General features: G+C 35.0%; 8 protein-coding genes across 10 annotated transcripts; 5 read left to right on the top strand and 3 right to left on the bottom strand.

Annotated features, from left to right (window-relative positions):
• Window positions 1-24,137: 24,137 nt before the first annotated feature.
• On the top strand, window positions 24,138-29,807 carry LOC121264904 (vacuolar protein sorting-associated protein 2 homolog 2). Its single transcript, XM_041168260.1, has 11 exons — window positions 24,138-24,408; window positions 24,787-24,831; window positions 26,927-26,961; window positions 27,046-27,096; window positions 27,497-27,601; window positions 27,693-27,764; window positions 28,139-28,210; window positions 28,610-28,690; window positions 28,792-28,827; window positions 28,935-28,993; window positions 29,653-29,807. The coding sequence occupies exons 1-11, from the start codon at window positions 24,375-24,377 to the stop codon at window positions 29,711-29,713; spliced, it is 651 nt and encodes a 216-aa protein (XP_041024194.1). The 5' UTR covers window positions 24,138-24,374; the 3' UTR covers window positions 29,714-29,807.
• On the top strand, window positions 28,236-47,286 carry LOC121264905 (CASP-like protein 1B1). Of its 2 annotated transcripts, XM_041168262.1 has the most exons (4): window positions 28,236-28,268; window positions 46,218-46,452; window positions 46,540-46,663; window positions 46,859-47,286. In XM_041168262.1, the coding sequence occupies exons 2-4, from the start codon at window positions 46,220-46,222 to the stop codon at window positions 47,096-47,098; spliced, it is 597 nt and encodes a 198-aa protein (XP_041024196.1). In that variant the 5' UTR covers window positions 28,236-28,268; window positions 46,218-46,219; the 3' UTR covers window positions 47,099-47,286. The 2 variants fall into 2 exon arrangements, with proteins under 2 accessions (XP_041024196.1, XP_041024195.1); XM_041168261.1 differs by lacking the exon at window positions 28,236-28,268 and having other exon boundaries at window positions 46,149-46,452.
• LOC121264906 (protein LSD1-like) lies at window positions 34,005-44,954 on the top strand. 2 transcript variants are annotated; one of them, XM_041168263.1, is made up of 8 exons: window positions 34,005-34,229; window positions 34,363-34,429; window positions 35,950-36,063; window positions 39,929-40,039; window positions 43,150-43,262; window positions 44,133-44,213; window positions 44,332-44,385; window positions 44,562-44,954. In XM_041168263.1, the coding sequence occupies exons 3-8, from the start codon at window positions 35,952-35,954 to the stop codon at window positions 44,601-44,603; spliced, it is 513 nt and encodes a 170-aa protein (XP_041024197.1). In that variant the 5' UTR covers window positions 34,005-34,229; window positions 34,363-34,429; window positions 35,950-35,951; the 3' UTR covers window positions 44,604-44,954. The 2 variants fall into 2 exon arrangements, with proteins under 2 accessions (XP_041024197.1, XP_041024198.1); XM_041168264.1 differs by having other exon boundaries at window positions 34,011-34,229; window positions 34,331-34,429.
• Window positions 47,287-65,522: 18,236 nt separating the features above from the next.
• LOC121264696 (lysine-specific demethylase JMJ18-like) lies at window positions 65,523-74,453 on the top strand. The gene is made up of 11 exons (XM_041167985.1): window positions 65,523-65,931; window positions 66,304-66,364; window positions 68,010-68,087; window positions 68,208-68,705; window positions 68,805-69,029; window positions 69,342-69,503; window positions 70,145-70,513; window positions 71,011-72,091; window positions 72,211-72,314; window positions 72,968-73,165; window positions 73,813-74,453. Exons 2-11 carry the CDS (start codon window positions 66,323-66,325, stop codon window positions 74,050-74,052), a joined length of 2,997 nt encoding a protein of 998 aa, XP_041023919.1. The 5' UTR covers window positions 65,523-65,931; window positions 66,304-66,322; the 3' UTR covers window positions 74,053-74,453.
• Window positions 74,454-77,658: 3,205 nt separating this feature from the next.
• On the bottom strand, window positions 77,659-79,025 carry LOC121265745 (mucin-2-like). The gene has a single exon (XM_041169419.1). It carries the CDS (start codon window positions 78,592-78,594, stop codon window positions 77,659-77,661), a length of 936 nt encoding a protein of 311 aa, XP_041025353.1. The 5' UTR covers window positions 78,595-79,025.
• A 2,006-nt stretch (window positions 79,026-81,031) lies between these two features.
• LOC121264697 (gamma-soluble NSF attachment protein) lies at window positions 81,032-95,042 on the bottom strand. Its single transcript, XM_041167987.1, has 9 exons — window positions 94,883-95,042; window positions 86,963-87,030; window positions 86,741-86,825; window positions 86,473-86,631; window positions 85,509-85,646; window positions 84,500-84,578; window positions 83,557-83,636; window positions 82,433-82,562; window positions 81,032-81,226 (listed from the first exon to the last, which is right to left on the bottom strand). Exons 1-9 carry the CDS (start codon window positions 94,927-94,929, stop codon window positions 81,125-81,127), a joined length of 888 nt encoding a protein of 295 aa, XP_041023921.1. The 5' UTR covers window positions 94,930-95,042; the 3' UTR covers window positions 81,032-81,124.
• An 18,264-nt stretch (window positions 95,043-113,306) lies between these two features.
• Window positions 113,307-114,255, top strand: LOC121264318 (histone-lysine N-methyltransferase SETD1B-like). Its single transcript, XM_041167444.1, has 2 exons — window positions 113,307-113,857; window positions 113,966-114,255. The coding sequence occupies exons 1-2, from the start codon at window positions 113,409-113,411 to the stop codon at window positions 113,988-113,990; spliced, it is 474 nt and encodes a 157-aa protein (XP_041023378.1). The 5' UTR covers window positions 113,307-113,408; the 3' UTR covers window positions 113,991-114,255.
• Window positions 114,256-120,053: 5,798 nt separating this feature from the next.
• On the bottom strand, window positions 120,054-132,524 carry LOC121265319 (subtilisin-like protease SBT2.2). The gene is made up of 10 exons (XM_041168900.1): window positions 131,896-132,524; window positions 131,100-131,259; window positions 130,450-130,847; window positions 129,278-129,373; window positions 127,606-127,678; window positions 126,898-127,180; window positions 125,002-125,327; window positions 124,569-124,839; window positions 124,141-124,422; window positions 120,054-120,695 (listed from the first exon to the last, which is right to left on the bottom strand). Exons 1-10 carry the CDS (start codon window positions 132,108-132,110, stop codon window positions 120,274-120,276), a joined length of 2,526 nt encoding a protein of 841 aa, XP_041024834.1. The 5' UTR covers window positions 132,111-132,524; the 3' UTR covers window positions 120,054-120,273.
• Between the last annotated feature and the right edge of the window lie 11,655 nt (window positions 132,525-144,179).

Here is a 144,179-nt window from a genome sequence, read left to right as displayed (position 1 = left end):
TACTTGCTTTATAAAAAGAAAAAAAAAAAAAAAAAAAAAGAGTAAAGGAATCATTGATACAAATTTTACAAAGATAACCCATAACTAGAGAGAAAAATGTATATTGGGAAGCTTGTGTTGGTAAGCCAAGAAAAACCGATGGTCAGCCCATTTAAGCCAGAGGGCTCTCAGGGTGGTCCCGGTGGTGTTCCCTCAAGTTCTTAATCTACTTATTTCTCTTTGGAAATAGGAAATTTTTGTTGAAAATCTGAATCAATGAATTCTTTATTCAAACCTAATGAATCTACCACTAGCATCCCGATAGAATCTGATAATATTAATCAAGAAGACTATAGTATATTAGATATAGAAAGAAATCTACAAGATTGGACAATTCCCGATGTTCCAAACAATCAAATATATAAAATCTCAACTTTTTCTTCTAAATTTTCATTCCTTACAAATTACACAATTAAAACAGTAGAGAAAACTATTAGTTTAAATAATGACTATGAATCATTACATCTCTTAACAAAAAAGGCTATTGATCAACACAAAAAGAATTATTCTTTCATCCATATTGGATTAGTACAAGTAGCTATAAAGCCACTCACTCGAAACGGCTTAAATACCTCAGTATTGCTTTGTTTAAGAGACGGAAGACATTATAACTTTCATGATTCATTACTTGGAATGGTAGAATCCAGCCTGTTCCAAGGACCGGTCTATTTTAACTGTTATCCCAATTATTCTTTATCATTATTTGATGGTAACATTTTACACGCCTTAATACTAAATATTAAAACAAATGGCTATCAAATGATGAAAGGGTCACATGCTTTAACAGTAGTTTACAGGATTCATTATAAATTAATGAAAACAACATTAGAACCACAAGCTTTAATTACTAGCCCTAAAGGATATACATTATTATTACAATCTAGCATACAAAATTCTAGTATACAAATTCCTAAACAAATCAATTGGAATCAAGTCACACTTCCTAATGAATGGCAATTAGAAAATATCACTCCAACACCCAAAATAGAAAATAATTCTAAAGATAATCTCGAATATATAGATCAAAAAACGGATGGGACGGTTCAAATAGCTTTTCAGCCTTTCAGAAGATCTTTTTCACATTATTCCTCTCCAGCACCTTCCAGTTATCATACACCCAGATCTATTCTTACATCAATTCCTAGAAATAAATCTCAAAATTTTGACACCAGATCTTTTGATACTAGATCCCAAAATCATGACACCCAGATTCGAGGGATCATTCCTGGAAACATTATTGATACACTAGTATATGCTATTAGGAATCCTGATAGAGCATCTACCTCCTAAAATCCTGAAAAAGAACCCTCTTCTCCAACGTATTCTCAAGTAGTTGGAGATGATGCCCAAATATATACCCTGAATAAAGAAGAATTTAAAATTAACAAAGAATATCTCAAACAAGATTATATGAAAAAAGAAAATAGTCACAAAAGAATAACATTTTTCTCAACCTTTACAAAAATAGAAAGAGATTATATTCAAGAAAGATATTACGAAGATTTAGAGAAAATACAGATCAATATTCCTTTCTTTACATGGTTTGAGATATATAAATCAAACCAATTATCTACCATAAACAGGACTACTAATCAATGGATTAAAGGAGAAAATAACCAAATTATTTATGAAGAATATCCCCCTTTTGAAGCCATCAAGTACAATCAAAGGAATACTCAAATTTTGGCTACACCAATAAAAAAACATAATATTGCAAATACTGAAAAAAACCTTGATAATATAATACAACAAAACAATTATACTAATTTATATTTAAAAATCATGGGTAAGCAATTAGAAAGGATTGAAACCCAAATATCTCCTATAAAACCCACTATTAAAGAAATAGAAGAAACTCCCTTATTTGTTCCCCACGAAATTCCATCCCATTTAAAATCAATATTTTCCAAAAACAAAAATGATTTATTGGAACAGATAACGAGTAAATTAGAAAAATTAACTATTAGCAACACTGCCACCACCTCAAAACAACCACATATTAATGTATTAAGCAAAATAGACTCACCCGTAATATCTGACTCTGAAATTAGTAATATTGAAAACCAATTTAAAAATCTAGATTTACAGATAAACAAGATTAGAGGAGATCATGTTAATAACTTTTTGGCTAGAGATTCAAAACATCATGTCTCTATTACTCGTTATTGGTATCCCAGACCTACTCCACCGGATATGCAATTCGAGGAAAGAGAACATATAGTAAGATCAGCCTTCGCACCAGATGTATTATACGAATGGAATATAGACGGATTATCTGAATACGAAATACTAAATCATTTTCAAGAAATGATTATGGTAGCCAACGTCTATAAAAGTAACAGAAAAACTGATCATCAGGTAGCACACATTATTGTTACAGGATTTACTGGCCAACTAAAGGGTTGGTGGGATCATTATCTTTCATATGATGAAAGGTCACGTATATTAACAGCCTATAAATATGATGAAAATATGCAAATAATTAAAACGGAAAATGATTTACCCCTAGAAGATGCTGTCAATACATTAATATATGCATTAACCAAACACTTTGTAGGTGATCCCGTTCAATTTAAAGAAAGAACTAGTGATTTATTGATTAATCTTAAATGCCCTCAATTATCTGATTTCCGTTGGTATAAAGATGTATTTCTAACTAAAGTTATGATCAGAAATGATTGTCAACAGCCATACTGGAAGGAAAAGTTCATAGCCGGACTTCCATATTACTTCGCCCAAAAGGTACGAGAATCATTATTAAGATCAGACGGTACTATTGATTTTCATAATCTTACATATGGTGGTATAATAAGTAAGATTAATAGAACTGGATTAACTATATGCAATGATTTAAGATTAAAAAAGCAAATGGAGAAAGAAAAGAAGTTTGCTAGAAAAGAATTAGGTACTTTTTGTGAACAATTTGGTTACACTCTTTTATTAGCCCCTCAAGAAGACACAAAAAGGGAAAAAGAGTTTATAACAATTATTCCAATAAAAAATAAAAATACAGAAAACCTTATAAAAAGACAAAAGATAAACAAATATATAATAAGCCACTAAAAAATCCTAAAAAGACTAATAAAAAGAAAAAGCAGATTGTTTGTTATAAATGCGGAAAAATAGGACATTACAAATCAAACTGTAAAGTTAAACAACAAATTAATGAATTAGATATACCCGAAACATTAAAAGATAAATTAATAGACATTTTTATAATAAAATCAAGTGAAGATGAGGTTAGTTCTTCAGAAGAAGAAGAAATTTATCAATTAAAAGAATCAAGCTTTTCAGAACAATCTTCCGATAGTGAATTAGAAGAAGATGAAGTACATATCTGTAATTGTCTAAGTAAGGATAATTGTATCTGTAACAAAACCATTAATGTACTTTCAAAACAAGAAGACATTATATTAGAATTAATAGACAAAATCAACAACCCTCAAGAAAGAAAAGATTATTTAGAAAAATTAAAAGATACATTTAATAATCAAAATACTACAATAACTTCATCCTCAACACCTTACAATTTTTCAGAAATAATAAGTAGATTTAAAACTGACAAACAGAAAATTACGATTCAAGATATACAGCAAGAAATCAATGAGATAAAACAGGAAATCAGAAATTTAAAAACATCTAATCTTAAATTAGAAGTTTCAAACGAACAACTATTACAAGAAATTATATTATTAAAAATAGAGAAAAATGGGAAAAACTTCCATAAAGAAAAACATAATATTGAACAGGGAGAATGTTCAACATTAGATGAAACGGACAATTTCATTAATATTCTCAATAAGATAAATTTTCAAAAATGGTATGTTGAAGTAACAGTTTCAATTAATCAAGAATTCTCTTTTACTACAATTGCCCTATTAGATACAGGAGCAGACTTAAATTGTATACAAGAGGGATTAATACCTTCTAAATATTTTGAAAAAACAAGAGAAACATTATCCCAAGCCAATGGAACAAAATTAAATATAAATTATAAATTATCCAATGCACATATACGTAATAATGGACTTTGCTTTAAAACAACATTCATCTTAGTAAAAAATATTAATACCAAATTAATCTTAGGAAATCCCTTTCTTGCACTACTTTACCCTTTCTCTGTAACAGAAGAAGGAATCTCTACTAAAATTCTTGGACAAGAAATACAATTTAAGTTCATATTTCCCCCAGTACCAAAAGAAATTAACTCTTTAAAGAAAATTTCATTAACCAGAGAAATTAATTTCTTAACAAAAAATAAAATTAGAAGAAAGGAAAACCAAATAAACTTCTTAAAACAAGAATTAAAATATAAAAGAATTCGAGAACAGTTAAAAGACCCATTATTAACCCAAAAAATTGATAATTTCAAAATTACAATTGAAAATGAAATATGTGCTAACCTACCCAATGCCTTCTGGAATAGAAAACAACACATAGTTGAATTACCTTATGAAAAAGAATTTTCTGATAAAAACATTCCAACTAAGGCTAGACCTATCCAAATGAATAACGAATTACTAGAATATTGTAAAAAAGAAATTAATGATTTAAAAACAAAAGGATTAATAAGGAAAAGTAAATCACCATGGAGTTGTGCTGCCTTTTATGTCCAAAAACAGGCAGAATTAGAAAGAGGAGTTCCTCGTTTAGTAATAAATTATAAACCTTTAAATAAGGTATTACAATGGATTAGATACCCAATTCCTAATAAAAAAGATTTATTATCCCGATTATATAATGCTACAATATTTTCAAAATTCAACATGAAAAGCGGGTTTTGGCAAATCCAAATCGCTGAAAAAGATCGGTATAAAACAGCTTTCACAGTCCCCTTTGGACATTTTGAATGGAATGTTATGCCCTTTGGATTAAAAAACGCCCCTAGTGAATTTCAAAATATTATGAACGAAATCTTTACTCCATTCACTTATTTTTCAATAGTATATATAGATGATGTATTAATATTTTCTTCATCTATTGAACAACATTGGAAACATTTAAATATCTTTGTTCAAGTTATCAAACAAAATGGATTAGTTGTCTCCTCATCAAAAATAAAACTATTCCAAGAGAAAATTAGATTCCTTGGACATGAAATTTATGACGGAACTATTACACCAATTAGTAGAGCAATAGAATTTACTGATAAATTTCCAGATGAAATAAAAGATAAAAATCAATTACAGAGATTTCTAGGAAGTCTCAACTATGTTGCAGATTTTTACCAATCTCTCAGACCATTATGCAAACCATTATTTAAAAGATTAAAAAAGAATCCACCTCCTTGGACAGAAAAACATACTAGTATTATAAAACAGATTAAAGCTCATATTAAGAAATTACCATGTTTAGGGCTTCCATCTCCTCATACTTTTAAAATTGTTGAAACAGATGCCTCTGATATAGGTTACGGAGGAATTATGAAACAAAAATTATCATCCAACTCGGAACAAATAGTTCGATTTCATTCAGGATGTTGGAATCCTACTCAAAAGAATTATAGTACTATTAAAAAAGAAATTTTAGCTATTGTATTATGTATTTCTAAATTTCAAGATGATTTGTTGAATCAAAAGTTTTTGCTTAGAATAGATTGCAAATCAGCCAAGGAAGTTTTAATTAAAGATGTGAAAAACCTGGCTGCAAAACAAATATTTACCAGATGGCAAGCTATATTAAGTATTTTTGATTTTGATATTGAGCATATTAAAGGAGAATCTAATTCTCTTCCTGATTTTCTATCCCGAGAATTCTTACAGGGAAAATCATGTCATCTTCAAAGTCCAAAATAAAGTCTAAATCTTCATACGCACGGCCGCCATCTCCTCCCTATCCTTCACCTTGTCCTTCTGCAACTCCAAGACCTTATACGGTATTGGGATCATTACCACAAAATATTAGACCCTCTTACAATCCATTTTCACCATTAGCCTCTCCAAAATTACCAACCTATTCCAAAGCTGTTTCTCCTCCTTCTTCTTCCCAAATTATTAATCCTCCATTATTATCTCAACCTTCTTCGTCTCCTATTATTATCAAATCTCATTGGCATCCGGTCTTTCTTATTGAATCTGAAATACAACATCTGTCTGACCCTCAGAAATTACTTGATGCCTTTCTCCTACCGGACTGGCATTATGTTCCACAAAACATTAAGAAAACCCAGCATTTTTATGAATTTATATTAGTAGATACTGACTCAATTATTCTCTCAGAAATTCCTTGTTCCCTTCAAACTCAACCTTCTCCACCAGCGTCTCCAATTATTGCCTTTCATAAAGTTACTATTAAGCAAGTTCTCACCCTGGAACAATGGGGAAAAAATCCCTACTTGACAAGAAAATTCTCTCATCCCTATGATCCTCCTTATTATGATTATTACGATTACCAGCAAGTATGGACAAAAATGTTTTTAAAACAAAACAAAAATTTGCGTCATTCATGGTTCCTTCATTTTGATAAACTACAGGAAATTAAAACACTCCCGAAATGGTTCTCACTATGGTGGGAATATTATGGACCTGAACCTCTTCTCCTTCCTCTTCCCCTTCAGGAAAGTCTCCAAAATTTCATCTCACAAAATGACAGCCCACCAGCATTAAACCATTGCTCACCCCTCTTGCTCTTCTTTCTCAAAACAAAATTAAATTGGATTATGAAATGGGAATACGTTATCAAATCTCATCCCTCTCTCAAAACCATTATGTTCCTAGCCCGTCAAATTTCTATCAAATGGTGGGAAAAATACAATTATGATCATGTACTGAAGATGTTTTCAAAAGTTACCAAAGCTCCGGAAGTCCTAGTCCAGCGAAGCAGATTCCAAGCACAATTGGCATCCATTACAAACAAAAAGGATTTGAAAAAATTAGCTGAAGTAATGTCACAAATATCAGACAGTGACGATGAAGAAGAAGCACAACCCAGATTAACTCCACCACAGCAACCCGCATTATCACCAGCCCATCAGGCCTCTCCTTCTCAACAGGCCTCTCAATTTCAAGGCAACCAAGCTGCATCTCCTTCTCAAAATTATTCACCTTACCATCCGGTACAACTGATGGATTCTCAAGACCCGTTTGAACTAGAATTAGCAAATTATGATCCTCAGAATTTGTGACTACAAAAAAATTATTATCTGACTAACCAGCATGACATGCAGAAATTATCCCTCTAGAAAGTTATTCGCGACAGATTATTGCCCAGCAAAGCGACAAATAATTCTGTACTAGATTACGTGTTATGTACTATGTTTGTTTTTAGCGTCGGCTGACACTGTTCTTGTCTTTAATGTCGGCCGGTACTGTGTTTGTCTTTAGCGTCGGCTAATACTGTTATTATAACGGCCGGTACTATTCATGTATTATTAAAGTTACTGTTTTAGTGTCTATAAAAGGGGGGTTCACGAGGCAAGAAGGGCATTCAGAATTCTAATCTGATATCCCTTCCTCTCTCGCCCAAACCTCTCCAGTCCAAGTCCTGTCCTCCTCTCTTTGTAAATCCTCAATCATCCTTCCCTCATGTCTTCAGCTCCCAACTCCTTTGAGAATTAATCTCCTTGTAAGTATTATATTTTTAATGAAGAAGTTTATTTCATATCTCTTTTCTTTAATTTTCCTCATGCATATGGTCGGTTATACCGCCTGCCTACTTTGCTATCATGCATATGGCCGGTCTTACCGCCTTTAATTCTTAATAATACATTATATTCTACTAATACCTTATTATCTTATACCTGGGACACGCCTTTGGTATCAGAGCCATTGGTGATAGTATTGTTATTACTATTTTATTTTATTGCTTATTTTATTGCTATAGTATTATGAATAGCTTATTGTTATTAATAAAATAAGCAATAAAATAAAATAGTAATAACAATACTATCACCAATGGCTCTGATACCAAAGGCGTGTCCCAGGTATAAGATAATAAGGTATTAGTAGAATATAATGTATTATTAAGAATTAAAGGCGGTAAGACCGGCCATATGCATGATAGCAAAGTAGGCAGGCGGTATAACCGACCATATGCATGAGGAAAATTAAAGAAAAGAGATATGAAATAAACTTCTTCATTAAAAATATAATACTTACAAGGAGATTAATTCTCAAAAGAGTTGGGAGCTGAAGACATGAGGGAAGGATGATTGAAGATTTACAAAGAGAGGAGGACAGGACTTGGACTGGAGAGGTTTGGGCGAGAGAGGAAGGGATATCAGGTTAGAATTCTGAATGCCCTTCTTGCCTCGTGAACCCCCCTTTTATAGACACTAAAACAGTAACTTTAATAATACATGAATAGTACCGGCCGTTATAATAACAGTATTAGCCGACGCTAAAGACAAACACAGTACCGGCCGACATTAAAGACAAGAACAGTGTCAGCCGACGCTAAAAACAAACATAGTACATAACACGTAATCTAGTACAGAATTATTTGTCGCTTTGCTGGGCAATAATCTGTCGCGAATAACTTTTTAGAGGGATAATTTCTGCATGTCATGCTGGTTAGTCAGATAATAATTTTTTTGTAGTCACAAATTCTGAGGATCATAATTTGCTAATTCTAGTTCAAACGGGTCTTGAGAATCCATCAATTGTACCGGATGGTAAGGTGAATAATTTTGAGAAGGAGATGCAGCTTGGTTGCCTTGAAATTGAGAGGCCTGTTGAGAAGGAGAGGCCTGATGGGCTGGTGATAATGCGGGTTGCTGTGGTGGAGTTAATCTGGGTTGTGCTTCTTCTTCATCGTCACTGTCTGATATTTGTGACATTATTTCAGCTAATTTTTTCAAATCCTTTTTGTTTGTAATGGATGCCAATTGTGCTTGGAATCTGCTTCGCTGGACTAGGACTTCCGGAGCTTTGGTAACTTTTGAAAACATCTTCAGTACATGATCATAATTGTATTTTTCCCACCATTTGATGGAAACTTGACGGGCTAGGAACATAATGGTTTTAAGAGAGGGATGAGGTTTGATAACGTATTCCCATTTCATAATCCAATTTAATTTTGTTTTGAGAAAGAAGAGCAAGAGGGGTGAGCAATGGTTTAATGCTGGTGGGCTGTCATTTTGTGAGATGAAATTTTGGAGACTTTCCTGAAGGGGAAGAGGTTCAGGTCCATAATATTCCCACCATAGTGAGAACCATTTCGGGAGTGTTTTAATTTCCTGTAGTTTATCAAAATGAAGGAACCATGAATGACGCAAATTTTTGTTTTGTTTTAAAAACATTTTTGTCCATGCTTGCTGGTAATCGTAATAATCATAATAAGGAGGATCATAGGGATGAGAGAATTTTCTTGTCAAGTAGGGATTTTTTCCCCATTGTTCCAGGGTGAGAACTTGCTTAATAGTAACTTTATGAAAGGCAATAATTGGAGACGCTGGTGGAGAAGGTTGAGTTTGAAGGGAACAAGGAATTTCTGAGAGAATAATTGAGTCAGTATCTACTAATATAAATTCATAAAAATGCTGGGTTTTCTTAATGTTTTGTGGAACATAATGCCAGTCCGGTAGGAGAAAGGCATCAAGTAATTTCTGAGGGTCAGACAGATGTTGTATTTCAGATTCAATAGGAAAGACCGGATGCCAATGAGATTTGATAATAATAGGAGACGAAGAAGGTTGAGATAATAATGGAGGATTAATAATTTGGGAAGGAGAAGGAGGAGAAACAGCTTTGGAATAGGTTGGTAATTTTGGAGAGGCTAATGGTGAAAATGGATTGTAAGAGGGTCTAATATTTTGTGGTAATGATCCCAATATCGTATAAGGTCTTGGAGTTGCAGAAGGACAGGGTGAAGGATAGGGAGGAGATGGCGGCCGTGCATATGAAGATTTGGACTTTATTTTGGACTTTGAAGATGACATGATTTTTCCTGTAAGAATTCTCGGGATAGAAAATCAGGAAGAGAATTAGATTCTCCTTTAATATGCTCAATATCAAAATCAAAAATACTTAATATAGCTTGCCATCTGGCAAATATTTGTTTTGCAGCCAGGTTTTTCACATCTTTAATTAAAACTTCCTTGGCTGATTTGCAATCTATTCTAAGCAAAAACTTTTGATTCAACAAATCATCTTGAAATTTAGAAATACATAATACAATAGCTAAAATTTCTTTTTTAATAGTCCTATAATTCTTTTGAGTAGGATTCCAACATCCTGAATGAAATCGAACTATTTGTTCCGAGTTGGATGATAATTTTTGTTTCATAATTCCTCCGTAACCTATAACAGAGGCATCTGTTTCAACAATTTTAAAAGTATGAGGAGATGGAAGCCCTAAACATGGTAATTTCTTAATATGAGCTTTAATCTGTTTTATAATACTAGTATGTTTTTCTGTCCAAGGAGGTGGATTCTTTTTTAATCTTTTAAATAATGGTTTGCATAATGGTCTGAGAGATTGGTAAAAATCTGCAACATAGTTGAGACTTCCTAGAAATCTCTGTAATTGATTTTTATCTTTTATTTCATCTGGAAATTTATCAGCAAATTCTATTGCTCTACTAATTGGTGTAATAGTTCCTTCATAAATTTCATGTCCAAGGAATCTAATTTTCTCTTGGAATAGTTTTATTTTTGATGAGGAGACAACTAATCCATTTTGTTTGATAACTTGAACAAAGATATTTAAATGTTTCCAATGTTGTTCAATAGATGAAGAAAATATTAATACATCATCTATATATACTATTGAAAAATAAGTGAATGGAGTAAAGATTTCGTTCATAATATTTTGAAATTCACTAGGGGCGTTTTTTAATCCAAAGGGCATAACATTCCATTCAAAATGTCCAAAGGGGACTGTGAAAGCTGTTTTATACCGATCTTTTTCAGCGATTTGGATTTGCCAAAACCCGCTTTTCATGTCGAATTTTGAAAATATTGTAGCATTATATAATCGGGATAATAAATCTTTTTTATTAGGAATTGGGTATCTAATCCATTGTAATACCTTATTTAAAGGTTTATAATTTATTACTAAACGAGGAACTCCTCTTTCTAATTCTGCCTGTTTTTGGACATAAAAGGCAGCACAACTCCATGGTGATTTACTTTTCCTTATTAATCCTTTTGTTTTTAAATCATTAATTTCTTTTTTACAATATTCTAGTAATTCATTATTCATTTGGATAGGTCTAGCCTTAGTTGGAATGTTTTTCTCAGAAAATTTTTTTTCATAGGGTAATTCAACTATATGTTGTTTTCTATTCCAGAAGGCATTGGGTAGGTTAGCACATATTTCATTTTCAATTGTAATTTTGAAATTATCAATTTTTTGGGTTAATAATGGGTCTTTTAACTGTTCTCGAATTCTTTTATATTTTAATTCTTGTTTTAAGAAGTTTATTTGGTTTTCCTTTCTTCTAATTTTATTTTTTGTTAAGAAATTAATTTATCTGGTTAATGAAATTTTCTTTAAAGAGTTAATTTCTTTTGGTACTGGGGGAAATATGAACTTAAATTGTATTTCTTGTCCAAGAATTTTAGTAGAGATTCCTTCTTCTGTTACAGAGAAAGGGTAAAGTAGTGCAAGAAAGGGATTTTCTAAGATTACTTTGGTATTAATATTTTTTACTAAGATGAATGTTGTTTTAAAGCAAAGTCCATTATTACATATATGTGCATTGGATAATTTATAATTTATATTTAATTTTGTTCCATTGGCTTGGGATAATGTTTCTCTTGTTTTTTCAAAATATTTAGAAGGTATTAATCCCTCTTGTATACAATTTAAGTCTGCTCCTGTATCTAATAGGGCAATTGTAGTAAAAGAGAATTCTTGATTAATTGAAACTGTTACTTCAACATACCATTTTTGAAAATTTATCTTATTGAGAATATTAATGAAATTGTCCGTTTCATCTAATGTTGAACATTCTCCCTGTTCAATATTATGTTTTTCTTTATGGAAGTTTTTCCCATTTTTCTCTATTTTTAATAATATAATTTCTTGTAATAGTTGTTCGTTTGAAACTTCTAATTTAAGATTAGATGTTTTTAAATTTCTGATTTCCTGTTTTATCTCATTGATTTCTTGCTGTATATCTTGAATCGTAATTTTCTGTTTGTCAGTTTTAAATCTACTTATTATTTCTGAAAAATTGTAAGGTGTTGAGGATGAAGTTATTGTAGTATTTTGATTATTAAATGTATCTTTTAATTTTTCTAAATAATCTTTTCTTTCTTGAGGGTTGTTGATTTTGTCTATTAATTCTAATATAATGTCTTCTTGTTTTGAAAGTACATTAATGGTTTTGTTACAGATACAATTATCCTTACTTAGACAATTACAGATATGTACTTCATCTTCTTCTAATTCACTATCGGAAGATTGTTCTGAAAAGCTTGATTCTTTTAATTGATAAATTTCTTCTTCTTCTGAAGAACTAACCTCATCTTCACTTGATTTTATTATAAAAATGTCTATTAATTTATCTTTTAATGTTTCGGGTATATCTAATTCATTAATTTGTTGTTTAACTTTACAGTTTGATTTGTAATGTCCTATTTTTCCGCATTTATAACAAACAATCTGCTTTTTCTTTTTATTAGTCTTTTTAGGATTTTTTAGTGGATTATTATATATTTGTTTATCTTTTGTCTTTTTATAAGGTTTTCTGTATTTTCGTTTTTTATTGGAATAATTGTTATAAACTCTTTTTCCCTTTTTGTGTCTTCTTGAGGGGGCTAATAAAGGAGTGTAGCCAAATTGTTCACAAAAAGTACCTAATTCTTTTCTAGCAAACTTCTTTTCTTTCTCCATTTGCTTTTTTAATCTTAAATCATTGCACATAGTTAATCCAGTTCTATTAATCTTACTTATTATATCACCATATGTAAGATTATGAAAATCAATAGTACCGTCTGATCTTAATAATGATTCTCGTACCTTTTGGGCGAAGTAATATGGAAGTCCGGCTATGAACTTTTCCTTCCAGTATGGCTGTTGACAATCATTTCTGATCATAACTTTAGTTAGAAATACATCTTTATACAAACGGAAATCAGATAATTGAGGGCATTTAAGATTAATCAATAAATCACTAGTTCTTTCTTTAAATTGAACGGGATCACCTACAAAGTGTTTGGTTAATGCATATATTAATGTATTGACAGCATCTTCTAGGGGTAAATCATTTTCCGTTTTAATTATTTGCATATTTTCATCATATTTATAGGCTGTTAATATACGTGACCTTTCATCATATGAAAGATAATGATCCCACCAACCCTTTAGTTGGCCAGTAAATCCTGTAACAATAATGTGTGCTACCTGATGATCAGTTTTTCTGTTACTTTTATAGACGTTGGCTACCATAATCATTTCTTGAAAATGATTTAGTATTTCGTATTCAGATAATCCGTCTATATTCCATTCGTATAATACATCTGGTGCGAAGGCTGATCTTACTATATGTTCTCTTTCCTCGAATTGCATATCCGGTGGAGTAGGTCTGGGATACCAATTACGAGTAATAGAGACATGATGTTTTGAATCTCTAGCCGAAAAGTTATTAACATGATCTCCTCTAATCTTGTTTATCTATAAATTTAGATTTTTAAATTGGTTTTCAATATTACTAATTTCAGAGTCAGATATTACGGGTGAGTCTATTTTGCTTAATACATTAATATGTGGTTGTTTTGAGGTGGTGGCAGTGTTGCTAATAGTTAATTTTTCTAATTTACTCGATATCTGTTCCAATAAATCATTTTTGTTTTTGGACAATATTGATTTTAAATGGGATGAAATTTCGTGGGGAACAAATAAGGGAGTTTCTTCTATTTCTTTAATAGTGGGTTTTATAGGAGATATTTGGGTTTCAATCCTTTCGAATTGCTTACCCATGATTTTTAAATATAAATTAGTATAATTATTTTGTTGTATTATATTATCAAGGTTTTTTTCAGTATTTGCAATATTATGTTTTTTTATTGGTGTAGCCAAAATTTGAGTATCCCTTTGATTGTACTTGATGGCTTCAAAAGGGGGATATTCTACTAATACCTTATTATCTTATACCTGGGACACGCCTTTGGTATCAGAGCCATTGGTGATAGTATTGTTATTACTATTTTATTTTATTGCTTATTTTATTGCTATTGATATTTCTATCTTATTTTCCTGATATTTACGATGGATTTTTATTATGCTCATAGTACTGGATTTCGTGATTTGTATGAGTTAAAATGTACAGAATATAATTTAAGAATGGATCTTCAAATCTTGATGGATAATATAAAAGATCTTAAAAGACAACAACAATTAATGAGGCAAAATTATACATTAATGATGACTAAATACCATGTATATTAAAGTAGGCAGTCTGCAATAGAATACTATGAAGCTGACTGCACTTTCCTTAGAAAAGAAATTAATGCCATAAGAAACCATCTAAAAATACTTGCTTTATAAAAAAAAAAAAAAAAAAAAAAAAAAAAAAAAAAAAGTAAAGGAATCATTGATACAAATTTTACAAAGATAACCCATAACTAGAGAGAAAAATGTATATTGGGAAGCTTGTGTTGGTAAGCCAAGAAAAACCGATGGTCAGCCCATTTAAGCCAGAGGGCTCTCAGGGTGGTCCCGGTGGTGTTCCCTCAAGTTCTTAATCTACTTATTTCTCTTTGGAAATAGGAAATTTTTGTTGAAAATCTGAATCAATGAATTCTTTATTCAAACCTAATGAATCTACCACTAGCATCCCGATAGAATCTGATAATATTAATCAAGAAGACTATAGTATATTAGATATAGAAAGAAATCTACAAGATTGGACAATTCCCGATGTTCCAAACAATCAAATATATAAAATCTCAACTTTTTCTTCTAAATTTTCATTCCTTACAAATTACACAATTAAAACAGTAGAGAAAACTATTAGTTTAAATAATGATTATGAATCATTACATCTCTTAACAAAAAAGGCTATTGATCAACCCAAAAAGAATTATTCTTTCATCCATATTGGATTAGTACAAGTAGCTATAAAGCCACTCACTCGAAACGGCTTAAATACCTCAGTATTGCTTTGTTTGAGAGACGGAAGACATTATAACTTTCATGATTCATTACTTGGAATGGTAGAATCCAGCCTGTTCCAAGGACCGGTCTATTTTAACTGTTATCCCAATTATTCTTTATCATTATTTGATAGTAACATTTTACACGCCTTAATACTAAATATTAAAACAAATGGCTATCAAATGATGAAAGGGTCACATGCTTTAACAGTAGTTTACAGGATTCATTATAAATTAATGAAAACAACATTAAAACCATAAGCTTTAATTACTAGCCCTAAAGGATATACATTATTATTACAATCTAGCACACAAAATTCTAGTATACAAATTCCTAAACAAATCAATTGGAATCAAGTCACACTTCCTAATGAATGGCAATTAGAAAATATCACTCCAACACCCAAAATAGAAAATAATTCTAAAGATAATCTCGAATATATAGATCAAAAAACGGATGGGACGGTTCAAATAGCTTTTCAGCCTTTCAGAAGATCTTTTTCACATTATTCCTCTCCAGCACCTTCCAGTTATCATACACCCAGATCTATTCTTACATCAATTTCTAGAAATAAATCTCAAAATTTTGACACCAGATCTTTTGATACTAGATCCCAAAATCTTGACACCCAGATTCGAGGGATCATTCCTGGAAACATTATTGATACACCAGTATATGCTATTAGGAATCCTGATAGAGCATCTACCTCCCAAAATCCTGAAAAAGAACCCTCTTCTCCAACGTATTCTCAAGTAGTTGGAGATGATGCCCAAATATATACCCTGAATAAAGAAGAATTTAAAATTAACAAAGAATATCTCAAACAAGATTATATGAAAAAAGAAAATAGTCACAAAAGAATAACATTTTTCTCAACCTTTACAAAAATAGAAAGAGATTATATTCAAGAAAGATATTACGAAGATTTAGAGAAAATACAGATCAATATTCCTTTCTTTACATGGTTTGAGATATATAAATCAAACCAATTATCTACCATAAATAGGACTACTAATCAATGGATTAAAGGAGAAAATAACCAAATTATTTATGAAGAATATCTCCCTTTTGAAGCCATCAAGTACAATCAAAGGAATACTCAAATTTTGGCTACACCAATAAAAAAACATAATATTGCAAATACTGAAAAAAACCTTGATAATATAATACAACAAAACAATTATACTAATTTATATTTAAAAATCATGGGTAAGCAATTAGAAAGGATTGAAACCCAAATATCTCCTATAAAACCCACTATTAAAGAAATAGAAGAAACTCCCTTATTTGTTCCCCACGAAATTCCATCCCATTTAAAATCAATATTTTCCAAAAACAAAAATGATTTATTGGAACAGATATCGAGTAAATTAGAAAAATTAACTATTAGCAATACTGCCACCACCTCAAAACAACCACATATTAATGTATTAAGCAAAATAGACTCACCCGTAATATCTGACTCTGAAATTAGTAATATTGAAAACCAATTTAAAAATCTAGATTTACAGATAAACAAGATTAGAGGAGATCATGTTAATAACTTTTCGGCTAGAGATTCAAAACATCATGTCTCTATTACTCGTAATTGGTATCCCAGACCTACTCCACCGGATATGCAATTCGAGGAAAGAGAACATATAGTAAGATCAGCACTCGCACCAGATGTATTATACGAATGGAATATAGACGGATTATCTGAATACGAAATACTAAATCATTTTCAAGAAATGATTATGGTAGCCAAAGTCTATAATAGTAACAGAAAAACTGATCATCAGGTAGCACACATTATTGTTACAGGATTTACTGGCCAACTAAAGGGTTGGTGGGATCATTATCTTTCATATGATGAAAGGTCACGTATATTAACAGCCTATAAATATGATGAAAATATGCAAATAATTAAAACGGAAAATGATTTACCCCTAGCATAATAACTAATATAGTAACATTAATATATACACATAAATATCTATATACATTAAAGAATATTAACATATATTAATAAATTATATGTGTATTTATTTATATATGTAGAATATTATATGAACAAGCTTTAATTAAGTTGAGCTAATGAGTTGAGTCGAGCTTAAATGAGCAAGTATTAACGAGCTTAAATTGAGTTAAGCCGAGCTTAATCAAGTATGTATTATTTATTTATTTACTTTTACAGTTCTCATAAGTCAATCTTGAATTGAATTTAACCGAACGAGTATCAAGTAGTTGTTGGACAAACTAGTTCATTTACAAGTCTAGATGGCTCTCATTTTGATTTTTTTAAAATATTCTTAATCTAAATATATAGGAACCATATATATTTTAATATAGAAATATTTCATATACATTTTAATTTCATATTTTTCTTATTATTTACTTAATGTATATGCGTTTCAAACTAAACTCGTTCCTAAGAAAATTGGGATTAAATACAAAATCGAACTTTGTCAACCTAGATTATCTCAAAGTCAAATTGCTCATGTATTGTTTTAGAGAAAATCATTGTTCGGTCCTCGAGATATGGACTTTTTACTTATTTGTGTCTTCAATTTTAAAAACTCTCAATTGGTCTCGGGATTAGGGCAATATTTCAAATTGGTCCCTCCACTATAACTTAATTTAATGACGCAAATGTTGATGTGGCACACAACTACCGCATCATAATCAATCAGAAGAGAATACATGTCATATTTATACATACTCGACATGCCCAATCAGCATAAATACTAAAAAATATATAATTTAAATGTCCAATCATAAAAAATATTAAGAAATAGATAACTTTAAAAGAGGAATGTGGTGGCCATTGTCAACCACTAGCACCACAATGGACTATCTAGATTGGGCTATCCAAGGGGTCGCCAGTCGAGCCCATATAGGCAACTTGATTTGGGCCATTCAAAGAGGTGACTCTCACGGGTGATCTGGCCTGATGGTCATTCAGGTTGGTGGGTGGGTCACACAGAGTTGCCTCACCTACCCAATCCATCAAATCCACAAGAGGGTTGCCTGCCTATCCCCTAGCAGGACATGCAGATAGGGCAAGCGAGACTAGTATGGGTGACCCACTACCCATTCTTAACTATAGTAGACTCTTGCCCTTTAGTAAAAAAAATGTTGCTAGAGTAGTGGGAGCCTCCAATTACTTCCTATCTTCCTTAACAACAAAATTACTTTTTGACCAATGGCCCATGACAATGGCTCGAGCGTTAATACAGTGCTCAGATGTCATCCATGAAATAAATAGTAAACAAAGTATATAAACTATGAATAAAGAGAGAGACGTAGATTTATGTGATTCGTTATAAAATTTAACATCAATGGATCGTTTGGGGGGAGGGAATCTATTATATTAGGTGATTTTACAATCTCTCGTGATCTCTCATAACTCTCAATATAGTATAGGAAATCAAGTTTGAAAGAGGTTGAAGAATATGTCGTCCCTATAAAAATAAGGAGAGTTGAGCCAATAACCCCTTGATTTGTAAAGATTCTCTCTGTTTATAGAGATTTCTTTCCCTCTTTGGAGTAATTGGGTCCTACCTGCCTTATATCCAAAGTTTTGAATACCGTTCTAGTGATCGTTTCGGTCGAGATATTAGAATGAAATATTTCGATACCAATACAGTTTCGGTGTACCATTTCAAAATAGTCTATATATAAATAAATTATATATATATATAAACTATATTCCAAAATACAACAATATAGGTCATAAACTCAATAATATTTCTCAATACAAGTCTTAGCAACAAACATACATGTAGCTCATACTAGCATAACATGATAATTTACACCTATGACATATGCTAACCTGAAATCACATATTTTCCAAGCTTGAATTCGAGCAATACTTTTCCAAACTTATGCCTTAGCATTATTCAATCAAATATGAGTAGCTAACATATATATTTCGAGATTTTTATGCCGTATGCAAGTGTTTTGATATATTATAAAAATACATGAACAATTGCATGTAATATGGCAGCAAATACATGAACAATTGATAACTAAACTTAACAAAAGATGCATATTTGGGTTGCTCAATTTATATATAAGCTTGGCATATAATCTTTTCACATAAACATGATTATGTGGACCATGATCGAAATTAGTGGTCACTTATGTACATTAGTCTGTACTAATAGAAAATGGTCCATGGTTTTTGTATTGATAGAAAATGACCTTGATATAAACTTTACCCAACTTTTATCTTAATGGGTAGAGTTGTAATGATGAAGATCGATGATCAGCTTCGAGGAACAGAGCAGGAGCTGCAACAGCGAGTTTGCCATCGGGTGGAGAAGCATAAGGCTCGAACTAATTGCTAGCTAGTCTGCGACAATGTGGAGGGCCGGAGGTGGTGTCGGCATGTCACACTATTGGTGGTGGTGCTACGGGTTTGGTTTTGCAGAAAAAGGGCAAGGCGTTAGGACTAGGAGAAACTCAAGAGAAACAAAAATACGAAATGGGTCTTTATTTTCAATTCTTCAAGAGAGTGATGGAGCAAATTGACGAAAATGCCATGATCTTCACTGTAATTACAAAAATGCCATGGCCCATGTCTTGCTTTTAACATTTCAGACCAAAATCTTAATTTCAGCCGATATACCAAAAATCGACCGAAATTAACCGAAACACACCAAAACGGCTAGAGTTTGACCCGGTACGAAACACCTATCTTCATCGTGCCGATTACTGTTCTGGCAAGAAAAACTCCGGCTATTCTGGTTGATATGGAATGGTAATCAAAACTTTGCTTATATCATTTTCGTTAGTCAAATTTCCTTATCTTTATCTGTTTTTTTTATTCCTTGCAATGGGCTAGACTTTAATTCATTTCATATCCAATAGATGTCTGCGATTCTTAAAGTTGATTTATCCAACAATAAGGCTTCTAGAATTTTCAAGTCAATCATGATAGAGGTAGTTTATGAAAGTTGTAGGAAAATATATTTTGGGAAATTGTCCTTAGTTTTCGGTTATCCTGTAACGCAATAAAGGTCTCTGAGGGCAGACCTTGAGGAGACATTTAATCCTTGTAAGGGTCTTTGTGGATGGACCTTCAGGATGTTTGTTTGTTTGGGCGTATACATGAAACTGAGCATACTGAATCACTAATACTCGTGCGTGACTGTTTATCGTCAACGAAGAGTGCATATTTATTTCTTGGTGCTCATTTTTATTTTGGTTGGTGCTAGGGGGTGTCTTGCCCCTTGAGGCAATTTCACGTTGGTGTTGCTGTTTTGGCATTAAAGTTTTGAGTATGTTTGCTATAACCTACTTTAGGTGGCCAAGGAGCTTGATCCCCTAGGTCCATCTCAAGCAGTTGCTGATCCCGTCGACTCATTCTTGAAGGTAACCAGCACGATGTGACTAAGGAGCACAGAGGCTCATTCTTGGAGGTGACCTGTTGGCAGCGATTTTGTCTAGACAGGTAGCCTTACTGGAGTGTGCTTGCGTTGACACTTTTGTTTGAGGCAGCGGAAGGTTTGCTTGACAGTTATTGTGGCAGGAGGCTTGCTTGATTGTGCTATTGTGGCAGAGGCGTATATGTGCCTTGTTTTCTGGAGCCTGGCCAGCCTGCTTCTAGTTTTGATTGTTGTGGCGAAGGCATATGTCAGCCTCGTTTGCCTTGGAAAGAGGTGTGCTCGACTGCTATGGTCGCCAAAGTCATGTTAGCCTTGGTTGCCGGAACATGGTCGCCAAGGTTATGCTAGCCTTGGTCACCAGAACATGGTTGCCAAGGTTATGCCAGTCTTGGTCACCGGAACTCAATTTGCATGTTGCTAGGTTAGGCTGTCATGGTGGGAGGCTTCCTCTACCGTGCTATTGTGGCAAAAGCATATGCATGCCTTGTTTGATTGCTTTGCAAGGGGTCTGCATGCTTGACTCTAGGATGACCCAACTATTTTGAGAATTTTTCACTAAAAACCATACTAATTAGTATAAATAATCCAAACTACAAGTTTGAGACTTGCAAACCGAGCCAAGTGTCTTGATGTTTGGTGAGAATTCGATTTTTGGGGTGTTCAAGTGTGGTTTAGAGCATTAGCATTGAAATAGCCAAATGCATATCCAAATTTTGGATAATATTACAAGTTTTGTGTTTTGCCTATTCTATTTAAAATCTATTCCCACATTAGATTATTTATCAATTAGCTAAAATAATAATAAAATATTATTAATTTAATATTTTTATTATTTTTATCTAATTTATTATTTTCATATTTCTCAATTCTACCGAGCATATATTAATTAATAATTAAATTATTTCATCTAATTATACCAATTCAGGCAAAACATGCTACCTTCATAAATCAAGCACCAATTCAAGCAAAACATACTAGCTTCATTTAATTCCAGGCCACTAAATTACATCAACACTAGCATTAATTACATAATTTAACCATAATTCAAATTCCAAAACCTTCCAGCTTAATACCATCCAGTACAATACTAGCCCATCAACACCTTCTACAAAACATACTAGCTTAATTTTAAGTACAATATAACATCTTCTACAAAACATACTAGCTTCACAAAACTAGCCCATCAACAAAACATATACAAAATCAAATCTCGTCACATAGTTGTTGCCCAGCTACATGTATTTCCATCACATATGGTTTGGCAGCCACTATAATCAGAAAAACGTGTATCATACACAAAATATTAATTTTAAATTACAACCCAAAAAGTGGAGTTGAAACGATTACACACCTCTAAAAAGATAGAATGGGAGTTTGCAAACAAGTACTTTAGAAATGGTGCAAATCACACATTATCAGAGATCCACAGGAGAAAAACCCTCAGCTCCATCACCAACACTACTACCCCATCAAGCACCCCAATTTTTCCAACCTTCAAGCGATCAAATTGGTAATTGGTTTGAATCTGATCCATTGCCATTTTGGAAACTGAATATTGATATCCTCACAACTCTTATCAAAGATAATCAAAGACTAGGTTAGGTTTAGATAGTGACTTGAGATGAAAGTTAAAAGTTGAATAAAATTTTGTTAGAATATTATTTTTTAATATTATTATTATTTTGAGATTTGAAAAAGTTGAATTATTTATTATATTTTGTGTGAAAAATTTATGAAAATTATAATGATGAGACGAGATGAGACGAGATAGATTGAGAGCACCTCTCAATCCAAACCTAGCCTAAGGAAAAATAAATAAATAAATAAATAAATAAAACTTCTTGCACTTATCTGAACTTGCCCACACGAAGAATCTCTACAATGACATCATCTACTTCATTCAAAACTGTTGTGAACTTGTAAAGATCTACTCAAGAGTTCTTGTATGCAAAACTAAAAAAAAAGAAGAATATGATAGCAAATATTCACGGACAGAACCACACAGATACAACAAATCCAAAACTCCTTTGGCAGAATCAAAAATATCAAGAAAACGAGCAATAATGAAAAAAGGTAATCAAAGAAACAAAGAATAACAGAAATAAAGAATCAACACAAGTTGTTTACGTGGTTCGACCCTAATGGTCTATGTCCACGGCAGGAATGGCCGCAGAGCTTTATTGATGATCAGTGTCCTTCATATAGAAGCCTCATAATCACATGTATATACAAAGCCTTCACTCTCTCACAAAAAATCACAGTGATTTTCTTCTCCAAGTGAAACCTTTACAAACCCTAGATTCCCCTCTCTGTTCTCTCTTTCTCTCTGTGTATCGAAGCCGCCCCAAACAGAATGCCCAAAATGAGAATAAACTAGGGTTTACAACACAGAAGCTACATATATATAGGATAAAACAGATGTTGACACGTGGAATGATCCAGTGGCATCAAATCCATAATACGGCAGCTTCAAGCACGGACACTTCACATGAGAACAGCTTCAGTCTTATTAACTTCAATGGTTTTGAGTTTGCCACTTGTCTCTCATCCAATCACTCGAAAGAGAAACATATTAGACATAAATTAAAACAACAGATAAATGTATTGACACATTATTACAAAAACCATGTAAAACCAGTACCCGATGATGGAAAAAAAAAACAATGATTCTTCTGTTCCAATGCTCATAGATTTGGATTCTTTATGTCAGGTTAAGAGTTTTGTTGGTGTTCAAGAGTTCTAAAAGGTTGCGGCATGGATATGGTGCATTACTAAGATAAATGTGAGATGAAGGTATGGTACATTATGTAAAAAAAATAAGGATTTAAACGAAGTAGTTCTATTAGATACAAGTGATTAGGGGCACCAATAGCATACCAAATGCTGAGGTGGATTGAGTCATGTAAGATGCCATTTGAAAAAAAAAATGAAAAAAAAAAAAGAGAGAAAGAACTAGAAGAAGAAAGATAAAGAAGAAGGATGAAGTTGATGAGCATTCCAAGAATGTATCCCGTCTAAAAATGAGATAATGAAATTATAGAGGAAAATGAAGCTCCAAATCGACAAGGAAGTATACAGGCCCGACGATCCCATTATCGTCTCCGTCTAGATCTCCAACCCCCATGCCACCGAAGATCTCTCCATCTCCCTCTTGCTCGAACACCTTAATTTTGAGTTCAAATAATTAAAAATTTCTAGCCATTCTTCCCTCATTCCACGACCATTCTTCATCTTTTTTGGTATCCTCCTCAAATTTCTATCAAATTTCAGGCCTTAGTGCAAGGATCATTTCAAAGAGAATTTATATACCCAGAGAATTTATAGGAATCAAAGTTGTTTACTTGATGAGGAAAAAAAAAAAAAAAACTAATCTGATAACTATCAACTTCAAAATAGCATTTCACAAAAAAAAAAAACTTCAAAACAGCAACTTTTCAGACTTTTCAAAGCAGCAACTTTCATCTCCCGCCCCATCCATGCGCACCGTTTCATTAGCCTTTTACATGTCATATTCGGTGGGTGCACAAAATCGCCAGAAATAACACTTTTTCTAAAGAGAAAGGGTCGAAGTCAACGAAAACATGTGAATAAAAAAAAAAAAAAAGAACCATCAGGGGGCTGTTTTAGTAAAAGCGTATGGATAACGGCTAGTTGGCTGATTACCGTTGAATGGACACGCGGAGAAGCGGAACGCTCCCCGAGGCCTATACTCCCCCTCGAGTCTCCACTCAAAAACAGCACTTTTAGAAGATTCGGAAAATGAAAGAGCTGCTCTGAAGATCTGAGAATCTCAAGGAGCCGATCCACTCTTTCACTTCGCTGGAGATTGCGTAAGGAGAAGCTTCCACTTCTTCACACAACTTCAATTATACAACTAGGGTTTTCATCAAATTGTTCGAGCGCGGAACCGGGGGGCAAATCATGAACATTTTCAGGAAGAAAACCTCACCCAAAGGTAGGTACACGCTTTTAATCGAAGTGCTTTTACTTTTACACGACCAAAGACATAAGCATTTTTCTGAATCTCCATTGTTTCTCTCTTTTTTAAAAAAAATAGAAAATAAAAATAAAAATCTGGTATCTGCCCTGGAAACAAAAGCAATATCCTCTTCTTTTAGAAGTGGTTGTTTATTTTTAAATTTTATTTTTACCTAGTTTGGTTCCTAAGGAATTGTAGGAGAATTAAATCTCATATTTTCGAACCCGAAATAGCAATTATCTCTTCTTCTAATTTTCTATCCGACCCAATAGAGGTTTGGTTTTCTTATCTAACATATTTTCAGCTTATTTTCCTTATATTGAATTTTCATAAAATGAATTTCTGTTTCGGCAGATGCTCTGCGAACAAGCAAGAGAGAAATGGCTGTTGCCACAAGAGGTATATATGTTATATTGCCCTAACACTAGATTCTTTTCTAAACGATTGCAAATGCCTTGATCTTTTTTATGCATTGTATTCCCCACGATAGTAAAAAAATGATGGAAATCATCATCTCAGAGTTGGGTAGTTAGTTTGAGCGTTGTGCTTGAATAATCGCTGATAAATTGGCAGCCAAGTGATGTTGAAATTTAAAATGGTAGTCAGTTTGTGTTTACCATGCTCAAGCACGGTTGAGATCCTTTTTAATTTTCTGCCTAAATTAGACAGTCCCCAATTCAAAGGTAGATAGACACAACATATGGGTCATGTGACATTTAGCGATGCCATGTATGAATTTCTTACAGTGTGGAACCCAGATTTGCATTTATTGTTGTGTTTTTTCTCTTTTAGAATTGGAGCTTCCAATGCAGGTATAACACTGGAGATGATCTTATTCTCATATAACTTGAATCAAATTTGCACTAGTGGTTGAGTCCAAAACTCCACTTGGAAATGCCTCTAGGCCTCGTTTGTTTTCGCAGATGAGTTGAGATTAAAATTAAAAAGTTGAATAAAATATTGTTAGAATATATTTTTTTAATATTATTTTTGTTTTAGGATTTGAAAAAGTTGAATTGTTTATTTTATTTTGTGTGGGAATTTGAGAAAGTTGTAATGATTAGATGAGATGAGTTGAGATGAACTGTGAAAACAAACAAGGCCTAGTCATTAATTAAGTTAGAACTAGTTTTGGTGAAGAAAATTAAACAATTTTTAAGAACCTATTGCGGTTATAATTCTGGAAAACCTAATTTCATGTTATTGTCTCATATAATCAATCTTCCTATCTTTAGTCTGGTCTAACCTTGTCAAGTCTCGCTTTTACCATGCTTGAGCCCAGTTTATTGCAAGAATTGTCTGAATGCCTTTGTAACTCCAATATACAACTTAAGTTATTCATTATATGCTGAATCTAACTTTTCACTGGTGAATGAGCTCAACACTCCATTAGAGAAATACCTTTACTCATTAACTTATAAAACTTTTTCTTGACAAGTTATTTTCTTGACAAATATCTGAATAAACCTTTTTTCATGGAATATTGTAACACATTAACATTCTCCCATCATTCTAGTATTAAAATTATATATATAATTTATATATAGGGATAGATCTCTATCATGAAGGTGTTATGCATTCAAATGTTTTCAGTTGAAATAAGAATCTTTATTCCAGACCTATTATTGATCTTAGACTTGAACTATAACTGCTTAGGGAAAAAAACACTATCTGAATAATATTAATGATTTAAATGAGTTTTATAGTCGCTTGAAACAAAATCAAGATTTAAGAAGAGCAGGGAGTTAAAGCATCTTACTTGGGCAATCAACTATGACGCAAAGGGAGGTAGTACAAGTCGAGGGAGGACTAGAGGGAGGGCAGGACTTGCTTTGGGGTAGTTACAGTGACTTGCAGGTGGAGTACCATTCGGGTGGAGTATTAGTCTAAACAAGGTTCCCAAGGGGTTGGGGTAGTTACAGTGACTTGCTTTGCTTTGGAGAGGCGTGTGTTGTCCCAATCGGGCTTGGTGTATATTGGATAGGTTTCTAATTTCTCCCTCTTGGGCGATGTTCCCTATTACGGCCTTTCTGTTCATTAGGGGCTCTCTATTATTTGCTAGGTGTTTTCTCTTGTATACTTGGACGCCTATAGATATTAATAAATATTACTTATAAAAAAAATGAGTTTTATAAGCTAGTTTGTTACAGCCTTAGATAGTTATTTTGATCTTAGTGTGCATCTTTACTGCTACATTTAGAAAGGTGAAAGGGTTTTTCCCAAAGTAGGAAAAGTAATAATATAATTAGTGATAGGAAGAGAATCATTTGACAAACTACTTTAGTTGGTATGATAGAATCTTTCAAGTATAATAGGAAAATTTTGAAAAATAAGTCATATTTTTGTGCCATACTAATATTTCGCAAGTCACTCAATGGTACTTAAGTGCTAGATGTTCATTAATAAAGGAAGACTGCAAAGTACAAAGTTTATCACTTAAGTTTTATCTTACTGCTTATGACATGTAACTTGCTGATGCACCTTCTTTTTTTAGGTATTGAACGGGAGATTGCATCTCTTCAATTGGAGGTATAAAACTATAGTCAGGCTCTTTTCCTTCTATAGTTACATTTCTTTTCTCCAATTTCAACTCCATGGCATGCAATTTTTCAGGAGAAGAAATTGGTGGCAGAGATTAAGAAAACCGCTAAAACTGGAAATGAGGCAAGTTTATTTTCCTCGTTAAATACCAGTTTCATACAACAAATGGGCATACGCTCTGAACCGATCGTAAATTGACTGCTGAAACATCTGTAATTTGTCAAACTATATGTGAATTGTACCGAATTTAACCTTGGGCACATGGCATCAACTTAGGAAGTAAGGTGTGCCTATCAACAAACAGATTTCTTACGGGTTTGAAAATTGATATATGGTTCAACTTTACCTTATTAATAATTTTACATGTGGATTAACTTGATTTTAACATATATCATGAGTGACCTTCCAAGTGAGTTTTCGAGGATGTGCGGGGTCCTGTCAAACTTTAACCTGGCTGACATGTAACAAATATAGCATTTTCATCTGCCAATGTTGGTTTTAGTTATCTGTTTGTAACATCCAGGCTGCAACCAGAATCTTAGCTCGTCAACTTGTCCGGCTGCGTCAACAAATAACTAATTTGCAAGGGAGTCGTGCACAAATCAGAGGTGTAGCAACTCATACGCAGGTCACCATTTTACTTGCAAAACCTAGTGTTTACAAGTATATGAATTTTTGCCATTTGTTTCATTTTGCTTAGCATTGCCTCTCATCTGCAGGCATTGTATGCTAGCACGTCAATTTCTACTGGAATGAAGGGTGCAACTAAAGCAATGGTGGCAATGAACAAGGTATGTGTTTCAAGGGTTATTCTAGAAGATAAGACCCCTTCTTATTCTGGAATTTCTCAATCCTGCTTAGGAGACATGCCATTACCCAAATCAATATTCCCATGGCTCACTGTTCAGTGAGGATTCTAGTATGGATAGAGAAGTATGCCAAATAATGCAGAGAGAGATTTTCTTGATGAGTTTGAGTAGTGTTTTCATTACTACTTTAGTGTACACATCAATGAACTGAACCTAATGGTAATGAAGTCCTCTACATATTAATTTGTTTGCCACGATTTTGCTTTATTTGGCTTCTGTGCTCATGCTGGAAGAGTAAACCTGAAGTACCCACTGTTTATAGTTGAGTGATATTATCAGTCTGCTTCTCTTTTCAGCAAATGGCACCAGCAAAACAAGCTAAGGTGATTAAAGAGTTTCAGAAGCAGTCAGCACAGATGGACATGACTGTAATATTCTCTCTCTCTCTCTCTCTCTCACACACACACACACACACACACACGCACACAAAATGATGGTATCCTTGCAATTTCTCCAATATCTTGCCACAATTTTTCTCCGGCCATACGAGTGTCTGCAGATAATTTAAGCTCAAAGAATTTTTTCATTGCTACAGCTTGAAAACAACCGGTTTGGTTGAATTGTTATACAGTTCATCTGTAGCAAATGATTCCTACCCACTTTCTGTACAGAAATATGGTTACATAGGGTCCTTGGTTTGAGATGTCCGAACATTATCTATCACACACTTTTTTTCCCGTGCTGCCATTTGCTTCATTATAATGTTCTCTTGTAATATATATTCTCTTGTAATATATGTTTTCTGTATTCTATTGTCACTTGTGCAGATAGAGATGATGTCAGAGTCTATTGATGAAACTTTAGACAAAGATGAGGCTGAAGAGGAAACAGAGGAGCTCACTAACCAGGTCGAATATTGACAGCCAGAGTTTTTAGTTTTAATTATTTTCTTGAAGGGTCCATGGCATTTCCCTTCCCCTTGTAGCTGATTTCTATAGTCTATTTGTAGGTGCTTGATGAGATTGGTGTGGATATTGCATCCCAGGTTAATTTCTTTCTGATTTTTCTGTATTGCTTGAATTTCCTTGCCTGTTCTTGTTCCTCATTCTAAACAGTGTAAACTGAACAATTGTTTGATGTTTCTGTTAACAGTTATCCTCAGCCCCAAAAGGCCGAATTGCATCAAGGAACACTGAAAATGTTGTTACTCGGTATGCCTATTTACCTTTTTTCTTTCTCTGCTGTTAAATTATAAGTTGTGCATTCGATATACTCCTAAAAGTATGCAACTGTGATCTATCAAAAAAAAAAAAAAAAGTATGCAACTGTGATTGCTTACATTTTCAGCTACCAATGCTTGAGTCAAAGATTTTCAACATTAAATAGCTACTGTGGACACGGCACTGGTTATTTAAATTTAGTGAAAAAATAGTTTTTTTAGCATATGTGAAGAAGAACCACTGCATGTTAATCTAGAATCTGCCAAATATAGCGCACAGGATTGTGATAAGTAGATGTTTAACTGTATGGTTAGTGTAATTTATTTTTTTCTTCTTACATTTATCGGTTTGCAAAAATTCATGAAGAGTGTCATCCATATACAATTAGTTAATTAATTGTTGAATTGGAAAATAGTATTTAGAGCCAGAATATAGTTGGCAACCTCCTGGCTATGTATATATATGGAGGTCAAATCCTTTTTCAAAGACCTTCAAGGTTCATTTTATATGCTTCTTGTGTACTAGGGTTGCGTCCCTTTCCCCTTTGGACTTTTAATAAAATTGTATATGTATATACCCAATTCTTTTCACGAATCAAACTCATATTAACTAGTGCTTATATCCTAACAATATATGTTCTCTATATGCAGTTCTGAACCTCCTGATGTTGAGGATCTCGAGAAAAGATTGGCCTCACTTCGACGCATCTGATCTGGAAAGTGAAGTGGTGGGTCTTACTTATATAGTACCTTAGTGTAAATTTAATATATGCACAAATTGAATCAAGCATGTGACAAGTAATATTCTAGTAAGTTTGTCGTTGGGATACTAGAGTTGGTAGTACTGAACAACAACTATCAATATTTTCATTACAAAACTGTTAAGATCAATATCCTCTTTTATCTCTAGTGTGAAAGCAATGACATGACGGAAAACTAATACCACGCACGCGGAGGTCTTGGAACCGATGCGAAACCGAGTGATGTGATAACTTGCCACGTTTGCATCTGAAAGAAAATATAATACTAATAAAAAAAAGAAATGAAAACTGAGAATTCTTCTTCCAGCACAGAGCTATCTAAAACAACTAAAAAGATCAAAGAATTAATTGGCAAAAGCAAAGCAATCGATAGCTAATTTTAAAGGACTAACCCCAGGCTTCGTCTGGTTTCTATTCCTTGGAAATGTCATCAAATTTAATAAATTGATGATTCCAATTCTAGACTTTCAAAAAGTTTATTCAAATGAGCCCGATACTGCCATTTTGACTTGAGTGAGATGGATTTTTTATTTTCTCAGCATGCAAACATATGATAAGGGAGACAAGAATCAAGACCCAGAAAATCAAATTAACTTGACTTGAGTTTCAGCAGGATTGTTAACAAAAAGAAAATTTTCATCTGATCAAGAAAAGTGGTAGATATCGGTGTATTTTTAGGGAGAAGGAAACACGGAAGAAAAAAACTTGGGGAAGGAAGAAAGGAAAAAAACTTAGAAGGAGAGGGGAGAAAACGAGGGAATGAGAAGAGAGTAAAAACAGTGTATTCAACTTTAAAGGAGAAGACTATCATGTGATTAATTGCTCTCATTGCCTGCTGCAAGCTTTAATTAAAACACACCGTTTTATTTAAATAATGTGAAGATTATCCGGCTGTTGCACCAGCCGGTTGAACAAAGCTTTTTTCTTCATACAAGCCTACAGGCTTCTCACATAATATCTAACCAAAGGTTTGTTTGTTGTTCATCATATCAACAACATGCTCGGAAATATTAAGAATAGGAGAGGATGGAAAACGATTTACAGTTCTGAACCTAGTAGCTAGCTCGCTAGCTGTTCAAAACCTCCTTGAAAAATCTAACCTTTTTTTTCTCCTAATTCAACTCTACATATCCATGGTGTTGGTTTGTGTATGAGTTGTTTGCACGAGGTTGTCTTATGTATAGTAGAACCTCACAATAAGGGCGTGGCCTAGAAATTAGGGGTGGGCAACGGGGCTCCACACCCCGCTACCCTGGCTCCATCCGCCCCGCCCCTGCATGGTGGGGCAGGCAACCCCACTTTGCCCATGCTAGGACAAGGCCTCCCGCCCCGTATTTCCCCTCCCCCCCCCCCCGCGCACGCATTTACATTTATATATTATATATAAACATAAATATATATTTATATTTTACAAATTGTGTATATATAAATATAGATTATAATTTGTTAGACTTGTTCACAAAATATGCGTTGGCAAATTTAAAAATTAATACACTACAATTCACATAAAATATGCACTAGTAAATTTAAAAATTATATAGTTTTTAAATTATAGTCATATTTACAAAATTTAAATTTATAATTTAGGTCTAAAAATGTATTTTTTTTAATTACTTTTAGACTTAGAAATTATTTTCAAATCAAGTAAAATGTAATATTTTTTTTAAATGGACAGAAGAAGGGGGCGGATTCCCAAATCTGCCCCGCACCTGGCGGGGGATGGTGAAAACCCCACCCCCCACCCCATGCAGAGAAGGGGTGGGTCTGCCCCAAGGCAGGTAGCACCCCTACTGAAAAAAAACTCGAACTTGAAGATAATCTTTACAATCGTTGTCAAGGCATCAAAATATAGGACGACAATTGGGGCAGTTTTGCATGGACTAGACTTGGGTCCACTTGTTGAAATTGGATTTGTTGGATGTAGGACATGCATCCCACAACATACTCATGTATCCCATAACAGTGCGTTATGTGGGATTACATGTCCCACGTCTAATGGGTCTAGTTTTCGTTAAACTTGAGTTCAGTTTTTGTGAGTATAGACTCGACAAAATATGTCTTCCGACGATAACAAAGAACTATATTTGTCACAAGGAATGAGAAATAGCCTTAAAAGTATTTAAATAATCTTAAAAATTCTTTAATAGAAAAATTAGGTTATTTGGGTGTTACATATTAAAGTACTTTTTAATATCAAATAAGCTAAAAAGTAAGTTACTTTTATTTTAAAGAGAAATGATAGTTGCAGTAGTGAGTGTGCAAGTGCTGTACAATTACTTTGAAAAAAGTAAATAAATACGGGACCGACATCAAAAAATAATAATTTTTTAAGAGTGGATCCCATTCTTTTTCAAAGCGACTACATAATGCTTGCGCACTCCATGATTACATGTAGGATTACTCTATTTTAAATAGATATAACGTATGATATGAAACTACGTTAGTTTGTAAGTTTATTTTTGTGAAACCTCTATAACACTTCTCAACTTCCAATAATTATCATAAATAATAATTCATGGATAAATGGCACGACTGTGGAGTTCAGTTCATTCTTATCAAGCTAATATTTTGATTCTTACATGGCAAGTGAGATCGATGGGTTTAAACCCTAAATAGGAATAATTAACTAAGCCATAAAGAGTTTTGTTGAAATGTAATGAACATTTTTTGTTTAAATTAATTTGTTCTATCTTTTTTGGTATTTGCTGCATGGATAACTACTTTGTAGTATTCGACAATGATGGGATTGGGGAATCTTTTGCTTATCCAAAGTTAAAAACATTGTTTTCGTCGTTCATACTTTTTCTTTGGAATAAGAGATCATATTTTGTTGGACCATTATTTATCTCTTTTTAATTCACAGATATATTATTTATAATGGATTATGAACATTTGCTCTTGTGCTCAGAGCAACTTTCTATGCAAAAGTGGACCATTTTAAGGAAGGTTTTGTGAATAAACCTCTCACATTTTAGGTAAAAGAAGAACCATATTGCCTGGTCCTAGCCAATTGTTAGAGGTCTATGCATAAAGAGGAATACTACTCCATCTTACATTTAATCATCCTTACTCACATATGTTGACGTGATACATTTCAAGTGGCTGTCCTTATGAATTACTTAAATAAAAATCACTAAAAATGTGCTACATGGTAGGCATGATAAAGGATGACAAAATCTAGAATGAAGAAAAGTATTACTCATGCAAAAACAAATAGAATTTTTTGGTCCAGGACTATTCAAAGTGCATAGAGGGGGTGTTGGTCTTCCAAGTGTTGTTTTGCTATCAAACAGTAGACCTTGAGGTACCAATACCACCTTATTTGAGAGAGAATAAAGAATAAACTAGAGAATTTTGATGATCTTTGTTAGCTGGTGCTTCTTAGAGTAAAAATAAAACTCCTTTTGGTCCTACCAATTAGTATTGGAGCAAAACATTTCAAATTTTTTGTATAGAATGGTAAAATTTTTCTAGTATATATATAGATTATTTCCTAAAAAAAAAAAAGGGTGGGTTGGGCCGGAATACTCATCTCTTTCAAAACTATTTTCAGGTCGAGTAATCGGCCAAGCGGCCAAACGGGATACTCCACTTTCTGGCCAGGCCGGAGAATAGTTTTATAGTTCATCTTGACACAGAATTTTGATAGTCTTAAAAAGGAAAAACACTTGTTCGGATATTTTGAACCGAAGAAGTTTTAGGAGATTAGATTCTTATATTGAAGGGTAAAAATTATATATTAGCTCCAAAAATTATGAATATATACCAAATTTAATTTTGAAGACAAAATCTTAAAAGTCAGGGAAGATGCAATATTCTAAGCATAATTAACAAACTATGAAAATCTCAATTAAAATAAAAATAATATCACATTTTCTTTCGTATTTTCCTATTGTATCCAACATGATTAAAGTCTCCAAATATATATACATAATATTTTCATATTATTTTAAAATTGTATTTATTTATATAATTATAAACTCATAAAATGACATCTCAACCATATATCCAGTTGATTGGCACCAAAAAAGGAAAAAAATTAAATATCCAGATCGGTGTGGTTCAGCAAAAATAAATCTTACCATAAAATTGAAAACATATTATAAATTGACGTACCACAATAAATAATATTAATTTTTAGGAAATATTTTTTATTTGATAATTTCACTAACGGTATGGTCAAGAGGATAAAATCAAACTTTCGGTAGATAAGGGGTAAGAATCTTCCAGGTAATAAAAAACACAAAAGTCAGGCCGAAAACCAGCAGGTGCAGGGGGATCTTTCTTCTCCGTTTCTATCATTTCCCTCTCTCTCTCTCTCTCTCATCCTGCCTTCAAAACATTTACTAAAAAGAAAAAGAAAAGGAGACTTCGATCCAACCCTCTTTTTGTTTGGATCTCTTTCCTTTGTCTCAGCCTTTGAACCCTCACACCCTTCAAATCTGTCCATTCTCGCCGCGGTTTCAGGTACTATCAATCTCGACTATGTTCTCAGAGCTTTCTACGTTTTATTTCAGATCGAATTCCTTGGTTTTGTGATTGATATCTTTTTCTTTTGGTTTCTTGAGAAAACTCTGGAATTTTGATTCTTCTTGCGCAGAACAATTATTCTGGTCTGTTCAAAGTACTTGTAAGGATTTGGGCGTTGGTAATCTGAAGCAAAGCAGGTAAATTGTAATTAATCTGAGTTTGGATTATGCGATTTTGTGGTTCTGTGTTCAATTCTCCGATTTCAAACTTTCCCGGGCTATGACGTAATTGTTATTAGGGAATTAATATTTATTAGTGACTAGTGTGTATGCCATTGATAATTCCGTTCAGTTTTCTATTTTAGTTTTTTTTTTCTCCTTTGAATGGTATACCTGCCCCCCAAACAAAACTACATAATTATCTGTCCAGAACTTTCAGACATTCGGAAAACAGCTTAAATATGAAATGTTGAGATATACCTAGTTGTCTTTATCACAAGGATTATCACCCTTGGTTCCCTCTCCAGCTCCGGATCAGATCAGTGTGGAAAAATTCTTTCCAAGGATGTACTGGGCTTGCCTTTTTCGCTTTGATGGCTTTACTCTTACAGCAAGGTGGGGAAACACAAAATGATGCCAGCATTAGAACATTACGGCTTATGGACATTTTAGTGGATCAATTTTTTTTTTTTTTTTGATAAGCGACATTTTAGTGGATCAATTGATGTTGAGACCCTTCTAATGGCATACATCTAATTAGTGTGAGGTGGAACGAATTACACATTTTAGGCCCCATCTATCTTGGTGATATTTCTTGTTTTTCACTTGCATCAACTATTAGGATAGACTTTCCATGATTTCCTTCTTGTGTTTGTACCAAATCTTGTTTCCAAAAAGTAAGCTCATGACCTACGGTCTCTTTGGTCTTTGCTTTGTTTGTTTGGTATGGCTTGTGTCATGCTTAAATATCATTGAGCTTTTGTGGAGTAGGAGAGTCAGGGATGATGGGAAGGTAAAGGAACTACTTTTTTTAGGGCGGTTCCATAATGTTTTATATAGTTCATTTGGAGGATAGATTGAGGGTTTTCAGATTTCACAACATGTACCGAAGATTGTGCTTTTGAGATTGCTTATCTCTTGGTTATCAATGGATTTATGGTTTCATTTTACTCTTGTTTTTCTTTTTTTCTTTTAGGCATATATTGAAGCTTAATTAGAGATATTGTAGTACTTGTTCCCCCTCCTTTATGGGGTGTGGCTTGCCTTGTACACCATCCTCTTAATCAAGTTTGATCCTCCATTTTTTCTATATTTATGGGATTTTGTGGAAAAGATGGGCCTTGTCTCTTACCTCTGTAGAATGTCAATGTGTATATTTAAAACTCAAGCTGTAAGGTGCCTTAATAAAATGTTAATGGTTTGGGCACTCATCTGTTCTTTAAGAATACTTTTTATTACTTAATTATAGTAATTGTTTTTTGACAATTCTATCTGAATTTCCGTTTTTTTTTTTGGTTGTTTAAATTTATTTGCTCTTGATATTGGATACTCTTCAAAAAATCCTTTTAAGTTGCAGAAATTTGATTGAATTAGATTGATGGTATCGGTTTCAAAATCATTTTCAACAGCATTGCTTAGGAAGAGCTCTGAACTTCACTCATGATAGTCATTCAGCCTCTCCATATGATGTCTTTATGTGACTTTATTTAACATTGCAGCTATGCAGAGCCAGCTTGTCTGTAGTGGATGCAGGAGCATTCTTCTTTATAATGGAGGAGCTTCTAATGTCTGTTGTGCATTATGCAATGCAATAACCTCAGTCTCTCCTTCCGGTATTTTCTTTGTTATTCTTTTGTATCATTGCAAATTTGCAGCCATTTATATGTTTTTGAATACTTTTTGGACTAAGTTATTAACTTTGAATGTGGATATGCTTGATTTGAAAGTTCTATCATCAATGACCTTGGGAAGCACTAGCCATATATTTTGCTTGTACTCCAAAAAGACTAGTAAAGATTACACTGGACTGCTTTTGCGTTATTATAAAGTCCAAAAACTTTTCCCTTCCAGGCAATATAGAATCTCTCTCTCTCTCTCTCTCTCTTTTTTATAGGTTAATATAGAATCTCTTAACCAAGCTCTTATTCTCTATCATCCTATACATTTGAGCTGTTACCATTTTCTCCACTTAAATCCTCGATATCCTCATTAGGTCATTCTATTGTGGCAAGGGTCAAGTTTCACTTCTGGTGGGAATTTCTTTGATGGCATTTCTGACGACCCAATTAAACGCTAGCCACATATGAGCTTATACTCCAGAAGGACTAGTCAAGGTTACAATGTAATCCCAATAGAATTATTATAAATCCAAAGCCCAAGAACTTTTCTTTCCCATGCAATGTTGGATATCATTTACTTAAGCTCTCATTCATCATCCTTGTATAGATCTAGGGTGTTACATTCATTTTTTAATTGAGAGAAATATTTTTTTTTTATAAGTTAATTGAGAGAAATGTGTCGGTGGCTTATATCCATAGTAAGATATGACACAATCGGTTTGGCTGAGTATTAATGGATGTGTATGTGAAATGTAGCATTTCCAAGTTAAAACTTGGAGGTTTAAGGCACTTATAGATTGCTTAAACAGATGTGGACTTGGACCCAAAGATGGCTATGAGGACTTAAATGCTATAGGGTAGGTGTGCATGATGGAAATCCAGCAAGGTATATGGAGAGAGAGAAATGACCAGAGCATTGGGGATAAGGAAAACAGTGGTGGATCTTAAGGAATTCCTCTTCAAAAGATGGTGCAGGAGCATTCTCATTTTGTTGTTTCTAATTCTAGTTTTCAGGATTTCTATACTCTTTGACTGTTTCCCTATTAGGTTTTTTTCATGTATATTTTCTATGTACTCCAGCAACAATTTATTTGATGATTAATAACACTTAAATTCATAGAAAAAAAAAGAATGGAAAAAGAGAAAATGCAGCAAGGTATTAACAAAGATTACTTGGTCGTAATTTGTATATGCGTTTTTCCAGGGTTTGAACATTGAACCTTCGGCTATGCCTATTTTTTATATTAATAAGAATCTGTTTTACTCAAAATGATTTCAGGGTTTACACCATAGGAAAGATAACTCAATAAGGGCATTAGTCTATTATTAGCATTTGGCTTCAAAATTACTCCAAGTCTCTAAGCAAAACCTTAACAACTGCCTTTCTTGGTAATTGAAATACTGTATAAAATTCATCAGCACATTATAATTTAGCCTCCAATTACTTACCAAAAACAAAAAGGAGAAAACTTAGCCTTCAAAGATGCATGAAACAAAATAAGATGGTTTTACATGGTTTATGCTATTGCCCTAACGTTCATTCATCGTGAAATCATACAACCCAGTTTCTGAAACATGTTGATAATGCAAGACTTTATTCCAGTAATATCAATAATATGTGTATACTTTGCTAGACGTTTGTTTTTCTACAAATTCCAGCTTTGTTGAAAAAACACTAACATGCATGCGACACTTCAAAATATTACAAATATTCATACATCATAAAATCAAGTAATTTTGTGAAATTTATATTGTTGAGAGGTGAAATCAATCTTCTCATATTGCTGACGGATTGCTTAGAAAGCTAAACAACACTCTTAAAGCATGCCTATTCATCTTTTTGCTACTCTAAAACCTTAGCTCAGCATCAATACAATTAAATAACAGAATAGGAGGGAAACAAGGCCCTTACGTAGAGAGGATTTCGTCAAAAACCTAGGAAAGAACCATGAGGGGTTGAATATGAATAGATGGAATCACACTGATTTGCGTGAGAGTTGAGTTTTGCACTGGTGTTGATGTTGAAACCATGCAAGAAGGTATAATAATTTATTAGAAAGGTTGTTTAAAAGCTATACTTAAATCTTAGGAAACTTAAGAGAACTGGAAGAAAACTAACTTAAATCATTGGAAAGGACTCAACAGCTAGGGCTTGTGTTAAGAAGAAGGTCTACGATTCTTTTTCCGGAAATTTTACTGCTCAAACAAAAATCTTTGAATTTTAGGAGTTGGAGGGGGGCGACAGTAAGGGAAAATAGTGGCCCAAGTTGAAATAATAAAAGATGGTGTCCTATTTATAAGAGCAATTAGAGTTTTCTTTGGCTAAAATGGTGCTGCGGCCAACGTAGGGGTTAGACTCCCGTATTGGATTAGGTTTTCATGAGATAAGCTTGAAAAATCAACTCCTAGAATTTTAGGATGTGCTGGCAGATAATTAGGAGAGAGAAAAGTTCAAAATTTTAGGGTGTCCTAGCTATAAAATAAGGCCCTATACTATGGTCATGGGTGTGACAAAGAGAGACAGAATATGTGCGAGTCTTCCTAGCAATCTTAGGGCTCAAAATAATGCCCCAATATGATGTCATATTCTATTAACATCACTAGCAACTACTATGGACTTCAAGTATTTGTAAGCTCTAAAGCATTACTTAGCTCATCAAGAAAGGCCTTCTGTCCAGCCATAGTAGCTGTTAGTGTAGACCAAAAACTAACCTACCCAATTGTGTTCTCTGAACCCCATCATCACATCCTCTGCCTCTATTCCTATAATTGCCTAATTAAGTGTTGCCAGAATTCAGTTTGAATAATTCATGGGTCACCATCATTCCACTCTGTTGATGTGACAATGTTTAAAACCCTAGATCAATGCTTGTTTAAAATGATAAATATCCAAGAGTTATTGAACACTGCCACATCAGCGGAATGAGATAATGATGGGATGATTGTATAGTTTCTAGCATTACTCCTAGATTATGCTTCATTTTCAATTTGGCTTGATAAACTCCTCACTCCTTGCTAACCTTTTGAGAGTCATTGATCATGTACAATTGTCATGAATTAAACTTGTGTACTTTTTGTAGTTGGGCTATGCCTATTTCTATATCAATAAAATATCTTCTTGTCAAAAATAAAATAAAATAAATAAACTTGTGTACTTAAAGCTACGATTATCCCAAAATACTTTGCTCCTGTCCTCACTCCTGTGTATTTAGCATATGTACGTTCAATTGCTCACTTTTAAGGTGGTAATCTCCGAGAAGTTTTTGTGTCCCTTTTTTCTCTCAATCAATTTGCGATACAAAAGTGTAATTCCATTAGAGACAAGGGATGAGAACTCGTCATCCAATATTAATGTCTCTTCTTGCTTAGTTCTTGATATCGGTATCTAACATTCATAAGTCTTCAAAAGTGAAGGTCAAATTCCACCATAGTTTTCTAATTATACCTTTTAGGCATGCTGTCAAAACACCTTGCTAAGCACTGCATGGACTCAGTGACCACCTACCTAATGGCATAAAGGTGCCGTATCCTAATTATAATTTACTCATCATTTTTGCTTGTGGCATTCATTATCTTTAGTAATCTTGACCTCAAAAAAGCATTGCTCTCTTTGTATATCTTTAGGCAGTTTGCATTCACTGATCATTGGCCATGAGCTCACATTCACGAATAACAAGAGGATCATGAAGTTTCTAAACCCTTTATATGAACATGTGTATGTCCTCAAGATTCTATGTAAAATGAGGGAGACTGATATGGTGGTTGGCAGAAACTAATTGGTTGTATTTAACATATACACATGCCTATGGTAGGAGAGTTTTGGGGTTCGATTACCTATGCTTGTATATTAACCTTGCAGGGACAGAAATGGCTCAACTTATATGTGGAGGTTGCAGGACATTGCTAATGTATACACGCGGGGCAACAAGCGTGAGATGCTCCTGCTGCAACACATTGAACCTTGCACCAGGTACAATCTATATGCTCCTTGTGCATTAGGTGTGAATTGTACAAGATTTTATTATAATCTGCCAGCCCATTTCATACTCAAATAGTGTGTAGCTGCAAGTTGAGATTCATGACTGGAAAAGTTTGTGATCTGCCATACTATTGTAATCCTCGAATATTGTGCTTTTCAATATAGCAAGATTCCTTGTCTTGTTGCCCTTTTCTCACAAATAAACTAGTTATCCCCCTTGCAATTACTATGTGGAACTCTAATAATTGTTGAGAAATGCTTGGTTTATAAAGAGATCTTACAAAAGTAAGCTTACAAACTAACGTGCTTTGATATGATACATTAAATTTTAAATGTCCTTTTTTTTGGTAAAGTAGATGTGACGTATCACATTAAAACAAGTCAGTATGTAAACTTCATTTTGAAAGATCTCTTTGTAGATCTAATAGCACTTCTCATAATTGTTGGCAACAAGTTGGGGTACACATTTTTACAATCATAGTTGATGCAATTGTTTGCTTCAGTGTGAAACAATGTAACAAGTTACAGGAATGAATTCATTTAAATATACATCATGTTTAATAAATTTATGTAAATTTTAGAATAGAAAGACCTTTTCTTTATTATTAATTGGAGATTTAATTAAAAAAGGGAAAAGTCATAGCCTGAGTAGAATGGTGGTATACAAGGGGACACCTACTTAGAAATAGGAAAAGGGATGAGAAAACCATGAAAAATCATCCTATACTATCTATAGAAGCTACTTATTAAAAAAAATAAAAACTATCTATAGAAGCTACCCAAAGGAACAAAGTATTAAGAAGGAAAGTTTAAGCTCCTCCAGCATCTGCTTGCGATAAGCTTTTATTGTGACTTAATATCCAGTTTGAAACTAGAAGCTGAACCCTCCCATCCTCAAGTAGTGACCTGCTTCAATGGATGTAAAGGAACAAAGTGTTGAGCCACTGGGATAGAGGTGTTATTAATCTAAGCTAGTTTCAATTGTTGAGGGTGCGACTTGAGGGAGTGCCTGCTGCTTCCTGCCGTCTAGGCCCCACCTGTTTGATTTCCAGCGGGTAGGGTGCTCCTATAGTCGCGCCTAGGTAGGGAAGCCACCTCCGATTGTCCCCTCCTACCCTTTTTATCCAGCAAGAGAAAAAAAAAAAATTGCTGAGGGTGTGATTGAGTGAAATTCTTAAGGCAATCAAATGTGGATGGTTATCATTGACTTAAACCTTTTAACTTGATTTCCACAAAAAACCAGGCATTTGAAAAATAGAATTGCACCGCCAATCTTCTTGCTGCACTTAGAGGTATAGCTAGATTGCATCTAGCAATGGATAGGAAAAAAGTATCCTCTCCATCTGATTCTAAATCATCAGGTAGTATATACTCATTTTTATGAATAGTAAAGGTACTGCATTTTTTTAAAAGGTCCTTTTTTTTATAAGTTAACAATTATATTAATAGAATTGGCATAACCCAAGTACACAAGATGATATACAAGAGGAAGCATTTTATTAAAAAGTCCTAGGGGCACAACCTAGTATATGCTCCATAATTGAATGAAGTTCCTTCATTAGCAGATCTTATAGTTGTTCTTCTTTCTCCCCTTCAACCTTTTCTTCTTTGATAAATAACCGAAATTCATTAAAAACCAAATGGTGTACCCAAGTACACAAGAAGTATACAGGAAAACCACCTAATTAAAAGGGAAATAAAAACAACCAAACTAAGTCCTAACCCACAATGTCCTATCCCTTAGAAACAAACTACTGTTTTAGATGGAGAGAAAGGAATGATTGATATCTCAAGGATTGCGAGTGGACTTAAAACCTTCTTCATGACTACTTTACTTTGTTGGGCCTTCCATGATTTTTCCCATCTCTTTTTCTATTTTTGTTAGGTGTTCCTCTTGTATATTACCTGTGTAACTGGGTATGCCTTTTGCATTTCAATAGAATATATGAATACCTGTAAAAGTAAAAATAAAAAATATGACCACTAGCAATGTAACTTGATGGAGACAAGTGGCAATATTCGTATAAAGTTTTAAAAGTTTTAAAAGGCATGGAAAAGATATTTCTTATACCCAAACTTTAACTCCACATGTTAGATGATGCAGGGCCTACTTTGTAGCTTGCTTAAATTTAGTCGCACTCTAATTGAGCCATAATTTTTATGTACTTTTAAGTTAGTTAACTGGTAGTTTCATTTTATATATGTTAATTCCTAATGTTTTTAGGGTCGAAGTCTTTTAAAGGTATCACCCTTATAAAGTTATAAAATGCATGGAAAAGATAAGAGTCTAACCTGCATAATTTAGTTGGAGTCTAGTGGAGTTTGAATCGCTTTGGTAGTTTTATTTTATATTTTTGGGTTAAATTTTGGTATTGAGTCCTAAGGGCCTAAATTTACAGTCCAAGTTTGAGTCTATGTAGGTTTCTTAATTGAAGTCATATCTTCCCATTTTTGAAATCCAAACACTGTGAGAGTTAGGAATTATTGATAACTGTTCAGTGTGAGGTGGCCATGACACAGTGAACAAATTCTTTGCTAGAGTGATGCCGAAAAGGGTGGTTAACTTCTTAGCAAGTTGGAATGACCTACGTGGTAATGCTCATATCCTTGCAATATGAAAGATGGTCCCAATTTGTCTATGGTGTCTTTGGAGGGAGAGGAATGAGATAAGCTTGAACGGTTAATGGACAAGCTTAGAACTCTTTTTTTTTAGTACTTTATTCCATTGGTCGATTAGAATAGATTTCAATGGCTTGAATAGCCATGATTTTCTTGAATCACTGGACACTCACGCTTAGGTCTTGCTCTTGTACATGTCCCGTGTACTTGGGTTATGCCTATTTATATCACCAATAAAATTCTTGTTTATTAATAAAAAAAATTGTTTTTAGAACCAAACTCTGAAATCTACCACCAAACAGTAAACTACCTTTGGCAATGTTCCATAAAATTTCTCTGGTTTCATTAGTTTCTTATATATACATCTTGTCTTATTACATATATAGCAGGGATGAATTGTAATAATTTCTTTTTATTATTTTAACTTTTGTTTCAAGCTTGTTTACTGACTTTTTTCTGTTTTGGTGGCTATGTGAAAAAAGTATCCAGCCAGGTTGCCCATGTTAGTTGCGGGAACTGCCGGACAACGCTCATGTATCCATATGGAGCTCCATCTGTTAAATGTGCAGTCTGTCATTATGTTACTAACGTTGGTGTAAGTATAATTTAATGTATCTTATCTCTATCAAAGAAATAATTATATAACATTTGAATTTCCTTCTTATTTTAGCTTCCAGGATTTACTTCTTAATACGTTCTCAAAATTTAGAAATACGCTTCAGTTTGGTTCTATTGAGCTTTCAAACTTGCTACTTCATACTGAGCTTCTTATCCTCAGATTACTCGGTTTTTAAAAAGTAAAATAATTTGAGAAAACCTGTACAGTATGCTGTGCATAATGAGCTTAGCAATTTCAACTTTTGACTTGTACAATTGTTGCCACAAGTGTACACACACGCATGGATGTACATCATATTCTGCTTTGTTTAAAGGAACTAATACATATACCTCTTTAGTTTTTATCATTATGGAAAATGCTGTATATCACACCCATATCCTATTTGTATCCTACTGTGTGACATGGCATTATACATCAACCCTTGAATTTGTTATTTTAAAAAGCAAAAATTTATAATTATAAATATATATATATATATATATATATATATATATATATATATATTTGATGGTTGCTGGGCAATGCCATATCAACAAAAAGAAATTATTTGTACAAGCCCGACATAGACAAGCCCCGTGCAGTGTCTTTGTAAAAAAGTGGACCCATCTAGAAAAGTGTAAAAAACCTATTCTTTTTTCGTGGGACTCAGTTTTTTACAAAGGGTGTGTGCAGGGTTTGTCTATTTGGGGGTTGTTCCTAGTATTACTCATCAACATAATTTGATAGGAGTATGATGAGAGTATGGTATATAATATAACTCTTATCATTATTGCTCTGTAGTTTATCATGGTGAATGCTGGCTCTCTCTCTCTCTCTCTCTCTCATGCTTTCGTATACATCCTGCAGATTGCTAGTGCCAGGGTTCCAATTCCCATGCACAGACCTAATGGGACAGCCAACTCTGGAACAATGCCCTCCACTTCAACTGTAAGCTCTTCCTTCTTATTCTTTCTCTGTCTCTGTCTCTCTCTCTTAAACAAGGCTGACCGCCATTAAGCTTTTGATTGCTCAATAATCTGAACGGTACATTCTCTCTCATTCTCAGAGCCAAACGGTGGTGGTCGAGAATCCGATGACTGTTGACAAAAGTGGCAAATTGGTATGTATTATACCCTGTTTTTATTCTCTCTCTCTCTCTCTCTCTCTCTCTCTCTCTCTCTTTCCATCTCTCTCTCCCACTCCCCCATCCTTCCCTTCCCCCTCCTTCAAACTCATTATACAATTTTCCTTTTGTGGGCAAAACAAGATGCGTTGATAAGATTCTGAATGTCACAGGTGAGCAATGTTGTTGTGGGGGTCACAACGGACAAAAAGTAATTCAATGGCATTCAGAGAACTATTGCTGCTGGTTTTATTTGCAAGAAACAATCCAAGTCCATATTACGCATCAATTGGAAGATGGACATGTGAGATTATTTGTGTATATGTTGGGGATTGCCACGATTGACATTAATTCGAGAAAATATTTCCAATATATAGTTCCTGAGAACTTATACGTGTGATGTACTGTATTTTAAGAGTATAAGAAGAGAGAAAAGGTCCTTGTGCTAGTACTCCCACACTGAACATTCTTTGCCACATTTAGCCAAGTGAACGTGCTTTTGAGGTGTATGTATCTTATTCAGATTCAAAATAATGTAGAAAACTGCTATTTTTTGTGACTGATAATTTCTTTCTTGGGTAAGTGATTAATTTGCTTTCACATGATATTTGTTTGTGTTGGTCGTATGAAGTAGGTTTAATGGATATATGTCATCATAGTAATTTTTTTTACTGGTGCGTAACCGATGGTACCTGAAATTGGTTAGTTACAAACAATGGGAGCTTGAAGGTTTTTTAAGTCAACGTCGTCGTTTGGTGTAAACCTGTTTGCAGTCTTCTGCCAGACACTCCAGGGGTGATGGTATGTCGGGCTCATTTGGATAGTGAAATGAGATGAGATAATTTTAGATGAGTTGAATAAAATATTGTTAGAATATTATTTTTTAATTTCATTATTGTTTTGAGATTTGAAAAAGTTGAATTATTTCTTATATTTTATGTAAAAATTTGAGAAAGTTGTAATGATGAGGTGAGGTAAGATGATTTCTCTATCGCAACAAGCCCAAGAAATTAGAGTGGTGGGAGTTTTGCTATGAGTGGTTCAACATAGGGTACTTTGTCTGTCGTTTGGAGGTAAAACAAAAAAGCTGGGATTGGATTTGCCATTGATTTTTCACTCTATTTTAAGGTGTGTTCTACAAGACTTGTAATGTAATTCGATGGTGGTTCAAAACTTGAATGTTGTTGACCCATGTCACATGTTTCATATTGTTGGATTGGCTCTTTGAAGAATGGCTAGGATTGGCTTTTTGATGCTACGAAATTGAGTTGAAGCATGTTTTGGACGTCTTGTTACGAAACTATGGGGCACAGCAACTTCTTCACCTTCCATTCCTCTAACCATGCAGTGTATCACAAGTAAAAAAAAAAAAAAAAAAAAAAAAAAAAAAAAACATTCAGGAGATAGGGATCCTGGAATAATTTTCTATGCACGCGTTTTTTCTTTTGAGAGGAGAAAACAAAAGAGAGAAGAAAATAAACGTTGTGCTTTTGACATTCACCAAAATAACAGTTGGACCAACTGAAAATTCTGTGAGGGTTTTTACGCTGTCAGCATTTTTCCAAACAACCAAATATCTTGCAACCTGCGTGGGGTTTACATTTTCCAAACCACTCAGCACCAACAACTGAATATCACAGGATGGTTAGACCACCCAAGAAATTTCACAAATGCTTACTTTTGCTTATTATGACTAAAAACAAATTAGTAGTGTTTTTTTTAATCCCTTTATATATCTCTCCAGCGATCTATATATATTTAACCATCTCTCCCTGCTATTAGACTCATCAGTTCTCTCCATATATCCCCCTCACACACACACACACACGCAATGGCTGCACAGGACGGAGGAAAATCAGAAGTTGGTGTCAACTCTTCGCCTGCTCTGAAACCCAAGGATTGGGTCCTTTTGTCTCTGAGGTTGGTTGCATTATTTGCCACGGCGGCGGCAACTATTGTGATGGCACTCAATAAGCAGACCAACACTGTGGTGGTTGCCACCGTTGGTAACACCCCTGTAAAAGTTGCTGTCACTGCAAAGTTTCAGCAAACCCCAGCATTTGTGTTAGTCTTTGTTCCCACGTTTCTTTATCTTTTCTATAGTTTTTGTGCACATAAACGAACAATTTTCTTTTTGTGCGGATACTGCAGGTTCTTTGTGGTAGCCAACGGTATGGCCAGTTTCCATAATTGGCTGATGATAGTGGTGGAACTTTTTGGGCACAAGATTGATTACAAGGGACTCCGCCTCGCAATCATTGCCATTTTAGACATGGTATGTATATTAGGCTGCTCTTTCATTATGAGATAACTTCATGAATGAATAATGAAGCATTTATAAGTGGAGATTATTAATTGGATTTACCTTTTTAACTGTACCTTAAAAAGTAACTATACATGTGTTATATTTAATGATAATCATGATGAATGCAGCATACATGTTGTAAATATTGTTGATTTGCATGGACAGATGACAGTAGCGCTGGCATCAGCTGGGGATGGGGCGGCGACATTCATGGCAGAGGTAGGGAAGAATGGCAACTCACATGCAAGGTGGAACAAGATCTGCGACAAGTTCCATGCCTACTGTGACCGTGGAAGTGGGGCGCTCATTGCTTCCTTCATTGGCCTCCTTATCCTTTTAATCATAAATGTCATGTCTATTAGCAAACTGCTCAAGCCCAAACACACTTATATCGGAGTCCCTTAAGCTAGCATACGTTCTGATCCTCTCTCTCTCTCTCTCTACCCTTTTTTTTTTGTGTCAATTTGCTGGCCCGTTGATTCCTTCTGTTTATTGTTTTGAGCATACGCTTACTGTGATCAGCCTGTAGTGCAATGTAATGTAACCTTGTTTGGTTGTAATCCAAAACCTAAATATGACAATGGCTTTTAGTCCATGGGGGCAAGTGTGAGAGTTACTTCTAAAATTATATCGTTTCTGAAGGACTCTGGCTGATTTCGTTATCTTGGTGGAAATCAGAAGTCTTTTGGCTCACCAATTGAAGAAAATCTTGTTTCTAACTACGAGGGAGTGAGGTGCATTCATGATTCAACTCTTGAGCAAACAAATGTCACACTTAAACAAATTGAGAGGATAATATATATATATATATATATATATATATATATATATATATATATATATATATATACGCGCGCGTAGACACTAGCTAGCCGTGGAGTAATGTGCGAGGCACGTTTGCTTAGTCGGGAGAAATTTATTTTTGGAGATTACTACTGTACAAAAAGGTAAAAAATAATATGAATTTTTACATAAACTTCATTAATCAACAGTTTAATGCATAGAAGCAAAAAAGCTAATTGTAGCAAGCATCTAGGGATAATGATAGGTAAGAGAAGTTTGATACTAGTTTTCAAAATAAAGTAACATACGCGTAATATATCAACCATAGTTTGCTACATAATTGATCATGTTGTGTCTTCTTCTATGGGATTAATTGACAGCATATTGAATCCTTTGTGGCGTTGTTGCTTGAGTTGATCTACGTCTGCACCAAGTTGAATCATCAAATCTTTTTGTGAAGTTTGTATTGCATTGTTCTCTAAATATGACAAATGCTCCTTGATGATATGAATTTGATGCTTATGTATGATTAGGAAAGAAAAAAATAATGTAAAGGCAGAAAATTCAAAGTATGGTAAATGAATACAAATGCTATAATAGAATATTTGTAGTTAAGAGTGTTTTGGATGTTGAAGATGAAAATAATATTTAAATAGAATGTTTTTATGTTTGGCTTGAAAATTAGAGTGATTGAAATGTAGAAAATGAAAGAGTGATCAAGATGAGAAATACTTATAATTCAAGAAGAGGAGCTTGTAATTCTCTAGTATTTTTATTCCGATTTTTTGGTAAGTTCTTTCTTGTAAAAAGAAAAGATTATATGACTTGAAATAGTTATTATATACTCCACCAAAATATAAGGATATAATCTAGGAGTAAAACATGGATAGCGTAGAAGATAACTCTTGTTCCCAAATAGAAGAAGATGAATAAGGAAGATTTTGATATAATAACATAGGAACGTTATAATGATAGTTTTGTTTTATTTAAATTCATTGGGTATGATTATAAGAACAAAAAGTCAATTAAAGGAATACTTTTCATGGTATCTATTAATAAAATTACAATATAAAAAGTTAAATGCTCTAAACGGGATGAAAGGGTCTAGCAATTAAGAAAAAAGAGATTGCAAGTATCTCGTTAGAGCATTTAATTTTTTACATTGTTGGATTCTTAGTTGAAGATATGAGGAAATTTTTTAATAGATTTTTTGTTCTTATCATCATCCACAGGGAATCTAAATAAATTAGAACGTACCATTTATATAATGTTCTATTATTTTATCAGAATATCCATTAATTCAAGGCTTTTTTGTTTTATCATCACAATATATCTCACATTTTTTGTGGATAATGTAGCAAGTATTTTAAATTGTAGAATCTCCTTTTTTTAGAAAGGATTTACTTGAACATTGAAACGAAATTCTAGATAGTGATATGCAGTTGTATTAAAGAAAATCATTGTAAGTTAGCTTTCCATAATGAGCTCCTAGACATTACTTATTGATAAAATTCAATGAATTAAAAAAAAAAACTAATATTATGCATTATGGGGAATAAAATTTGGCATGTAAATACATGGTGTATGACTTGCCAGTTGATGATATATAGCATGGTATTAGTTTTTTTTTTTAAATTCAATTTTAAAGATTTCAAAAATACTAAAAATTAATTTACACATAAGAATGGCCAAATAAAATTGATTTTCTACTCTATTTGTGTTGTGTACTTGTTAGTTTTGTGAAATATTGAACTAAATATAAAAAAGGATTTTAGATGAGTTATACCATTGTTTGATGAATGTTTTTAGGTGTTTCTTTAGTGAATATCGGCAGATTATAACAGATTAATGTGTACATGTTGGGTCACCTATCAACCTAGTTAGTTTTAAATGTGCACATATTAATTATCTCGCTAATATGATTCATGAAGTCGGTTGCTATGCAACCTAATGCTTCTTCTGTAATTGCGCCAAACAAAACTGCAGCTAGTTATCTTGTACCATCATCGACTTCAACATATGTTCAACAACTATTAGTGATGAAAATATAGTTGTGTTAGAATGGATAGAAACCATATGTTAAATTTTTTATGTGGGAGATCAAAATTGAAAATTTGAAGAAAAGATACATACCATAGTTGTGAAATACTTGTATGTTTGCAATGGTAACAGGGAACGTTTCATTGTGCTCATAGCCCGTTCCCTTATTACACCCGATGCATGACATGTAAAAGAATATTTGGTGCAAGTCAACCACATTTATCTTTATTTTTATCCAGAATTTCAGTTTCTACATCATATTGGTAATACATATTCAAACAAAGTGGTTGTAAATATTTCATGGTCTTGGAAAGTATTGTAATTTAGTTATAATCAAGTGGATTTAGTATCTTTCAATAGTTACATGCTAGAAATGAGAATTTATTACTAAGAATAGAATTTTACCGTCATAGGTTATAAAGTTTTGAGCAATTCTATAACATCACAAATCTAAGTTAACGGTTGGAGACCAACAATTGAGGTAGATGTGGATGTGTGATCAAGTTTTTTGCAATTATATCAAGTAATGCATCATTAAGTGTTGGCCTTAAAATTTATTAAAAAAATACAAAGCAAAGAGAAAAATTATGGAGATGTAAATGCTAAAGTTTGTTTAAAAAATTAGGATCAATGAAGATTAATATATAAGTTCTAGATCTTGAGATATATCAATAGATCATAGAATTTAGAAATTGGTTATATAATATGGATAAATTGAAAAACAATGATGTAAATATGAATTACCACTTTTGCAATGATACTGCGCCAAGAATGAGAAGATTGATCGTAGATATACTTGTTGGTCATGATGATAGCGAAAATCCTATGTTGGAAAGATGTATTAGGAACAATACAAGCATATAATAAATATATATATATATATATATATATAATTGTTATTTTTTAAAAATATCATTGTAAGAACCAACTCTTAGGCGTGTTCCAAGAATGACCAGTTTAACTCCAATAATTTTTGAAATTTTTTTTACATTCAACATGCACAAATCGATCTTATATAGTTAAAAATATAAGATTCAGGCTACAAAATTCAAATAAGAGCATCCAATATTTTAATGTTGGTAAATAGAATGAGTAATAAACTAAGATTGAAAGTTAATTATAATAAATAAATCATTTAAAACATATTTTTAATTTTGATCAATAACATATATTTCTTGAAGGATTGTTGGTCCATGTATTGAGTTTACTTTTTTAGTAGTTTGACATGTATTGCAACCACTAAGAGATCTAATAAATTAGATTTAAGTTGTTTAATTTGTTAATTGAGTCTTTGTGGACATTGAGTCTGCTAAAAGGGATAATGTTGTATTTTGATGGCTGCAATAGTTCATCATATGGAATTTTCTCAATGAGTGTCTTTAAATTTAAGATCTATTGATATTGATGTATTTCGATTTTATGTTTAGGATCCAATGGCCTCATATATGCATTGTTGATGTAATATGATTGAAAGACATGTAAAGTGGCATCATGTAAATCCATATCCTTGTCAAATATGGTAGCTTGCAGTCGATTACCCTGTAGAACATAAGAATAATTTAATTAGTATAATAAGTTAATTTGATTCTAAAGTTACATTTTGATTATAAAAAATAATAATATTTTGAAAAAGATGTTGGAAGGAATTAGAAGTTGGTTTTAAAGACTAATATATGATTATTGTTAAGATACTGTTTTATAGTATGGAACATAGAGTTGAAGTTTGTTTTTTCAAATATGAAAAATAGTAAGTGTTATACCTCTGGATTGATTAGTGTCAGACTTTAGTATTTTACTAGCAAGTGTTGTCTTGTTCACTTGGGTGATTTGTTTGCTACAATTATCTTTATTTTCCAATTCTTTGTACTTAGAATAATATCTTTTATTGATTGATTGATGTATAAACGGTCTGCATTAAAGGCTAGTCATGTATAAAGATAAGAAATGTAATAGTATATACGCTTTTAATTTTTATGGAATAAGTGCAATAAATCAAATAATAGAATAATAAACATACAGAAAAGAAAAGAAGTTACACATCCAATTTTATTTATAAGTAAAGAAATTGTGTGGAATAAAAATTCATATAATTGAATCAAGTTACATATATAATATCATCATGAAGACGCCAATCTTAATAATTCTTTATAGATAATATTTTTTGTGTAATTTTCCTCAGATCCATTACTTGATATTGGCCTTATTAGAATCTTTATCGAAGCAACATTCTTGACAATACCAAATCTAATTGCCCATGATAAAATACAGGCTGAGACATATATATACTAACAAAATTTAATGTTTGCTCTTATGACTTATTTATTGTCATTGCGAAGTTTAGTCTGATAGGAAATTGATTTCGTTTGAATGAGAAGCCACTCTTCATTAGCATTTGGTAAAAATGAAATTATTGATATAAAAACTATTTTCTCACTATAATGACTAACTGCAATTTCTTCATCAATGGCATTATGATCAAAGTTGTGACAAATCAAACGTGTTTCGTTGCATAAGCTTTTTAAAGGATTAATGTTTCTAAGTAACATGATAGGACAAACTTTCTTAAGTAATAATTCCTGAGGCAGAAGCTCATTTAGTGTCAAACTATTTAAAAAATCATTCATAATACATTGTTCAGATGTTTTTTTTTTTTGGAATAGAACCTTTATTAAAGAACTCTCACTGAGGCGGAGGAATAACCATATACATCCAATCAAGACTCAAGAACTTATCTACGTAAATAAGGCAATTCCAAATAATCAGTCCATAAAAGACCGCGCAAACGCTCAGGGCCAATATCGTTGTCGTCAAAGCCATAATCTTGTTTTTAGCACAATCCTTTGCTAAAAAGTCCGCTACCATTTTGGCTTCCCTATAGATATGACAAATACTGCAGTTCAACAACTGAAACAAAGTTTGAATTTCTTCCAAAATATCTCACATGTACGAGAAATTGCAAGTACTAGACCTTAGCCAACTCACCACTACTTTAGAGTCCAACTCAGCCAACAAAATTCTAATGTAAAGCTATTGTGCCATTTTCAAACCATCTAATAAAGCGCACCCCTCAGCAAGCGTGTTAGTCGAGACACCATACGAGTGCGCAAAACCGGTCAAGGCATGACCGCGATCATCCCAAATAATGCCCCCACCACCAGTAAGGTCTGGATTTCCATCCGAACCATCATCTACATTAAGCTTGAACCACCCACTCAGCCTTAACAACGCTGCTACTCTGGGAGATTTGATAGTAATAGGTACAATAGGACAATTAAGCTACTTCAGTATACTTACATATCCACTAGTCAATCTTGTAAAGCGCCGAAGTGGAGAAGAAATATCCAGCAAAAATTCTTTCACAACACGGACCACTGCCCCCCAATTCGACGCTACATCTTTTATATGTGCCGCACACCTTGAGCGCCAAAGAGCCAAAGTAATTAAAATGGAAGTAATGTCTCTACACAAACCAGCTTGTGAAGATAGGAACGCACGAAACCACCAAACATTCATAACTCCCTACTAAGATCGCATCTAAGGAAGCCTTATACCAAAGACAACAGCAAGATAATCCCACTTTTCGCGCCACCTCACCTTCGCACAATACATGGTTAATAGTTTCAATCTGAGTAGAACAACAACAATTATATTTGGAAACTATTGGAATGTCAAGCTTCATAATCAAATCGTTTCTTTCGGGCTTTCCAACAAACAAGAGATATCTTTTTGGGAACATGCTTATGCCAAAAACACTTATACCTTGTTTAGATGTATTTATTATTTCATCAAAACTATAATACTGTCTAAATTCACAAGAAAAATTTATCAAATTGTTCAAAGAGACAACATCATTTTTATAAGGAATAACCATGTCAACAATAATTCTTATCCTTTCTTCAATTGTGATTGGTGCTACTTCATTGCCTAATTGAAGTAGATAATTTGAAAAATTTGGATTCAATCTTACTTGCATATTTTCAATTAGAGTAATCCTAGACTGCTACCCAGCAGTGACCATTGGGCGTGCCACCTAGGCAAAACTCATTCTTTTTATTTTTTTTTATTTTTTCTTTTCATACTTTTTAACATCTTTAAACATTTTTAAAAAATAAAAAATATTAATAAATTAATAGTCATTTTCTTAATTAGTAAGTAAAAAAAATAAAAAAATTAAATACATGAGCGATCAAAATTAGGGACAAAATGAGAGGGCAAAATAGCATTATTCTTTCAGTTAAGCCAATCTTGGTTAAAGTATAACATAAGAAAGAGGAGACTAAATTGGCATCAATCTATTTTTTTCTTATGCCTACGAACCACAAGCAAAATTTGACGAAAATTTCTACCAAATATAACAATTTTGCCACCAATTGATAATTCTGAATCATTAATATCTCGAAACATTTTGTCCAATGCTCTATATATTTTTTTCTTAACATAGGAGTTTCATCCCATATGATTAACCTTGCAATATGTAACAATTTTGTGAAGACACTTTGTTTGCTGATACTTCATGTGTTGTTTTTATCAAGATCTAACAAAATTTTAAATCATGAATATGTTGTCCGACTTTCGGGCAAAATACATGCATTAACACCAGATGATATAGTTGCAATTGCTATTAATTGTATTGATCTCACTGCAGCAAAAAATGTTTTATATAGAAATGTCTTCTCTATTCTGCCAAAACTATCAATAAAGAATGCAGCTGCTTCATTTGAGAAAACCTTCTGTAAAATTGAATCATAAGCATGTTGTTGTTTATCATTAAGAGTCATTGATGCTAGAACATATTATTTTAGAATTTTGACAGTTAATTCATCATTGATCTCCCTACATTTAAATTGGTCCTCATTAAAATAAATATCACCATTTAGAAAATGAAACATGTTGATGTATTTTCTCATTGATTCAAGTGTAGAAAAAATACTTTGCAAAACTTGTCTTACAATATTCGTTGAGACATTTTCAATTGTTTTAAAATCAGTTGACATATCTTATTCAAAACGTTTCCACAATTCTCTAGAATTTGAAGGAGTACAATAAACCAAGTTCATTGCAATTAGTCACCTCAAATTGTATTGCATTTGGTACAAAAATGCCTTATATAAATAATCTTCTAAGCTATTATCTCTCTCCAACAAACCATGCCTAGTAGCTGTATCACGAAATGCTTGGACTATGACAATACCAACTATTTTAAGGTGATTAAATAATAAACAATCTCTTATATAATTTAATAATATCGGTAGACAATACCTTTTACATTCAAATGGGCTTGTTGTAACGATTTAGCTTATAATATTTTTTTTCAAGGGTTTCACATTTAATATTGTTGGTTCCAAACAAAAAATTTAGGAAATTCTTTATATACTAGGTTTCGAACACTTTCATTTACTCTATTTGTTGAGAAGAATTTTATTAATATTGATTTTGCATAAAAATAAGAGTTCGCAACATCGTTTAAGTTTTCATGTACACGAAAACCTACCAAATGTTGATATTCAAGATGCAAGTGTAAGATATAGACTGTTGAATACATTTCATTAAAAGTATAGCCATATATACTCTACATGACTTCAGTGGAGCAATTCATCAAGCTAATTCGAATAATAATAATAACAATTAAAAATTTACCAAAATTAAGTAAAATCTTTCAAATGGAAGAGTACATTATTATTTCATAACAATATGCATGAAAATTTAGAGAAGACTCATGAAAGTTAAGTTAGGAACGTAGAATTGATGTTCCTCTTTTTGCATTAACCAAATTCAAGAAAACTTTTGATTTTTTTAGCATAAATATTCATTAGAAAGAACTCTTCTCCAAATAAAAATTTCACATCACTTTGGCTTGAAGCAATTAGTAAACAATTATATTTTGAAGTTGAGAGATTTCATTATCACTATTAGCAGATATCTTCTTACTACATACCTTTAGCTTCATAAAGAAATAGGTCATATACGCATATTTACGAAAATGATATCTACTACTTTGCTCAAGCAACATCACTACCAACTTAGGCCACAAATAGGCCAAAGCTCACAAGTCGTATACAAGAGGAAAAAATAACTAATAATATGAGAAAAGACAAAAAAATTGGAAACTCAACCCATTAGAGTTCATTGACTAATCAAAGTAATAAAGAAGTTTTAAACTCCTACGAGATCTACTCGTAATTTTCAAAATGTCTATTATTCATTTTCCTCCAACACAGCACTATAAACAAATAGGAATCATATTCTCCATTTTTGCAAAATTCTATAGGTTCTCTATGCATGAGTAAGATCTTGCCCTAATTTGATTTCTGTTGAATGTGATTTGGCATTATACACTTATCAACATCCCTTCAAATCTTGTAGACACCAGATTAGCCACCATTAATTAAGCCCATACACTATTACTCCCTACATGCAACACATAATCGCGTCTAATTGAACTACCTCTTAATTCACAATTAATATAAAAGTTTAAAATTAAGTAAAATTCAGCAGTATATTACTTAACATGCAGCAACACAAAACCCAACACAAGTAGACAACTATCCAAAGTCCTTAACTTAAAAGACTAATACATGAATGGATAAAAAATACAGTTTAAAGACAACTGTTAGATCATATTAGTATAGTACAAAGTCAAACATAAATAAGTAAAAATAGACCATAGTTTCACACAAGTTGAGCCAAGAAAGCATGAGAGTTAAAATTATAGTATTTTTTCAACAGGAGTATATATCTAGCCAACGTCTTATCAAGTTATGCAAATAATGAAGTGGGCCCCTACTCCAATGAAATAATGCAATGGCCCAAGGTCTTTTGGTGCAAAGACGGACTGAAGAGTAGTGATAAGTTGGGTAATAAACATATGATCTGGCCTAGTTATAATAATGTCATCAACGTATATGAGGATACAAATTGGACTCGACCCATGTCTATAAATAAATAGTGTAGTATCAATTTTGGAGCCCATGAAGCCCAATTCAAGAAGCTTATAGCTAAGTCGAGAGTACCATGCTCGTGGGGCCTGCTTCTTTAGGCCATGGAGGGATTTCTTCAAGTGTCAAACATGGTCAGGGAAAGATGGATGTTTGAACCCCGAAAGTTGAGTCATGAAGATGTCTTCTTCAATATTGCCATGTAGAAAGACATTCTTAACATCCAATTGACTAATAATTCAATTTGAAGAAATAACAATGAAGAGAATAAGACGAATTGTAATGGGCTTGCCAATGAGGCTATAAGTTTCATCATAGTCGAGGCCCTCTTGTTGGTGTATCATTTGGCCATAAGAAAGGCCTTATATCTCTCGAGTGATCCATCAACGCGATATTTGATTTTAAATACCCATTTGCAGCTGGCTAGATTCATCTTAGTAGTTGAAGGGACTAAAGTCCATGTGCCATTTTGCATGAGAGTTGTGACTTATTCATTCATGGCTTAACGTCATTCCGAAAATTTGACTACATTGCTGAAAGATATGGGCTCCATGAGTGCTAAATCTGTGAGGGCTAGACCAGTAATTGATGGACCTGAAGCTAGTGTAGTGTTGAGAAATGCAGTATGTTGACGAGTTAGAGTGCCATCCGCAAGCTTTTGTGCTTGAAAATATTGTTGCAAGCTTGAGTTTGCATGGAAGTCTGAGACACTTAAGAATGCACTGGATTAGGAGTAGAAACCATAGTTGGTGCTGGAGAAGGTGAGGCAGTGACCATTGGAGGGTCTTCAGAAATTATAGATGAAGGGTTTGACTATGAGAGATGAATTGTTGGTGGTAATATGGTACCAGCAATATTGTTAGCAGAAGATACAGACAAAGAAGGTGTAGTAAATGGGAAAATATGTTCATAAAAAATGACATTAGTACAAATGAAAATTTAGTCAGTGGAAGGGTCTAAGCACTTACAAGCTTTGTGGTTAGTGCTATAACTGAGAAAGACACAACAAAAGGATTAAGAGTCCATCTTGTGCTTATTGTAAGGTCGAAGATAGGGCCAACAAGCACAACCAAATACTTTAAAAAAAGTGTAATTCGAAATTTACTTGTAGAGTAGTTCAAGAGGGGACTTATTTTTTATGATGGGAGATGACAATTGGTTTATAAGATACGCAATAGTGGAAAAGGCTAAATCCCAATTCATTTTGGAACAGATGTAGCATCAAGGAGAGTGAGGCCCATTTCCACTAAATATCTATGTTTGCGTTCAACTGAGCCATTTTGATGGTGTATGTGGGGACAAGAGAGATGATGAGAGATGCCATAGGAAGTGAGGATAGGATGAAATTTTCTGAACTCACCTCCCCAATTCGATTGAACAACTTTTATTAGATGACCAAAGAACCTTTCAACATGATTTTTGAAGTTGATAAAAATAGTAGAGACATAAGATTTTGAAGAAATAAGAAATAACCAAGTGTATTTAGAATAATCATGCACAAAACAAAGATAATAAAGATTGTCATTACAAGAGAGTTGAGGGGATGGACTTCATGCATATGTAAATAGCAAATCTAATGAACCTTATGAAATAGAACTAGATAAATAAGATGGGAGTCGATGTGTAACAACCCGATCTTAAGATTAGGATATAAGATAAGTTCTATGTATTTATTTTCATATAGCTATAAATATATTATTATTATTATTATTATTATTATTATTATTTTATCAGATTTTATATTATTAATAAATTGTTAATTCTTAATAGAATTATTATCGTATTTTTATTATTATTACTATTAATATTTTATTGTTATTAGATAACTTATACTTTTAACTTCAACGATTTTCCCTCCTCTCCACCCCGCACGTCTCCAATCCCATGCACATGCACGCCTCTATTTCCTCTAGGTTTCCTTTTGTTTATCAATCACCCATATATATATTACGTTTATCCCTTCTGCACAAAAATAAAACTCCAAGCTGCAACCTCCTTGAAGCCTTCCCCTCTATGTACGCTGCTCCCCGTCCAGAGCACCCCGTGCCGACTTGCATGCCGAGAACCATCGTAGGATGACCCATGCACATAAAACCCGTGAGCTTTGTTCTTTGGAACCATCGCAGCCTCCCTCTTCACAGCCCTTGCCAACCACCGTCAACAACCTCAAGGGACGACGAACCCACTCTTCGGAAAACACAGTGAGCCTCGCCGTGCGCCACCTTCTTTACGGAACCGTATTAGTGAACCTCTGTTTCCATGTCCGAAAACAAAGCCGTCGCCCTCCTCCAAGGTAGCCACTTCAAGAGGCGCCGAATCACCTCTCTGACGACTCAGAAACCACCGACCAGCGCAGCCCCGTCGAGCTCACTCCCTTCCGGTAAGCCCACGATCGCCGCCAGCCTCCTCTCCTTTCGGTTGTTTTCGGTTTAACAACCTCTCTCTCTCTCTAGCTCTCGTTTTCTCTCTCAGCGTCGCACCTCCTTACCCAGAGGACCACCCAGTCGCGCCGCCGTGCCCCCTGCCAGCCACCCAGAGCCGCCGCACGTCAACTCTTCTCTCGGTGAGTCCATCGCAGAACCTCTCCCTCTCTCTCACAAACTCTCTGTTTTGTTTGGCCCGTGTACTTTGTCTTCTAGAGGAATCCTAAATTCTTGATGGGCCCTAGGCCTTATGTGCGTGTGATGGGCTTATGTAGATGGACTCGTATAGTAATATTTTTTTATGGGCCAGAATTGCAACTCTTTTAAATTGTAATAATCCTTAATAGACTTGTATGTCGATTTCGACTTGATCTTGTATTATTTCAACAACTGTTTTTAGTAATTTTATTGGGCTTAATATTCTAAATGTGAGATTTTTACTTAGGTAATTATAAGCAAATTAGACTTAAATTATTATAGAAAGCATTTAAAGGAATTAAAGTATATTTTATACTTTTGAGCCTACTATGTTAAGCAATTTTCCAATTGACTATTTATTAGATTTTCAAGATATTTATGTTATATTTTAAATAGAAAAATTAAGGAATATGTTATGGGTTTTGAATAATATTATAATTAAGTCTACTTTTATTAATCGAATGTTTTCACCAAATATTTTAGATCCATATATATATATATATATATATATACACAGTGAAATTATATTTGAAAGATTAGATATCATACTTCAGCAATAAAAGTTGTTAAATTATTTTGAATGCTTTATTAAACGATATTCTACTGCCTACCTTAATAGATGTTATTATAATTATGCTATTAAAGTTGTAGGTTAAAAATAAAGAAATATGTTAAGAATATTTAAGTGATATTAATATTTATTAGATTTCTTATAAGATTTAATAATTATGTTAAGAAAAGAAACTTATTTTAAGAGTTGAAGTTTTATGATTTATTTTAAAATAGCTCAAGTATTCTACTAAATTAAAATATGTAATTAGTATTTTTAGTAATTTAGATACTAGGATTTATTGAATTGTTTAACACTATTTTTAGATTGTGGATTTAATTAAGTAAGATATTAGTACTTATGTGATTCCAAACCAATTTAATGATAATTATTATTTCATTAGATCTCAAGTTATGAAGTGTTATTCAAGAAGACACGCTGCGAGATAAGTAATTTGATCACAAATTTAGAATCATCACAGTTCAGTTTATAGATAATTAGTATTCAAGCCAATTCATTTCCAGCCATTATTTATGAACCACTCATGTCATATGCAAACATGTCATCCAGCATAGCATACGATCATGTCATTCCGCATCATGTTCAGATTCAGAAATTATAATTATGTATGTATTATGTCATGCATCTCATGTGTATAAGACACGTAAGCCATCTTAAATTCAAGTGAAAGATAATATCAGATCAGTTAATAAGATAGCCATTCAGATGTATGGTACCAATGCAGTTCAATTTCAGGGTGGATGTACAAGCCACGAACTCAGTCGTGGTCTACCATAGTATGCCAGAATACTATCAGCAGCTCCCCTTGCGGCCGCAGGATGTGGGGCCGGTGCACAACCTCGCACACAAGGTTAAGTGTGTTGGCCAGTCAGATAAATCAAATCAATCAGATAAATCAGTCTGATCAGTCAGTTAATTCAGTTAAAACAGTCATGCATAGCACAAACATCAGTATTAATAGTCATGAATTTAAACTCTCAGCATGAAAGTTTTTATGAAACCTTATGTTTAGTATGTTTACGTTGTGATGGATTTCTTGCTGAGTCTTCGACTCATTTTAGTTTTATTTCATGTTTTTAACCACCCAGGTGAGGATGATGAATACGAGCAGGCAGGCCAGGAATACAAGGAGCATTTAATTTTTGTTCAGACTTTCTAAAATAAAATATGCTTTTATGACATGAATTTTGTTCAGTTTATTTCATTTAATGTTTTTGAAAGACATTTTATTAGACATTTTCTACAAATAAATTTCTAATTTCATTTATGAAGTTCGAGGTCTCTTGCCGGGTTTATTTTATGAAAAGTATGTGACACTCCTAACCTACGGGAATGGGGTGTTACACGATGACTCTTGCCAAGTTGACAAGAGTGACAAAAATTATTGGAGAATTATTGGAAACGACTAACTAATGTGTGTAGACACTTGACAAACAATGCGTAATGTTGGGTGGTCAAGATGATGATGCCACTGATCAGCAGAAGCTCGAGTATTAATGAGGGTTGCAGGGGAACGGGAAACCTTGGAATGATGTTGTAATGGATATAGTCCATGGTTATTCTTGCCTTTGAGAAGGGTGGCTCCCAATGATTGATCATTCACACAAAAAAAAAACAAAAAAAAAAAAAAAACAAGAAGGGGTGAAATTCAAAATAAACATGATTATCCTTGGAGAATTGATAAGCAGAGAGGAGGTTCTTTTTTATATGAGAAACATGGAGAACATTATTGAGAAAGAAAGATTTGGGAGATGAGAAAAGAATTGAGGAACCAATATTATGAATGCGCATAACTTTACCATTACCAACCAAGACTTGATCCTATCCAATGTATTCTTCAATGTGAAGTTTGCGATTTTCAAGTCAGATGTGACATGATGAGTAGCACCAGTGTTTGGATACTAGGACTGATTTGATGATGCTTGAGTTGATATATTATATGTTTGTGGAGTGGAAGGAGCTTGGTAATCTTGATCGAACCTATACCAACATTTAAGTGTAGTATGACCCATCTTGAGGCAAATATGACAAAATGGGCGTGAGGTGCTAGATGAATTTGTTGGAGCTTCAGATGAGTTGGGTCGACCACATCTTTGGTCGTGACCACATCCTCTAAAACCTCGAAATGGTTGGTTATTTGTGTAGTGTCATCGGCCATTGGACTAAGAATTTTAGGCAGTCATATTAGCAGAAGGGATGTTGATGTCAGATGAAACAACAACCTGTTCCAAATGTAATTTATGCGTGATCAAATGACCGTAGAGCTCATCAAGGGGCATAGGCTCAAAATGTGTATTCACTGAGGTAATAAGAGGATCATATTCGCTGGGTAGTCCAGCAAGAATGTATGATGTGATTTCAAAGTCACCAAAAGGATGTCCAATAGCTGATAAGACATCAGGAAAGCTTTTAGCTTTTTGAAAATAATCCGGAATCGAGAGACCTCCCTTTTTCAACATACTTAGTTGATATAGTGTGTTCATTTGACAGACACTAGATGTGGTAGAAAACATTTTCTCCAAAGTAATCCAAACATCACAGGATATCGAGACCAACAATTTGTTGAAGAACAGGTTCGGATAAAGAAGAGATAAGAGCGCTTAAAATGAATTGATCTTGTTCAAACCAAAATTCATAGGCAGAATTCGGGGAAAGGGCATCAGTGGCAGGGTTTAAAAATCTGGGTGGAGCAAGAAGGCTACCATCGACAAAGCCACAGAGTTTTTGGCCATGGAGGTAGGGAAGAAGTTGAGTTTTCCAAGATAAATAATTGTCACAGTTGAGTTTGAGAGTAATCTGGTGGATGGGATGAATCAGATCAGGAGAAGACCGAGAGATCAAGTAAAAAAATATTGAATATTTAAATAGTGTTAAGATGGTTTTAAGTAAATATTATTTGGTAAATGGATTTATGGATTTTTGTTCATTGTGAAATTCAATGAAGTTTTTATAATATTTTAGATATTTTATATTTTGAAATAAAAACTCTTTAGACGACCAGACTTTAAAAAGGTTTTTGCTTAAATATGAACATGTTCATAAATAAAATATACGAACTAATCTTTTTAAAAATAAACAATATGAACTATTTTAACATTTAATGAAAAACGAATAAAATTCTTAAGATTTGGCAATGTAAAAAATTTGTTTGAAAAATATATTATATCCCCTAATTTATACAACTCACTTTGTCCCTTAATGTGACACCACAATGTACTGCCACGTGGATTATTACAAAATTTTAAAAAATATATATTCAAAGAAAAATGGTGTTCGAAAACACAAAAAGAGAAATATTAAAACCTTAAATTTTCTCTACCTTTTATGTTTGTGTTTTTAATTTTTTAAATAAACCACGTGGCACCATATTATGGTGTCATATCAATGGGCAAAGTGAGTGGTATAAATTAGAGTGTGTTAATGAATAAAATTGCACAATAGGCCGGAACAAGAGAAAGAGTTATCCTCAGCTTATGGGGATGGTTCGTGCCTCGATGAGTCAATTTGAAACACATGTTGGCGGTTTGAGGTGCCGGTATGGTGCTCGTATGTACATCCATAATAGTAAATAATAAAAGAATATAGAAAATATAAATAGAGAATGAGACACGAATTTACGTGATTCGGTATAGGATATACGTCTACAGATTATTTGTAGGAAAAATTCACTATTATTAGAGTATTTTGCAAACTCTCATGGTCTCTCTTACCTCACTATACCCCTTTTATATAGAGAAAATAATATCCCTAGAGTCTTTCATCATAAGGTTGAAGATCTCTCCTCCCTTTTTTATCTAATCAGATTCTTTTTTATCGAGGTCATTGGGAGTGGTGAGGAATGACAGTTTTAAGTCACCTCACCCTTTGTGTGTCGGACCTCCCTTCCTCAACTCTTGTATTATCTTTTCCCTCTTACTTCTTGATGAAGCTTTTGTGGTGGACTTGGTCTCATACATCTTGGGCCTAACCCTAACAGAGGGCATAGTAAGGCATGGTAGAAAAGAAAAAAATAAAAAAAGGAGAAATTACCTTGAAATAACTTATAAGTAGATAATTTAGAAGTAAACAATAATAAAGGAAACTACTGGAGACACAATGAGATCCCACAAAGGGATCCCACAAAGTGACATCAAGTATTTTTTTTTAAAATATTTTATTTCGTTCTTTTCATTTTTTATTTCACTCGTGCCCTTAGTTCCCCTTCCTCAACTCTCATTTTTTCTATTCTTTCTCACATTCCCCCTCCCGCCCAGTCTCCCTCCCCCCACTTCACTATCCCGGAGCGAGCCTTCCTCCAGATAGAGACCCGTTCGTCAGTTCACCCCCGCCTCATTCCCGTTGAGTCTCCGACAGCCTAGATGACACCACCGACATCCCTCTACCACCAGATACCTCTCTATGTTTGGTTGTTGAGAAAATGAAAAAAAAAAAATTTGTTCTCTATTTAGTTGTTGAGAGGGAAAATCACAACTTGTTCTTGTTGGGTTGTTAAGAAAATGAATGGAAAATAACATTTGTTTTGTGTTTGGTTGTTGAGAGGGAAAATCTTAATATGTTTGATTGTTGAGAAAATTGCAAATGAAAATAGAATGAATATGAGAGAAAGAGAGACTGAGGGAGAGAGGTCTGTTGTTTGTTGTTGGTGAGGGATGGGAATGACGGCAGCGACGTTGATGTCGGTTGTTTTCTAGGGTTGGCTACAACAACGCTGGCTCTTTACTTGGGACAACAACGTGGGTTTGCAGAGGGGGAGGGAAAAGGGGGATTGGGGCTGGGGAGAGAAAAAAAAAAAGAAAAAAAAAACTCAACTGGATGTGATAGTGACACGTTAGTTTGTGGGATCTCTATGTGTCTCTAGCAGTTCTCAATAATAAATAGTACAATAATTACTCTTAGGACTTGTTTGGAAATAGATCTCATTCTAAAATTCTCATCTCATCTCCAAACATAATTCAAACACAAAATTTTCAAATAAAAAATAAAAATTAATTCAATCATTTCAAATCCTTAAACAAAAATAATATTATAAAATTATATTTTAATAATATTTTAATTTTACAATATTTATTCAACTTTTTTTCTCTCATTTTTCAAAATCTAAAAAATATTCAATTTTAAAAAATTATCTCATTACTATTCATAAACTACTTTATAAGTATTCATATAAGTTCTCCTTTCGTCTCATTAAACCCTTAAGATCACTTTTTTTTTTTAACCCATGAAGTAGAGACGAATCTTCCGAACCGAGAAGGACAATAAGGACAAAGAAACAGATTCGAAAATTCTAGTGGGATTGGAAGCGTTGAAGTTTTCTGGGTTGAAACCGTCTTCTTACTCATTCCTATCACTTCAACTAACGCGACAATCTTTTTTATTTTCAATTTTACCAAAATGAAAAATGCGTTGACATGACAATAATGATCACCAAAAAAAAAAAAAAAGGCGGCCGATCCTTTTACATACGTTAACGGTGATTCAAGCAACGTGATCGTAACGACATAATATAAATGATCCATATTAATAAATAAAGATTAAGGTGGATAATCAAACTAATTTTGGATTAGAATTCTTACCATATTTTAACCTAAATATTATTTATAATTTAAAGATAGAAATAATACTAGATATAATTTTAAAGTGTTTTTCGCTCACTCATTTTTTAAAAAGATAGGATTTGATATGAAAAAGTTTATTTTTTTTTTCATAGCGTCTCAAATAATTTATATTTTTTTAAAATTAATGATAGATACAGTTTTAGAATGTATAAATTTTATTATTTTTTTAAAAAGAAATGAAATTTATTGTTAAAAAATTATTTTTTTTAATATTTATCTATTTTTTGTAAAAAATTATACGTAAAATTATACGTAAAATTGAGCCCCAGCAGCGAGAGAGAGAGTACGATGTTTGGTGTAATTGTTAATGGACATATGTTAAACCGCCTATGTTTGGTTGGTTGGATTCTCAGTCACCGCTTTCCGTTAATATTGCGCGTTTTTTTTCCTGTTTTGGGTTTCTTCTTGTTGACCCTCTCTCCCTCCCTCTCTCTCTCTCTGGCTGCTCTTTGGATTAGATCCAACTTCGTCGTTTCAGGAGTTCTTATCCTTCTGTATTTATTTATTTTTTTTTCCCTTCATTTATTCTCTCATTTCTCAATTCTAAATCCCAAATGAGAATGAGCCTTTTTTCTTTAAACTAATAAAAGGGAGAAGGAGAGGAGAGGAGAGGAGAGGAGAGGAGATCAAACTACACTATATCTTTCAACCTCTAATCTTAGCCATTCTCAAGGTACCCTTTTGCCTTCTTTTCTTAATTCTTTCCTTTTAGATTCTGTCTCTCATTCCCATTACTGTCCACTTATTAACTTTCTTTTAAAATTTATTCTCTATTTTGTTTTTCCGAAATAAATTTTCTCATTCTTTAATTAGAAAATCAGTTTTCACTCAATTTTCCCCCCTTTTTTTGGGGTACCAGAATTCGCTCTTTTCAGTTTTGCATGTAATGAAATTTGCAAGTTATTACAGCATTTTATGAAGCCTTTTATTTCAACGTGATTTTTCGTGCATAAGCTTCCGTTGGTTCAGAAAGTGAAAACATACTGTTTTTTGGGGACGGCTGCCTACTCTCTATCTAAAGTATCGAATTTTATTGGTGTATTAGGGTTTCAATTTTGTAGCTAATGGAACAGTTCAATTTGGTAGCAGAATCTCATATAACTGAGGTTAGGTTTCTTATTCCGTCTATTAAATTTTATCCATTTGTCCTATATATTTGTTTTGCATCTTTCATGATCATCAGGTTTTAATTTTTTTCTTCTGTTCACACCTTTTATCAATTGTCTTATAATTAACCGTTCACACATAGGAAATCTGATCAATGTTTCTATCCATCGCAAATTTGCTTAGGGGCATTTTCATAAAGATATTGTTGTTGGATGAAATATATTTTTCGCATAATTGCATGCAGTGATCAAATTGTGGGTTATGAGAACATGATATTTTATCATCCATTCTTTCTCTAAAACTTCGGTTAGATTTTTGGTGATAAACCGAAGGCCTGCTCGTATATTTGGTGAGTCTGAAATTTTCATATAGGAGGTAAGAAGTGAAGGTGAAGTGTTTTTTCCACGGTTATCTGGGAGTCTTGAATTGTAAAAGGCATGTGTCCAATAAATTAATCTAAAAATATGATAGAAATCTTAAATTAGGTTCAATACTGAAGATTATCTGTTGAATATAGTTTTTGTGCACCGCACTTCTATAAAATATTGTTAATGAAGCCTGCGCAGTTGATCAACCTAATTCATTCACAGACTGAATCCATGAGTAGTTTCATAGTTCCAAACAAAGTGGGAAGATGTAAAGGGAAAAACTTTATATGTAATTTAGTCGATGGAAATTAGGAAAACTAACATTGTTAGTTTTAGGATGTAGCGATATATATGAATAGGAGATGCTGGATTACAGTTCTTGAGAATCTAAGACAAGTATCAACTTACTGTTGTAAAGTTACCTAATTGGATTATAGCTCTTGATTATTTTTGACAAGGAAACTGATTAAATAAGGATGAAAAAGGCTGCTATATCACGTGGTGATAATTTGACAATTGGTTCATTTTTGCTCTTAGTTGTATGACTTTGGATCAATGAATTATTTTCTACCACTTCCGCCACTTTAAAATCATTTTTAACTTTACTCTCACACATTTTATTATTACTACTGTCCTCTTTTACACGTGTTGTATTGTTGTGCCATTTCTGAATTATTCATTTCTTATTCTACGACCTGGTTTTATTTATGTGCTTTAAAGCCTGATTTGAAGCTAGAACACAGTTTTCATTGCTGAATATATCATTATTTTTTCTTGAACTTAATTGCCCGTGCATTTAGGTATTCTTATAGAAGAGGTTTTGCAGGATTATAAACACATCCAAAAGAGTGAAAATTCTCTTGACAGAAGATTTTTGTTGGCTATGTAGCTCAGCCATTGTAACTTTTGTGCTATTAAACTAAAACAATATTGTAAAGGAGTGTGTGGTTGTGCCATTAAATGGTATCAGTCTTTTGTTCTCCAGGGGATTCAAATAATACCATCGCTTCATGGAAGAAGCCATTTTTGGAAGCTCTCAAGTTTTTTTTTTGCCCTTTTAATATGGTTGATGAAATTGGAATCTTTGTTCTTGAAATATTAGATTGGCCTTATCAAGTGTAAAATTGTAGGGCCAATCACGTAGTTCCGAAAACATATTCAATCTGAAATGCTTTCTGAAGCATCTAAATGCGCTTACAATGGGTTATTTAAATGCTTTCTTCTCTTGCTGTTTCATTATGCTTACATAAGTGAGATAATCTTTGGTATGTTTCAGATATCAGCTAGATGGGATCCAGTTGAGGCACAAAGGCCTATCATTGATGAAGCACCTGTATTTTATCCAACTATTGAGGTATTCTCCTGTCTAGAATAAAGATCTGATGTGGTACTTTTTTATGCTGGAACTTCATAATTAGTTTGGCTTGGGTTGTGGCATTATCTCTTTCTTTACATGCAACTCTATGTTTGTTAGGAGTTTGAGGATACACTTGGTTACATAGCAAAAATTCGAACAAAGGCAGAATCTTATGGCATATGTAGGATTGTCCCTCCATCTTCATGGATTCCACCCTGCCCTCTTAAAGAGAAAGATATATGGGAACATGTTAAATTTTCTACACGTATTCAGCAAGTTGACTTGCTTCAGAATAGGGAACCGATGAGAAAGAAAAGCAGAGACCGCAAACGAAAACGAAGGAAGCACTCAAGAATGGGAAGAAGCCAGAGACATACCAAATCTGGTTCAGAAGCTAATGATGAGAAGTTTGGATTTCATTCAGGATCGGACTTCACACTCGCAGACTTCAAGAGATATGCTGATTTTTTCAAGGAGTGCTACTTTGGGGTAAAGGACGCTAAAGAGGATTTACACTCTGGTGAAACTCAACAGAAAAAGAGATGGGACTTCTCTGTGGAGGATATTGAAGGTGAATACTGGCGGATAGTAGAGCAACCAACAGATGAGGTTGAGGTATGGTTGAAGTGTTCTTTTAGTTTTGTGTCTTTTGTATTTCATATTTGTATGTATATTGATGCAAATGGTGTATATTTTGATTTCGTCATGTTGCAGGTATGCTATGGGGCTGACTTGGAAACTGGTGCATTTGGAAGTGGGTTTCCGAAAGCATCGTCCGGAGTAACCAAAAGTGACTCATATCAGTATGCGATGTCAGGTTGGAATCTGAATAACTTACCACGCCTTCCAGGTTCAGTGCTATCTTTTGAAGGAAGTGATATCTCGGGAGTTCTAGTGCCATGGCTTTATGTTGGGATGTGCTTTTCTTCTTTCTGTTGGGTAGGTCAATGGAACTACTTACAAAATCTCTACATGAATAAATGAATTGAATATATAAAAGCTAATGATGATGCCGAAATTTTTTTAACATGTACTTGCTTACTGATGTCCTATTATGTTAAAATACTTTGGGTTGTTTAGTATATGCAAAAACACTAAAGTGGAAGTATGCTTTCTGTATTTAGCCAAGTATCAGATGAATATGATATCATTGAATTATCCACACTACCTATGAACTCGGATCATATTTTGTGTAATTTTTCTTCTCATCAGAATTTAACCTTGTTTCTTTCTTCATTTGATTTGGGACAGCATGTTGAGGACCATCACCTCTATTCATTAAACTATCTACACTGGGGTGATCCAAAGATATGGTATGGAGTACCTGGAAGCCATGCTTCCACCTTGGAAGATGCAATGAGAAAGCATTTACCTGATTTATTTGAAGAACAGCCAAATTTACTCAATGAACTGGTAAGATAGTATCTTTGTGCTTTCTTAGTTGTTATTGGACCAAAAGTAGTTATTGGATTTATTTCTGTATAAATGCATGTTTAGTTATGAAATAATTATATGTGGTGTACTTTCTAGTTGATTTTCACTATATCTTGTTATCCATTTACATTTATAATAGATGAATGATGATAGCAATTTTGTAACCCTGAGTGATTGCACATAAAGTATATGCTATACACATTTTAAGTAGTGAAGAAAGGTCAAGACTTTTGTAAGCGAGCAAAGTGGTCTTACAAGACAATGCTACACTTCTTTGCTCAACCAATATCCGATATGCTAGTAAAAGATAGGAATAAGAGCCCCTAAATTCTATCCATGGAAAATGATGTGTAGTGTAATGAAATTCTTCTACCAGTGACTTCTTTGTGAGTTAATCTTATTGGACCTATACCTCTTTTTTTCCCTTTCTTGGCGTATTTGTTGTCATTTGACTGTCCATCTCCAATAAATGTAAGTCAGTCTCAAGCATTCCCCTATCACACATCTAACTTGATCCCACAAGGGCATGAGGGCTTCCACATGCTATCTGTCTCTCCTTTGCTTATAAGTTTTATGATTGTGTTTCGGGCATTAAGATTATAACTTTTGTCTTGGGACAGGTCACTCAGTTATCTCCTTCAGTTCTAAAATCTGACAGAATACCAGTATATCGAGCTGTTCAACGATCTGGTGAATTCATTCTCACCTTTCCAAGGGCATACCACTCTGGATTTAATTGTGGGTTCAATTGTGCGGAGGCGGTGAATGTGGCCCCAGTTGATTGGTTAGTACATGGCCAGAATGCAGTGGAGCTATATAGCGAGCAGTGTCGCAAGACATCAGTTTCCCATGACAAATTGTTGTTAGGGTCTGCTTTGGAAGCCATACAGGCCCTTCGGGAGCTATACATTTTTGGAAAGGAAACTCCAAGAAATTTGAGATGGCAAGGTCTTTGTGGGAAAGATGGGGTACTGACCAATGCAGTTAAGGTGAATTACTGTTCTCTCTCTCTCTCTCTCTCTCTCTCTCTCTCATTTATATCCAGAACTTCATGCACAATTTAGGGGATGTTTGGTAATGTTTCTCATCTCATCTTATTTCATTTCATCTCATCTCATCTCATCTCATCTTATCCCATCTCATTTCCTTCTTAAATATCACTCAAACGCAAACACTTTCAAACTAATCATTACAACTTTCCCAAACTTTCAAACAAAATACAAAAAACAATTCAACCTTTTTAAATCCCAGAATAAATATAATATTAAAAAATTATATTATAACAATATTATAACTTTATAATATTTTTATTCAACTTTTTCTCTTTCATTTTCCAAAACTCCGTAAAACATCATAACTCAAACCATTTTACTACTATTCACAAACCATTTAACTACTATTCACAGATTTCTCATCTTATCTCATTCCCCAAGCATCCCCTTAGAGAATTTACCACCTTTTTTTCAATCATTGCTACCATTGACAGACAAGGGTACGGATGGAGAAGGAAAGACTAGATAATCTTCCCAGTCATTTGAAGTTGCAAAAAATGGAAAGAGACTTTGATGTGAAGAAAGAGAGAGAATGTTCATCTTGCTTCTACGACTTACACCTATCTGCTGCAGGCTGCAAGTGCTCCCCTGACCAATTCTCATGTCTGAAACATGCAAACAATTTTTGTTCATGTGAAATAGATGGTAGATTTGTTCTTCTGCGTTATACGATGAATGAGTTAAACACACTGGTTGACGCATTGGAAGGGGTGGTGGATTCAGTAAAAGCATGGGCATCAGATACTTCGACATTTGCCTCTGTTAATGAGGTTGCTTGTTTAGCTAAGGTAGGTAATGATGGTGACACATATGGAACCAACTCTCATGATCAAAGGGAAAGCTCATCCTTTTTCCTGGAAACTGGGGAGAAGTTGAACATAAATGTTCCTTGCACTTCATCTAGTCATGTTTCTTCAGAAGTTATCCAGCCAGAGTCCCAGCATGGAGCATTTAGTTTAAGCACGCATCACTTCAGTATAGATAGTCATAATGTTATCATAAATGACAAAGCTGTGGTCATGAACAGTGAAAGTAAAGTAGGGCATGGTTTCTCTATTGATTTGAATCTCAATGTCATGCTTGATGAATATCAAAGTGGGTTGCTACATACATCTGATAGCTTTAATATCAAGGCTATCACAAATGTGGAGGAGGTATCTGTGTCAAACTGTAAACAAGAAAATGCTCGTAGTTCAGACACAGCAAGAGGACCAGTTCTAATGCAACATGATAGTGACCGTAATTTATTGGTTTCACATGTCCTTTTAAATGGAGACTATCCTTCATGTTCGAGACATGTTGAGCATTCTTCTTCAATTGTTGGAAACAAGTTGTTCGGGGTTGATCTCTCGTCTCTGCATCCACATTCTAAACTGCCATCTGACAGCTTGTTCGAAATTGAAATTATGGGCGGCCATCCAATACAAAAGTTATACCCTTGTATTGAGCCTATTAATCTTGGGACACTTATGTTTGGAAGGCTTTGGTGCAGTAAGCAGGCCATATTTCCAAAAGGTATGCCGGAGATATTTGCTGGGATCTTCTAAGATACCTTTTATTGATCCTTTCTATTTGTTAATTTAATTGAAGGATGATTCCATTGACTTGTTCTCAATTTTGGTTAACTTGTGCAGGATATAGAAGCCGTGTTAAGTTTTTTAACGTGCTCAATCCAACAAAAATTTGTAGTTACATATCAGAAGTCCTCGATGCTGGTCTACTTGGGCCTCTGTTTAAGGTGGATATTTTATCCTTGTTATGCTGTTTATAAATTTGTTATTGCTGTTTTGGGGTTTTAGTATGATGGAGAGTCAACACCTGTTTGGGTTGATTTATTTTAAAGCTTTTTACAAAGATGTCATAGTCCCTCCTCCCTCCTCTCAATCTTTTCTCTCTGTACATGGCACCAGAGGTGGGTGGGTTCATGTGTCTTTGAAGTCAGAGCTCCCATCATAAGCTCAGAACAGTTGTTTTGACCATTGTTATAGCTTACCTTGGACCTAGGTTGATATTTGAGGCAGTTTTAAGCATGGCACATCTGGATGGATGTGGTACCGTTGTAGTTAGATTGGCTTGTTTCTTTCAGCATAAACCTTGCTTTACTCCTATTGTCACAATTAGATTGACAATTCAATGACTTGAATCTGAAAGTGGCAACGGACTGGCCTGTAATGCAAATATGTCCGCAACTTTAGATTTGAAAGAGCCGTGTTTTTCTGTACACATTTAGATGGTGTAACAAGAATGGCTTTCTTTTCCATCAAATCACAAAATTTACTGGAACACAATATAGTAATGGATTAAAGTTACGAACTAAATAAATGTTGTAACTTATCGTATTTCTCTTTTATTGTTATATATTTTACCTCTCACTGTTGAATGAAATTCCAGGTTACTTTAGAAGAATTTCCAAATGAGACTTTCACAGATGTCTCAGCGGAGAAATGCTGGGATATGGTGCTCCAGAGACTAAACCAGGAAATTATTAGACAGAGCAGCCTAAGGGAACGGGGACTACCCTCTTTGCAACCTTTGCAGAATATTAACGGGCTTGAAATGTTTGGATTTCTCTCTACACACATAATTCTGGTAAAGTACTTTCCTGCATCCTTAATTGCATTCATATCTTATTTTGTATATAATCTCTAATCTCTACACCAATTGGGTTGACAACGGGATGATTATATATTCTTTTTTTTCACAAAGGCTACAGAAAGAGAATTTTTTTTGCAAATTAATTGGACTAGGTATTCTTATCCATCCCACAAGCTTGCCTTTTTACTCCATTTATTTCCAAACTCAAATCATATTCAACTCTTCAGTCAAGCAGATTAATCAAGTCCAATACTTCCATTGTCCCAAAGATGCCTGAAGTTAGTAATGATGAGTTAACACAACAATGCCTTTATTGTATTTGTTTTTCCTCCCAAAGTAGGTTTTGGTAAAAGCTCAACGTTTTCTGTTTCCTCCTTTTCTGGTTGTTACTTTCTGTATTCCGCATGATAATTGTTTTTTGGCTTGTTTGAGAGCGACTCTTGCAAGCACGAATATCTTTCGTTTAGACACATTTGCAAATGTATGCACCATGTGATTTTATATATTTATTTATTTATTTGCCCACGTGTGCATGTGCCTGCAGTTGCAGATACCATTTCCTCTTGATGTGCCATGCATCTGATGTTGTTAAACATTAACTTATGAATTCTGTGTTCCGGTTCTGACTAAATTGCCCTCAGGCTATCGAGGCTCTTGATCTGAATCATCAATGCGTGGAGTACTGGAATCACAGATACATGGTGCCTATGCCTTTGGGCAGCAATGGTGATGCTTATAAGTACTCATTGGCATTGAGTTGCTCTCTAGGAGACACAAAGGAAAAGGATTTTGGTATCAATTTGACTAAAAGGGACCAGAATAATCCATCTGAAGGACGAGGCCATTGTCTAATTGATGAAGAGTTACAGTTAGTACTATGAGGACTTTTTAAAGAACGCGAGCTCGCAAGAGTAGTACAGAATAGTGTGTAGAGTATTCTGCCCGTGAGTCCACGAAGTGCCGAATGGAGAGTGGCATTCACACCATTGATAGAGGAGATCCAGAAATCCTGTAGATAAAATAAGGAAGAGAAATAGGCCCCATCATTCTTTTTGGCTCAAGGTAGCTTCTTACTCCATTTAACCAAATAGGCATATTTTCTTTCAATGATCCATAAAAGGGGAGTGAAAACCTGAGCGTGAGTTGTGCACAAATATAGGCATGTGTTCATTCATGACCTTGATGTAGAGTCCTCTGTAGATGATTCAGAAGCTGTCAAATGATCACAGTTATTTTAGAAAATTTTACCAAGCTTTATAAATTACATATCCATTTTACAGTCGATGCAGATCTTGATACGGTTTAGGTTTAAGTATCTTATTGATTTCTTACTCCGTTTTTTTTTTTTTTTTATATAGGGATTGTTATACTGTAAAATTGCATTTTTTCGGCTATGTTTGGTAAGTGAGATGAGTATATCAAAACTTCTTATCCTTCCCAAACATCACTCGAACACAAAATACTTTTCAATTTTAATTTTTCAACTTGTTTATCTAATCATTACCTAATTATTACCACTTTCTCAAATTTCCAAATAAAACACAAAAAAACAATGCTAACTTTTTCAAAATTTAAAACAAAAATAATATTAAAAATTTATATTCAAACAATTTTTTAACTTTATAATATTTTTATTCAACTTTTTCTCTTTATTTTCTCAAAAGCTAATAAAACATCTTAACTCAAACTATTTCACTATTATTTACAGATTTCTAATCTTATTTTATTACCCAAGCATGGTAATGAGATTATACAAGGCAAGTAGAGGAAACTTGGCAAAAATGAAAAAGGGAACAGATTCTAACCGAGAATTTTAGAACTCTAGCAGCCCTAAAACCAGGGCTGTTGAGTTCTCTATAGGTTAAGAAAATTTCCTTGACTGGAATCAAGGAAAATGATTAAGCTTGTAGGAAAGCTTGAAACTGCTGCCCCTCATATCAGGACATAGATCTAAAATGGATATATTCATTATTCCCAGCTATGAACTTGGCGGCAACGAATTAAGATTGACCATTTTTAAAAGGGCGTATAGATTTTATCATTAAATTCTTCGAAATAATTAGAAAACAGATGGAAAAATTAACTCAAAACGGCAAAGGAAATTACAAAGAAAAATGTATTTCCATACTCGTCCATTCACGTACTTAATTCCATTTCTGTTTCTCTACAAATAAGCAAGCAGAGTAACAAGGTGATCATTGGTAAGATACGTTGCCTTGACCATATCATTAATTAATTACACATAATCCTGTCGATTAATTCACTCAAATCACGCTATATACTAAACCAAAAAGAGAAACTTTTCTTGTGAAATCTTGTCCGTTCCATATATAATAGCTGCACCTCAGAATCAATATATATATATATATATATATATATATATATATAAATTAGACGTGCGGCCTCTTAGGTTTTCCTCCCAACATTGTTTTCCGATCCCTCTCTTGTATCCTTTTTTCTAGATCTCTCTTTGCCCTTGTATGGTGTCGCCATGGCTTGTTTGGCTACAGGCGCAATAACTTTGCTCAGTTTCACAAGCAAAAGGGTGGGATAGTCTCCTCTTATGGGAAAGGACCATCCTTTGTTTTTTTGTTTTTTGTTTTTGACTTAGCCTTTTGTTTTGTTTTGTTTTGTTTTAATTTCATGTATTTTATCAATGAGAAATGCTATTTCAAGGACTCTACAACATATACCATTCACGTAGGATAATTTGATTTGTAAGATTCATATTTTAAAATTTATCTTCTAAATCAAATTATATCATGTGAATAGTATGTGGCGTAAAAAACTTAGAATAAAATTATCTTTTTTATGTATATGTTTCTTTATATTTGTGTGTCTAGGGACGTTAATGAGTCTTTTATGTCCCCGGAGACTTTCTCTGCGGTAGGGGGATTGAAAGATATTTCGATGAAGGGTTAGATCTCTTCAAAGTTCAAAGAGATATCATAAAACTGAAAACAGAATGTTATTTTCGATTGACAAATCACCAGTGTATTATATATTTATATTCTCGATATTCCTTTCAATATGACTAATTCTTTTTTTTTTTTTTTCTTTTTTCTTATAATTCCAGATAGCACAATAGCCTCCCAAGGGAGGTCCATAATCTTCCCTTTCTTGTTTGTAGTCCACTGTTTTGTGCGCTCTTACTGGGGTTTCATACAGGACCCTCATGGTTTTCTCCTCTCTTTGCATGAGATGCTATATCAATGGCCGAGAGTTGACACTGGTCAAAATTTCTTTGAATTTTGATAGTGTTATTAGTCTTTAGGACCAGCCACAACTTTCGGCTGTGTTTGGTAAGTTTAAAGACTACTTCACTACTATTAATAAATAGTTCACTACTTTTTTATTACTATTCACAAATCATCTAAAATCAACTCAAAATCCAAATGTAGCTTTAGTCTAAGTTTAGGCAGTTAAGAAGTGTACGAATGACAAAAAAAAAAAAAAAAGAGAAAAGGGTTAGGTTCACAAACAAATATCAAATAAATAAAACAATAGTAATAAATTGAAGTGGCTTCTTGTATTATATTAAATTATAAAACTCTTTTTACCAAGAAGTAGATCTATAGAGTCAAAATAAGATACATCAATTTGTGCAAAATAAGCTACATCAGTGTAAACCAAACATTTCTTAAAAAAAAAAAAAAAAAAAAAAGGTTAGTCAAATCAATCAAGTATACCTGCAAATTATTATTAGAAAAGAACCCAGAACTTCCCAATGTTTTGCAAAGTATTGATTTTTCCTCAACCCTTTCGATCTGAAATTAGGTTAGACAGCGGACAGCCTATATAGCATGGGAAACAAAATTTACACAAATTCATAGAAATCTGAATATACAAGGAGCTTAGACTGGAGGTTCTGTTTTTTCTGTAGCTTAAACTTATTGTTATCACCAAACTGCTCAAAGTCTGGTCTACTGAAAATGAGCATCAGGATTGGATTAGTTTCTTCAGATTTTGGCAACACAGCACGATCTTTGTTAAAACATTTGTAAAATTGAGGGAATGAACAAAGCCAGGAACTAAATGCTATCATTGGCAATAATAAAAGAAGTAAATAATTATAGAAACGTTTTTTCATTCGAAATGAATATGGCTGTACAATTATCCTCGTGAATCCCAAAGAGTGAGAAGTGTAAGAGACAAAAGAAACATTTTGTTTTCTAGCAGAATGGAAATATTACCCGCATTCATGAGAAAGAATACAGTCATGTACAGGATCAGAGCAAACTGAAAGCTTGTGGAAATATATGAAAATTAAAAAGGATTCTGATCGACTTCAGTGATAACGGTCTTTTGGCTGAGATCAAGGTTCCTAAGATACAAACCCACCAAAGAACGAGACCTGCAGAGATGATTGGCAATTGCCACCCCATGAATTACCCCAAGAAAGAAATACTCATCTTGGACCTTATCTCTGCCTTTGTGCTGTGCAACAGCACTCTGTTCTCCAATTCTTGGAAAAACTCGGGAACCCATCAACGAGCAAGAGGGTTCCCGTGAATCTTGAAAGCCAGAACCGCAGAAAAAATAAAGAAAACAATCGGAGACTCGCTGCAAAGGCACGCAGCATCTGACATTGAGTCAGTGACTGGTCCGCCTGGTGCAAAGCGCGGTGCGGGAGTAATAGCCTCCGGCTGCGGTGCTGAAGGTTTGGACGATTTGTGCAACCCATCACCGTAAGTAGCGTAGTCAAGAACGGCGGAAATGCCGTGCACTGCGACGGCGTTGTTGCTGTAGACGTCTGGTTGGGTGATACGAGAGTCGTCGAGGGTGAAGTTGGAGGCAGAACTGTTGGTGATGAGGATAGACTTGAGCGGTAGGAGGGTTGGGAGGCGAGTGTTGGTTTTGAGGAGTTGGAGGTCAGAGAAAGAGAGACGCTGAGGAACAATGTGGTAGGGAAAAGTGAAGGGGTCCATGTAAAGGGGCGTGACGTTGAGGGGATCTTCTTGTGGGATGAAGATGGTGGCGCTCAGTGGGAGACTCAATGGATTGATCGCCGAGATAATGTTCTCCAAATTCATGAAGTCACCGGCGCCCATCAGTGCGTCGATTATGTTGTTCAGTTGTTGAGGTCGCGGTGATCGTCGTGCTGGTGCTCGACGGGAAGGAGGAGGAGGTGGGGATGGAAAATGATGGGGAGGTGGTGCGAGTGGCGTGACTGATGTAGGGGGAGGTGTTGATAGAGATGGAGGTGGTGGTAACGGTGTTGGCAATGGAGGGGGAGATGGCGACAGAGATGGAGGAGGAGGAGGAGAAGGTGGTGTTGGCAATGGCGAGGGAGGTGGCAGCGATGGAACAAAAGGTGGTGGAGGTGGAGAAGGGGTGGTTGTGGTGGGGAGTAGTGCAGAGGCTGAGTTGATAATGGTGAATATGGCAAGGAGAAGGGGGAGATATGGGCAGTTGGCGGCCATGAAGAGTGGAGTTATCTTGCTTTCTTGCTAATGCTCTGTTTTCTTGAAGCCTTTCTTTCTGGGTAAGTGGGAATACAGAGATGCGAGAAAATTAAAAAAGAAAAAAAGGATCTTTCTGAGAATGGGATTTGTAGTGTGCAAAGTGCATGTGTAATGATCTATCTAAGGGTGGAAGCTTAACAAGATGGAGAGGAGGGAGAGTGAGCTCTTACTTTCTTGTTTTTTTTTTTTTTCCTTGGGGAGGGGGTTTTTTACATCCGACGGTCCCCCTTCCAAAAGACGCATCCCGCCAAATTACATATAGAGGGAGGAGGCTACTAATTTCCTGATCATGGATCCCGAATGAGAATAGTCTTGTGGGCCGACTGACTCTGGTACATTTATTAACTTGTTTAGCTCATTGCTTGAGCCTAAACCCAGCAACCTTTAACAAGACAATATTGGCTCTAAATCTTGAAAAAACATTAAAATGTACTGGTTTGACACCCATATAGGCATTTAATTTAGGTATCATTTGTTTTTATAACTCATATCAACTTATCTCATCTAATCATATCATTTTATTTTTTAAATTCACATATAAAATAAAATAAAAATTTAATTTTTCAAATCTCAAAATAAAAATAATATTAAAATAAATATATTCTAACAATATTTTATTTAACTTTCAACTTTTATCTCAACTCATCTCATCTGTGAAAACAAACGAGACCATAGTCTATTATATTCAAGATTTAAGACTTTACAAGACTTTCAATTCAATTATATTATCTAAACGCTGGCGGGTGCCATACGCACGAAGTTTGCCCAAGAGAATAGAAAAAAACAATCTCTTAGGGGTTATTATTATTATTATTATGACAGATAAAGGACCATGGCTTTAGCTTCAATTGAAAAGAGGGCGCGGAGTTTAAATTGACTCCAATTCGGCTTCAAACATGAGAATTTCTGGTAAGAAATTATTAAATTTTTAATTGTATTATATTTTCCCATCTCTCTCTTATAGTCAGGAGAAATTCTCTTTTTTTTTTTATTACCTATAAAAAATAATCTCTTATATTTCTCCTTTTTTTTATAGGTTTTTTATTACCTACAAAAAAAAAAAGGAGAAATTCAACATACTAGTCAATTTATAAACAGAGATTCCTTAAAAATAAAATACATAAAAGAGAGGGGAAGTTCAAAAGATAAAATGAACCATCATATTCTGTGGTCATTATACTTGGACAAGTATAGCTCATAAGAGATTAGAAAAAAAAAAAAAAGTATAGCTCATAAGAAAAATTCGAAAGTCACAACTGCAAGAGACGCTAAGAAAGTGGCACTAAACGACAACTTTAAATGTTGGGCTTGGCACTGGAGTTTCAATTGTTGCAGTTTTTTGCACGAAAGAAATGGCCACCAACATCATTGACAGTGCAGCAAAGAGTTCCATCTCTAAGAGGGAAACCAATTTTAGAACTTTTCACGACCAACTAATTAGATTTGTTTTGTTTGGAGTAGCATCAACGACAATCAGCTAATAAACTTATATGCTGAGATTGTATCTTAGAAGCCAACTAGCTCTAAGGTATAACCAAACTTCAGAAAATAAAAGGCGTTAATTGACAGAAAGTGCAAGAGACAATGAAGTGGTAATATATTGGTAGAAGTTGACGAAAGTACAAAAGACGATAAATACAAAAGGTGAATAATAAAGTGGTCATAAACAATAAAAGTGTTCGAGAAATATTATAGATATAAAAAGATTATATAAAAATAAATCTACAAATTGATATGATTTTATCCGATCCATAAAGTCAAGTTAATTTGTGAATTTACTTTTATATAATCTCTCTGTGCCTAATGTATTTCTCGAAGTATAAATGCGTTTGTATTATAATTCAAGAATAATAGAATAATTAAAAATAAAATTAAAATAGATAGATGTCAAGGTGAAAATATTTTACAGAGATGATAATTCAGCTTTTATATATTGGAATAGGTTTTGAAAAATGGTCCATTTATTGTTGCACAATACATCGTATCATTTCATGGAAATTGACAATTGAGTCTTCGTACTATTACCTTTTTCAATTCCTTAGTCTAAGGATAAAATTATTTGTACCAATTAGAGGATTATGAGGTGAAATATTCTAACTGTTTATAAATCCCAAAGTTTCACTGTCATATCCTATATACGTTTGCTGAGCTCCAAAAATAACTGCGACTAAGGTAACTTGGCAACGAGTGTGCTATTTTAAGGTAAGGAAAACTAAAAGATACAGAAGGTTGTGACTGCAACCTTCGTTGTTTTGATGCTAGTTTGGCAATGAGCCGATGTTTATATTTCCGTTTCCTTGATGTGCTTTTGACCCTGGTAATGGCCGCGCACACCCCCCCCCCCCCCCCCCCCCCCAAAAAAAAAAAAAAGTATGTATATGTATGTATGTGTATATATATATATATATATATATATAAACACTGCACAATGTAAAGAGTGGCATCGAAATGCATACACAAACTAGGTCCACCCGCGATCTTTGAGAGGTCAAGTGAGGTCATTTTCGTCCAGTGGCTCTTGCTCTTCCGCATCATCAGTCTTCAGTGCACTCACTTCTCCCGTAGGCAGTTTCCTTGCAAGCCTGATGATCTGAGACATTCCACCTCAGTTAAATGCATGCAAACTAAAGCATATTTGCCAAAATCTCATTATTACCATGATAATACTGGTAATTAATTGGAATTGAAATCTCCTAGAGTTCTCTACCCAAACTCCATGGAAGAGTTTGCAGAGACATAAAGAAAATGTATGAGGCTCACAACTTTTAATACTAAAGACTCACACGGACAAAATTAAATTATGTGAGGCCAGCAAACTGTCTCTATCTTTCTCTAATTCTCCTGTCATGTCTTTACAGCAGGAATGTTGGCAGATCTTTAAGGGAAAAAAAATGCTAAAAAGAAGTTGTCCTGAATTTTAAGTGGGAAATTTAATCTTAGTAAACTTCATCTGTTAATCTCAGCTAGTAAATAACAGCAAAGCCAATTGTAAATAACAGCATTAATAAACACAAAACCTATCTTATCAGGGTTGTGAGTAGTGACAAGCTTGAAACAGAGAAAAGCTGTCTCCTTTCACTAATCCTAGCCAACCCTTAACCTTTGTTTCTCTTGAATTTTGTAATTTTCATGGCCCCACTAATGTTTTAGATGCTATCTCTAAAAACCCGTTTGTTACTCTCTTTCATAACTTTGTCCCCCCCCCCCCCCCCCCCCCCCCCCTTTCTTTATTTTTTATTTTTTTGTTGGGGAGAGGGGGCAGGGGGATCAGGGGTGGTGTTAGATGAAGGTATACAAACTCTTGTGACTTAATGGATCTACCTAGAGGAAATGGTGTGTTTTCAGGTTGAGGCACATTAAAGCACATGAGGTCTATGTATTGAGTGAAGCTAAGTGAAGTACATATCTAAACTCATGAGAGAGAGAGAGAGAGAGAGAGAGAGAGAGAGAGAGATTTGCATAACATTTCAGCTTTGCAATATGCAATGATGCAATTAACCAAATTTTAAAGTAAGATAACTAGGAACGAAGTCAAGGTACTGAAAAATTCAATTTGCAAGTTTGTTTATTGACAAACCAAACACACCACTGATGTGGAAGCTTGCGACATCAGCTAACATAAAAAAATATATTTATTGACATGGTTCTACACTAAATATGTATTTACACACCAGCTTGTAAATAGTAGAACCCTAAGGTAACTCACATTACCGGTTAAATATCTTTCATTCATGTAGCAGGATGGTCAAGGAAAAGTTGAACAAATAACAGGCTACCGCAGGATTGAAATTCTTACCACATGGTCAAGATTAGAAATAGTGCTTGACTGAGCCAGCCGTTTGATTTCTTCAATGTCACCTTCTGAATAAGCAGACAGAAGCTTACTAGCACAACGTCCGTGGTCACTTCTCAAAAACACATCGATCCTATGGAGGGCCAAAAGCTGCAAGTCAGATCAGAAGAATCCTTTGTGGTGGAAACTCATATAGTAGAAAAAGTGTGGATTTGTTATATCTCTAGTTGAGGGTTTTGGTTCAGGGTTGATGGAGGAGACCCAGAGCATATATACCACCAGAGAAGGTCATTTTCTTTCTCAACTGTTCATCAATCCCGGTAGTTTGGAGCAAGTTGTTTGTTAATTTGATTTTGATTTAAACCAAGGCTATGCACAGCCAGTTGAAGAACAATCCAAAGGCAAAACGTTAAAACAACAATATGTGGGTCCATATATCCCCCGTGGTTTTTCCTTTCCCAATCCTTTAAATAAAATAAATGGAATCTGTAACTGAATGTTTTGACAGTAACTACAGATGATCAGAGCCAGTGATCATTTTAGAATCATCATAGAATGTAGCCAGCAGATACAAATATTTGAACTGGAAATAGAACAATAAGTAAAGTGATGAATCTGAATGTAACAAAAATTACCCCAAGCTAGCACTCATTTTGCAGAGAAATGTGTGAATGTAACAAAAATGTGTTTTCAATTTACCCCCTAAAATTACCACTCCTTTTGCAACATGGCCATCAAACTATATAAGTTTTCACTTCATCCCAAGCTACCATTCATTTTGCAATTTGCCTCCTCTGAGAACCAAACATTAAGATTGTGTCACATCACCTATTATTCATTATCATAATGGCCAAATCTTAACAAAGGGATAAATATTTTATTTATGTTCAATTTAGAGGACTAGGCGACAACTTTGTTAGTTTGGGTGTGCAAACAGAGTGGCAGTTTGAGAAGTCAAATGTGTTATTGCCTAAAAAAATATTCAACTATGTTTTGAGTACCATTAAGTATTCCGATCCCTAGTCAGTATGTTTGAAAGCTAATTAGAGTATTTCAATAAACTACTGATGCCAAAAAAACAATATTCTACCAATGCCAGAAGTTGCTGCAAGAAAACCTATACTCACTGAGAACAGTCGTTATAGGACTTCTCTGCTTGCTTGAAGTCATGTGCATAAAGGTAAACAATAATTGCGCTAAGGTATGCCTGAAACCAACAAAGAGTGTCAGGGATTATTTCTACCAAAAGACTTTTAGAACATGACAAAATATAACTAGAAACATAGAGGCTAACACTGGACGAAAGAGAGTATAATTTTCCAACTTTTAATTTGTAATTGAAAAACAACTACAGATTTCTTCAAAAATACTGTCTGAACATGACAAAGTAAACAGAGTGTCAGGGATTATTTCTGCCAAAAGACATTTAGAACATGACAAAATATAACTAGAAACATAGAGGCTAACTCTGGACGAAAGAGAATATAATTTTCCAACTTTTAATTTGTAATTGAAAAAAAAAACTACATATTTATTCTAAAATACTGTTTGAACACGACAAAGTAGACACATAGAGGCTAGCTCTGGAAGAAATAGATTATAATTTTCCTAGTTTTAATTTGTAATTGAGAATTAACTACAAAGTTCAACATTCAAGACTGGTTGAAGTAAAGGATAATTGCACAAGAACAAAGACGCAGCCTAAAGTCATTCTTTGGGAGATCAAAACATATGGCGTAACAGAATTTGCTAGGAGAGAAAGGATAATCTTCGGATGCACAGAAGGGGTGCAGAGCAGACGCTGCTCAAATGGAGCACTAATGCATATGCATGCCCAACATTTCTTAGGACATGCATGCTCTATAGAAGCAAAAGAGTCCACTTGCAACACAATCCTTAGTATCCAAGGAGCTAGATTAAAAGAAAATTTAAAAGGCAGGAATAAATGAAACGAAATTATTGAGGAAAGAAAGAGTTGTTCTTTCCCATAGTCAAGGGAAACAGCAGAAAGAAATCCTTGGGCACATAGTATCTGGATATAAAGAATATGACTCAAGTATTCTTTCTCACCTTGCATTGGCTATTGGTAGCATTGCATTTATCAGCTGCAACGCCCCATTTCAATAGGAAAGCTGCAGCATCTGTGTATCTGAACGCAATGAAAGTAGTAATTAATACTAACCTCTAAAGTAGCACGTGAATTGACAGGCAAAATAACTCTTAGAGAAATTGATTTGAATCCTATAAGGCTATAAGATCTCAGTAACAATGCCCATTCAGGCAGACAACAGTAATACTAACACAGCCAGGTAACATCTAAGTCACAAGTAATACTTTTTCATTATTCATGCAATAACCCCTAGCGGTTGGCTAAGGGCCTTGTTCTTGGTGGTATGCTCCTTCTAGGTTTAAGGTTCAAATCCTTGGGTGCAAACAAATTCTATGGGCCATGTCCCATTAGTGAAAAGTCAATGGCTTACCTAATCTATGTGATGGGGACGCACTACATAGGTCCAGGGTTTAACTGGGTAAAAGACATGTTGCGTTTGCAGTCTCCGGGATTCCAGCAATGTAAACTCAAGTTATATATAAATGTCAGAATATGACAAGAATGCAAAGTATCAGACACCTCAACTTCAAAGATAGGCTTTGAGAACTCGTATTGATATCTGAAAAATGAACCTATTTCATTTCATCTTCACATACAACATAAGTTGCCAATTCCTACCACTATAATAAAGAATAAATACAAATGTAACATCTAAAACAGGTGCACATTGAATTTTTGTTCTCTTTTCCGGTCTTCTAGTTTCCAAGAACTCAAATCTCAAGAGTGAAATGTCCACCCTAAATAATAAATTTTTAGCACTGTATGTACACGAGACTTATCAAGATTCACAATCAGCAACAGTTTTGACAGTGTATCATAAGGAACACGTGTTAAACAGCAATTGGTGAGCCATCAACATTACAGTTTCTGACTTGTGGACATGGCACAAGTTTCTACAAAACCCAAAAAGAAATTTTATCATGGTTTGAGTGTGTACATTAAAATTGTGTAAAGTGTACCAAAACTTACTTCTCAAGTTTTACATAAACACTTATTGCAGCACGATACAGATCAAAGGTCATTTGTTCCTTCCCATCCTCTTCAAGAATAGAACAAGCATCAGCGTAAAGCTGAATAGCTTCATCAGGCACAGCATCTTCAAGAGCACTGAAATAGAAAGTAATATCTCACTGTTTCCCAAGCCAAAGTGAATGTAAAGATATAGAAAGAAACAGTAGAAAATGGAGACAAAAGACTTTAATAACTAGTCTATGTTTTTACATCATCTTGAGAAAGGAAGTAGAAAAAAAACAGAGATGAAAAAACAAGAAGACAAGCAAAAAAGAAATTCATACAAGACATACAGATGGAAAAGAAATTCATATCCAGAAATTACGATTCAAGTCAGTGTCCATCAGCATAAGAGCCCTCAATATATTTATAGTACCCTTTGTACTTGGGCCACTGCTGTTGATTTCAATGGCATGGCCCTTCATGATTTTCTTGTCTTTCTTGCGCCCTCTTAGCCAGGGCTCCCTATTGTATATACTGGGCTAGGCCTATTCTTTGAGCAATAAAGTTTTTTTACTTATCAAAGGGAAAAAAAAAAAGCCCTCAATATATTGGCAACGATGTTACAAGGTTTTAGTCAACCTTCATCCTCTATACGCACTATGTAAGTGAATATCAACAGAATTTTGGAAAACAAAATGACCAATTTAAAATTTGAAAGAAAAGATCAGGGATTTTAAAAAAAGTTGACTTTGATATGTGAGGATAACTGCTAATTATAATAACAGCCCCATTTACAATCTTGGATTTAAACAGAAAGATATAAAAGAAAATTGCACAAATCTTTTTCACAGGACTTCTAGAAACTGGGACAAGTTTTCAGTATCTAAGTAAAGAGATGTGGAGTGGTGCCTCCATGAAATATGCTAAAATTAATACGAAAAAGCAATTCAAAAACCAAGAGAATGAAAATTAAGTTTACCGGGCACCCTTTGCAAGAGCATCAGATGCAGGTTGTGATCTCCCACAGACAATGTATAGCTCTGATGCCCTTCTATAGAAATCAGCAATTTCATTCCAATTTCCTAGTTCTTTTGCAAGATAAGCCGCAGACTCCATATGCCTAGCAGCATCCCAGGGTCTTATTCACTTGTAAAGGACTTAAACAAGATAGAAATAAAGTGCATCCATAATATAAGATCAAATGACACCAAAGGATGGGCTATGATAGTCAAAAAAAATGAGGATACGAAGAAAGCATTTCTTGTCCTTTTGAAGCTTTCTCATACGCTATTTTTGCTTTCTCAGGGTCCTTGGCCATCCTAAAAGCATTAGCTACAGCAGAAAAAGTGTTTTTGTATCACTCCCAAACAAGAATGGTAACACAAATTATGTTTTATACTTCAAATAATCCATTGCACGTTATAACTTGTATATAATTTTAAAAATAAAATACATAACGAATGACCTACCAGCCTGCTCATACAATTGAGTAGCAGTTCTCCAATCAGCACTCCACCTTGTAAGGCTGAGTTTTGTTCTGAGAAATGGAAAGTAAAGGCAATCAATAATAAAGCAGCCAATTAAAATGGTTTTGCTTCATTACATGTAGCTCGCGATTCAAAATGAGAACTTATGAGCAGCAACAATTTTTATTATCCAAAGAGGACTATAATCTATGCATGATCAAAAGGGTATGCCATTAGGAGACAACTAATTCATGGACAACTTGGCCAAGTAGAATACAATAGTATTAGTTGTTTCCTCATTCTGATAGCTCATATGAACTTTATGTTGTTCAGCCAACTAGCTGTTAAAATGAGCAAGACCAGATACTGGGGGGGGGGTGGGGGGGCAGGCAAGGCCAGATAGCATTTTAGTGTCAAGTGCAGACCATAACTCGTGCATCACATGATAAGTAAAGAATCTCAGCAAGTACCAGTCAAGTATCCAAACTACAAACAAACAAGTTCGTTCTGGTACTTTGAGGGTCCAGGCCTCCGTAATGCACTCAAGGCAATTTTGAAAGGGAAAAACTGATAACTTTCACTAACATATGCGGAATATTTAAAATACACGGACTCCAACTAATCTGATAAATAACTGACAACTTCTAACCCACTTCAAATAATAACAGACTTATCTCTTTGGGCCACTAAGCCCATTACTCCTAAAGACCAGGACCAACCCATAACAAACCCACATTAATTCTCAGTGGGGGAAGCCACTACTGGCACTCTTCCCATCTATTATTCGCCGATGACACTAATTTTTTGTGGGGCTCGACATGATGAAATCCGGGCCTTGAGGGCTCTTCTTTTATGCTTTGAAGCTGTATCAGGGTTGAAAGTGAACTTGGCCAAATCAAAAGTAGTGTCGGTGGGGGGATGTTCCTAATGTGGAGTGTATGGCTTACATTTTGGGATGCAAGATATCTCAGCTGCCACTGAAATACCTTGGCCTTCCGTTGGGTGCTATGTTCAAATCAATATCTATCTGGGATAATGTTCTAGAAAAAACGGAGAGGAAATTGGCTAGTCGGAAAAGGATATATTTATCCAAAGGAAGGAGGGTCACCCTAATCAAAAGCACTCTTTCCAACTTGCCAACTTATTTCCTATCACTATTCCCACTCCCCATTAAGAGGGGGGGGGGGGGGGGGGGGGGGGGGGGGGGGGGGGGTCAATGATGAGTTCAAATCTCACTTGGTGAATGGGCCAAAATCTGCTCTCCTATTCAAGAAGGAGGTTTTTGGGTATTCGGAACTTGCTGTTTTTCAGCAAAGCTTTGCTTGGCAAGTGGCTATGGAGATATCACAATGAGAGGGGGGCTTTGTGGAGAAGCGTTATTGAATTGAAGCATGGGGAACCAATGGGGAGGATGGTGTGGTGTACCAAGGAGGTGAGTGGGCCTCATGGAGTGAGGGGGCTTTGAGTGCTTGTTGATCAGTACCTATCTTGAATTTCTGACTCACTAGATAAGCACGCCATTTTTTTACAGCCATCACTAGAGCAAGTAGCTCATTCTCGTAGGTTGAGAGGTGAAGATATTTTTCCCTTAGTCCTTGACTTAGATAGGCCAAAGGCCGTCCCTCCTGCCTAACCACAGCCCCAATCCCTTCCCCTGAGGCATCACATTCAACGACAAAAAATTTTGAAAAATCTGGAAGTCCTAGAACGAGTGGTGTAGCCAAAGCTTGCTTGAGTTTATTGAATGCTTCAGTAGCTGTATGATCCCAATGAAAACCATCCTTGCGTAGCAATGCTGTGAGAGGTGCAGCGATGCTTCCATAATTTTTTATAAATTTACGGTAGTATCCCATGAGTCCCAAGAAACCCCTTAGAGCTTTGATAGAGGTAGGAATTGCCCACTGTAGCATGCTGGAAATCTTGGTAGGATTGACTTGAACTCCATGTGAAGAAATAACGTCCCAAATACTCTATTTCATAGTAGCCGAATTTACACCTAGTCATTTTGGCATATAATTGGAGCTGATGGAGTAGTTTAAGCACAATCTCTAAATGTAAGAGATGATCACTCATGCATTTGCTATAAATTAGGATATCATAAAAAAAGACTAGGACAGATTTTTGCAAGTAGAGGCGAAAAACATTGTTCATAAGGTTTTGGAAAGTTGAGCGGGTGTTATTGAGGCCAAAAGGCATCACTAAAAATTCATAGTGGCCTTGGTGAGTTTGGAAGGCTGTTTTGGGCACATCTTTGGGATATACCTGAATTTGGTGATATCCCGATCATAGACCTAGTTTAGAAAATATAGAAGCCCCACCCAATTAATGTAGGAGTTCATCAATGATAGGAATAGGATACTTATCTTCAATGGTCACTTGGTTGAGTGCTCGATAGTTGACACACATACTTCAACTGCCATTGGCCTTGCGTACTAAGGCCTCATTTGTTTTCAGAAAACATATCATCTCATCGAATCATTACAACTTTCCCAACTTCCAATACAAAAGAAAATAAACAATTCAACTTTTTGAAATCCCAAAACAAAAATAATATTAAAAAATATATTCTAACAATACTTTATTCAACTTTTTAACTTGAATCTTAACTCATCTACGAAAACAAACGAGCCCTAAGAGCAGTGGGGATGAGTACGGATTTTGACTGGGGCGAATGACCCCATTTTCCAGCAGCTCTTTCACTATCCGCTCAATTTCTTCCTTTCAATAGTAGGGATAACGATAATGCCGGATACTACCCGACTTGTCGCCATCCATTAGGGGAATGCAGTGATCTTGGCTATGGTGTGGGGGAAAGTCCCCTAGGCTCCCTAAAAACCGAACTGGACTTCTCTACCAGTGGCTGTAATTCCATAGGAATGGTAGTGAAGAACTACCATGAGAGGCCTCCATTAGTTGTAAAACCAGCCCCTTCTGAGTCCCTTTAGACTGTAAATAAAAATTCCCAGCATCTTCCATGGTGATATCCGAAGGGCAAAGTCCTTGTAACTAAATTGCTTTTTCGTACCACATAAACTTCATAGTGAGTTTAGTAAAATCCCAAAGAATCGGTCCCAACAAATAGAGCCAATCCACACCTAAGACAAGGTCACATCCTGCCAAAGGCAATGAATATAGGTGGGCATAAAAAGATTGACCTTGTAATTGAAAAGAGACTGCCTCACAACAGCCCAAACATAGTACCTGCTCTCCATTTGCCATCATTACCGTTAGATTGTGACTCCTGTTAGTGTAAAGATTTGCCCTTTTTGCCACATTCGGGTTGACAAAGCTATGTGTGCTTCTTGTATCAATTAGGACAATCACTTATTGGTTTCGTAATATGCCCCACAATCACATAGTCTGAGGAGAGGGTGTGCCCGAAATAGCATGGAGAGAGATGCCTAGCAATTCTCCTTCTTCAGTGGCTTCTTACAGTTCTCCCATCTCGGGTTCATTGGAAACCTCCTTAAAAACTTCTTCTTCCATCTTGCTCCAGCCCTTCCAATTAAAATAATTTAGTTGCTTGGCACTATGTCTCGAGGCCCATTTGTCGTCACAATAATAGCAAAGGCCATGATCATGCCTTTCCTTCATCTGGGCAGAAGTGATACGTTGGATAGGGAGGTTTGATTTGGTATTCGTGTTTGGGTTTGGTCATGGTGGGTGGTTCTGCGTTGGTGGCCCCAATAGGTGAGGGGGAGCAGTTGGGTTAGGTGCTGGAAGTCTAGGAAACTATTTCTAGTAGGAACTTGAGTATTGGGTGTTGGTTGGGATAAGTTGGGTAGCTTTTGGTTTTTGAATCTACACCACACCTCTTCCTCATATAGTTGGACTAGCCCAAAAGTCATAGGTAGTGTTGTGGGATGGAACATCGTAACCATGATTCGGATGTCGTCCCTCAATCCATTAAGGAAGATGCTAATTCGGAAATCCTCCAAAAGGTCTGAGATGCGGTTTGATAGGATTTCAAAATTGGTTTGATATTCTTCCACCATTGATATTTGCCTCAACTTAGTAAAATCAGCCACTAGGTCATCAAAGGGTGTGGGTGCAAAACGTATTTGCAAAGCTTGCACAAACTCGGGCCAAGTGGAAATAGGATGAGAATCCAAAAACCATTGGTACCAAGTGAAAGCCTTGCCCTCCATGTGGAATGAGCTAATTGAATCTTTTGATGGTCTGGGGTGTTGTATAGCTCTGATGCCATTCTAAGGGGACTCACAAAGGGCTGGTTTTACAACAAATGGAGGCCTCTCATGGTAGTTCTTCAGCTACCATTCCTACAGAATTACAACCACTAGTGGAGAAGTTTAGTTCGGTATTTAAGGAGCCTAGAGGACTTCCCCCACACTGTAGCCAAGATCACTACATTCCCCTAATGGATGGCACCAAGCTGGTTAGCATCCGGCCTTATCGTTATCCCTACTATCAAAAGGAAGAAACCACCCAAACACTAACCCTAAAATCAACGTCAAAAGATAATACTGGACGGTGACAACAACCCATAACTCCATTCAGCCAACATGGCCCCACCAACCCAAAACCACCCACCACGGCCAAATCCAAACACTAACCCCAAAACCAACCTCACTATCCAGCATATCACTTCTGCCTAGATGAAAGAAAGGCATGATCGTGGCCCTTGCTATTACTGTGACAATAAAGGCATAGGTGTCGAGTACCTAAATTATATTTGTTGGAAGGACTAGAACCGAAAGGAGAAGAGGAAGCTTTTTAGGATGTTTCCAATGAACATGAGATGGGAAAAGTCCAAGAGCCAAGAGGCCACCAAGGAAGGAGAGTTGCTGGGAATCTCCCTTCATGCTATTTGGGACACACCATCCCCTCAAACTATGCGATTGTGGGGGGTAATAGGAAACCAATCAATGGTTGTCCTAATTGATAAGGGAAGCACACACAACTTTGTCAATCCAAATGTGGCAAAAAGGGCAAATCTTTACACTAACGGAAGTCACAACCTAATAGTAATAGTGGCAAATGGGGAGCGGGTATCATGTTTGGGCTGTTGTGAGGTAGTCTCCTCTCAATTACAAGGTCAGTCTTTTTATACACACTTATACTCACTGCCCTTGGCAGGATTTGACCTTGTCTTAGGTGTGAATTGGCTCTATTTGTTGGGACTAATTCTTTGGGATTTTACTAAACTCATTATGAAGTTTACTTGCCACGGGAAGGCAATTCAGCTCCAAGGACTTAGTCTTTTGGATCTCACAATGAAAGATGCTGAGAATTTTTACTTCTAATCTAAAGGGACTCACAAGGGGTTAGTTCTACAAAAAATGGAGACAACAGCAGCACCTTCCTCCTCGGAAGTTCCCCAAGAGTTGCAGCCCCTAATTTCTAAGTCCAGCAGCCTTTTTCAAGAGCCTCAAGGGTGACCTCCCCATCAGAACCAAGATCATAAGATACCACTTAAGGAAGGTGCAGACCCCGTTAGCACCCGACCTTACCGGTATCCTAATTACCAAAAGGAGGAGATCGAGAGACTTGTGAAGGACATGCTGGACAAAGGGATCATCCGTCCAAACATCAGGGACAAACAACCACAACAAAGCTACTCATCAAATGGTGTGGCACAAAAGAAGAAGAAGCTAGTTGGGAGGAGATTAGGGATTTCAGATCATGACTTGGGTACCTTGCGGACAAGGTCCTCATCGCCCAGTATTAGAAGAAGCACATGGGGTGCACGTGTTCTTGTTATTTTTTCCTTAGGATATTTTCTTGTGTTCTGTTTTGTTCCTCTGAGTCGTGGGCCATGTTGGCTAAATGGAGTCATGGGTTGTAGTTACTGGTTTGTAGTGGGCTCTATTGCCCGAGTCTTTAGGGGAAAATAGCAGTATTCTTAGTTGCTGGTTTGTAGGGTTGTGTTTAACAAAAAGTCAGTTAAAAGTCCTCTATTTATATGTAGCCGAATTATCTTATTGGATATCTGGAAAATTTGAATCCAATTGACCGGTGGAGGCCCTCGCAGCTTTGTTCTCAAATGGATATCACCCTCTTCAACTTTCCAAAGCTTTATGAACGGTGTTTTTCTCCCCTACTTGCGAAAATTTGTCCTAGTCTTTCTTGATGATATTCTAATTTATAGCAAATGCATGAGTAATCATCTCATACATTTAGAGATTGTGCTTAAACCACTCTATCAGCACCAATTATATGCCAAAATGACTAAGTGAAAATTCGGGTGCTATGAGATAGAGTATTTGGGACATGTTATTTCTTCATAGGGAGTTCAAGTCAATCCTACCAAGATTTCCAGCATGCTACAGTTGCCAATTCCTACCTCTATCAAAGCTTTAAGAGGTTTTTTGGGACTCACAGGATACTACCGTAGATTTATAAAAAATTACAAAAGCATCTCCGCACCTCTCACTGCATTGCTATGCAAGGATGGTTTTCATTGGGATCATATAGCTATTGAAGCATTCAATAAACTCAAGAAAGCTATGGCTACACCACCCGTTTTAAGACTTCCAGATTTTTCAAAGACATTTGTCATTGAATGTGATGCCTCAAGGGAAGGCATTGAGGCTATGCTTATGCAGGAGGGACGACAATCCTGGGACTTGTGGGTTATGGGCCCACCACGCTTCCGTTGCACACCCATAGCCCACAGGTCCAAGGATCGAAACCTAGCTCTAATACCAACTATCACATATCCAAACTAACAAACAAACAATTTTTGGTACTTCAAGGGTCCAGGCCTCCATAATGCACTCAAGGACTCCAAATAATAACTTTCATTAACATATGTGGAATATTTAAAATACATGGACTCCAACTAATCTGATAAACAACAGACTTATCTCTTTGGGCCACTAAGCACGTTACTCCTAAAGACCACGACCAAGCCATAACAAACCCACATTTATTTAACTACTAGATAAGGATAAGATGGATAACATAACAGCTGGATTTCCTTCAGCAACTATCACCCGAACGTGCTTCCTTTGAACACATGATGGCTTATGGAGAGGACATTCTGACCGGTTAAGTCCCACATGAGTCTGGGCCCTTACTCGAGCCTGAAGACTACCTCACGACCTAGAGCCCAGCTTGGTATCAAGAGGATCCAGCCCACAGTCAATACCGACTAGATAACTATCCAATGGTGGCATGGAATCCAAACGGTTATCATTCAAATTTACTAAGAGATGAACCCTCATCTCCAGGTTTGAATTTGAATAACAGATATGTCTATTATCATTTATAACAGAACGGTTCGAAGGCTCTATATAAGAGAGGAATCCAGGTATGTAGCAGACATCTAATTCATTGGCATTAAAGAGCTATCACAGTCACTGACTTAGGCATCGGAGGGGTTCCCTTGAACCCCCAAGCAGTCTTACTCTTTGGTTGCAGGTGATCATGAGGTGGTGGCGGTGAAACACGTCCATAACAGCTTAAGTGATGCTTCTCCCAACCGTTGGATTTATTGGACCAATGTGTTTGGATCCTCGTGTGGGTCATGACAGTACCATGGCAGATAAATACATGATATAGGAACAAAACCCTAAGCAATCGTTATTATCAAGATCAGCGAATTACAAAAGCATTTCCATTTAAAGCTGTAAGCATCAAAGCCATCCAAACAAAACGTCGAAACCAATGAAATACAAATAAATTGTGGCGCACTTTTCCAGAAGAACGTCGCAAGTTGCAAATATATGTGATAAATCAATGATAACATGGATTTTCTGCTTCAATCTACTTGCCTTAGGATTATTAAAAACAACGGAGAAATACTTTTCCAGCTGAATCAAAATCATAAAATCATCGAAATTTTTTTCGGTTTCTAATAGGAATTTATAGTTCCGTTAATGCTTCTGAACTAAAATCCGATCAAATGCAGACATATTCACAAGGTGTTGTGTAACTACGCATATAGGGAGAGAGACTCACAGTTTATCAGCTTTGGTGATTAACTTCTCGGGATCGGAAGCGGACATGGTTGATTGCGGAGATTCTTCTACCCCGGGTCACTCTGAGTCGGTGGGTCTTTCTCCCCTTCTCAAGGATCACAGAAGAGCACGCAACAGCACAGCAAACAACCTTTTTTCTTCTGTAGATTAATTATTAGTAGTTATTTATTCCCCTCCAATTACAAAATTTCATTTAATTTACAATTAGTATCCATATTAAAATTCTAATGACAAGCGAAAATGATTTAAATTGGTACACACCATATTTATAAAGTAAAATTATTCATATCAGCCAATAGCTACAATACATGAGATAAAAATAATAATAATAATGTGTGGTGTGCTACGATTATAAGCTAATGCGTAGAATGACTTATTTATAAAAAGTTAATTCTATTCTCGAATAGATTATATAATTTATATCATTTAAATGATAAGATTTGATCAGTAAAATTTAAAATTTATTTTTAAAATTAAATTATTTTATTCAAATATTTTATTAAATATATTCTATACACTATTTTAAAAATATAATTTTATTACTTTTATAAATTATTTTATAAAAATATTATTTACTTTAAATATAATTATATAAAAAGTCCGCGTCTATTATTTTTCCTAAAATAAAGTAAAATCCATAGTAAAAAAATATATATTTATATATTTATATAAATTCCACTCTTAAAAAAATATCATATTATTAATAAATAATTATATATACAAATGTAAAATATATAATTTTTATGCCAGTTTTTTATAAAAAGATGGATCTCATGGTAAAAAAAAATGTGAAAACATTCATTTTTTCTAGTGTCTTTTTTTATATTTTATATATATATATAAAAACTTGCATAAAACTTATACATTTGAGACTTGTTTCTAACGTTACTTCTTATTAATATTAATATTACGAGAGTATCGTAAAATCCCAACTCATCCCCTTTAAGTAATTTTTATGACTTTCACTGACATAATTAACCTGCTTCGTTCACCATCTAATTAACACGCGTCTAGCATGGTATGGACAGCTTGTAGAAGACTTGAAACAGGGCATCAAGAAGCATCCATGGTGGTTATTAAGGTGCCGTTTGGAGCTTGGTTAGTAATTTTCACTCGGAAGGGAATAGTGTGGCACGTCATCTAGCTAAGTTAGCTTTGTCTTTGCAAGAGGAGCATATATGGTTTTGGGAGAATTTCCTTTTATTGTAATGCTTTGATTACTGAAACGTTTCAGTATTTTATTTAAAAAAAAAAAAAAAAAAGATTAACAGGCGTTTATAGTATTTAAATTATCAAAATAAATGTATATGTTGCGGCACTTATTTTAATTAGTGAGTGAAATATATATATCTTTATATATATAAAGTGGCTATCAAACAACAAATCTTGTTTTAACGGTTTTTATTGTTTTTTCGTTAAAGTTAAAGTCGTTCGTCTAAATCTAAATAGAGCTGTGAGAGAATGAACAAAAATAGAGAGAAACCAATAAAAATGTCAAAGATGAAGTGTGGGAGAGAGAATGTTTTTTGCTAAAATGGCGTCGGAGGTGGAAGGGTTCTGCTCAGCACACACGTGGTGGTGAGCCGTTGGTGGAGAGCGATAGTAAAGTAAGCGAAGCCTTCAGCACAAAGCAAAAAAAAAAAAGTAAGAAAAAAATAGAAGTGAGGTCAACGATGGAGAGAAGAAGAAAAAGATAGAACCCTAGGGTTCCATTTGATTCTTAAACCCCAAGTTTTGGGATGGGCCTAGAGGGGCTAGGCTTTAGAGGGTAAACGAGCTGGGTCCTAATTTACACATATACTAACCTAAACAAATAAATCTCACTCAAAACATTAGACACAAACCACTACAGAACAAAGACCCTACCAAAAATAAAATATAAGATAAAATAAAATCTACATCAACCATAATAATGATAAAAAATTGTACCACAACCATTAATAGTAGTAATAAATAAAAACACATAAAACTAGGATTGTCATCGGCTAGATTTAAAATAAAGATATTAGATTTAAAATAATTTTTTTTTTAAGAAATGATATTCACCATCTCTATACCATACACCAATATGTGATTTCTTAGTTTTTATCTTGATGTGTAAACACACATATTTAAACATTAATATATATGTTTAAATTGAATGGTAAAAATGAGAAATCACATGTTATTGTATAGTATAAGAGATGATGAGTTGAATTTTTTTTTCTATAATTTATTATGTAAAATTATAGAAAACAAAAAATTATGTAAAATTAAACTGGACAAACGTGCAGGGCACGTTGTCCTTTCCTAGTATATATATATATATATATATATATATATATATATATATATATATATCTACTCTATTATAATAAGTGGTTATCTAACTGTGAATAATAATTTTTGTTATTTTTCCGTTAACTCTTTTTGTTTTTCCTTTAAATCCGTTAAGTCCTGTTTTACCAAGAGGCTATTAAAACTCTTGATCATTTGACGTGTAGTTCCCTTGTAGAATTTAATGAATGATCTTGTTTTACCAAAAGGTTTTTAAAACCCTTGATCATTTGACTAGTTCCCTTATAGAATTTAATGAATGATCATGTTTTACCAAAAGGCCCTTAATAGTCCCGCGGTTATATACTTTACTAAAGTTTAGATTTTTTTTTAATCTTTATTTTTTGTCTTTATTTAACATTGTATTTTATTTTTCCAGACAAATAAACTACTGACTTTTTCACTTTTTTTATTTAAATCATTATGTCAGATGCACCTCAGGGCTAACACACACACACACACACACACACACACATATATATATATATATATGTATATGTTTCTTGAGTTTAAGTTTTAAAAAATGATTTGTTTAAAAAAAAGTTAATAAAAAATAACTTATACATGCTTAAGATATGTAAGTCCATTGTTTACATAAAGAAATTTACTTGTCACATATATTTATCATTCATATTACTAAAACAAGTAATGGCTTCTAAATTGCAACCAAAATTTCCAAAATCTAATAAAAAAATAAAAGAATCATGAGATATTTGATAAAATAAAATAATTAAGGCCCTGTTTGGAACTTGGACTAAACTAAATCTAATTTTAAGCTGAGTCTAACATTCAAACATCCAACTCTCAAATCATTAAATTCATCTCAACTCAAAACCTCTTTACTTGTGAGACTCACAACCACACCTCTTTACACGTGGAACCCACAACCTTTTTTCAACTTCGCATAAATACATCTAAACTTATCTTAATATCCAAATACATCTAAATTTATCCTAGATGGGTCCCACAAAACTCACTCTACCATCTTAACTTACTATTATTCATGAATAATTGAACTCGCCTCAATTCAGCTCAACATCCAAACGTGGCCGCACTCAAACTATAAAGTTATAAAATTCTATTATAATTACCTCTAAAAAAAGCTCTATGGTAATTAATCTACGGTAAGAATAAATAATGTTCTGCACATATTATTTATGTAATCACAATGTTGTACTTATGTCGACTAGCTTTCCATCTTTGTAATCATGCGTTTATTTGTTAATCAGGAATTGTTCTAATAAATTAGTTTTTCCTAAAACTATTGATAAAAATTAATGGATAGTGTTATGTTCCTATTTGAAGACAACGTCATTCGGTGAAGAGACCAGGGCTACTTAACCCACGACACACCGTTTGAAGACAGGTAGAGGAATAAGTGGGCATTACTGAGAATTTGAAGCACAATCATTTTGGAAGATCTGAAGCACAGTTGTTTTGGAAGTTGATTCTAGAAGCCTCAGTTTGTTATACCAGAATGCACCTATGTGGTCTGACAATTGCAGGATTCTATTTAATTTATGTTATTTGCTTTCTCATTAGATTTATCTTTATTTTGATTGGAGGGAATTGTTTTGTTCCCAAAAATATAAATGCTAGAAAAGAGAAAGGAATTTTCATGAAAAATCTATTGTAGAACTCTGAACCAAAGGAGGTTGGATTACCTTGAATCAATCCACAATCGTATGACTATACCATTCCCAATTCATCATCTTCATCTGATTTATTTGAATTTTGCGAATCCTTGATTACTAGTGGGAGAATGTTTATAATTGATATTTAGAGCCAATCAATCCACATGGCTGAAGCTACCCGATCAAAACATCAGCAAGAGAATTTACAACGCCTAGTTGATACACATGAAAAAAACATACAAGAGACTAAGGAAAGAATGAACCAAATGTATGATATGCTACGTACACTAGTAGACAATCAAAACCATATTGCTAATAGAGATCTAGATTGGGAAGCTCATGATACAAGAAGACCTAATACTCGAGGAATCTGCCTGGAGTTTTCTCACTTTGATGGCGAAAATGTAGTAGCCTGGATTTTCAAAGCACACCAGTATTTCCAGTTCACTAGACCCCTCCTCCACAACACCTACTCATGACATCTTACCAAATGAATGGAGAAGCTATTGTGTGGTACCAGGATGCATTGAAATTTCAACAAATGGGAGACTTTCATCAGGGCCCTTCAAGTTCATTTTGGCCCTCACAGGTATGATGATCTCATAGAGGCTCTCACTAGGCTGAAACAAACCTCAACAGTGCCTTGCTACAAGGCCCATTTTGAATCTCTATCAAACATGTTGTGGGGACTCTCCAAGCATCACAAGCTGAGCTGCTTTATTAGTGGATTGAAGGATGAAATTCGCCTTCCAACGCATGCTCAACCCGATTAACCTCAATGCAGCCTTTGAACTTGCAAAGATCCAAGAAGAGCACTTATTGAGTACTAGGAAGACCTTCAAACCATTTGGAGATAGGGGCATGTCGACCACGAGTACACAACAGAACAATTCACTAACACAAGCGAAAAGTTCTATCAAAGGGACTAAACCATTTGGACCACATAAGAAAGTTACATCATTACAAATGGATGAAAAAAGCAAAAATGGGTTATGTTACCCCTGTAATGAGAAGTGGAACCCAGCCCATGTTTGCAAATTTTCCAAAGTTTACTTTCTACAAGGAGAAGAATACTTAGAGGAAAAGTATGAATAAGTCTTTTGTGATTCTGCTGAACCTGAAGAAAATCATGAAAGCCCTGAAAGTTCTATCAATGCAATGTTGGGTACTCTTAAACCAAATACAATGCGCTTATTGGGATAGATTAAGGATTAGCCTGTGGTAATTTTGGTGGACTCAGGCAGCGTTCATAATTTTCTTGACCCTTCGATAGCTACTAAGTATCAACTTCCAGTTGACCCCTCCAGCAAATTGGATGTCAGGATAGCTAATGGATATAGATCATAAAGAGTGGAGGTTGTTGTAGACAAGTACCCTTGCGCATCCAAGGTAACCAATTCTCTACTTCATTTTTTATCCTAGCACTTGGTGGTTGTGATGTTGTGCTGGGTGTACAATGACTTAAAACTTTAGGCCCGATTGTATGAGATTTTAATAAATTGCTCATGGAGTTTAAGCATGGGAGAAGCCTGTTGCTTTAAAGGGTCTAAGTCTCAAAGACTTGTCCTTTGAAGGGGCTGATAAATATGTGTTATCATCTGTAAGCAAGGGGAGGAGACTCTTCCTCCAAGTGGAGGTGGTACATCAATGGGATTCACTGGACATTCCCCAACAGCATATTCAGGAATTATTGAATTCATTTAAGGGTGTTTTTTATGAACCTAAGGGTCTGCCACCCTTTAGGAATCATGACCACAAAATTGTTTTAAAAGAAGGAACCTCTCCAATCTCTACTAGACCATATAGATACCCCTTTTATAAAAAAATCGAGATTGAGAAAATAGTGAGGGAGTTGTTGAATGCAGGGGTTATTAGACCCAACTCTAGCCCTTTTTCAGCCTCAGTGTTGTTGGTAAGAAATGTGGATGGGCCCTTAATAAGGAGACAATTAAAGACAAATTCTCCATCCCTATAATCAACAAGTTACTTGATGAATTACAAGGCGCTGAGGTGGTCTCAAAGATGGACTTAGCTCCAGATACCACCAAATCTGAATCGTGCTTGAATATATTGCCAAAATAGCTTTTTGTATCCATAAAGGGTATTATGAATTTCTAGTAATGCCCTTTAGCCTAACCAATGCTCCTTCCACCTTCCAAGGACTTATGAATGACGTGTTTAGGCCATTTTTAAAGAGATTTGTCCTTTAATTTTTTTATGATATACTTGTCTACAACCGTAGTTGGGAAGAACACTTATCTCACCTCTAGCAAGTTTTACAAGTGCTGCAACATCACATGTTGTATGCTAAAATGAGAAAATGTAGGTTTCGAGCAAGACAGGTGGATTACTTGGGACATGTTATATCTGCTGAAGGTGTCCAGGCATATAAAGCTAAACTGAAGGCCATGTTGGACTGACCATTACCTTCTAACATAAAGGCTTTGAGAGGTTTCCTAGACCTTACAAGCTATTATAAGAAATTTATACGTAATTATGGATTGATAGTAACTCCCTTGGCTGCATTATTGAAGAAAAATTCTTTTCAGTGGAATGAGGTAGCAATAGTGACTTTTCAAGCACTTAAAAGGGCAGTCACCAATCCACCAGTTAAGTTACATGATTTCTCTCTTCCATTTACTATCGAATGTGACACAAGTGGCACAGGCATGGGGTAGTCCTAATGTAGCAGGGTCAGCCCATGGTTTATCTAAGCAAAGCTTTGAAAATGAAGGAATTACTCCTTTCCACTTATGAAAAAAAGTTTTTGGCCTTGGTGATAGCTATCCAAAGGTGGAGGCCTTATTTGTTAGGGTAGGATCTCATGGTGAAACTAGCAGACACTTAGTTCTTGCTAGAACAAAAGATTGGCACGAAAGCTAAAAAAAAATTGATAGCTAAACTCATGGGGTATAATTTTTCTATAGCCTATAAGAAAGGCAAAGAAAACAAGGTGGCCGATGCCTTGTCTAGAAATGAAGAAATGACTGAAGCAACTATCTCTATGATATCCTTTTCCTCACCAGATTGGGTTAATGAACTCAAGCACAATTACACTACTTCTGTAGAGGCCCAACAACTGTTGTCCAAGTTCCAAAATTCTCAAGAAGTTTCTAAAGGGTATACCATCTTTAACAAGCTGATCCTAAAGAAGGGAAGACTAATGATAGTGACAGATTCACCCTTTAAGGACAAGGTCTTACAGTACATCTATAGTGACACTCAAGTAGACCACGTGGGGTACTTGAAAACCTATCACAGAGCTAAGAAGTATTTTTTCTGGGTGGGCATGAAACGGGACATCAAAAAGCTGGTTAAAGAGTATGAACTGTGCCAAGTGAATAAAACTGAAACATTACTGCCAACAGGGTTACTACAACCCTTGCCTATTCCTTCTCAATCTTGGATGGATATATCTTTAGACTTTGTGCAAGGTTTACCTCATTCCAAGGGTCTAACAGTTATTCTAGTGGTGGTTGATCGTTATGCAAAGTATGGGTGGTTTTTTGCACTCTCCCATTCTTATACAACACAAAAAGTAGCCCAAATTTTCATGGATGAAATTTTTAAACTCCACGGGTTACCTAAAACTATTATTTCTAACAGGGACCAACATTTCTTAGTACATTTTAGCCGTCTGTATTTTCTCTACAGGGATATAGTCTTGGTTTCAGTTCAGCATACCATCCCTAATTGTCAAACTGAAGCTCTCAATCGATGTCTAGAGATGTATCTACGATTCAATGCTGGCACTAAACAAAGAGAATGGAGTTAGTGATTTACAATGGCCGAGTGGTCCTACAATACTTCTTTCCACACAGCAACTAAAGTGTCCCCTTTTGAGGTCTTATACGACTATCCACCTCCACGGTTGCTGGATTATGTGAAGGGCACCTCACCCAATGCACTAGTTGACCAATTCTTAAGGACCAGAGAGTTCAAGGGGTTACTTAGAGACAATCTACAAATAGTTTAAAAGAGGATGAAGACATACACTAACAAGCGAAGAACTGAGCGCCATTTTAATGTCGGAGATTGGGTGTATATATGGCTACAACCATATCGACAAAACTCGGTGGCTCTTCGTCAGAATCTAAATCTTTTCCCTCATTTTTATTGACCCTTCCAAGTCCTTCAGAAACTTGGATTTGTCGCCTACAAGCTTGATTTACCTTCATTGGCAAGGATTCATCCGATCTTTCACGTCTTTTGTCTCAAGAGAAAGTTAGGTCACTGAATCCAACCCATTCCTACGCCGCCACCACTAGATAATAATGGGGATATACAACCAGAACCAGAGATCATTGTGGACAGACACGTTGCTCGTCGGGAAAATCGACCTGTAACTGAGGTGTTGGTGAGTGGACAGGGACAACATTAGACGACAACAATTGGGAACACTTTGAAAGATGAAATAGTTTTACCCACACCTTGTGGGCAAGGTTCTTCATGGGGGTGGGGTTGTTATGTTCATGTCTAAAGATGATGTCGTTTGGTGAAGAGACTAGGGCTACTTCACCCATGACGCACCGCTTGAAGACAAGTAGAGGAATAAGTGGTCATTACTGGGAATTTGAAGCACAGTCGTTTTGGAAGTTTATTCTAGAAGCCTCAGTTTGTTATGCCAGAATGCACCTACGTGGTCTAATAATTGCAAGATTCTATTTAATTTCTGTTATTTGCTTTCTCATTAGATTTATCTTTATTTTGATTGGAGGAAATTGTTTTGTTCCCAAAAATATAAATGCTGGAAAAAAGAAGGGAATTTTCATGAAAAATCTATTGTATAACTCTGAACCAAAGGAGGCTAGACTACCTCGAATCAATCCACAATCGTATGATAGTATAATTTCCATTTAAATTTCATGAATCCTTGATTACTAGTGGGAGAGTGTTTATAGATAGAGATTTGCTATACCTTTTTCTTTTTCTTTTTTTTTTCTTTTTATTTTATTTTTTTTAATCAAACTCTAAAACTTAAAATGAGAGAAAGTGAGAAAGGTACGTAACGTTACAAGAGAAACGCTTACATGTGGCTAGTTATCTGAAAAATGATAAATTTTTTAGCAAAATGAATTCATTTTCGTATCAAATAATCATTTTCATTACAAATAATTCGCCATAAATAATAGTTTTCTTGTAGTAAAAGCGGGTCTTATAGCTCTCAGAAAATGAAAGTAAATCTTATAGTATTTATAGTTATCCAAATAAGTTATTTGGGCATCATTAACTCAATAAACATTAAGGAGCTTACTTCATACGTGTCTTACTCTCCTACTTTAGGCTCTAGAGTAGAAGAATTCTTTTAGTTTAGCAAGAATAAAACAAAAAAAAAATTAAAAAAAAAAGTGTAGTGTGTGGTATAAAGATGATGAATAGAAAAGCTCATTTCTCTCTAGCATGTGACATCTATTTATTGTTTTAGAGAAATTCTTTACGCAGTCCCATATTAGAGGTCTGGGGCGCGCACTTCAAACATGGCAAAAACGATCCGTTTTATTAAACTAAGCTTACGATGTCGTCTTGTTTGGTTTGACTTTTCACAATAGATGGCTCTGGCTCTCCTTCTTCCGAGATGTGCTTTGAGTCATCTCTTCATGAGAGATTGCAGACTGAAGCTTTGCCTAGAAGAAGAAATTCCTTACTCCGTCTGAAACAAACGAGGACGTCGTTGTGCGAGGTGGTGGAGGAGCTGCTTACGTAGCAAGAGAGTAATTTCGTCTGAGCCCATCCCAAACTTCACTTCGTCTGAGCCCTAATTCCACTCTGTTCGTGAGAGAGGTTGATTTATGACATTTATGTTATGGCAATTTTTTTTTTATGGCAATTTTTCCTCTGTTATGGCAATATGGATATGGTAATGTTGATTTATTAAAACCCTTGTTTCATACACCTTCATTTTTTTCTCTGTTATGGAATTTGGTATGCTTTCTGATTCTTTACATCTTTAATTAAGGCATTTGGTATGCTTTCTGATTTTTGTTGGAAATTAAGGCATTTCGTATTCTTTACATCTTTATACATTTTGTTGGAAATTCACTTTTGAAATCGTCTTGGAAATGTGGTGCAGTCAAAGCTGCAGTCTTATTGTTTGAGAAAATGTGTGAGAGGGATAGATTACACGCAGGGCTGAGATTACTTTAAGCAAGATGATTTCGGCACATGGTTTGCACCTAGCTTCCTAATCAGCCAATGCATGCAAAACTGGATCATGTTTTACATTTTAAGTTTTAATTTCGTGCACTCTACCCTATTATATAAAGGTGACTATCCAATTTCCAGAAACTAATGGTGTCTATAGGGACCTCAAGATGCTCTAACCATGCACTTTTTGCCACCACTCCTGTGCACATATTTGCCTATAGTATTTGGCATTACATTTTGCTAGGTAATTATGATGCCATAACATTGGTGGCTTCTATTTTTGGTATTGTCATATTCAGAATTACTTTTGGTGATCATGTGCTTTTGGTATTTGACATTGCTTTTGCTTTTGGTATTGAAACTTAGAACTATTATGTAACACATGAACTTGGAAATTTTATTCTTTAATTCTGCTGCTGGCTGCCTACACTTGACCATTCTTGGCACACCATCCACCCTAACTCTTACTAGCCACACTTGATGTATGCATATTATAGATTAAACACCCATCCAAACCATCCAACAGAGATGCATTACTCTTTTTCTTTTTCTTTTTTTAGAAAATACCAAGAGACATTCTATTAGAAGGTCCAAGAACTTTTATAGTTCATTATTTCCAACAAACTGCAAAGTAACTAAAACAGATTTATGAAACTCGGTATTCTATATATGGTTCCTTCTAATTACAAGCAAGTAATCATGGAAGTCTTCAACTCATTCATCATATTATTTGTTTCAAGGATGTTTACTAATATACTGATATTTTACTTGTTTCAAGGGTGTTTGTGGTTAATAAAGTGCAATCTCAGTCATCATCTTCTTTGAGTGATTGTTATTTGAAAAATACTCCAATATATTTATGTGAGTCGATTGCATGTCTCAAAGTCTCGACCACCTCAAGAAATCCAAGAAGACCTTTTTTTAGTTGTCCAAAGTACAATAAGGAGATCATCACTTAATCTCCTACACTATTGAAGTAATCTTTCAATTTTCTACATTGATTTTTGCAAGTTGTTTGCTGCAGGAAAAACCATACTACAACTACTTTATATGGGTAGTTTTTGAATAACGAAATTAAAATCCATTTCGTGAAAGAAAACTTCGGCAAAGAGAGGAAGAAGTCGAAAAGAAAGAGGTTAAAGTCTAAAGGAGAGAGAATAAACTCCAACATGCAAGGGAAGAGATTCAAAGTCAAGTTAAAGATATTAGTCATACACGCATGCTACTTTGCGTGTACTGGAGATTTTCAATTCTAATCTCATATTGTTTGCTACTATCAAGATAAATGGAAGATTAAGGCTACGTTTCGGTACCAAGAGTACCTCAAGTACTCTCATTACTATTCTCTACTTTATTATTACTTTTCACCTACTTTTTTACTATTCATTACTTTTTACCTACTATTCATTATTCTATTATTACTTTTTTACTACTTTTTCACTACTATTCACAAACATTCTCAACACTTCTCAGGTATTCTCACTACCCAAATGTAGCCTAAGTTTGTATTAGGGACTTTTTGTATCTTGTTAAGTTTGTTAGTGTTCTAGTGTAGCCAGACTGGTGACTTGCAAACTTTCTGCATTAATATGCAGTCTTGTCGAAGTTGTACTAAGCAGTTTATGTTTCCATCTATACCAAACTTATGATTCCTTCAATATAACGTATTTTCCAGCAAATTTGTTGCTGTAATAGTAAGTTGAAATTTGTAATATGCGGCAACTAAAATATATATCGAACACTTCCAGCCACCTGATAACAAAACTAACTTTAAGAACTAGGCTCCAGGTAAGCCTGGGTTGTTTTAAAAATAAATAAATTTGCATTCTAGATAAAAAATAGTAAATACAAACAAGAACCACAAATGACGATCACAAAAATGCCAAATACAAACAATGACCACAAATACAAATAACGACCATAAAGGCCGACCACAAAAATGCCAACAACGACCAGCAATAGCTACATTCCAAATGAACAATGCCATAAGCAACCAGCTCCACAAATGCCAACAGTGACCAAAAATAACCAAGCTCCAAAGCCAAGCATAACTATGCTACCAACTTCCAATACATCGACTAAAACTAGCCATGTTGAAGATCCACCTGTAGCTGAGTGAAATAAAATAGACTTAAAAATCACTTAAAAATTGTCATACTTTAGTAAACAAATTTATATACATGAACTATTGCATACCTATGTAAGGACACTTTGTTGTGTGCCAGGAAGTAAGACTTCATCTGTTGTTGTTGTAATGGAGATTCTGTTCAAGACCTCATCTGTTGTTTTTTCAATGCCACTTGTGGTCAAGACCTCATCTGGTGTTGTTGTAACGCCATCTGTTGTTGGACCGGTCCAACCGGTCTGGTTCGGACCGGTTTAAATTTACACCCCTAGATTCTTCAATTAATTGAACAACTAACTAATATAATTATATTACTTTATTAAAAATAATTTTAAATTTACTTAATTATTATCTATTAAATACGAGTAATGTGATCCGATACAATCTTAAAGTGTACATATCTATTTTAGAAAAGAAAATAGAATCTACTATTAAAAAAATAAATTTTTATATAAATCTCAAAATTTATTCTTTTTTTTTAAAAGAACGATAAATATCATTTATTATTAAATCATAAAAAAAAAATCATAAGTTATTCTTTTTCAAGACATTGTGCACGAACTCCTGGGATAATCCCTTGGTGACTGGCATGCAAACTGCAGAGTAGTCAAAGGTGATTTATGTGCATGGTTCAAGGATTAGGTTTAGAGTAGAGTTGTCATGAAAACCTTGAACTCCAACCAACATAGATGGATCGAAACTACACTACCATAATCAGTGGCATTCTCTTTCCTTAAATACCCTATAAAAGCCCATTTACTATATCAACGCTAGTCATCTCGTCCATATCATCACCCTTCTTCTTCAAACTCTCTGTTTCTTAGGCAACCTCATCCATGGCTTCCGCACCCAAACTTCTTCACCTGCTCTTTCTTGGTCCTTTGCTTTGCAATTTGATTAACCTGTGTTGGGCATCTCGGCGCTTGTCCGACCCGAAACAGCCATTAACGATAGATATTGGAAGCAGTACCTTCCCGGAACCACCTTCTAATATTGAAACCATGCCGGAGGTACTACTTCCAAGCCCCACGCAGCCACCGCTGCCATCCATGCAGGAATCCATGTTTCTTGCAGATCCTGTCACTCATTTCGCTCCCTTGTTTCCATTTCCTGGACTACCCACAAACTTCGTCCCTCAATTTCCCCTCACACCCACTTTCCCATTTATTCCAACCATGTCTTCGATTCCTTTCTTTCCTTTATCTCCGGCCGGGGTTAAGAATTCAGGCTCACAACAACCAACTGGGGAAGGAAAAGCGACCCCATGAATTGAAGCTAGTTAAACCATATTAATTGCATGTCCTATTTCATGGCTCATGATGCTAGCTAGGATATGTTAGTTCATATATAATCTCTCTCTCTCTCTCTCTCTCCGGCCTCTCGCTTCATGGGAGGAATCTGTCTGTCTTGTAGTTGATTTTCTTTATATCAATACATAGTGAAGTTATTAAGTCGATGTTCTATAATTTAGTCATCCCCAACTGTTGTTAATCGTATCATTAAATATGAATGAGGTATGTCAATACTGCAACATTTCTAGATTTTGATATCAGTATATAATATATATATATATATAGGTATATATATACACACACACACAAATAAATGAACTTTTCAAAGTGTAAATTCTAGCTAGACAAACAACTTTAAGTACTACAAACTTCCTAAATGTTAGGAATGAAACACACAACCAGTGAGGATGTACAAGGGACTACTTGTATAACCTTACAAGATCAACTACAAGAAAAATGGGTTTTGGGGTGACTCTTTCTTCCTCTCAACTCCTCTAATTTACAGATAGATCCCTCCACTTAGAAACTCGATAGAATGAATCTATTAAATGCTCAGCTTTCTCCTCCTCCCTGCCTCCATTGCCCTTCTTCATTGACTCCTAGCTTATTTTCTCTGGTTTAACTACTTCAACACTATTTTGTTGTAGTCTTTGGAAGCTAGATCCACATGCTCCACTCAAAATTAACCGACACCCAAACCACCCTAAGAACTGCTACCCTTTGCTCCACTAAGTTCATCTTTTGTTTAGTTAATTCTCCAATGTGCCGCTACTAGTGCTACGACTAAGCATACACAGTCCAAACTAGGCTTGCTACTTGCCCTATAGGGGTGGGCAGCTGGCCACCCTGCTCCTTGCACTCGCATGAGCGGGAGGCTGCATATGGACTCCAGCACCTGGCCTCGTCCACCATGAGCGGGTGACCCCGCCTGGCTATTGAGCGAACAGATGGCCTTGTTGTCCTATCCAAAATTCACCAAACGCCCCAAATCCATAGATCCATTCACCAAATATATAGATCCATCTACTAAATCCACACATCAAACCTCAAATACACAGGTTCAACAAAAAAATACATAGATCAAACCTCCATGAGATACCCATAAGCCACGACATGGCTATAGGTTTGCTCAAAGAACCACCTTGAGAAGGAGAAGTGAAGGAGGAGAAGATATGCTATAGCTTGTAGGGCTGGAGCAAGCGACGATGGAGGAGATGAAAAAGATAGGAAGTCTGGACAACGGGGGGAATTGAGAGAGAAGAGAGAATGAAAGAAAGAGATGGAGAGTCAGCTAGGGTATTTCCCTTATATCACTGTGTGAGAGAGATAAACACGGAGAGGTGTTAATTTAACTTAAAATGAAACGACGTCGTTTCATTTTAAATTTTTCTTGACGAAGGCCTAGCCCTGACACTCGCCCCTCACCTTTGTGCATGGATGTGCACCCACCCATTCACCCACCTAATGAGGGTGGATAATCTCGTTTACCCCTAGTGGGGACTGGGCCGGGGGGTCGGGTACGAGTACCTGGCCCTAGGCCTAGTCCAAACACTATTACAAATGCATGTGTGGTTTGTGTGTAGCTCTATCTAATGGCATGTTGATAGGTATTTTCCTTTTATGTGAAATGATGAAATTAGCGTGGAAAGCAAACTTCATTTTTTATTTTCCTTTCTAAAAACTTGAAGAATGAGAGTGCGGAAAGCACTACCAGACAATCTAAAGATCACTACAAGAAAAATGCTCAGTTGTGGTTAGTTATTTCTTACAAAAATGACTTTTTTTTGTCAAAATGAGTCTATTTTTATCGCAAATAGTCATTCTCGTCGCATGTAATTCATCACAAATAGTTATTTTTCTTGTAGTGAGAATTCGTGTTCAGTACATTATTATGATCTATTATAGCTTGGTAGAGGGATATGGGCATGGACTAATTTATTGGCTTCATTGCAAATTTCTTAAATTTATTTCTATGCACTTTATTTACTACATATTGTTTGTTGGTGCTCCACACTCGGGATAGCAATTCGTGTTTGTCCGTCAACTTTCATTTTTGTGTTAAGTTATATATGGATGTCAAACTTATATGGCCAACACAAGTATGACTCATTTAATTAAATGATTCAAATGCTTCATGACATGAACCACAATTCGTGTACGTCTAATAAATAACTCATGTTAGCTTGACTAGAACATAGTTCATTTAATCTATTTCAACTCGTTTTACGTAAATAAGTTGAGTTCACACAAATATTTTATCTAACCTAATTAAAAAACTTCATATTTTAATTAATATATTCTATCAACATAATTATTTATATGAATTATGCACATTCACAATTATTATAATATGATCAAATATATTAGATAATCATTATTCACAATTCTAATTAATAAATGCAATTGATCATATTCTAATCCATATTATACAATTTAGCGATAGATTACATGAACATCATCTTATCTAATTCCGGTGGGAAATGCACTAATATCATCTGATCTAGCCTGGTTTACTTATACAAACTAAACCATCTCATATTATCTCATATAATCATTATATAAACTTTTTCAAACTTGCACACAAAATATAAGAAACAATTCAACTTTTTCAAATCACAAAATAAAAATAATATTTTATTCAATTTTCAATTTTTATCTTATCTCATTTCATTTCATCTCATCTCATTTGTGTAACCAAATGATACTAACGTAGGTATTCCTACCTTCCAATGAAAGTGATTTTTGAAATTCCTTATCAACCTCCTTATCTTCTAAAATACTTTTGAAACTAAGAACAAAAACGCCATTTTGCCCATAACCCTCATTTGGCACAAACTCGACCAATGCCATATTTGATTATCATGAACATTTTAGAGGCAAGATCATGTTTCACCATTGGACATGATAAGTTATTAGCATCGATCTTCTTACCAATAATTTTAAAAAAAGAAGGTACTCATGTCATTTGTATTGAAATCGAAAAAGTACCGTTCTCAACTAGATCATAATTTTCCTCATGCAAACTTTGTGACTTACTTTTGATATAAGATTGGCTTCATCTGGCAACATAACTATTTTTAAGTGTTCTCAAATATTCTGAGATATTCTCAAATATTTTCTTTTCAAATATAACTCAAATACAAAATATGTTTTAATTTCAAATCTTTAATTTTTTCATCTAATCATTACAACTTTCACAAACTCTTAGACAAAACATAGAAAACAATACAATTTTTTTAAATTCCAAAACAAAAATAATATTAAAAAATTATATTCAAACAATTCTTTAAATTTATAATATTAATTTTATTCAACTTTTTTCCTCTCATTTTCAAAACCCAATAAAACATTTTAACTCAAACTATTTCACTACGACTAATGCTACATACAGTCGTAGAGTGTGTAAGCGCCGAGCAGTCACTTTGAAAAGAGTGGAGTCTACTATTAAAAAATTAGTTTTTTTTTTATGTAGGTCCCATATTTACTTACTTTTTTTAAAGAAATTTTGCGGTGCTTGCATACTCCACGATTACAAATATAATTTCTCTTTCACTACTATTCATAGATATATTGAGATACTCTAAATATCTAAACGGGGCATAAGACATAACTTGTAGATCAACTCTAGGCCGACTCATGTCCAAGTTGATGATTTTACTCCTAACAACTCCATACAACCATGTGATTCATTAGCAATCTTGCACCAATACATGTTATCATTATAGATACTTACAAGTAACTATATGTAACTTTATCCTTACTTTCTTTTTCGAGAATATGAAGGATGAGAACTTCATAAACTCTATCAAATTTTTTGAAGCAATTAAATCCGATCTTGTATCATTATAAGGGCTGCAACTTTCTGCTTCAACACCGCAATCCCCCCTATTGAGATTGTACCAAAATCAAGACTTGAAAAATTGGAACCGGGTAAGAACCGATTCAATAAATCGAGCGATTCAATAAATTAAATAAGGTAATTCAAATAATTTCATTAATAACATGTAATCTATATATTTAACCTCAATATCGATATTTTTTTGCCTCATATATGAAGAAGATAAAAATCATTAAATTATAATTAAGCACATAACAAATATAATAAATTATTAAGTACATGGCAATATAAGAATTGTCGTCAATCTAGATCTTTTTCGAATCAGGAGGCCGAATCGAATCGAACCAGTTTTTCGAATTAACCTTATCGAAAATCATTTTTGCGACCATCAAATCCTTTGCTTCGTTGAGGAATACGAGCCCGGACCTTATTATATACCGATAGTACTATTGCCTTTTTATATTTGCATCTCTGTACATTGTATCTGCCATATATAACATGATACTTGTCCGGACTAATTATGACCTTTCCTTCTTGTATCTCTTTCTTATAAGATTAATACAATATTTACTCATAAAAATATATACATTTAAGCACCACCACCGAATTACCAACTTTAACTTGATTTTCTTTCTTGCTTGGGTAGTTTATATTTTTTAAAATTACCATGTAAGACATTGCGTGACGTTTCTATACTCTACTATTGTAATTATTATTTCTCATATATAAATATTATGGAGCAGATCAGGATGAAACTAAATTAAAATTTAAAATGGTGGGCTGAAATGTCATGACTCGCAATCGTTGATATGCATGCAACCGCGCGTAATATTGGTGGCACGTACGTACGCATATTTCACTGCATTTATTGCTATATATTATATATGAATCTTAATTTTCTATAAAATTCGGGTAATATGGCACTCATTTCAACTCCTCTGCCACATTTAACGCTGAAACACAGCATCTTTGGTCTCCTATACACATATTAATCTCCGACTGTTTGGCACAACCATCAAGAGCCATGCATCCCCTAGCAATAAGTTAAGACTTCTTAAATCCAGAGCTAGATCAGGTTTCTTCTCTATATAAACCCCTGCCATAGAGTATAGCTCTTTAGCTGTGCTCTCTCTCTCTCTCTCTCTCTCTGTGAAGCCATGGGTTTCCAGAGTTCTTCTGCAATGGTGATCTTAAAGCTCATTTTCATCTCAAGCTTGATTGTGTTCATCAGTTTTATAGCATCAAGTGAAGGTCGCCAACTCGAGAAATCACAAGCTGAAAATACAGGAAATGGAAAGGAAAATGCAGAAAAAATGGAGCAATCAAACAAGAACAAAGATGATGATGATCATGATAAGAAGGATCACTTGGGTGAGAAGAAGAACTTGCCACCTCTTCCGGGAATACTTCCATTTGCACCCCTATTCCCCAGTTTCCAATTTCCATTTCCGCCACCTATTACTCAATTCCCGTTTCCTCCTCCATTTGAGGTTCCTGGAATCGCCCCAGTGCATAGGATTCCTATGTTACCACCCCTCCCTCCAATATTCAATATTCCACCCATCCCTTCCTCTCACCTCCCCCTGCTTAAGTTGCCATGCATATCAAAAACTTTCATCTTTAGGTTTAAAATCTCTCTCTCTCTCTCTCTCTATCTCTCTCTCAGTTTTGTATCATGTTCTACTTCTCTTTTACTCGTTATGTTTAAATAATATTGTGAAGGTGTGGTTTGGTTGTAGCTAGGCTTTGTAGCACACATGAGTTGCCTTTTCTTTCACTGCTAAGTAGTTATTGATCAGACGATCATTTGTCTTCTGAAGTTGGCCAACATAGTTAAGTTCCTGGAAAAGTTGAGGACTTGAAATATATTCATGAGAGCAGCCAAGCTTGCTTTACCTTGCTATACGGTAAAGCTTGAAAGACCATGCAATATTTAGAGATATACTGATGATCAGCCCCAACATGCATGAAACTAATTTAATAGCTCTCTGAAGTGCTTTCCAATCTGCTCATTTACAGCCTTAGACATAAAATAATAATATTATTATACGAAGTAATCTCCGGGTATTGAGGAGCTAAGCCGTGAAATTGTTTTCATTCATACAGAGAAAACTGCTTTACGTCCAGTTATTTTCTACAGAAATGAATATTATTTACTAAAATAAGTATATTCTCGTTGCAAATAACTTGTCATAAATACTCCTTTTTTATATAGTATTGACTTTAAGAATCCTTACTGAAACTCTAATTAATTCTTATAAGTGATTTGGATAGAATCAAAGCCATCTTAATTTAAAGAACCCTAAGCTAATGATCCAGCTAGCTTATGGCATGCAGTACACAGATATTTAATTAGTTGATGCTTAATGAAAATAAACAAATAAAGAAGAATGGAATAATAAGATTTGTTGTCTATTGACTTTATATGATCAGATTCTAAACTAGTAAATTAGTAGTAATGTAGAGTTTTAGTACTCTAGTGTATTAGAATAAAGGTAAAGATGCCTTGGCAAAAGTCCATTGTATTAAGCATAGACAATTACAGAGAGACGACAGGCTTTTATAGACAGATAGTACACCATGTAGTACTATGGAGAGAGTAAAAAGAAATAAAGTCTGTTACAACAGAAATGCTAAACGACAAAACATTCAGAATATTCTAGAGCTATTGGTGCCGTTGCTGAGTATGCTGAGGTGGATTCTGTTGCAATTTATTTTTGAGAGAGGCAGTGTCTTGCTCATGGTTAATACGCCCCTCGAGGCTAGCGGGTTGTCTCGCACAGTTAGACTCGATCTCAGAGCAGAGAAACGGTCAGCTGCCAATGGTTTTGTAAAAACATCAGCCAATTGATCTTTGCTACTGCAAAATTGAACTCGCAGTGTCTTGGCAGTTACTCTGTCACGCACAAAATGAAAGTCTATATCCATATGTTTGGTGCGAGAGTGATACACTGGATTAGAGGTCAGATACGTCTCCCCTAAGTTATCACATCACAAGATAGGAGGTTTTGAGAGGGAGAAACCAAGCTCTTTGATCAGTGTTTGCAACCATATAAGTTCAGCACTTGTGTTGGCTAAGGACTTGTACTCAACCTTAGTGCTAGAACGAGCGACTGTATGTTGCTTTCTTGAACTCCATGAAATGAGATGATTCCCCAGAAAAATACAAAAACCACCCGTAGATCTTCTATCATCCGGGCACCCAGTCCAATCAAAGTCAGAATATGCATGCAAGGTAAAGGATGATGATTTAGAGAGAAAAAGACCATAATTGATGGTGGATTTGAGATAACGTAGGATCGTTTTTACGGCTGTCCAGTGGGGAAGTTTGGGATCATGCATAAACTAGCAGACTCTGTTGACAGCAAAGGACACATCGGACCTAGTTCATGAAAGGTATTGCAGACTACCAACAGTACTTCTAAATAGAGTACTATCATCAAAGGAAGGAGAATCAAACTTGGAGAGTTTTGTGGAGGCTGACATGGGGGAAGAAATGGGATTACAACCAGACATATTAGTTTTTATGCAATAAATCCGAGATGTATTTTTTTTTTGAGTAATCAGAACACCATCAATGAGATTTTCAACTTCCAAGCCCAGAAAGTATGACAATGGACCCAAGTCTTTTACTGGAAACACCTTTCCAAGAGCTGAAAGTAAATCATCAACAGCAATCGAAGATGAAGAAGTGATGACCATGTCATCAACGTACACAAGAATGAACATACAGAGGGTAGATGTATGCATGACAAACAGAGAGGGTTCACCCTTAGATGCCGAGAAGCCATAACTGATCAGCCAAGAACTTAGTTCAGAGAACCAAGCTCGTGGAGCTTGCTTCAAGCCATAAATGGCCTTATTGAGTTTACAGACAAAGTTTGGTCTCAGAGGATCAATAAAACCTTGCGGTTGTTGCATGAACACAGTCTCAGAAAGCTTACCATGAAGAAAGGCATTCTAAATGTCTATTTGACGGAGGCACCATCATCGAGCAACAGCAATTGACAGCACCAACCGAATAATGGATGGTTTTACCACTGGACTAAATGTTTCGGTATAGTCTATACCGATTTGTTGATGGAATCCCTTAGCCACAAATCTGGCTTTTCTCCTTTCAATGGACCCATCATATCTCATCTTAGTGTGAAATACCCAACGAGATTAGAGGCTGAGGAGGGTGGAACTAAGGTCCAGGTGTTGGTATTCATGAGGGCTTGATACTCTTGGGTCATGGCAAATTTCCACTCAGAAAATTTTGAGGCTATGATGAATGAACATGGTTCATCCGGAACCACTGCAGTAGAGAGAAGACAAGTTCGAGTTGGATACGGAACAGTTCCATCGATGAAAGCTTGTGGTTTGGAGGAGTTAGTATGGGAACGGGTTATAATAGGAGACCGTGATGGAAGTAGTTGAGTGGAGAGTTGTGGTGATGGAGAAGGTAACGCAGGAGTTGAGGTCGAGATTGAGTTAGGGATTTCGGGAGATTGATTTTGGGAAGACGAAGATGACATAGAGACATGTGAGGGTGAGTTGGGCTGAGTAGATGACAGAGAGAGTGGGTTTGAGTTAAAAGGATATGGAGGTGGGCCAGAGCTTGAGTTAGGAGTAGAGAGGAAATTAATAGAATCGGGTTCAAGTGGGGTTGGGCCCAGAATAGACTTTGGGAAAATGGGAAGAGTTACGGAGGAAGACTGGGATTCGGTTTGAACTAGGACAGACTTTTTATAAGGAAAGCTTGTTTCATGGAAAGTCACATCCCGGGAAATATATAGACGATTTTTGGTATAATCAAGGCACTTATATCCCCTTGTGAGATGTGCTATATCTAAGAAAAAGACATGAAGTGGATCGAAAACTTAATTTTTGTCGATTATGGCCAACATTCACACCCAAAATTTTTTAGAAAAGAGTAATCAAGGTGTTTATGATAAACCATGAAGTGGGGTGATCGATTTTGCAAGACCGGAGTGGGGAGTAAATTTATGAGGTATGTTGCGGTTTTGAAAGCATCGGCCTAAAAAGAAAAGGGAAGAGAGGCTTGGGCTAAGAACGTAAGCTCAGTTTCCACAATATGGCGATGTTTTCGCTCTACAAGACCGTTTTGTTGATGTGTATGAGTACAAGAGAAACGATGATTTATGCCAAGATTTTTGCAAAGTTTGTTGAGAGAAAGAAATTCACCTCCAGCATCAGTTTGTAATGAAATGATTTTGGTATTAAAGAACCGTTCAGCAAATTGAACAAAGGAAGTAAAAACAGTTAGAACATCCGATTTATTCTTAAGAGGAAAATACCAGGTAAATCTTGTAAAATGATCAACAATGGAGAGATAGTATTTGAATCCATTTCTTGAAACAATTGGAGCAGGGCCTCATACATCGGCCCATAATAGATCCAAGGGCTTTACGGAGGAAACTGAACTTAAAGAAAAAGGCAGCTGATGTGCCTTTGCTAAAGGACATTCGGGGCAGACAGATGAAGACTGACTGGGAAAATAAGGCAAGCAATGAGTGTGCAATATTCTGGAGACAACAGCAAGTGATGGATGACCGAATCTCTTGTGCCAAGAGCTGATTGAGGCTTTCTCACCAAGATTTATTGAAGGAGAGGACGTCGACAGAAGAGAGGATGACAGCAGAGACGTGGGGAATTGATAAAGACCATTAAGAGCTGGTCCGCTGATGAGGAGCCTCCTAGTCATTTTGTCTTTTACCAAGAAATGAGTATCATGGAATTCAAAGAAACACGCATTATCAGTGTAGAATTGGAAAACAGAAACAAGATTTTTGATGATAATGGGTACATAAAGAAGATTAGAAAGTTTAAAAGGAGTAGAGTTAATAGAGAAAGAAGATTCACCAATATTATGAATCGGGAGACCTGTTCCATTGCCAACTCGAATTTGCTCCTGTCCATTGTATGGTTCAAATGTGAGGTTGAGGTGGGAAAGATCATGGGTTATGTGATGGGTTGCAACACTATCTGGGTACCAAGTTTGGTCTGGGTTAGCTGATGGAGAGGTATAGTTGGCTGATGAAGTGGTATGGTTGGCTGAAAAGGATCGGAGAGGGTCGTATTGGTAGGCATGGTCAAATCGAAAATGGCACTGTAAGGCAACATGGCCAGGTTTGTTACATACCTGATAGGTAGGTCTGGATTGATTGGTTGGGTAGGAGTGAAAATGCTGTTGTGAAGAGGATCGTCCCCTGTTAGAGGAAGAACGTCCACGGCCTCGTCCATTTCGGGCACCTCGATAGAAGCCTCTACCTCTTTGATCTCTGGGGCTAGTTGTACTTAGATGGGCAGATGGTTCAAAAGGAGAAGAGATAAGGGAACGGGTATTATGGGCCATTCTGCTCTCATGAATGAGAAGAAGGTGGTATAGCTCATACGAGGAAATGGGTTCAGTGCGAGTTGGAATTGAAGTGATGAAGGGTTCGTAGTTTGAACCAAGACCATTGAGTAGATATGTAACAAACTCCTTGTCTGAGATTGAGCTCCCCGTTGCAGCAAGTGTATCAACAAGCATCTTAACTTTGCTGTAATAATCCGAAATGGACTGCTCGCCCTTGGACAGATTGGTAAGCTGGAATCTAACTTGAAATTCCTTGGCTTGTGAGCGGGAGCTATACATAGATTCAAGGGTGAGCCAGAGCTCGCGTGAGGTACCTGCAGAGATCACATGAGTAACCACAGATTCTGTTAGTGAAGAGAACATGATACTCAAAATGATTTGATCTGTTCGTTGCCAAGCAAGAAACGCTGGATTTGTTTTGGAACTGGTATTGGTTTCGGCAGGAAGCATTTTGGGAGGTGTTTTTTGAGTGTCATCCACATATGAGAACAGATCCTTGCCTCGTAAGTAGGTAGTGATCTGACCTTTCCATAGCATATAATTTTCTGTGCTAAGTTTAATAGAAACTAGATGAGAAAATGAGGAAGGAATAGCCGTAGGGGAGGGAGAGGTAGTAGAAGAGGCGGCCATGGTAAAAAAAAAAAAAAAAAAAAAAAAAAAAAAGTAGGACTGCTAGTCTGCTAGCTCTTGATACCATATTAGAATAAAGGTAAAGATGCCTTGGCAAAAGTCCATTGTATTAAGCATAGACAATTACAGAGAGACTACAAGCTTTTATAGGCAGGTAGTACACCATGTAGTACTATGGAGAGAGTAAAAAGAAATAAAGTCTATTACAACAGAAATGCTAAACGACAAAACATTCAGAATATTCTAGAGCTACTGGTGCTGAGTCTGCTGAGGTGGATTCTGTTGCAATTTATTTTTGAGAGAGCAGTGTCTTGCTCATGGTTAATATAGTAGGCATTTAAAAGTAATTATTAGAATTTCGTTGTATTTACATTTTTTTACAACGAAAAATAATTTTTGTTGTTAATTAAATTTAAGTAGTGATGTCACATATATTTTAAACTAGAAAGTGCTTTTTGCCAATATTTTTTTCTTTTGTTGCCAAGAAATTACTTGTTTAAAGTCAATTTCTTAATTGTAAGGATGCTAATCGTTAGGTTAATTTAGTTTCTAGTGGGCATTTGAAATATCCATACATACTGATGTGTCGACTGCTAAAATTGTAAAAATTTGAAAATTCAAAATTCAAATTAAAAGAAAATACTGATAAAATAAGATTATTATTCAGTACGTATAATATTGTACGTAAAATATAAATACATGTAGCACTGCTCAATGCTAAATAGTCTCCATGGTTTGCTTAAAGTTCAAATTGGCTCTTGGAGAGAGAGGGGGGGGGGGGGGGGGGGAGAGAGAGAGAGATGACTGATGGTTATCATTCAACCATTGTATCTATGTTAGCAAAAGATGCTTCAAGATTTACATGATAATGAATAAAAAAATGGTTAATACATCTGGCAAGACCAAGTAAAGAGAAGAATAAAAAAAAAAAAAAAAAAAACAAAAGAAATCATGAGAATTATGAAACACAAGAAAAGAAAAGGAAAACAAAAACAAACAAACAAGAAAACACTACATAACATCATCAGCCACTAGTAATGTTTTGATGAGATTTGAACGCCGACTGATAGAGGAATGTTGACGCTATGACCTTGATTTCCAAAAAGTCGGATTCTCCCAAAGCTGGCAACAGAACTGTTCATAGTTGCATTGAGGTATACACTCAAGATCTGTCTCTCCCCACTTGCAATAGTGAAGCGCGTTGGAACCACTTTAACAGATACCCCAGAAGGAGGACTCCAACCAACACTGTAAGTCTCATTTCCAGCAATGTTGATCACTGATCTATGTACTGTTGTAGACTGGTTCAGTTTTGATATCACGATGGAGGGCAAGTTCAGGTCAGCTCCATTGATGGTAGAATTATAAACCCAACAGTTTTGACCAGTGTAATTCAAAACCACAGGAGCAGATCCATTAATGCCGCAAAGAAACTGCATATAGTCATCATAACCTACAATAAAAGGCACATGATGCTTCAGACTTTGAATCAGATATATGCATGCATTAATTGGCATGGAAAAGCACTATTCAAGAATTTCGATTGATATTCAAAATGGGGAACAGATAAAATAGAGATGCAATTGTATATACGTTATCATTATCTGATTATTCTATATGCAATATGACAACTAAACGATATTAACATACTTTTTTGATGATGCATGAGAAATTCTGGTAATCTTGCAAATGCAACAAGCCTTTAATAATGTCTTTTACCTGGTCCTGGGACCTGTGTAATGTGTCCCCATCACATGAATGATGAAACAGGAAAATCATCGGCTTCATACCAACGGGACATGGCCCCTAGAAATTGTTTGCACCCAAGGATTCAAACCTTAAATCCAGAGGAAGCATACCACCAAGACCAAAGTTCTTACCACTTTGAGCCAACCACTAGAGGCTAATTATGTCAACGTGTTTAGAGACTAAAATAAAGCTCATGACTGCATTTAACATTCCATGGACCCCATGAGAGGAACCTCCTATGGACAGAAAATTATAATGCGAGATAATATTGCTATTTCACATGAGAAAATAATAAGGTGCAGCCAATTCTTGATTGATTCTTGATTTCTGCCTCAGAAAGTCAATCATCCTTCCCACTTACTATCTTTCTCTATTTCCATTACCAGTGGGTGTGGCAAACCGGATAGAAAAGTTGTTTAGAGCTTTTTTGTGGGGTGGAATGGGGGAGGAATCCAAACTTCACCTTGTGAGTTGGCAAAGGGTGAGCTGTCCTTTGGCGAATGGGGGGTTAGGGGTGTGAAATTTGTGTGTATTTAACAAGGCACTCTTAGAGAAGTGGTTGTGGAGGTACCATATGGAAGAGAACTCGTTGTGGAGAGAGGTTATTGATCATAAGTATGGTTGCGTGTGGGAGGGATGGTGCTCTAAGGAGGGTAGGGGGTCTTACGGAGTAAGCTTGTGGAAATTCATAAGGAAAGGGTGGAATACCTTTGAAAAACATCTTAAGTTTGAGGTGGGTGATGGAACACGTACCCGCTTTTGGCTCGATGTATGGAGTGGGGAGAGTCCTCTTTGCATGGCTTTCCCAGTTGTTTTTAACTTGGCTGGAAATCAGCAAGCTCCAGTTTCAGAAGTTCTATGTCGTGCCAATGGGATGGTCACTTGGAATGTCACTTTTACAAGAAATGCTCAGGACAGGGAACTAGAAGAGCTGGCAGATTTTTACAGTTACTTGTATTCAGCAAAGCTAGGGGCCAATGGGGGTGATCATATGTTGTGGACTCACACGAGGAAAGAAAAGTTTACTGTTAAATCTTTCTACAAGGTTTTGACAGTCCTTCAGCCCACTTTATTTCCATGGAAGAGTATATGGAAGGTACTAGTGCCATCTAAAGTTGCTTTTTTTACTTGGACAGCTGCTCTTGGGAAGATCTTGACAGTTGATAATTTAAGAAAACAAGGTATGATGATCACGGAGTGGTGCTACATGTGTAAAAAGAGTGGAGAATCGGTAGATCACTTGCTCTTACATTGTGAGGTGGCTGGGGAGCTTTGGGCTGGTATTTTTAGTAGAGCTGGCCTAAGTTGGGCTATGCCCAAGAGTGTGGTGGACCTATTAGCATGCTGGAATAGACCTCATAGTAGTGTCCAAATAGCAGCCGTGTGGCGGATGATTCCTTTGTGCTTAATGTGGTGTTTATGGTTGGAAAGGAATGACAGGTGCTTTAATAACAAGGAGCGTGCAGTGGGGGAAATCTGAAACTTTTTTGTATTCTCTATTTTCCAGTGATTTTCTGCTATTGTATTGAAGGGAGGGAATGTTCATGAGTTTTTATCTTCTTTTTAGCCTACTAGAATGTAATTAGGTGCCTCACTTAGTATATTTCCTGTGTACTTGGGCATCGCCTAATTTCATTCACATCAATAAAGATCATTACTTATAAAAAAAAAAAAGTCAATCAACATAGATGCTCCATCTTTCTTTAATAGCTTTTACTGAAACTCCTCTATCCTCATTTAATACTAGTCTCTAGTGTTTCCTTATTTTAGCAAGTCAAAATAAAGCTCATCATAACCTTTAAATCTAGCATTTTCAACTGCCTTAAATCTCGTTTGATGCTTGGACAAAGATGCCAATTTTTACAGGAAACACAAACAAGTCGGCTGAAACAGACTTGGGCTTTTTGTGTGTTACAGATACAAAGTGCAACAATAAGTAGAAATTTGATTCAATTTAAAATACCGCGAGGAAATGTGCAAGACATACAAGAAAGAGACTGATCAGAGGGTTCAAAAGCATGTGTAGGTTATGTTTATAGACAATCTTAGAAATATAATGGTGAAAAAGGATTTGGCTAGCCAACCCAAAGCACTGGGGAAATTCTCTTTTTTACACTGGAGAATTAAAGCAGTCGTGGCAGCAAAATTAACTTTAGAACACGAACGTAAAATTTCACTTTAACCCTTCAAACTACCTTTCCTTCTTCAATATGATCACCAAACTACCAAAGTTGACACTCCCCCTCAAATTAACTACTAAAGTATCTTCATAATATGACTACTAAAGTACCAAAGTTGTTACTAATCCCCAAACTACAAGCCCTTTTATAATTTGCCCCCTCCTTTAAGACCTAACCATTAAGATGCCATCTCATCTTTCCGTTTCTTGCTTTTGTTGTTTGGAGCTTAAAGGTTATGGTTCAGTTTAAGCTGCAATCTATTATAACAGCCATATCTTAACGAGTGGGTAATTACAACTTATATTTCAAACACGGGCCTGAATGATAATTTTGGTAGCTTAATGATCATATTGCAAAAAGAATCATAGTTAAAAGGAGTAAAGTGTCATATTCACATACGTAAACCATTCAAATGATCACTTGCATTTTTGGTGTAACAGCAATTTATGGGCCATCTAAACAACCATGTAATTCACAGCTACAGATTGTCCACACAACACTTGTAGAATTTCCTTAACATATACATGAAACTCATTTTTTTAATAAAAAAAAAAGAACCTATATGTCTATTTCTCATTATGGGCCATCTAAACAACCATTGTAATTCACAGCTACAGATTGTCCACGCAACACTTACAGAATTTCCTTAACATATACATGAAACTCATTTTTTTAATAAAAAAGAACCTATATGTCTATTTCTCATATTTATATGGACTAAGTTTTTCCAAGTGAAATCCAAAATGAAATGATAATAAAAACTAAAAGTTTGTACCAAATTTAAATCCAAGGAAAAATCAACCTTCACAATATCCCAACCACATCAAGATTTCCATGAATTTGACCAATCAAGAATATACACTACATGTACTTAGTCTTTTTTTTTATATCAGTAATTGAACATTTTATTAAGAAAACGCAAAAGGCATAATCCAAGCACACAAGATCTATACATGTAAGTAGACTTACTGGAGTAAAAAATCAAACCCGGATCCAGTGCTGCAGTTGCATTCACAAAACCACTACCCATGTCAAATGGTGTTGCTGGAGATTGGTTCAGATCTGGGTTGGCATAGGCACGCTGAGCCATTATTGGTCCACCAGTCTTGTTGCATAGAGAAGCAGTGGTGGAAAGGGCAGATGCAATGGCTGAGGGACTGAAACTAGGGAACTTTTGCTTAATCAGTGCTGCCAGCCCAGCAACATGAGGAGCAGCCATGCTCGTCCCGGACATCATTGCAAAGCTCTCACCTAATTGTGAATAAAGATTATTAGTTAATTTGTAATGTGAGTTTCAAATTATTTGTAAACCTTGAAATTTAGAGGGAACAAAATTTTTGTTTATGAAAATCATTTTCCTTACAAATCACAATTGCCATGTCATGACATACATATACCTTGGAATTCAACTGAGTCAGTGCCAAGAGAACTCCAAGCAGCCCATATGAAATTCCCAGGAGCTACCAAGTTGGGTTTCATTATGTCAGCATCCTCAAGAAAATTGTCTTCTGGATCTGGTCCTCTGGCTGAATAATACATAACCTTTGGAGCAGAATTACTGTAGTTTGCTTTTAATCCACCAACAATGCTTGCAACTGCCCCGTATCTAATAATTTTCTTCGTAAGCCCATCTCTCTCCAAAGAAGAATTGTAATATCGGAGTAAAATCTGTTAGATAGCTCAAAAAAATGTTAGCACCAGAGAGAGAGAGAGAGAGAGAGGGTTACTATGTACAACCAACTTCATCACTCAGGTTCCATCTACAGTCATAAGTTTTGAAAATGATCAAACAGAACACAAAACCACACACAATACACACAGGCCCCACACCTTGGAATCATCTGGTGATGGAATTATGATGCCAGGCATTTTCAGTGGAACTGGATTAAGCTGAAAACCAATTACAAAAGGATCCATATAGAACACAACACCAGCTGCACTGAGGTTTTTGGCAGTTTGTAAGGCCTGCTTGACAGTTGAGAGCCCAAGCACAAATCGTATTGAATAGCTACAGATCAAAAGGTTCCCTTGGACAAGATCTTGATTGAAGCTACTTGAGCCTTGGCATTCACCCACGTACATATCACTGGCAACCGAAGTCTCATTGTTTAAAGCATGAATTGCAGATATCAGTTTGTACGTAGTATCAGTTCCAGCTGAACAAACAAGAAACAAATCAGCTTATCTTTCAATTCATTTTTGGGTGCATTCGTGTATATACATCAAAGTTGCAAATGCATGCATAAGACATTAGCCATATCATCCATTATGCAAAGATCAGATAAATATTGATGTAACCTAGTGCTGAAAGCAATGTGTCAATAAAAACAGATATGAGAGAAAGTTGGATCATCAATAGTCTATTTGAGATGGTAATATATACAGGTTATGGACCACATACTGTTCAAATACCATCCATCATCCATCGTCGAATTGGACAAACAGGTTTAGATTTCTCATGCACATCTCCTAATCTTCTTTTTTTTTTTTCTTTTTTTTTTTTTCTCTCTGAGCATGTGCATCTTAACCACACACTCCACTGAAAGATGCCTGGGTTATTCCAAGACCCACAATTGCAAGAGGACTTGGTGCTCAAATTACTCCATCTAGTAAAAAGTTGGGCAATAGCTTCATAATTATTTAAATACAAAAATTGAATTATACATGAAAAAAACAAATGCAAGTAGCAAAGTCAAAGAAATATAGGATTTAAGCACATATAAGGGAACTCTAACTATTCTTTTGATTTTATCCTGATAAGTACTGAACTCTGATTATTCTGAAGTCAAGAAAGAATAATAATAGGATTGGACATATAGAGTGCTTTTTCAAACTATTCATATCACAGGTTTCAAACCCTGTCTTCCTCTGGAATAGAGTATCCAAGTGAATACTTGATTTTCAACAATAACGGGGTCACTACCTAGGTTGCAGCTCTCCCCTTCAAATCGATGTGTATTCAGGTGGAATAGAAGTTTAGGTGAATACTCAAATACATAAAAGAATCTCATATTTGGCACCCCTACACCATGAAATAAACTAATAAAGTTCCCATCTTGTACCTAAACACATGATACTTTTTTTTTTATAAGTAAATATAAACAAATAGATTTCGACCCCAAACCTAAACTCATAATACAGAGCAAGCTATGTGAGAGGATTGAAAGTGGAAACTGAAATACAGGTGTAGGGGAAGCAGAAGCCATCTATTCCTAATCCTCACTGTGATAACTAGTGCTAAATACAAGCCGGGTGTGCAAGCCCTTTGTAAAAAGGGAGACCCATCAAAAATAAAAATAAAAAACGGATTTTTTCGATTGGGTCCCACTTTTTTTAAAAGGCTTGCACAGAGCTTGCATGCCTTGGGCTTGCACAAATCATTTTCCTTTTGAAATAACTGAAACATTCTGAACAGATATATTTTCTATCCTTTCTAATATTTTGAAAAGATGAATAATTGATGGTACATGACACACCCTCATTATATCCCGATGGTGATTGACTAGAATATGGTGGGCCTTGATAAATTATAGCTGGTGTCGTGTCACTACGAATTCCTATTCCCAACAAAGTTAAATTGTTAGAATGGATAAAGAAAGAATGTATTTGTTACATGACCGTTTATACAGGGAATGAAAGAGGTGTTCAATGATTTCTAATTCCGAGTAACTTGGCCTATAAAGGGAATGAAAAGGGATGAGCTTGATACTTGAAAAACAAACTTACGTGCAAGCCCAACTCCATGAATGGTTACATTATTGCCAAGGATTATAGAGTTACTGTAGCCTCTATCATGAGATGCAGCACCAACAGTAAAGATCCAAGGACTGAACGAAGACATGCTCTTAGGTGATGGTCCAGTATTGCCAGCAGCTTGCACAACAAAAATACCAGCCTTTACAGCAGATAACAAAGCCATGTCTATGGGATTAAAAAATGTCGCAAGACCAGGAGGACGTCGATTGGGAGTGATCGATAAGCTTATTATGTCAACCCCATCCTGAGCTGCCTGAAATGCACATTTTCTAGTTTAGTGGCACAGATAGATATTCACTTATGGATGAATGTTGAATAGAAGGGCTTAAAACTTTTAAAACTATTCTAAGAAAGATGAATAGATTCATTGACACCCACTTTCCAAAAAGTATTTCGGTGGAGATCTTATGGACTGAAAAAACACGATACAGAAATGCAAATGGTTACAGATAAAAGATATGCAACCAACAGTGTCTACATCAAGGGGAAAATACAAAAGAATCCAAAAATCTCTCAAATTAGCATTGATTTACCACTAAATCAGGACAAAGAGAACTAGCAACAAAGCTTATTGTCGAGAATGTCATATGTTACCATGCCAGATTCAAAACCTCCTATCAGGGTACATCGTGAATGACAGAAGAAGACTTGTAGCAGCAAAAGACCAATAATATCTACCTGGTCTATAGCAGCAACTACATCTGCAGCAAAGCCTCCAAAACTCTTGTACAATGCCTTGTAAACAGCAATGCTGAAAAGATTGACATCTGGTTAATACACAAACAAATAAATATATAAACAAAAATGATATAGACACACCTACAGAAATTAGTACAGAAACATTTTTTCTTTTTCCTTTTTCGGTTCAATTAGTTAGGGTTTTTGGTCAAGGAACTTTACTGAAAACCATTTCAAGAGTGAATCTTTTGAGGATGATGCGACCTGCACAGAATGAGAGGAAATAGAAGCAAGGAAAGAGTACTTGGAGAAAAAATAGAGAGAGCAACGGAAACAACATTGAGCTCAATGAAATTGTAGTCCATGGAAAGCAACGGGTGCATAAAACGAATGGAATAACTACCCCTATCTCATGTACCTTTTCTTTACATTCCCTTTCCTCCCACAGAATGGTTTTGGCACATCCAAGAGGAAAGAGAACACTTTCTTTCTCTCTCTCAAATCTCAATTTCCATTTCCCTTCCATCCATAAATAGGAAAAAAGAACACTTATTTTCTGTCATAAATCTCAATTTCTGTTTCCCTCCATCCGTAAATAGGAAAAAAGAACACTTTCTTTCACTGTATCAAATCTCAATTTCTGTTTCCCTCCATCCATAAATGGGGAAACCCTTTCTTTTCACCCTTTGACATCCTTTCACTTTCCATGACAATTCCCTCCATTAAATGTAGCTCTAGGGTGAAGCTAAACCATTGAAATTGATGAATTTGCACCACTAAATGTCTTAATCACTATACCACTTCGTCAATGTAAAATGAACTGAAGGCCTAACCAACTGGACAGCCATGACCAAAATCATCATTATGAATTAAATTTAAAACAGAATATGACATGGGTTGTATAGAAAATAAAATAGAGCTAGAAAATGGAAAATGATAAGCAAAATATTTTTGCAGGCCTAGGAAGAGAAACAATGAGAAGCCAAATTAGAACAGTTAGGATGGCCATAGAGAAAGTATAGAAATCTAAGTTCTACCAAAACACGCATTAAGAGAAAAAAAAAAATTCATTGGTGTTCTTAATTACTCAATCTTTGAAAGGATTCTAATTTTCAAATATTCAGCAGCATATCTGAAAAGTAAATTTGACAGTTTTTCAACGTTTTGAACCACATCCACAAAAGGTGCCAACTAGCCCACCATTCAAGCCTTTCTTGGGTTTATACCCAAAGCATAGAAACAAGTTTTGCCTTCATCAAGTGTAGAAATTTATGAGAAGGAAAAGGCTACCTTAAATTGTACAGCTCACCATTGCCTTGCCCCCCTCCCCCCCAAGAAAAGGAAAGAAAAAGAGTGAAGAAAGAGGAGTATTAACTTTTTTTGTTCACAGGCTTTGTTAAGTACTGAAAACACAAATAAATGGGTAATAGAAGTATATTTTACGTATTCTGTGATACTTCAGGTTGATTGTGGTAGGGTCTCACATTAGGATGGAAAGGGGAAAATGCAGCGAATGTAGAGCTGCAATAGTGCATCTTATATTAACAGCCAATTTCAGAATGTGATGTATCTTATATCTACACAAGATATGTGTACCACTAAAGATACATTTTAAAGATGACTACAACAACATCAACAACAACAAACCAATGCTCAGATATGGACTAATTACTGTGAATGAGGAGCCATCCCACTCGCATTTCCGAAGTGATGACCAGCAACTACCACTGGAATCCCATGGTTTCCTGCAGCAACAGAAGCTGTGTGCCTGTATATCAAGACTAGACTCATAAGTGACCTTTTTGGATATTTTAATAGACTTCTGTAATACATATAGAAACATCTAGACTGTTGCAATGCTGATGAACTAGTAAATCTAAAGTCTTTTTATATGAGAAATAATAATGATGATGATGATGATGTCATCATCATATAATATGAACTCCTTTTTCATGTGGTTTTTGGAAGCAAAAGAAGCCATATAAAGATTACACAGACAGAAATATACTCCTTATTATGGATAATAGCAGTTCAATACACTGAAACCAGGAAAACTATAATAAAGCAAGAACAAGAGAATACTCGTCTAACATATGCTGTGGCCCATGCCAATGTCGGTGTCTCTTAGGGAGGATGCTAGCAAAAACAAACTTGTCCATTTCATACAGCAATTAAATAATAGAGAGGTGTATGGTTTGTACATAATTATAATTGACATGACCAAACCCCATAAAAGACTAGGTGGAGCCAAAATAAAGTAAAAGAATGATAATTACAGCTAATAGAACCTTTTTTTCTGCTACCTTTCTTTATTTTATCAAGAGGGAAGTTAACCTGCCCTTAAGGTATTGTATCTGAATGGCTGCAATAATTTTTTTCTTCTTTCTTTTGTGGAAGATTTGAAACTAAGACTCAATAAAAAAAAAAAAGAGTTGAACCTTACACTCATAAAAGAAAAACAAAATGAGCCTAAAACATACTCCATTCCACCCGATTCCTTTAACCACACAAACTAATGCCTACATTATATATCCTTGATAAATTGCAATAACAGTTCATTTGGCTGCACTTGAACATCTCTAAGATGGGTGCCTAATCTGGATGCCAATTTCAACTCTGGCATATGATCTATGTGTATTTGTCAATTTGATACGCAATCCATGTGTTATTCATGCTGGCTTGGATTGCATGAAGTAGATGAACTCCCAGCATGAATGACACATGGAAGAAAACAGGAAAGTAAAAGTATTAGAAGTTCACCTTGATGCTAATTGCCAGAGGTGCAAAAGTAAAAAGCAGCATGTCTATGCAAACAATCAACTAGGAAAGAAGAGAAACACTCACGTGCCATGGCCATCACCATCAAATGGTGATGCATAATCCTGAGTTGCATTGAAAATTCCTCTGGTTATAGCAGATGCTGCAAAATGGCGGGCCCCAATAAGCTTCCTATTGCATGAACCAGAGGGAAAGTCCCGAGTAACCTCACAGATGCCAGAAAAATGAGCTGGAACTGGATATGGATGTTCACAAATGTTATCAGCAAAACTCGGGTGTGTTGGATCAATGCCAGTATCAACAAACCCTATCACGATTCCTTCTCCAGCAGATTCAAAACCACCTACTTCAGTCCATGCCCCATGTGGTAGGCCCAAGAACTGTGGAGTATGAGTGGTTGCAGTTTTGACAGAGAAATCCAAAACCACATTCGCCACTTCTCTCCTCCTTGAAAGCTTCTCTGCCTTCAAGATTCACCAATTTCATATCAACAGTCTTTTCCCAGGTATGAATAGATAGCATGTCACAAAATACAGAGGTTTCTACACACATATGACATCTCAAAGTATCCATTCACAAAGCACCTAACGTGAAATACACAATCATTTCTAGCAAAAGCAAACAACTAAGTAACCGTATCACTCCACAAACTTATTTTAACATTAGAGTATTATGACAGGCATCGCAATGATGGAGAAATTTAACTTATCTCATACCTGCCCTGGGGTAACAAGTACAGCGAAACCATTAATCAAGTAGCGGTAGCTGTAAAGCTTGAGATATTGCTCCCCCCTTAACACCCGCCTCAATAATGAATCATGAACTCGAGCAATATAGGAATTATACCTCCGATCCGTTCTTGAAATATTTCCAAATCTGGAAAGAATACAATTAAAAGCATCATTGTCAAGTCCAGGCTCCGATTTTGCAGAATGTTGAAAAAGGCCAGAGGGTGAAAAGATAAAGAAAGGAGAAATAAAGCTAGCCTGTTGTACGAAAATAATCATCCATGTTAGATTAATAATGGGCAGACAACTAAACAAGCTAATAGCTTTAGCATTGTAATCCCAGCACTACTTTGGCGGGGGAAGGGAGGGTGAAGAAAAGGAGATGTAGAAGAAGACAGCAATATATGGTACGCACAAGTTCAGAAAAGACAATTCCCAAATAAACCCCATTAAGCGAAACGACAGGGGTGGGAGGACCCCATCAGACACCTCTGAAATTTTAACATGTAAACCAGTAAAAAACAATCAAATGATTACACTAGATTCCAAACTTCTGTGGAATAAAAATACAAGAACCAAGCATCCAACAACCCTATACAAAACACTGAGCTTCAAACGGTCACTTTTCGGCAACCATTTCAAGGAGCAAGAATTACGCAAAAACAAAGGATTGAGATTTCTGAAGAACGTGGTAACTTTACCCCCATCTGCTGAATACTAAGTATAATTACACCACAAGCGACAAGTCTAAATAAAAAACTAATAATAACAAAGAAATGAGTACCTCGGTTTGTGAATATTCAATCTTCCAGAAGAACCGTATTTGAGACTAGCTCCGTCCCTTGTCAACTCACCATAGTAATGGGCAGCAGAAGCTTGTCTCAAAGTAACAATATACACAGCTGAGAAATTTGCATCTGAATCATTCTGACACAAACAGCTGACAAACGTCCCGAAGCAAAGCACCACAATTAAATGCGACCAATAAATACTCTCCATGACAGAAAAATCTTAGTGAAAGGGAAATTAAATTCCCAAGAAACAAGCAGCCTCGCTGCCGCCCCCTCCCTCCTCAAACCGAACAAGCAAGAACCTTCAGGTACCCATATTCTCCGTTCCCAAGAACAGTCTCTCTCTTCCAGTCAGAAGTCTAGTAGTGTGAAGACAACCCACTAACCAGAGACGCTTTACTAAAATGCGAACATTGCTCATAGAAAGTGCAAAACACCCCCACTAAGCTTCCACACACCGGAAGTTGAGTAGCAGAGAAAGCAGAGCTCTTTTTGGTTGAAAAGTGGCCCTTCTGCTTACTTTTGAGATGAGAGAGAGAGAGAGTAAAAGCAGAGTAGACTAGGGTGGGTCTTGATTCGTTAATATAACGTGTGGAGTATCGGTGGAGAGCATCTGCAAAAAAAACTTTCTCGGTCGGTGTGAATATGAACGTTTTGTTTACACGAAGGGAAAAAGGATGCGACGAGAAAAATGAACGTTTTATTTTGGTTTTTATGCTCTTTGTGTCTTTTAGTGCATTTTATTTCTTTTTTCCATTTTATACTACAAAATTCAGATATCTCGATTTTTAAGAAATTTTTGTATATTTCCATCTCATCCATCCACTTCTTCTCTTCAATGTATTTTTGTGTTATTATTCATCACCCATTAAATAATCTATTTTTTTAAATAATAATTAATTTAATAATTAATAAATGATATCACGTTAGCAATCGCGATAAAAATTATAATAGACACATAAAATAAGTCTCAGATAATATTTAAGCAAATGATAATGTTAGACATACTATATTAATTTTTTATATTAATTTATTTTTCTATATTAATATTTTATAAAAATTGTATTTTTAGTAAGACCTAAACAAAAAATAAAAAATTCAAAGCAAGATTTTTTTACGCAACCACTTTTTTAAGTGATAATGAAATTCCCTAGAGAATTTAATATATTCTAAAAAAAAAATCCTTTGAAAATAACAGATAGTTACGTGATTTTGGGGAGTGGAAAGGTCAAAATCAGGTGGATTGAATACGCATATATGAAAAAATAAAATAAAAACAAAGAAAAAAAGAAAAGAAAATGATGGTGAGTTGATGGGGTCAGCCTCCATGATTTTGGGTTTGGCCCTTTTTGTTGTTGTGGGTGTTCCTCTTGGCTCTATTGAATGTTCCCAACGTTCCAATTTTTTTGACGGTGGCCCGTGACACTGTAGAGACGAGAGAGAGAGAGAGAGAGAGAGAGAGAGAGAGAGAGAGTCGTTCGGCGTTCTATCATCTATCCACGTGAAAGTGCACAAACGGTGCAAGAGAACCAAAGGAAAATGATAAGTAGCTCATGTTTTTTGTTTACTCATAATTACGGTTCAGATATTTTATTTTATTTTTTTCATAATTAAGAAAGTAAATATTAATAAAGTTGTGATTTCTTTTTCTTAATGGTCAATAATACTTAAAAAATGTTTAAAAAAAATTAAAAAAATATAATTTACACTAGGGATAATTTTAAGGAACAAAAACATGAGATTGAATAGCGACACCTGAGAACTATGGTGCGATTTAAATAGTGAAATGAGATGCGATGATTCTAGATAAAAATTAAAAATTAAATAAAATATTATTATTATTTTGAGATTTGAAAAAGTTAAATTGTTTATTATATTTTATGTAGAAATTTAAAAAAATTATAATAATAAGATAAAATGAGATGAAACACTTTTACTATCCAAACGAGACCTAAATGATTCTACTGTACTAATAATAATTACTTGGGTCCAAAAATTGGCCCGCGGCCACTTTTTTTTATTGTCATAATTTTATATTTTAATATACATAACATATATGTACATGATGTTTAAGTTCACGCAGTCTGCAAACCACATTTAATACTATCATGAAATTCACATGTTATATATTTCTTTTCAAATTATGAAATATATTTTTGACAAAAATCTAAAAAAAATAAAAAAATCTTCCTCCCAGCTTTCATTTTTTGAGTCACCCAAACAGACCCTAGCTCAAACAAAATATATAGGCGAAACTTAGGTTATCATGGCTTGATAGGTTCACTGCAAAAAACTCAATTGAGCCTTTCTTATATTCTCTTTGTCAAAGTGGTAGGGGCAGGCTATAATGCCATCATCATACACTGTGGGAAGCCATTTGCATATATGTAGTCGTTGAGAATAGCTTTAGTGCCCTCACAGTCTAAAAAGAAGCCGATTCTACAATCATGAGCATCACTTTAGCTTTGATCTCAATCGATGACTTTCTTTTCTCCATGTGACACTCCAATACATGAAGAAAATAAAAAAACATGGTCTTCTCTTTGTTCTTCTGAATTTCCTTCTTTTTCTTTCCGTGTGTTGATCCTATATAGGTGGAAGATCATCTTTTATTAATTCTACTCTCATGCTGACGTAAATGCAGCTTTTTTGTTCAGTGTTGTGGATTGGAAAATTTGTATAAGTTGAGGCTAAAATGGAAGTATTCATCATTTATTTAAGCAATAGGATGGGGTGTTTGAATCTCGAATCTCAGCCCTAAGTCACAGTTTGAGCAAAGAGCCACACAACATTTACGTTAAAGTTTTCTCAGCAACCAAACATTAAGATTCTGTTTGGATATAGAAACGGTTTTATCTCATCTCATCTCATCGCATTTCATTTAAAATCATCTCATCTTACTATCTAAATAGGACTGTCATAGAGAAGAAGAAAAAATATATCCAAAAATAAACCCATCATAATAATGTCCCAACAAGAAGAATCAACAAAATAGCAAAACAATTCATAGGACTTGCTTATCTTGCTAAGGATGTGGAACCATTGAATGGTAGTACGTATATATGGCAAAATCAACCCCAATAACCCATTACTTTTTGCTTTTACTGCTATATATACAAAGCAATTATACAAAATAAATCTATAAATTGATGTAATTTTATAGAATTCGTGAGATCTATTTTATAATAAAATTAATTATACAATATGACATATCACATCAAAATATATCAGTTTGTGAGTTTACTTTTGTCTAATTCATTTGTAGTTTAAGTATTTTTCACTACAAGAAAAATGGACTTTTGTGACCATTTAATTGCGGCGAAAAGAACATTTGTGACCAAAACAGACTTATTTTGACTGTAAATAATCATTTCGCTAGAATTAACTGGCCACAAATAAGCAGTTTTCTTGTAGTGATTTCTTTGAAAAGGAAAATCAACCCATAAAGGAGATTTTGCCCATTTTGCTTGTATTATTCCTCCTGAATCAAAATCATAAACGAAGCTAGCTAGAATGAAAACCATATATTGAAATGAACCCAAAAACTGAACCTAATTACAATTCCAAAATTAATCCCAATACAACCCACTATGATCTCTATAGCTTGAAGTCTATTTTTTTATATAGCATTGGTATCAGAGAAACCATCTTATATTAATGTTGTTCCCAGTGAAACTTAAGTCTCTGTTCTGGTGTAAGTTGCCCTTATTTTTAATTAACAAGCATGCATCTGCTTTGCTCATAATATAATTAAGCATGAATCAGTTTTTTTATGATCTGCTTATATTTATTTTGAGATAAGCATGTCATGTATCATCTCTGAATATATTTGAGCCTCTAGTTATACGTTGAATGCCCGTATTTTTCTTATGCATTTGAGCCTTTATTTGTTGAGCTATTTAACATGTGACCATATTTTTATGTTTGACATTCTGGTGATCATGCATGGATATATGTTTGTCTTGAGAAGAACTATCCTAGTTATGGTTGTCCTGCCCCTGCGTGTATGTTTTGTTTATAACAAAAAAAAAAAAAAAAAAACTGATGGAGGTTGTTCTTGCACCGGTGCAAGATGTGAGCACTGTGTTGCATGCACCTTGCATGGGGCAGCGGGCACCGGCGCGGCACATATATACCATGGTGCAATGTGCACCAGGTGCTACTGGTAGCGGTGCCACGAGCACCTAAGGGTAGTGCACCAGAAAGGCAACGTCGCGCTACGTACTCATGAAGAAGCGGTGGCGGCAGGCTGTGTTTCATGTCGCGGTGAATTTTTTAATTTTTAATTTTTGGTTTCGGTTACATATGAACAATAAAGGCAAGCATGAGGTGGGCGCACCACAGAGCTACTGCCTTCCTTTGTTATAAGCGGGGCACTTTTATTTTACTTCTTATTAATTGTGCCGTAAATTTTTTTTCTTTTTTGGCATAGTTATTTGTTCACATAAGACACTGTTTGATCTGTGTATTCCATGTTATTACATGAGATTAATTTTTTGATATGAAATCACAGGTTAATTTTTTTTTTTGAATAGATAACATGTGATTTATGAATCATTTTATCACAAAGTTTGTCCGATTATTTACTTATTTTGGCCTACAAGTGTTTTTGGGAAAGTAATAAATAGTAGAAGTATGGTAGAAATTAAATTAAATTTTATCTCCCATACAATTTATATTTGCACGATAATTAGGTTGAAAGTTAATAATTAGATATTGTAGCATAGGAGATGATTAGGTAGCCAAGTAAATTTTTGATCTTGCGACATGTCTAAATTATTTTTCCTCTGAACTTATATTGATGCGACAAATTTCTGAAGGTGTTTGTGTTAGGCTATATATTTGTTTTAGCCTACAAATATTTTTTTAGAAGTGATAAATAATGGGAGTATTGTTGAAATTAAATTGGATTTTAGGCTCCGTTTGGTTTCACAGACCATCTTATCTCAACTCATTTCAACATTCAAACACAAATACTTTTCAATTTCAATTTTTAAATTTTTAACTTTTTCATCTAATCATTACTTAATCATTCCAACTTTCTTAAACTTCCAAACAAAACACAAAAATAATTCAACTTTTTCAAATCTAAAAACAAAAATTATATTAAAAAATTATATTCTAACAATATTTTAACTTTATAATATTTTTATTTAAATTTTTCTCTATCTTTTCTCAAAACCCCATAAAACATATTAACTCAAATTATTTCAGTACTATTTACAAACTATCTCGTTACTATTCACATATCTTTCATCTCATTTGTGTAAGCAAACCAAGCTTTAATCTACTATACAATTTAAATTTACACAAAAATTAAGTTGAAAGTTAATAATTAGACTTTGTGACGCAAGAGATGATTAGGAAGTCAAGGTGGCCGGAAATAATCTGACTGATGAGCGACAAGTCCAAGGGTGATATGCTCACTATCCAACTTTTGGAAAATAATGAGCCAAAATTTGACGCACAATGAAAATATCAAAACCTTTGATGATGTGTCGTCTCACTTAAAACTTGAGGCGAGCGCCTTGAGGCTGCCAAACCCAAACATTCATTCTATATGGCTGAATTTGACTTGCACAAGGCATTTAGGCCCAAGCATAAGAATACCAAAACTGGGGTAACCACTGGATGTATGTTGAAAGAGTTAGGACCTTCTAAGCACAACAAGAAAGGCTAGTGCGGGAAGAATAAGTCTAAATTAGATTGCTTCAAGTGTGAAAAGAAATGTCATTTCACTCATGATTGCACTGAGCCCAATAAGGTGCAATCTTACTATTCTATTTATATTTATGTAACAAGTCATGCGATAGTTGCTCACTTCTACCTATGTGGACTGTTGATTTAGGAGCGACTGAGCACATAGCAAGAAATAGAGTCAAATTTGTAGAATATCATCAAATTCCAATTGGGAGTTGTTATATCAATGTGGAAATGGAGTTAGAGTGGAGGTGCTAGGAGTTGGTACGTACATGCTAGACTTGCGAGGCGGTCGCACTCCATTACTCCATGATATGTTATACACTTTCGAAATACGACGAAACTTACTTTTCGTAGTTATTTTAGTTAGATTTAATTTTCACATTTTATTTGAAAACAATGGTGTTTCCATATTTTTGAGCAATGTTTTGTGTGGTTGTGTTTTTCTTTCATACAGTTTTATGATAATAGATTTGGATTATTCAAATGCGAATGAATCCACTCTTTTTCTCACTACATCTGATAATTTAGATTCATATAAATGGAATGGCTAGGCTTGGCCATATCGGCCAAGAAATGATGACTATGTCAACTAGAGAAGGCTTAATAGGCAATCTTGCTAAAGTTATATTGCTCACATATTAACATTGTTTAATGGGAAAAACAAAGAAAATCGTTTGGAAAAGTGACAAGGACATCTTCTCCCTTACAATTAGTCCACCCAAACATTTGTGGCCCAATTAGTATGAGGGTAAGACATGCGGTTGTCTATTTAATTATATTGATAGATGATTTTTTGCGATATGGTTATGTTTATTTAATCTCTCACAAGTCTGAAGTGTTTGACTACTTCAGATAATACATAAGCTTGGTTGATAATCAATTAGACAATAGTATAAAAGCTCTTAGAACTGACCAAGGACGTGAATATCTGTTTGAGTAGTTTAAAAGCTATGTGATGACAAAGAAATCAAAAGGCAGTTGACGATGCCTATACGCCACAACAAGCAGAAATGAGAAATCAGACATTGTTTAAGATGGTTGGGTCGATGATAGCGCAAGTAAACATATTAATATCATATTGGGAGATGCACTTTTAACTGCAACTTACACCTTTAACCGAGTGCTCTCTAAATTAGTATCGTCCACTCCATATGACCTTTGGATCGGCGAAAAATCCAAGTTTAGTAACTTGCGACCATGGGATTCAGGGGGCTTCGTTCACTAGTCTTCTCATAAATATGGGAAGTTGGGCCCTATTGAAAAAAAATTGTATCTTTGTAAGGTACCCTGACAATATCTAAACTTGAGTCGCGAGATATGAATTTCATCAAAGAGAAATTTTCGATTAGAGATGAGGTTGATAAAAGTTTGGAACTACAATAAATTGTGGATCAAGAGAAAGCCACTCCAAGCATCTATCTCTTTATAGTTGTCACATCAGTTTCCAACACCTCATTGGATTTTTTACTGCATTAAGCCCATCTTATAATTGATTCATTCTAGTGCCTTCAGCCTTATTTGTAATATTGATATACAAAGAACCGATGTCTCTGATACCACTTGTAACATGTCTTATAAGGTAAGGGAAATCATGGTGTCAAATAGGCGATGATAGTACTCCCTTTAAAGTGGAGCGCCTCGCTTCCAGGAAATAGAGAAAAGAGAAAGGGTTTTTTTCATGGGTAGTTGTAACGACCTGACCCAATAATTCTCTTTTATTGGGCCTAATTTTTTTTTTTTTTTGGGCCAAAAAGTCCAAACCATGAGATCTTATCAGACTCCACGTTCTACACGTTTCGTGTCTGTTGTTTTTCAATGCATGCATGGCTTCATCCATTTCCTCCGCAGGCACGCCACTGTATCTATTTATACACTTCATGCACAGCCTTGCACACACTGCCTTTCATATATCCTAGGGTTTTCAGAACAGAAAAGCAAGACCACGTCGTTGCACCATGAGGCAATTGTGTACTCCCCGACATTGCATGGAAAGTGTACTGCGAAAGCCGCACGTCCAACCAATAACCCAATGTAGCCACGACCCCTACACCTCGATAAGCTGCCAAGTACCAGTTGCATCACCAGCAACCAAACCGAGAACCACCATAAAGCAGCCCCGCCGCACCGCCAGTCATCCCTAACCTCTTGGAATACTCTGTTTTTTCTATACCAAAAACAGAGAGATCCCAGAATCTATCACGCAGCAAACCACCTTCACCCACGTTCCTCCACGGTGACTCCACCACCACCCAGAACATGCCGACGCCACCACCACTTTCAGATCACGCCGGTGCCAACTCATGGACCGCCACCGCCTAAAAACCCAGCTCAACCACGCTGCGACCTCTTGCACCCATAGACGAGCACCTCGACGCAACCTTTCGCCAGCCACCTTAAGGACGTCGGAGCACCTCTCAGAAAACACAGAAATCGCCGACTTGTTGTTTCTCGTCAAACCCGCATCTTCCCGATAAGCCCACAACCGCCGTCAGCCTCCTCTCTCTCTCTTGGTTGTTTTCGGCTTAACAGATCACACACTCCCTCTCTCCAACTCTCGTTCTCCCTCTCTCGGTATTACACCACCACAAGGACCCTCCAGCTACGCCGCCGTGATCCCCGCCAACAACCCAGAACCGCCGCATGTCAGCCTCTCTCTCGGTGAGCCCTTGCTTCACGTGCCTTTCTCCCGAGCCCTCTGTTTTTCTGCATATATATATATATATATATATATATATATATATATAAGTTGCTTTAGGTTTCAGTTTACTAAGTGCAGTTGTGGATGAGATTACAAATATGCCATTTTTAATCTATTATCTTGAAGGATTATTTAAAGTATAATTACACTTATAACCTTACATTTAAGTATATGTTAATTATGGATTTTATTAAGTCATTTTATTTAAAGTTGAGTTGGGCTTAATATTTTAAAGATGAGTTTTTACTTAAATAAATATATTAGTCATGGGCTTATTTTTATTAAGAAAGTGTTGAAAGAATTTAAAATATGTTTTAAAGTATATAATTGAGCCACATAAATTGTTAATTTTTCGTTATCTATTTAGTATAATTTTAATAAAATTATTATGTTAAGAATATTTAAATGATATTATTATTTCTTGTTTAATTATGTTAATTATAAGAAATGAAACCTATTTTAAGAATTTAAGAATTATTTTTAATAGAATTGATTATATCTCAAGCATTATACTAAGTTATATTTTGAAAGTAAGAATATGCTATTAGTATTGTAAATAATTTAAGATATCAGTATTCATTGATTTTTGTGATAAACAAAATATTTATTTGATTATGTTCTACGATGTGAATTTAATTAAGTAAGATATCAGTACTTATTTGTTCCCAAACAAATTTAGTGAAAGTTATTATTGCATATAAATGTCAAGTTACGAAGTGTTATTCAAGAAGAAATGCAGAGAGGTAAGTAATTTTGATCACAAATTCAGATCATCACAGTTCAACTTATAAATAAGTATTATTCAAGCCAATTCATTTCTAGCCAATTATTTATGCACCACTCATGTCATATGAAAACATGTTATCCAACATAGCATACGATTTTGTCATTCCGCATCATGTTTAAATTTAAAAATTGTGATTATGTATGTAATATGTCATGCATCTCATGTGTATAAGACATGTAACCCTTCTTAAATTCAAGTGCAAGATAAGATCAGATCAGTTAATAAGATGATCATTCAGATACATGGTATCAATGCAATTCAGTTTCAGGGTGGATGTGCAAGCCACGAACTTAATCGTGGTTCACCATAGTATGCCAGAATACTATCAGCGGCTCCCCTTACTGCAGAGGGACGTGGGGCCAGTGCACAACCTCGCACACAGGGTAAGTGTGTTGGCCAATCAGATAAATTAGTTAAATCAAATAAATCAGTCAGATCAGTTAGTTAATTCAGTTAAAACAGTCATGCATAACATAAGCATCAATATGAATAGTCATGAATTTAAACTCTCAGAATGAAAGTTTTTATGAAAACCTTATGTTTATTATGTTTACGTTGTGATGGATTTCTTGCTGAGTCTTCCACTCATTTTAGTCTGTTTTCAAGTTTTTAACCACCCAAGTGAGAATTATGAATACGAGCAGACAGACTAGGAATAGAAGGAGCAGTTAATTTTAGTTCAGACTTTATAAAATAAAACATATTTTTATGACATGAATTTATTCAGTTTATTCATTTAATTTTTTTGAAAAACATTTTTATTAGACAGTTTTTCTACAAAATAAATTATAATTTCATTTATGAAATACGAGGTCTCTTGACAGGTTTATTTTATGAAAAATACATGACACTCCTAGTTTACAGGAAGGTGGTGTTACAGTAGTGATATGCTTATACCCACTTATTATCCAAGTATATTTCAAGTTTTTTTTTTTATTTTTTTATCATTTTCTTTTAAGTATTTTTTTAACATCCTTAATCATTAAGAAAAAATTTAAAATATATATATAACTTTACTAATACTCACTTTCTTAATCATTAAGTAAAATAAAAAATTTAAAAAAAATAAATACAAAAAAAATAATAGAATAAATAATAATATAATAGTAACTCTATAATTATTATTTTTTTATGAATATTCATATTCATTCCAAAGGTTCTAGGTATACAATAAAATAGACTTCAGTGATGGCCCACGCTGGCCTCTAACCCTACGAACTCAACTCAAGCTAAAAGGAAACAAGGCCTACGGCCCACTGTTCAACAGACTGTTCAATTAAAAGACAACAATTAAACACCAACTAACTAAAGCTAAGGACCCACACTGCAAACCCACTTGCCCACGACCCAACCCTTGTACTCTTATCAAAAATCACTTTAGATTAGTTCAACTTCTACACTACAGTCAGAGCAAGTACATCTTCAAGTGTGCTAGGGTTTCGACCCCTTCTTCCTTCTGGTCTTCTGCCGTTCCTCACTTCTTCTTCAAGTTGGTGCTGCTGTGTGTTACACAATCTTGGACTTTTAAAAAACAAATGGAACGGTACTAATTTTTCATGCATATAATTGGGGTGATTGATGCAAGCTGAATAAAAAGAGCTGTTGGCTCTGCGTGTAAAGGTTTCACTAACCTTTAAGCTATATTTCGAACGGTTTTGTTTCTGTCCTTTTGTATGTCAATACTCTCCCCATCTACTTGTTTTACTACTCTGTGACTTGTAATAGTACCTGAACAACTTATAATTAAAGTATACAAGAAATATGTCTTTGTAGAATTTGATTGCTCATTTCATAGTAAAAACCAAAGTTTAAACGAAAATAGGCTAGATCCCTTTGTCAACCATCCCTTACTTTCTTTTGTCATCAAAAGAAGAATGGATCCTTTTGTTTCGCTTAACTTCTTTTGATTTAGTTCATTAGAACTTTGCAACAAATTAAGGGGCAGCCTTGTGTATTATTTCAGGGAACTGCCCCAAATTCCTGCAACAAAATTTATTTTACTTGCCTGGCTAGAAAATTTTTGCAACAATCGTAGATGTTAGGATAAAATAGGTGGGGTCAAGCAACTAATCTATTGCCTGTAAAGACCATCTTTCTACACATTTTTCAAACGCTAAACTATTGAATGAATTAAATTTAGAGAGAGAGAGAGAGAGAGAGAGAGAGAATATTTTAATACATGAGTTGGTAGTGAACTTTGTTTTATACATATGTGTGTGTATAAAAGCTATTATGTTATAAGCGCATGGGGTCCAACCCATTTCAGTAGAATGTATACAGGAGAAAGCACTCAATAAACATCTAAGGTAATGAAAAAGAGCACATAAATCTGCAAAAGTAGAAACATCAATGAAAGCATTAACAGAAAATCATAATTGAGTGACTTGAGAAAAAAAACCGAAGTTATAAAGCAAAACTTTATCCTCTAGCAGTCCTTGAAACTTCAAGCATTTTCCAAACATCTTTAGCCATAAATCCTTTTAGATCCTAATATAGATATTGTATCATCAATCAAACCAAGCTAAACTCAGTTCCTTAAAGAGGGATAGTTGCCAAATCACTCAACAGTGGGGTGACATAAGGTAGAGAACATATAAAATGTTTATATGAGTTTTTCCCTTTATGAAAGTATCATATACATGAGCAATGGTCTTTTAGTGGTTTTTGTTGATAACTTATTGACTTCTTTCTTTCGTATGATCTTATAATTTAATCGGAGTGTAGCTGCTTGAGAAACCAAAGTTTTCAATTGTTAGGTATTGTGGGTGCTTCGCAGCTGGAATTTATTGTGAAAATTGTAGCTGACAAACTGTTAATTGACAGAATAATATGGAGAATGGGGTGGCTAGGCAGGAGGCAGTTGGAGCAACCGTAGAGCGCAATCCAAACACCTCCAGGCCAAAGATTGCTAGTAGTCCACGTGAATCTTGGGACAGGATGGTACATAGTCTAGCTCCAACTTTACGCAACAATATCACTCTCCATGCTCATCCATTGACATTAAGGTCTAGTTTAGATGTTGAACTGAGTTGAGTTCTTTATAAATAGTAATAAGTTGAGATATTGAAGTGAGGGCCCACCTAAGATGA

The sequence above is a fragment of the Juglans microcarpa x Juglans regia genome, chromosome 5D, assembly GCF_004785595.1.
Source record: "Juglans microcarpa x Juglans regia isolate MS1-56 chromosome 5D, Jm3101_v1.0, whole genome shotgun sequence".
NCBI classification, from domain to species: domain Eukaryota; kingdom Viridiplantae; phylum Streptophyta; class Magnoliopsida; order Fagales; family Juglandaceae; genus Juglans; species Juglans microcarpa x Juglans regia.
The sequence above is the reverse complement of the archived record's forward strand: the minus strand, read 5'-3'. Positions and strand labels throughout refer to the sequence as shown.

Coding starts and splice junctions, on each gene's coding strand:
- LOC121265745 (XM_041169419.1), bottom strand. CDS start 78,594: ATGGCCGCCAACTGCCCATATCTCCCCCTTCTCCTTGCCATATTCACC.
- LOC121264905 (XM_041168262.1), top strand. CDS start 46,220: ATGGCTGCACAGGACGGAGGAAAATCAGAAGTTGGTGTCAACTCTTCG. Junction 46,453..46,539: donor CAGCAAACCCCAGCATTTGT/GTTAGTCTTTGT, acceptor CGGATACTGCAG/GTTCTTTGTGGTAGCCAACG. Junction 46,664..46,858: donor TCATTGCCATTTTAGACATG/GTATGTATATTA, acceptor TTGCATGGACAG/ATGACAGTAGCGCTGGCATC.
- LOC121265319 (XM_041168900.1), bottom strand. CDS start 132,110: ATGGAGAGTATTTATTGGTCGCATTTAATTGTGGTGCTTTGCTTCGGG. Junction 125,328..126,897: donor TCATGGAGTTGGGCTTGCAC/GTAAGTTTGTTT, acceptor TTGTTTGTTCAG/CTGGAACTGATACTACGTAC. Junction 124,840..125,001: donor CATCACCAGATGATTCCAAG/GTGTGGGGCCTG, acceptor GCTATCTAACAG/ATTTTACTCCGATATTACAA.
- LOC121264906 (XM_041168263.1), top strand. CDS start 35,952: ATGCAGAGCCAGCTTGTCTGTAGTGGATGCAGGAGCATTCTTCTTTAT. Junction 36,064..39,928: donor AACCTCAGTCTCTCCTTCCG/GTATTTTCTTTG, acceptor TTAACCTTGCAG/GGACAGAAATGGCTCAACTT. Junction 44,214..44,331: donor CAATGCCCTCCACTTCAACT/GTAAGCTCTTCC, acceptor TCTCATTCTCAG/AGCCAAACGGTGGTGGTCGA.
- LOC121264697 (XM_041167987.1), bottom strand. CDS start 94,929: ATGTCCGCTTCCGATCCCGAGAAGTTAATCACCAAAGCTGATAAACT. Junction 85,647..86,472: donor GCTCTTGCAAAGGGTGCCCG/GTAAACTTAATT, acceptor TTTCTATTTCAG/TGCTCTTGAAGATGCTGTGC. Junction 81,227..82,432: donor TTTCTAATCTTGACCATGTG/GTAAGAATTTCA, acceptor GGAATGTCTCAG/ATCATCAGGCTTGCAAGGAA.
- LOC121264696 (XM_041167985.1), top strand. CDS start 66,323: ATGGAACAGTTCAATTTGGTAGCAGAATCTCATATAACTGAG. Junction 69,504..70,144: donor CAAATTTACTCAATGAACTG/GTAAGATAGTAT, acceptor GTCTTGGGACAG/GTCACTCAGTTATCTCCTTC. Junction 72,315..72,967: donor TACTTGGGCCTCTGTTTAAG/GTGGATATTTTA, acceptor ATGAAATTCCAG/GTTACTTTAGAAGAATTTCC.
- LOC121264318 (XM_041167444.1), top strand. CDS start 113,409: ATGGGTTTCCAGAGTTCTTCTGCAATGGTGATCTTAAAGCTCATTTTC. Junction 113,858..113,965: donor CTTAAGTTGCCATGCATATC/AAAAACTTTCAT, acceptor GTTTAAATAATA/TTGTGAAGGTGTGGTTTGGT.
- LOC121264904 (XM_041168260.1), top strand. CDS start 24,375: ATGAACATTTTCAGGAAGAAAACCTCACCCAAAG. Junction 27,097..27,496: donor CCGCTAAAACTGGAAATGAG/GCAAGTTTATTT, acceptor TGTAACATCCAG/GCTGCAACCAGAATCTTAGC. Junction 27,602..27,692: donor GTGTAGCAACTCATACGCAG/GTCACCATTTTA, acceptor TCTCATCTGCAG/GCATTGTATGCTAGCACGTC.